General features: G+C 41.5%; 1 protein-coding gene across 1 annotated transcript; it reads left to right on the top strand.

Annotated features, from left to right (window-relative positions):
• Positions 1–13,174: 13,174 nt before the first annotated feature.
• LOC126473639 (E3 ubiquitin-protein ligase rnf146) lies at positions 13,175–65,628 on the top strand. The gene is made up of 3 exons (XM_050100827.1): positions 13,175–13,563; positions 13,640–13,888; positions 64,865–65,628. The coding sequence occupies exons 1-3, from the start codon at positions 13,452–13,454 to the stop codon at positions 65,398–65,400; spliced, it is 897 nt and encodes a 298-aa protein (XP_049956784.1). The 5' UTR covers positions 13,175–13,451; the 3' UTR covers positions 65,401–65,628.
• The last annotated feature ends 67,077 nt before the right edge of the window (positions 65,629–132,705 follow it).

Genomic DNA, 132,705 nt, shown 5'->3' with positions numbered 1-132,705 from the left:
GGATGGTATCGTCAGCTTAATATTAACTATATGGAGCAAATAAAATCAGTAGAAGGTGAAAATAAACACAATAAATCAGGGAGAACATCAAACTACTAATTAAACAATATAATGCTTAAAATTTTACAGTAGAAAGCATGATCAGCAGTATCCAATAAAGAAAATTTGATACAAGAATAACGCAGAAATAAAGTAAATGTCACAGCACTTTCGGAAACATGGTTTAAACCTACTACAAGTACAGTATTTTCAGAATACGATGCTACAAGAAAGATGAAAGAATGGATGGTAGAAGGAGTGTAGCGATTCTTGTCTGGAGGAACTTTGCTGCTCAATGTATCCATGCAACTACCACTGGATGAAGAAATTCAAGTTGTAGCTGTTAGAACTCATTCATGTATGCACAATTTCTCTCTTATCTCTGTTTAGCACCCACCAACAACTAGGATTCAGGACAGGACATGGATAAATATTTTTAGCCAGATGCAACTGCAAGATCTAGTGTGTGAAGACTTTAATGCATTTAACGTTTTGTGGGACTGTTGTATTACAGATGGGCTCAGTACACATCTGGAAGAGGTAATTGAAGACTATGGGTTAGTACTACTTAATAACAGAAAATCCACCACAGTATCTAGTTCAGATAGGCGACAGACAGTGGTAGACCTGACCATAAGCTCACCAGTATTGGCTACATTAGCTCAGTCGACAGTTCAGAATTATACAATGGGCTCAGATCATCTCCCAATAGAAATTAACCTAGCAATAAGACCTACACTAGACAAGGAAGTAGAAAAATGTAATTGAGAGAATATCATAAAAACCAATCACTCAATAAGTACTTAATGTACAACACTGTCTCTAATGTCCTTGATGTCAATTGGATGCTAAACCAAATCTTCCTTCCTCCCTTTACAGTGTAAGAAAATTGATTCACAAGTGAAGTGTATTTTAAAGAAAAAGAAGAAAGAGCAGGTCAGCATTTTGTAATAACTTACATAAAAATACTAATATCACAGATATATGGAGGCATATTAAGGCTATTTGACACGGGAACCAAAGAAATATCAGTTTCAAAAGGACGGATGAATCTCTCACAGACATATTTCTAGACAAAATAGCACATCCTTCAATACAGGCAAAACTTTTCAGTGCTCCAGAAGAAGTATCATATCATTTCCTATGCTCACAGTTTACAAAGGAAGAACTGTCGATTGCCTTAATCCACTCAGCTGCCACAGCTCCAGAATTGGAAATATTTGTTATGAAATACTGTGGAATTTACGTGAATCTGCAAAAGGGTGGCTGCTGGATATCTTCAATCAAACATTTCCTGAATATGGACTACACAGATCATTAAATCAGTCGTGAAACCTGGAAAGGATCCAACATCTACTGACTCCTACAGACCCATAGCACTCTCATTGTGCATTGCGAGAACCTTGGAACAATTTATTAAAAATCATCCTGAATGGTTCCTCAGTAGTAATAGTATACTACTAGATCATCAAAGTGACTTTCTGAAACGTTTCTCTGTGTTAAATAATCTAACACAATGCACTTTTCACATACAAAGTGCATTTGAGAAATGACAGTACATGAGATCCATATTTGTGTACACTGAAAGAGCATATGATAATGTTATCATTACCTTATTATGGCAAAGAATGGTTGAGGTAGTGTTATAACTTCCTTACACACTGTGTGGTTTTTTAGTAGATACAGGAGTGAGGAACAGCTTTTTCAGGAACAGAGAATTCAGATATCAATTTATTCTACATCTAATATCAAATAGCAAAAATAACACATGACTTTGTTCCTGTAGTTGCATACAGATACAGTAGATTCACAAATAAGTAAGTCTTCAATACAATAACTATTCCATAGATCATGAGCCCTGACCAATATGAAGGTCTGTAAATGTTATTCAGTGGGCAAATGTGTAAAATGGACTCAGTGCATAAATGTTCGAACGAAAATGCACCCATAGCTGGGGCTCGGGAGAGGGGGTGCTTGCACCTCTTTGGCGGTGGCGTGATCGTCCATGCCAGCGCCCTCATGCCATGATGGCAACTATAGGAAACACAGCGGCATAACTGGCGGCACGTGTTTTGAAAGTGTGGCCAACCAGATAGTGGTTGTTACTGTAGACAGGGCTACCATACAAGTTTGTTTATGATATAAGCAAAGTTTTCGTTAGAAGACCTATCCTCTTACATGTAAAAAATAGAACTGTAGGCCTAAGATACACCACTGTTGGACTTACATGGGAATCGATATTGAGTCCTCTCCTGTTTAATGTTTACACAGCAGACATGAGAACTAGGCTGCCAAAAGCAATTTAGATACTACAATAAGCTGATGAGATATGCAGATATACTTCTGATAACAGCCTTGAAGAAACGAGTAGAGTATTGTGTTAGTGACATCCCATATAGGAACCTGCTTAGCATCTAAATGCTTACAGGTCTCAGTCCTTAAGACAGCTTTCGTTAATTTTGGCAGGCAAAGAATTCCACAGGGACTAACATATATATGATTAAATAACCAGTTTTTGACAGTGATGAGTGAAACTAAATTCCCAGGAATTATAATGGACTCTCACCTATCATGGGTGGGGCATACTGCATGCCTCTTAGATAAGACTGAGCCATGTCACAACATTATGTGCTCAGTTATATGAGTATGGTATGAAGTTGTTAATACTATTCTGCTATTATACAGAGATCCAATAAGATCTAAAATCGACTATAAAAGCATGTTGTTCTGTAGAAGCAACAGAAAATCAATTTCGAAACTAGGAAAACTCCAGTTTAATTGCGTCAGGTTGCCTAGGAGCTATGCCAACAAATGCATTGTTATTGTAAGCTGCAGAAATGGCCAATTGCTTATGATGAAAATTAATGATGGATATATTCTTACTAAAAAGACTTTCTGCAACTGACCACCCACAGAAACAGAAACTGGGCATATTGCAACAAGAAGAAATGAACAGAGAGAGAATTAACATTGTTCTAAAATCAGAATTACGTACAATCTTTATAGATTTAAAGGATGTTCTTCCTAAACTCCAAAGAACACCAACATATCCAAGTTCAGACTACCTTATAGCGAAATAATATCAGTAGCTGTGTTCTCTCTTCAAAAAAAAAAAGAAGCGTTGTAGCAAAACAACCACCGAAAAACTGAATTGCTGATAATTTCCCAGAATATTTCCATATTTATACTGACAGCCCCAAAACCTCAGATAATGACAGAGTGAACTGTGTGTTTCTATGCCCAACCACAGGTTATAAAGAATTGATTTCGTTTCCCATTGAAACTTTTAGCTTCTCAGCAGAAGCTATAGCTATATTCAAAGCTTTAAAATATTGACAAAACCTTCTCGCACCTTGACTGCTCCTTACAGATAGACAATTTTCACGAACTATTTTTGCCTGTTTTTCAAACAAAGATGCATACCGCATTTGTCACATGAATACTTTCTGAGGCACATTTATTTGGTTCCTTGTTACATGACTCGCACCATTTTCTACTCCTGTTCCCTGCTTCCAAAGGAAATTCAGCGTTTTATTATCACTGTACTTTGGATTTGTACTTTACTAGCATTAATTTTACACCATCTGATAGTTTTGTAATTAGCACTCATCTAAGCTGGTCTTCCAGTAGAGCCAGAGTCAAAGCTTTCCAGTACTCACTCCTATCTCCATATTTATTCTTGTTGCCCTAGAGAATTACACTTGAGGTGATGCCTGCAACGTTTAGCGCTATGGAAAAAATTCACCCTGGGTTATCTGCTTATTGACCTATCTACATGGTAGATTGCACGGAATCTGTCAACCACTTCAATCGCAGATTTTGTGTCATTATAGTGAAGTAGCTTTTTCTCTAATCCTTCCAAATCCTCGTTTGATTATCCATGTATACCTCAAAAGAGGAGCACAGTGTTCCATTTTTTTCAGGACATTCAAAGCAAGTGCTTATATTTGGTGTAGCCAGATATGTTATCATATTACTGGGCATATGAAATTTGAAGGTACTTCATTCTTATTTTTTCTAACTTTTCCTGAAAAAAATAACTTCCTTTTCTGCAGTTCTCTCACTATCTCCAAAGTAGTGAACCCATCATCTGCCATAACATTCATACTTCTCTCATATATTTACCTAGCAGGTCTCAAAACTCCTGTTTTGTCAGAATTATTATTTTGAAAGGGATGTTCAGGATGTAGGGCAGAATATATCTTCAAATTGTAAGTGTAGTATATCTTAGCATCACACAAACAGAAGATTTTTATGCCTTATTTAGATGGTTTTGCTGATGTGAACTGACGAACTCCACACTGGCCTCAAAATGCTGGTAGCAGTTCATTAGTAGTGATCTTTTGATAGAGGGAATAATGTGACTTGCAGTTATTCACAAACAACATGAACATTTTCCTCAGGGAAGGCAATTTGTCTATTTTGTGCCATTCTTGTCTTGAGGTGCCATTATCAAAACGAATGCATATTGACACAAAGGTGATCTTCTGTCCAGATGTCGTGAATATTTTGCGTTCCTGCATGACACACACTAACAAGATGTAATAAGCCAAAACAGCTTTCATTCCCACTATGTCTGTATGTCTGCAATCACTCTTTCTCGTTCAAAATTACCTTTCAAATCAATTATGTACCTATTCGTATTTTCCACTTTTAGACATGACATGTCATCACTGATGGAAGGGCTCCAGCAGTCAAATTCAGTTATCATATTCCTTACATTTTCCACTCCTTGTATTTCATCACTTTCCTGTGCTTCATTATTTTGCTTCTCATCATCTTCATTGTCTGCATCTGAGTCTAAAGGTCTCGTTTCAATTGTGTGTTCATATTCAGAATCAGTTTCTACAAAATGATCATCAATGGGTACCTGACCGTCGGAAAGAAGGTGACATACCCATTCTAAACACTTAGTATTTTCTATACCGTCCACTTCATTCATTTTCAAAGATAGGATTCGTATTAGTAACGAAATGTTCCTTTATTTATCAGACAATAACAGAACTACAGACTTAACCCTCGAGCAGGCGCGCTTTAGAAAAAAGTACAACAGCAGCAGTTTCTATGGCTAATCGACGCCTTAACCTTGAGCTATTGCGCCATTGCTGCTATGTATTCCATTGTTAATGTTTTCTCGACAATGTTAAAGTGGCTTTAGTTCGTTTGGTTAGAATTCTCAATTTGTTTTCAGAATTGTAAGCAACGATGTGTCGAATGTTGTTAAAAGTACAATGCGCGCCTGCTGGTGTGACAGTTACAAGCTTTGTTTGAGCTCTAAATGTCCAGAGGAAAGTGTACTAAAAAGTTAACTTTTTTAGTTTTTATAGATGCACATTAAATGTTACTTTGGTTACACTGACATCTGAATGTACTTATTCATTTCATTTCCTTGATGTTTTGTTCCAAGGGTATATCAGATTGAAGCAAACCAAGCGCTGTATCATGTGTGAGATACAGCGGCAAGCGAGTGCGCTGGGACTTACTCCAGTTCACTGCTAGTAGCGCCACGTCACCTTAACGCGTCTGCATGTAGCGCACAACTATTGCACCACAATTTAGTATGAAATTAAAAATCAAAATTTATGTTTAAAACTCTGTCAAATTTTAGTTTGGTGTAATAATGTTCCAAATACCAAGTCTTGATGTTCTAAACTTAATAGTTTACGGAAAAATTCCGTTTTAAGAGAAAAATCAGAGGCACTAAATAATGACGCTAGGAAGCCAGAATTTGGTCAGAAGGTGAAGTTAGAAGTTATAAATAAGTGATGCTGGTTTGCAAAACCATAAAACAAAAATTAATGCTGGAATCCACGTTTTTCAGAAAAATCAGAGGCGCTAAATTTAATGAGCTTAGAAACTTGAAAATTTGTTTTATGCTTCAGTACACCCCATAAATAATAACAGAGAGTCCACGTTAATCTACCTCTTATAATTTTTGAGTAATTAAATAAAAACTAATTTTGTAACTAAAATGTTCCTAAGTGTTGTAGATTGAGTATTTGAAATTTTAATGATAGAGGATTTTGGTTAAGCCAGATGATCAAATATATCAAATAATAGAGCTACGCGAAGTTTAAGACTTGTAACATAAATAGCAACTGATATACGTCTTAGCAAAGGTATGGTTCAGAGGTAACAATCTACCGTTAGTTCAACTAAATAAATTCTATCAAGCAAAGTTTTCATTCTAGAGATCTGAAACTTTCTACGTGCTTTCAAACTGCTTAAATGCATACCAGCAAAAATTAACAAGTTTCTGAAGTAATTGGTAACTATATTATTAATGATTATGTGCCCGAGATAGCGGTCGTTTGTAGACTGCCGCCGTATGCAAATAGACAGAGACAACAGATGTTTTCTCGGCAGTCCGCTCCGGCACCTTATAAATATAGCCCCTGAAGCAGTAGGAAGGTTCACTTCGCTCTCAGACACTGTGAGGTCCACGCCAGTTAAACGTCTGGTTGCGCTCTGCCTCGGATGACGTCAGAACCGAGCTGTGACAGCGCGTATTTGTGAAAACGGATAGTGAACTAGCGGGGACTGTACACCGTCCTGGATCGTTTAGAATTCGGTAAAATAACTGTTAGTGTGCCGTCCGTTTGAAATTCAATTCCACGTGGCAAGTGGTGAATTTATTTCCACTTTTATGGCGAGCATTAATTTTTGAACATTTATTGCGAACTTTCAATTGAGTGATGCTAGTCAGGGCGAAAAACAATCCGGTAGGAAGTTACCGTAGAGGTCGCCTCTGAACTGATAAAGGTGCTGTTAGATTAGAAAGACTTGGTTTCAGTTGAACATAACGCAATTTGAAGTGTTGTTTGTGAGAAACTTTATTTAAATTAAATCTTGATTGCAACTTTAAACTTTTACTGAGGTCATAGTCGGCTGGACCAGAATGTGGCCGTGCAGACTGGAAACTAAGGCCAGTATGTTTCCCTTCGCTTTCAGGCTGACCACCAAATTAGTTGCCAGGTTCACATGATTAAAGACGGCATAAGAACAATAAAACCAGTGAAAGTAACTCACTCGCCACCCCACAAGATGAAGATATTCGCAGACTGCTCGTAGAAGGTGATGATAAAGTCCATCCAGACTTTTCAGACTTGTAGAAAACTAAAGTAGATTTGAGTGATGAAAATACTGAATGGGACCATGCCAGTGAATCTGAATTTGAAGGTGAGGATGGTGATGATCTCGAAGAGAGTTAGTTAGGGAGATAGTTGGTTACGTGTTCCATTGATCAGTCACACAGTACTGTAGCTGTTATGATGTGGAGTGTGTCAAGTGCACGTGAAATGCACATATGAAACAAGATTTTTAATATATATATAATTTCAAGCTTTCGCAACCCACAGTTATATATATATATTATTATTATTGGTGTTTTGCCCTTAAAGAGCGCATTTGGACTAAACTACATGGCCAGTTCCTTTTGCTGCCTTCCTTGCTGCCCAAACTTCCCTCATTCGCTCGCTGTGTTTCTGTTTCCGGTCCTCTGTCCATGCTTCTTGTCGGCTTCGTGTCTTCGGCTTCATCTTGATTGCCTTTTTGGTTGCCCATATTTCTTTCATCTTCTGGCTGTGATCTTGCTTGCGTTCTTCGGTCCATTTTATGCCTGTTCGTTTGTCACATTGTATCTCATGTAGTTTACTTTTCTTAATGATGTTTCTGAACTTTATTCTGTCGTTTATTGTGTCTGCTGTTATGTTGAGCTGGTTCAGGTCGTTTTCTACCTCTGCCACCCATTTGTTGTTTCTAGTGGTTACCCAGTCAAAGATCTGTTTGGTCAGCCTGTGTGATGGCATTCTGTATAGGTGTCCATAGAATTGTAGTCTGCGTTTTCTAATCTTTTCTGTGATTGTCTCTGTATGTTTGTACAGTTCCTCTGTAGGTTTCTTGATCCATATTCCATTGTTGTTAGTTGCGCCAAATATTTTCCTAAGTATTTTCCGTTCTACTTTTTCTAATTGTCTGATACGTGTGTGCCCTCGGATTAGTGTGGTCTCTGCTGCATATAGTGCCTCGGGGAGCACCACCGTGTCGTAATGGCGTAATTTGGCTTTTTGTGAGATAGACTTCTTGTTGTAATGATTCCACACTACTTTGTATGCCTTGTCCAGTTTAGTCTTTCTTTCTTCATTTGAGTCTCTGTTATGTCCACTCATTTGTAGTGTTTCACCGAGGTATTTGAAGTTTGCTGTTTTGTAAATAGTGCCATACTTTGTGTTCAGAGATGAGAGTTTCTTTGTGCTCATAAACTGTGTCTTTTCGTAAGAGATCTGTAGTCCAGTTTTGGAAGCGATTTCGTGCAGTTTTTCAATAGCGTCTTTTGTTTCCTTTATACCTTTCGTGACAATCGCCAAATCGTCTGCAAAAGCCAGGCATTTAATCTGTAGGTTTCCTAAGGTTATCCCCTGTTGTGATGTTTCCCATTCTTTTATGACTTTATCTAACACCAGATTGAAAAGGAGAGGTGAGAGGCCATCGCCTTGTCGGACACCTGTGCGAATTTCAAAGGGCTCTGATAGTTCCCCACAGAACTTTACTTTGGAGGTCGTGTTGGTTAAAGTTTGCTCTATGATAGCCCGTGTTTTGTTGTCTACTTTGTATTCTGCTAGAATTTTGAAGAGAGTTTTCCGGTCGATAGAGTCGTACGCCTTTTTGAAGTCAACAAAGGTAATGATCAGGTTCTGTTTGTGTTGTAAAATCATTTTCAGGTTCCAAATTTGTTCCGCACAAGACCGCCCTTTACGGAAGCCTGCTTGGTATTCCCCAATCAAGTGGTCGGTTTGGCATTCTAGTCTGTTCAGTAAAGCTTTAGAGAGGATCTTGTATGTGACCGGTAGTAGGGATATTCCTCTGTAGTTGTTCGGGTTAGTCTTGTCACCTTTTTTGTGTAGTGGGTGTATCAGGGCAGTTTTCCAGTCGTCAGGAATTTTCATGGTCTTCCAGATGTCTTCCAAGATCCTGTGGATGTCTTTGGTGAGTTCTGGGTCTTGTAACTTCCAGATTTCCGCGATGATGCCATCTTCTCCTGGTGCTCTACGATTCTTGAGTGACTTTATTATTTCTTTAACTTCTTCTAGAGTTGGAGGTTCACTATCTGGATATATATATATATATATGTCAGTACAGTGTTAAAGATTAATATTTCTATTATTTACACCATTCCCTTAAATGGCACAAAATTCATATACTATATTTATAGATGTATTTATTCCTGTTCAAGAATTCATCTATGGTATAGAAGGAGTTGTCAAGGAGATATGATTTCAATTTATTTTTGAAGTTATTACTGCTGTCTGTGAGACATTTTATTTCATCTGGTAATTTGTCAAAAATTTTTATAGCAGCATATTTTACCTCTTTCTGTGCCAAAGATAGGTTGAGTAAAGGGTGATGTAAGTCTTTCTTTTTTCTGGAATTATAATCATGAATGTCACTGTTGTTTTTAAACTGAGCCATGTTGCTGAGAACAAATTTCATTAGTGAGTAAATGTACTGTGAGGCTGTTGTAAGAATTCCCAATCCTTTAAAAAGATGCCTACAAGATGTGCGACTATGAACCCTAGACATTATTCTAACCACTTTCTTCTGAGCAGTGAATACTTTTCGTCTAAGTGTTGAGTTACCCCAAAATATTATTCCGTATGACATCAGAGAGTGAAAGTATACAAAGTATGTTAGCTTACTAATTTCTATATCCTCAAAATTGGCAATTATTCTAATTGCAAAAGTTGCTGAACCGAGTCGCTTTAGAAGATACAAAATATGAATTTTCCAATTAAGATTCTCATTTATATGTACACTCAAAAACTTAGTATGCTCTACCCTGTCTACTGACTTCTGTTGATGTGTTATATTTATTGAAGGAACTGTACTTTTTGCAGCAGAAAATTGGATGTATTGAGTTTTCTCAAAATTTAAAGCAATCCCATTTGTGAAATCCAATTAATGACTTTTCCAAAGACCTTATTTGTATAATTTTCAATTGGAGTTTCTTTTACTGGATTAATAATGATGCTTGTATCATCAACGAACAGCAGATGTACCAGGGTTCTTCATTGAAACAACAGAGTTTCACATTGGTGTAAAAGCGAGTGTGCCAAAACATCAAAAACCAACACAAAAAACCTTGTTCAAATTCCACCAGATCCAAAGAGAAAGGTGATGGGTATAACTGATGAAGTTAGCGCTTTTTTGACTTTATTAATGAAACCGTAAACTATACAAACACCTATATAAATAAACAGCGAGACACACATCAATTCTCGTGCAAAAGAAGTAATAAAGTGCCGAAATAATGGCTGTGTTTGGGATTTTTTTAAAAAGAAGAAGAAGAAAATTCCATCTTTCTAACGTTCCAGCAGACGGAATGGGAATGTTGCTGCTTAGGACTGCAGTGGGTTACAATAGGTTTATGTTTTTTCTAAGCTGTATGCGGTTTTTTGATATGGAAACGAGGAATGGCAGCAGGAAATCTGATAAGTTGGTTGCAATTCGTACTGTACTGGATCCTATTGCTACTAACTGTCAATGTTCTTACAGCCTGATGAATTCACCTTGATAGATGAAATGCTTAATCCGTATGGAGACCGCTGTATATGCATTCAGTACATACCCAGCAAATCAGACAAAAATGTTTGCTCTGTGTGATGCAAAAGTATCTTATTGTATTTATCTGAAGGTTTATTGTGGCATACAACCAAAGGACAATATCGGGTATCTAATGCTCCTGAGGACTTAGTGAAAAGATAAGTGGTGCCTATAAAAAATTCTAACAGGAACCTTACAACTGACAATGGTACTCATGCTAACTCCTTTCTTAATATTTACTGCAGAAGACTATCACTTGCATTGGTACAGCGATGAACAACTGATGTGAAGTCCTTCCAGAATTTCTCCCAAAGAAAACAAAACAAATTGGAAGTGCAGTGTTTGGGTTTCAGTAGGATAAGACCTTAGTTTCATATGTTCCTTGTAAAAACTGTGCTATAATACGTTTGTCTGCTGTACATGACATAGCGACACTGGATGAAGAAACACACAAACCTGAAATCATAATTGAGTACAACATGATAAAAGGTGGAGTTGACGTTGTAGATAAAATGTGTGCCTGATATTCCATTTCAAGAATTACAAGGTGATGGCCATTGGCTACTTTTTCATTTTTATGGACATTGTCGGAATTAATATGCAAACTAACTGTCTGTGAAAAGTGTTATGAAAGTGAACATATGTCAGAAAACCGGCTAGCTTGTTATTTAATGAACTAAAAGAGCATAAACGTTTGTTATAGATGTTGAAGATAGTAAATATGAACTGCTTTCTTCAATACATATAATAGCATGTTTAAGACAAGTTTGTTTCTACTGACAAATGACCATGTTGTAAATTTTACAAAGTGCGCCTAATCGTGTGACAACAGTAGGCGCGCCAGCCAGAGGGTTAAGCATGCTCTAAACAACACTATCGTTGCAATGGATAGCGACGACAACGCATTACCTGAAATCGCGCGATGTTTCTAGTAGACGCAACCTGATACACGTGTCGACGTCTGCCCAGTTTGCGACCTCAACAGCGTCGAAATAGGGTTGAAACTTCCGTACCATAATAACAAAGGTATGATGCAAGAGTCCTGAGCTGGCAAGCACTTACCTTTATTCATTGCTGTAATACTGAACAAAATTTAGTCCACGTATCTCACAGATACGTACGCGACTAACAAGGGGTTAAAAACATCTTATTGCCGCCATCAGACCTGCAGACTACATTATACAGAAGAATAAGACATGAATGGCGAGACGAATATCAACTATCATACACATGGAAGGTAAATATCATGGTCAAATACAGCCAGACATTCCCTCGAAGCCCAGGTTCCACATACTTCACACGAATAAGAAGTTTATAAGCACCGTATTCGGATGTGATTTAATCATGGATCGTTCCCTAGCCATCTTCTCCGAATACAAGTTCGAGATAACTCTTATTGCGAATGTGACGGAATAACAGTAGGGAATATCAGTGACATATTTTATGAATGTTAACTGTACGCAAATCAGTAAACCGATTTCATTCAACAACTAAAGCCCGGTCCACACGCAACGATCTGTCTGCGCAGACATCGGCGCAGATGTCTGTACATGCAAAAGATCGCTTCAAATGTGGTGTGTTCACACGACACAAACCCCAATCTACTACTCACCCGCCATCTTTCGGTGTAGAAAAGAAATATCAGTGGCAAGCGACTACGCTCCCCGTAAACGTCAAAAATTTAATTCAGTTATTTTGAAATATAGAAATGGACGAAATTCTGCTGTGGTCTGTGTTCGCAACTCGTGTCGCAAAAAAGCATTCAGACCAACCGCAGGAAACAGAGAAAGCGGTCAAAATGGTGTAGACAGTGTCTGCTAAAGCGAAAGTAGTTTTCTCACGTAAATTTACTGCGAGAGTTGCAGGGCGAACATAACGACTGGCGAAATTATTTGCGGACGGATGTCGAAACCTATAATAATCTCTTAAAGCTTGTAACCCCTAATATTATGAGAAAAAATATTTGTATGAGAAGGGCAATTTCTCCTCATGAACGGCTGGCGGTAACATTAAGATTCCTCCTAGCAACAGGAAGGAGCTACAAGGATTTGGAATTTTCAACTGCAGTATCGAAAAAAACCTTGAGTGAAATAATAGCCAACAGATGTGCAGCTATTTACGCTGTCTTGACGGATGAGTTCTTTTTATAATAGTAGTTAATTTTCTATTATGTTTTCACACAAATACATTCTTTTGAATAAACCTTTGATAACCGTATGTGAAATATATTGTTTTACATTATATCGTGTTCCATTTCCTCGCACATTGACACTCCAATTTCATCTTCAATTGAACCCACAGATTTGAGAAGTTTCGCTCAAAATTCCAGTTTTGCACACACCTCAGGATGGTGCAAATCTTCTGTCCACACGCAACGATCTGTCTGCACAGATGTGATGTGCGCAGACATTTGCGCAGACAGATCGTTGCGTGTGTGCGGGCCTTAATACGATGTGATCAACCATTTCCAACTACTCCACTCCATCAAAATAATATCGCAGTTTTAAAACTAATTATGATATTCATTGATAAATGCGACATTACTCCGTAAATCTCCAAAACTCTGAGAGAAGGATATATAGCCTTCGCACCAAAAGTCACAATAATTAATAATAAGATCCGTTAAGTTGTGATGTAATATCTTTGACTTTGGGTGTTATGTTTTCGTTCGAGTGGAAGAGGTGAATCTGAACGGGTTATTATGAAAACAAATGTTATTGTCGTTTCGTGTTAAGGGGTGTAGATGTTAAATTGCAAACGCGTGGGTGTCCTGAAGGTGGTGCTCATGCGGTCTAGCTAGTCATAAACTGAAAATGGCTGAGGGTGGCACGTCTGCTGAGCCAAATAAAATAAAGATGTCAGCGAAAGAAGAGGACAAAGAAGAGCGCGCAGCAGCAACTGGAAATAAAGAACAAGTATTTGAAGGTAACGAGTTTGTGTTCTACTTTCGACGAAATTGGTAAGTAAGTAGATACTAATTTTTATTTGCTGTCGATTTCAGGCCCGCAGATTCCAGAATGCGCAGTTTGTCTCCAAACGTGTATACACCCCGCCCAGCTTCCTTGTGGACATATCTTCTGCTTTCTTTGTGTAAAGGGTGTTGCCAATCAGAGCAGAAAATGTGCAATGTGCCGTCAGGAAATTCCACCGGATTATTTGGAAAAACCTCAGCTTGTCGAAGTCAGTGGACTAGAAAAGGAGGCTGTTAGCTTCGACGATGGGTACCAGTGGTTTTATGAAGGAAGGAATGGTGAGTAATTGTTTAGGTGTTTGACATCAATTTTCACTGTCACAGAATACTGATAGGTAGTAATTAACATTCCATACAAACACGATAGAGAAGGATTGTACAGCGTCTTAAATTGCAGTCTCATCGTTTTAAATGCTTTGGTAACACGGAGATTGCCTTAGATTCATACAACAACAAGGAAATTAAGAAAACCTATAAGAATGAAAGTAAAATATTCACATCAGATACATGAAAAACATTCCAAGTCTACTGAAACGCGCCAACCCCATCGGTCCATTAGTTGAAGTACGTCGTAAGATTTGCGATGATGTCTGAAATGCTTTTGTATGTATTTATCCGTTTACTAAAAATTAATTGTTGTATGTTTCGTTCAATGTATTTCAGTTATTTCTCGTGTGTGCCGGCTTAGAACGCTTTGTTTATTAGATCTATATTGACGACGTGGAGATGCTATCCTTCGAGGAGGAATATGTTTCATGTTGTGCTCTTTACTTTATATCTTTTATAAATTTCCACTTACACACTGTTGTGTGTGAAATAAAGCATAGCCTGAGGTCCATTTTACATTATAAGGTGATGGGTTGGTTGGGAGTTTGTGAAACTGACAAATGTGTCTGAACAGTCTTCTCATATGTTATTCCATAGTTACATATTCTCCAAGTTGTCTGATATTTTCAAGTCGTGACGTGTTTGACCTTCAAAAATACTTAGTCTGACAATACCATCTGTCTGCCTTGTCCATGGTGCCATCAAAACAGTCTTGAATCAGTCATCAGAATCCATTATGCAGAAAATATGTGCCATAGCAAGTATTAGAGTTGAGTGTGGCATCACGTGTTGTCTTCACCAATTCATAATTAAAAATGTCGTGTTCCAGCTTAAGCTAGATATCTTAACTATGCTGCAGATGAGCCTTTCACCACAACTTGCATTCCAAAACAAAATAGATATTTTCAGTGTTTTATGTTACTGTTAGCACACAATTGTCATCACACATCATAGCATCGTTACATCATTGTCCAAAACTGATGTCTGGAAACAGCCGACCCCACATTTAAACATGGTTTGGACTTTAGTAAGGGTTGCAGGTTCTGAGGAATCACTGTCACATTCCATATGGAATTTGCAGCTGAGTTAGCTCTCATTTTCATCATAATGTACAGTGAAACCTCGAATAAAAAACCGTCAACGGGAAGGTAAGCAGCACTGATCCACAAAACTACTGTCCAATCTTGTTGACATCTATCTGTTATAGAATCCTAGAACATAATCTGAGCTCAGACATAATTAGGTATCTCAAACGCTATGAACTCCATGCCAACCAGTATGAATTCCGAAAGGGTTGGTCATAGAAACTCAACTGTAATTTTTCTTGTGTAAAATCCTGAAAACCATGGATCAACACAGTCATGTTGGTGCAGTTGATCTTGACGTCCAAAAAGCATTTGACCCATTACCAAACCAATAATGTGCAATTATGTTGTTGTGGTCTCCATTCCAAAGATTGGTTTGACGTAACTCTCCATGCTGTATTCAAGTTTTGATCGCTCTCTACAATTTTTAACCCCGCACTTCCCTCCATTACCAAGTTTACAATTCCTTCACATTTCAGAGTGTGTCCCATCAACCAGTCCCTTCTTTCATTCAAGTTCTGCGATAAATTTATTTCTTTTATCTTCAGTCCAGTACTTTCTCATTAGTTATGTGAAAAACCACAATTCTTCTATAGAAACCTATTTCAGAAGCTTCTATTCTCTTCTTGTCTGAACTGCATATTGTGGCCCTTTCACTTCCTTTCAAGGCTACACTTCAGACAAATACATTCAGATAAGACTTAGTAACGTTTTACATTCAGTGTTAACAAATTCCTCATTTTAAAAATGCTTTCTGTGCTGTAGCCAGTCAGGGTTTTATGTAGTGTGTGCTTTGGGCATCATCAGTATTTTGCCATCCAAATAGCAAAACTATCTAGGGTCATGCAGGTATTTGTTAACTAGGACTAATTGAGAACAGCGGGTATAAAATTTTTTTGGAGACATTAGGTGTTATTGTAGGCAGAATTGTTTTCAGCTGCCATTTTTTATTGTGACATCACTTCCCTCTCTTTTTTGTTGTTGAATTTTGTTAATTGTTGAGCTTTTTATGTTGCTTTAACTACCAGTTCGTCAGCTCCAGATTTCTGAAGAAAGAAAATTGTACTTTTTTTCTGTTAGGCATATCTATTGGTAAGGTAAACACATTTATGGTCCACTCAATTATTTTATGAGTCCCAAGTGAAATTATAAAAGTGGAATTACTTAATTTCGAGATAAATGAGAACTATTGCACGTTTACGTTTATCACAAAAATTACAAAGTGTGTAATTGGGAACAGATAGTGAGTTGAGACTTAGAATGATATGATTATGATATTCTGTATCAGATTTTGTAAACTGCCAAGGACTTACAGGGTGTCCCACTTGAAAGAGACCCCACAAACGAACATTTGCTTAAATTAGCCTTAAAGGCTTTGCATAAAAATAAGGACATGGAAATGAACATGTCATACCTTGTTCACGGGGAAATAAAGGTGAATCACAAAAGGTGCTGGAAGTGACCACCCTCAACTTCTAAACACAGTTGAACACGACGCTGCAGATTCTCAAACATTGCTGCCAGAACCTCTGGTGTCAATACTTGGATTTCACAGATAATGTTCTCTCATAAATCTTCCAAGTTGCAAGGTTTGTTCCTGTAGATCTTGCCTTTTAGGCCACACCAGAGAAAAACAGTCAGGTGGTGTTAAATCAAGTGACTTGGGGGCCACATTTCTTTCGAAATCATTCTTCTGGGGGGAAAATGGTTCAACCTCAGCCATGGTCACTCAAGACATGTGGCACTGTCATGTTGGTACCAGCCAAAGGTAAGTTCCTCATTGTCCAGCTTGTTCACAAATGCCTGGAACATTTTGATGTCAACTGGACTTGCCACAGTAGTCTTGAGAAAACCGATGATGCAACACTGTGATATTGCACAGAACACGCCAGTCTTTGAATCCAGCAGTTACTAGACCAGTGCATGTGGATTTTCATTAAACCACGAAAGTCTATTCTGTGAGTTAACATAGCCAGAGAGGTGGAACCATGCCTCGTCACTAAACCATGTGTACTGCAATATTCCTGTCCTCTGAGCAATAAATTGCTGAAACGAACGGCAAAATTTAATGCGTTTGTGTTTGTCATTGACATTCAGTTCCTAAACAACTGTAAACCTGTGTAGCTACATGCTGGCTTTCTTCGCAGTACTGTGACATGTACTCTGTGATATTCAATATTCCTGAGATAAAAGTCGGACATACTTTGCAAGAGAAGCAAACAACAGTTGTTTCATGTCAGTCAATTTTTCTGCCAATAATGGCGGCTGTACCCCACCATGAAGATCCTATTCCAATGCTCTCCATCTTGTTCACTGTCTTTTGTATGCTGCATTTAGACAATATATATTAGTCACTAAACCTTTTGAAAAACATTTGCTGACATGTCTTAATGGAACCAGTAATCCAATATTGTTTCACAAGAAACATGCGCTCTTCAACATTGTCTCTAAACATGAACACTGAGGTCCTGCCCCAGCAATGTGCAGAAACACTTTTGTGTCAAATGATGTTGCAAAGTCTAGTGGTGCCACGTTAAACGCACAAATTACACAGTGCAGTTGCTACACGTTTGTGGGACCCCTTTCGATTGGAACACCCTGTGCATTAAGAAGCATCCACATTGCTGTTACACTATAAATATGTCAAAGGCTGTGCATGATGATCTAAATACTGTAAGTCAAAACATTTAGGGAAGCAGAAGCAACAAATGATGACCCAAAATCAACCCTATACCACTAAGTTAAAGGGTGGAAATTATATTTTTCTGAGAATTCAGAAGTAAAGAATAAAAAGAAGAAATTAAATCTGACACTTTCTAGAGGATTTGCATGTTTTTATTCTAATTTTTTCTTAAGGCCAGAGGCTACCACTGAATCGGTTAGGCCTTGAGCATCCTCGAGGTACTCCTCAACATATTGAAGCTACACTGTTTAACAGCTCATTCAGAAATGTGACATCCATGTGAGACAAAGGTATTAAAGTCATTTGTACACAGTATGTTAAACAGTTACAATATTATGAAAAGGATAGATTGCTACCTAACATATAGTGGAGATGTTGAGTTGTAGACAGCTGCAACTAAAAGACTGCTTAATAAGTAGCTTTTGGGCAATTCTTCTGAATTAGACAACATAAACACATACGTTTATGCAAATGCAAGTCACACATATGTGACCACCATCTCTGATTGCCGAGGCCACATTACAAGCTACTGCACATGATGTGAGAAGCATAGGAGTGGGGACGGTAAAGTGCTGCTTGTGGGAGCATAAAGGGACAGGGTGGAGAGAGAGGAGGACAGCTAGGTGCGGTCGGTAGGTTAGGTGTAGGTGGGGGTTGGGGGGAGTGGGAAAGGAGAGAAGTAGAAAGACTGTCAGCGTATTTGTGGAATAGAGGCCTCTTTAGTACTGGAGTGGGAACAAGGAAGGGGACAATGAGTGAAAGACAATGACTAATGAAGATTGAGGTTAGGAGGGTTACGGACATGTAGGGTATATTGCAGGAAGAGCCTTTACAATTCAGAAAGCTAGTGTTGGTGGGAAGAATCCAGATGGCACAGGCTGTGAAGCAGTCATCAAAATGAAGAACATTGTAGTGGGCAGTGGGCTCAGTAACTGGGTAGTCCAGCTGTTTCTTGGCCACAGTTTGTCGGTGGCCATTCGTGCAGAGAGACAGCTTGTTGTTTGTCACACACATGTAAAACACAGCACAATGGTTGCAGCTTAGCTTCTAGATCACATGACTGGTGTCACTGGAAGCATTGCCTTTGATGGGGTTGGTAATGCTTGTGACTGTACTGGACTAGGTGGTGGTGGTGGTGGTGGGAATGGGAGGGTGTATGGTACAGGTCTTGCATTTAGGTCTGTTACTTGAGACATGAGGCAAGAGGTTGGGGGCATAGGTTATATAGAGGTGGATGAGGATATCATGTAGGTTTGGTGGGTGGAGGAGTACTGCTGTGGGAGGGTTGGGAACGATAGTGGGTAGGACATTCCTCATTTCAGGGCATGATAAGAGATAGTCGAAACCCTGATGGAGAATGATTCAGTTGCTGCAGTCCTGGGTGGTACTGAGTCATGAGAGGAGTGCTCTTCATGCCCAGTCAGTAGGATATTGGGAGGTAGCGGGTGACTAGAGCAATAAGGCGCAGAAGATCTGCTTCTGTACGAGGTTGGGAACGTAATTGCAAGAGTGACTGTTGTGATGGCCACGGGTGGCTAGCTGTATCGAAGGGAGTCGGTCCAACATCGAGAAAGGTGGCTTGTTTTGTTCAGGAGGACCAGGTGAAGCGAATGAGGGAGAAGGTGTTGAGGTTCTGGAGGGATGTTGATAGATCATAAAGATGTCATCAGTTGGTCTGAACCAGGTGAGGGGTTTAGGATTCTGGATAATTAGGAAGGATTCCACTAGATTGCCCAAAATAGGTTGGCATAGGATAGTTCCACGTGTGCCCATCACCATACCCCGGATTTGTTGGTAGGTGGTGCCTTCAAAGGAGAAGTAATTGTGGGTGTGCAGAGGCCAGACTAACTCATGGTTTCTGGAGAGGGGCAGCAACTTTTTCAGCAGTTGGAGCTATAACAATCTGGCCTTGTTACATAGCCTTGCTGTGTTGGTACCGCAGACGGCTGGAAGCAAGGGGAAACTACAGCTGCTATTTTAGCAAGGCCAGTGCAGCTCTTCTGTTCAAATTGTTACAGCTGCAACTGCAGGAAAGGTTGCTGCCCCTCTTCAGGAACCGTGAGTTAGTCTGGCCTCTGCACAGACACCCCTTCATTGTGGTCGTATGGCTTTCCACATCATTGAGGCACTCGAGCCATCCCACCCCTCCTTGGCAAGGTTGGTGGTTCATGGGGGAGAAACTTACTATGTACCTAAATTGAATACTAACAGCTCTCTGAAAAGAGGTGTTTATATGTAGCTGCTTACATTTTAATTTTTTCCTATACGAAGGGGGGTCGAAAAGTTTCTAGCCTAACAAATAAAGAATGACAGAAATTTCATAATACCAATTTATTTTTCAATATAATACACGTGTACACTAATACACTTGCGACCACATTCAGATGACTTCTGCAAAACATTCAAATAAAAGGTCTTCGATTTCGAGTCCAGGTGTTCACAGCATCAATCACTGCGTCATCATTGTAAAATCGTCATCTTTTGAGGTCTTTTTTTAGGTTTGGGAAAAGAAAAAGTCTGATGGAGTCAAATTGGAGAATATTGATGACATAACAATTTGAACCCACAGTCATGCGGAGTTTCTAGTGTTGCAAGGTCTTTGTGCACCGGTGTGTTGTGCTGATGCAAAAGAACTCTGTGTATCAGTTTTCTCTTCTCTCAAATGGCACAGGAGGGTGCAGTAGTACGATGCATTGATAGTTATGCTCTTTTGCATGTAAACCACTATAATTACCCCTTTCTGCATCCTAGAACACCAATGCCATCACCTTACCAGCTGCTTTTTGCTCCCAGAATTTTTTTTATGGGGATGAAGGATGTTTCCATTGTTTTGTTTTGTCTCAGGATGAAAGTGGTGAACCCATGTTCCATCCATTGTCACATACCTTGCAAGAAACCCGTCTTCATCTGCATCAACAACACTGCACAAGCTCCTGTCTCTGATCTGCATTTAAGTCTTTTGGGACCCAACTAAGATAAAACTTTCCGCATTCCTGAAATACCCGCAACAATGTCGTAAACACGCCCACGGGAGATTCCAAGTGTGGTTTCAATGTGCTACAACGTTGTTCGATGATCCTGCAAAATTGTGTTAGGAATTGCAGTCACTGTTTCATCAGTGACAATGGTGACAGGCTTTCTGCTCCTTGTCACATCTTCCACACTCGTTCTTCCACGTTTGAAGTCGGACACCCAGTTTTTCACTATTGTATAAGACAGCACTGTCCTTGAGTGTGTTCCGCATGTCCTCCGCAATTTCCTTGGGCATCACTCCCTTCAAATGAAGATATTCAATCACAGCACGGTTCTTGATTCTCTCTATATTCTCCAATTTGCTTACACTACAGTACACAATGCATCCTAGCGGCAAAACTAACAAAGCTGGAGCCGCGAAATTTTACATGCGTCCCCCACACAGGTCACCATAAAAGTAGGTGGTGGTGTTTGTATGAGACATTACAGTAACTATCTCAAGCTTGAAACTTTTTGACCGCCACTCGTATTGTAATACATTTTAGATGCTATGCATACACCATTTACATGAATATAATAGGGAAACATTCCACGCAGGAAAAATATATTTAAAAACAAATATGATGTGACTTACCATACGAAAGCGCTGGCAGGTCGATAGAAACACAAACAAACACATACATAGACACAAAATTCTAGCTTTCGCAACCAATGGTTGCTTTGTCAGGAAAGAGGGAAGGAGAGGGAAAGACGAAAGGATGTGGGTTTTAAGGGAGAGGGTAAGGAGTCATTCCAATCCCGGGAGCGGAAAGACTTACCTTAGGGGGAAAAAAGGACAGGTATACACTCGCGCGCGCACACACACACACACACACACACACACACATACACACACACACACACACACACACACACTCATATATATATATCCATCCGCTCATACACAGACACAAGCAGACATTTGTAAAGGCAAAGAGTTTGGGCAGAGATGTCAGTCGAGGCGGAAGTAAAGAGGCAAAGATGTTGTTGAAAGACAGGTGAGGTATGAGCGGCGGCAACTTGAAATTAGCAGAGGTTGAGGCCTGGCGGATAACGAGAAGAGAGGATATACTGAAGGGCAAGTTCCCATCTCCGGAGTTCAGACAGGTTGGTGTTAGTGGGAAGTATCCAGATAACCCGGACGGTGTAACACTGTGCCAAGATGTGCTGGCCGTGCACCAAGGCATGTTTAGCCATAGGGTGATCCTCATTACCAACAAACACTGTCTGCCTGTGTCCATTCATGCGAATGGACAGTTTGTTGCTGGTCATTCCCACATAGAAAGCTTCACATTGTATGGAGGTCAGTTGGTAAATCACGTGGGTGCTTTCACACGTGGCTCTGCCTTTGATCGTGTACACTTTCCGGGTTACAGGACTGGAGTAGGTGGTGGTGGGAGGGTGCATTGGACAGGTTTTACACTGGGGGCAGTTACAAGGGTAGGAGCCAGAGGGTAAGGAAGGTGGTTTGGGGATTTCATAGGGATGAACTAAGAGGTTACGAAGGTTAGGTGGACAGCGGAAAGACCCTCTTGGTGGAGTGGGGAGGATTTCATGAAGGATGGATCTCATTTCAGGGCAGGATTTGAGGAAGTTGTATCCCTGCTGGAGAGCCACATTCAGAGTCTGATCCAGTCCCGGAAAGTATCCTGTCACAAGTGGGGCACTTTTGTGGTTCTTCTGTGGGAGGTTCTGGGTTTGAGGGGATGAGGAAGTGGCTCTGGTTATTTGCTTCTGTACCAGGTCGGGAGGGTAGTTGCGGGATGTGAAAGCTGTTTTCAGGTTGTTGGTGTAATGGTTCAGGGATTCCGGACTGGAGCAGATTCGTTTGCCACGAAGACCTAGGCTGTAGGGAAGGGACCGTTTGATGTGGAATGGGTGGCAGCTGTCATAATGAAGGTACTGTTGCATGTTGGTGGGTTTGATGTGGACGGACGTGTGAAGCTGGCCATTGGACAGATGAAGGTCAACGTCAAGGAAAGTGGCATGGGATTTGGAGTAGGACCAGGTGAATCTGATGGAACCAAAGGAGTTGAGGTTGGAGAGGAAATTCTGGAGTTCTTCTTCACTGTGAGTCCAGATCATGAAGATGTCATCAATAAATCTGTACCAAACTTTGGGTTGGCAGGCCTGAGTAACCAAGAAGGCTTCCTCTAAGCGACCCGTGAATAGGTTGGCGTACGAGGGGGCCATCCTGGTACCCATGGCTGTTCCCTTTAATTGTTGGTATGTCGGGCCTTCAAAAGTGAAGAAGTTGTGGGTCAGGATGAAGCTGGCTAAGGTAATGAGGAAAGAGGTTTTAGGTAGGGTGGCAGGTGATTGGCATGAAAGGAAGTGCTCCATCACAGCGAGGCCCTGGATGTGCGGAATATTTGTGTATAAGGAAGTGGCATCAATGGTTACAAGGATGGTTTCCGGGGGTAATAGATTGGGTAAGGATTCCAGGCGTTCGAGAAAGTGGTTGGTGTCTTTGATGAAGGATGGGAGACTGCATGTAATGGGTTGAAGGTGTTGATCTACGTAGGCAGAGATACGTTCTGTGGGGACTTGGTAACCAGCTACAATGGGGCGGCCGGGATGATTGGGTTTGTGAATTTTAGGAAGAAAGTGCGTGGTGTCGGTGGGGTCAGGAGGTTGATGGAGTCAGGTGAAAGGTTTTGTAGGGGGCCTAAGGTTCTGAGGATTCCTTGAAGCTCCGCCTGGACATCAGGAATGGGATTACCTTGGCAAACTTTGTATGTGTTGTTGTCTGAAAGCTGACGCAGTCCCTCAGCCACATACTCCCGACGATCAAGTACCACGGTCATGGAACCCTTGTCCTCCGGAAGAATGACAATGGATCGGTCAGCCTTCAGATCACGGATAGCTTGGGCTTCAGCAGTGGTGATGTTGGGAGTAGGATTAAGGTTTTTTAAGAAGGATTGAGAAGCAAGGCTGGAAGTCAGAAATTCCTGGAAGGTTTAGAGAGGGTGATTTTGAAGAAGAGGAGGTGTGTCCCGCTGTGACGGAGGACGGAACTGTTCCAGGCAGGGTTCAATTTGGATAGTGTCTTGGGGAGTTGGATCATTAGGAGTAGGATTAGGATCATTTTTCTTCGTGGCAAAGTGATATTTCCAGCAGAGAGTACGAGTGTAGGACAGTAAATCTTTGACGAGGGCTGTTTGGTTGAATCTGGGAGTGGGGCTGAAGGTGAGGCCTTTGGATGGGACAGAGGTTTCGGATTGGGAGAGAGGTTTGGAGGAAAGGTTAACTACTGAATTGGGGTGTTGTGGTTCCAGATTGCGTTGAACTCCGGAGATGGGAACTTGCCCTTCAGTATATCCTCTCTTCTCGTTATCCGCCAGGCCTCAACCTCCGCTAATTTCAAGTTGCCGCCGCTCATATCTCATCTGTCTTTCAACAACATCTTTGCCTCTTTACTTCTGCCTCGACTGACATCTCTGCGCAAAGTCTTTGCCTTTACAAATGTCTGCTTGTGTCTGTGTATGTGCAGATGGATATGTGTGTGTGCGAGTGTATACCTGTCCTTTTTTCCCTCTAAGGTAAGTCTTTCCGCTCCCGGGATTGGAAGGACTCCTTACCCTCTCCCTTAAAACCCACATCCTTTCGTCTTTCCCTCTCCTTCCCTCTTTCCTGGTGAAGCAACCATTGGTTGCGAAAGCTAGAATTTTGTGTGTATGTATGTGTGTGTTTGTGTTTCTATCGCCCTGCCAGCACTTTCATATGGTAAGTCACATTATCTTTGTTTTTAAATACACCATTTACATGATATACGTGTTGTCGGAGAGACCCATCCTAAAAGAAATTTGCATATTTTTATAACATTTCCATAACTGATGGAAGATAGCTTCATTAGTGTCTCAGTCTGTGAAGTAGTAATGAGCTTATGTCCATGGATCTGTAGAGGCTCTCTCACAAAGTATGTACACACCAATGCTTGTGATTCATTCTGTTGCAGCCCAGATGAAACTTTGAAACCCCAAAGTGATCATATGGCTCATTTGCCTCCAAATGGGAAATTTAAAAAAAAAAATTACTGTTGTAAATTAACACACATAAGTAACAGGACCTCGAAATCTCAGATGTTTACGAAGTAATAAACAATGAAAAAATGGATTTATGTTGAACAGCTGTATATTACCTTACATGCATTGAAACTTCATAGTAAACACTGCATAAACTATATTGCTGAACTAGACATAATTTTAAGTTAACGAGCTTTTTTATTACATGTCTTGATAATTTTAGGCTACTAAAAAATTAAATTTATGGTGCAACTTGTCTTTGTTGTTCTGAGAAAATAAAATTTAAAAAAGCAGAGGAATTTCTGTCATGCTGTAGAATTCAACCCAAGATGTGAATAAATGAGCCATAGCAAACAAGGGGTCAACTGAAAAGTGGGATCCAACTCGTCGACTTGGATCAATGACATCATTTTTAATCATAAATATTAGTTTGTTTATTTTCGAACTGTAGGTAATAAATTGGTTATCTTCTGTGGCAAAGTGTCATAATCGAAATTAAAATAAATGAATGTATTATTAAGAGATACATGTTGTGTATGCTCTTTGTTTCTTGTGGTAACTTTAAATCATTTGAGTACACATTTTGAATTATACCTTTGTCTGATGGTCAGTCATTCCAACTGCTGTTTCCTCTGCAGCTGATTCGTATCCTGCACTATGTAGGTCAATTCAAGAGTTTTATACTAGTAGTAACAAAAGCAAAAAATGTGACACATAATACTGGCATCTTGTAACTCAGTAGAACTATGAAGGTTGTATCCTATTCTTCAGTTGACCTATATAGGTCAGCTGAAGTACAGGATAAAAAATTTATGTTTGTCACTTTTTTCACCTTCCCTAGCACTAGTATGCTATCCTTCAGTAGAGCTATATTAGTCAACTGAAGTACAGGATACAAATTTTACATTTTTTGCCTTTTGTCATCTTCACTAGTGCTAGCACCCTATTCTTCAGTTGACCTATAGTGGTCAACTGGAGTATAAGGATGCAAATTTTACATTTAATGGTGTGTGGCAGAGGGTACTTTTGGCATCACTGTCTGATCCTTCCAACCCTGTTCCACTCGTAAATAGTGCGTGAGAAGAATCATTGTCGGTAAGCCTCTGTATTGGCTCTAATTTCTCGAATTTTCTCCGTGTAGTCAATAAGCAAGATGTATGTGGGGGGAAGTATATGTTGTCCGACTCCTGAAAAGTGCTGTCCCGAAATTTCAGTAGTAAATGTCTCCCTGATGCACGCCGTCTCTCTTCTAACGCGTGCCATTGGAGTTTGTTTACCATCTCCCTAAAGCTCTCTCGCCAGCTAAATGATCTCTTGATGAAATAATGCTGCTCTTCATTGGATCTTCTTCTCTATGTCCTCTATCAGTCCTACCTGATATGGATACGGGGTAGATAAACAATACTCAAGAATTGGGTGAACAAGAGCCTTATAAGCCACTTCTTTCATGGGTGAGTCACATTTCCTTAAGATTTTTCCAATGAATCTGAGTGTGGTATCTGCTTTTCCTCCTATCTGTTTTATGTAGTCATTCGACTTACGGTCGCCCTGGATAGTTACACCTAGATATTTTATGGCAGACACTGTCTCCAGCTTTTTGTCATCAATAGTGTAGCTGTACAGTAGTGGAATTCTTTTCCTTGTATGTGCAGTGTGTTACATTTATTTATGTTCAGGGTCAACTGCCAGAGCCTGCACCATTCATCAATTCTCTGCGGTTCATTCTTCAAATTCTTACTATCTTCTGGCATTCCTACTTTGCTATGGACAACTGCATCATCCGCAAATAGCCTTAAAGAGCAACCAACGCTTTTTACTAGATCATTTATATATATTGTAAATGGCAACAGTCTTATCACACTTCTCTGTGGCACTTCAGATATTAACTTTACGGCTGTCCATTTTGTTCCATTAAGAATGACGTGTTGAGTTCTATTTGCAAGAAATCTTGAATCCAATCACAAGTCTGCTCCGATACTCCATAAGCTCGTATTTTTTTCATTAAATGGCATTGCGGCACGGTGTCAAATGCCTTACTGAAATCAAGGAACATGGCATCAACCTGAGTGCCATTGTCCACTGCGCTGTGTATCTCATGGAGGAGTAGAGTGAGCTGAGTTTCGCAGGATCTCTGTTTGCTAAATCCTTGTTGATTTTTGTAGAGGAGGTGTTCATTTTCGAAAAATATCATAATTGTTGAGCATAAAACATGTTCCATAATTCTACAACAGATTGACATCAATAATATAGGTCTATAATCATGTGGATCTGTCTTATGGCCTTTCTTAAAAAAGGGAACGACTTGCGTTTTCTTCCATTCATTAGGTACCTTTCATTGATCAAGCACTCTATAATAAATTACTGCTAGAAGGGCAGCAAGTTCTTTCGCATAATATTTATACAATTTTATAGGTATCTCGTGGTGGTGATGCCTTTCCACTACTAACCGATAGTAGCTGCTTTCCAATTCCGCTATCGGCTATCTCAGTATCTGCCATTTTGATGTTCGTATGGTGATTGAAAGGCGGGACAGTGTTACGATCTTCCACAGTGAAACAACTTTGGAAGACCGAATTCCGTATTTCAGCCTTCTCTCTCTTATCTTCTGTTTCAGTGTTGGTGTGGTCACGGAGAGAATGAATAGATGATTTTGACCCACTTATTGATTTTGCATATGACCAAAATCTCCTAGGTTTTGTGGGTTGAGAACATCTTGCTTTCAAAATCATTGAAGATTTCTCTCATTTCTCTCCTTACGCTCATTTTCGCTTCATTCAGATTTTGTTCGTTATCTAGGTTTTTACTTGAAACCTTACTCGGAACATACTTGTCTAGGGCATATTGAATTATGCCTTTGAATTTTTTCCATTTGTTCCCCACATCTTCGTCCTCATCACCGAATATTTGATGCTGGCTACTGAGATATTCTGAAATTTGTATGCTGTCACCCTTTCTTAACATTCCTTGTAGGACCCTTCGTCATAGGTGCTGTCACAGCCTTATGATCACTGACACATTCCTCTACATTAACTGATTCGATAAGTTCAGGTCTGTTTGTTGCCAGGAGGTCTAAGACATTACCCTCACGAGATGGTTCTCTATCTGCACAGGGTAATTTTTGGACAAGACATCCAGAACAATGCCACATGAATCCCTGTCTCTGGCCCCCCTGCGGGTCTGGGTGTTAGAATACGCCCAAGGTATTCCTGCCTGTCGTAAGAGGCGACTAAAAGTAGTCTCACACGTTTCGGCCTTTATGTGATGGTCCCCTGTAGGGTTTGACCTCCAGTTTCCAAAATTTTCCTGAAAAGCGAGCCAATCGGGGAATGCCGCCTTACAAGGTGCATCATGTCCATCATGCACTGAGACCTATCACATCCTTCATTGAGGTGCATCTGCACTTCTGCTCATTCTCCAACTGCTGGGCGAGGTCATCCTTCTGGGTGCACATTTTTCCATCAACTGTGCAGTATCATTTTCTATGTTGATGATGATAATGGACTTGTTTGCTTGGTTGCACCTGATATCCAGCATGCTAGCCAGTCCGCTGTGGTGGGGCCGCCATGTACCCAGTTGGTTGTAGCCCCCTGACCACACAAGGATCACTCTGCTGATGCCTGTGCTGTTAACTCCGCACGTATGGCGAGGATTAGATGCCCGTCACCCTTGGGCATTGGGACTCCCAGCAATGGCCATCCTGCCAGGTGGCCTTTGCTGCAGCTGGGTGGTGCACATGGGGACGGTCCCTGGTCGGAGTGGGTGGCATCAGGGCTAATGACACACGATGAAGTGTAGTACATCATCTCTTGCTGGTGGTCAAACACCAGCAGTCTCTTAAGCGTTCACAGGCTCAATTCAACACACAGAAGTACGACCCCAAATTGTTCCCCTCCCTGGCCACACCATGGGGGTATCTTGTATGTTCGAGAGCTGATGGGGAATCTTTCTTGACAGTGAAGCCTCACTATTTTGTTGAGCATTTAGAGGACAAGTTTGCAGAGGTGGAGGGCTTGTCCAAAATGAGATCTAGGACAGTCTTGATCAAAACAGCATCCTCCACCCAGTCATGGGTGTTACTCACTTGTGACAAGCTGGGGGATGTTTCTGTAACCATCACACCCCATAAGAGCTTAAATATGGTCCAGGGTATCGTATTTCACAGGGACCTTATTTTGCAGTTTGACGACGAGCTGCGTGCCAATTTACAGCAGCGAGGTGTACATTTCGTTCGGTGTGTCCACTGGGGTCCAAGGGATAATCAGGTTGCCAACAGTGCCTTCATCTTGGCCTTCGAGGGTGATACAGTACCCGGGAAGGTCAAGGTGATAGTGTACCGCTGTGATGTAAAGTCCTGTATCCCTCCCCCAATGCAGTGCTTTAAATGCTGGAAGTTCAGCCGTATGTCTTCCCGATGTACTTCCAGTGTCACATGTCGTGATTGCGGACGCCCGTCACATCCCAATACTCCATGTGCCCCACCTCCCATCTGTGTCAACTGCAGAGAACACCATTCGCCTTGCACGCCTGACTGCAGGATTCTCCAGAAAGAAAGGAAAATCATGGAGTACAAGGCATTGGACTGACTGACCTATATTGAGGCTAAGAGGAAATTTGAATGCCTACATCCTGTACGTATGACATTGTCTTACACCGCCGCTACAACAGTTTGAGCCCCATCAACTCCACTCACCTCTCAGAGCCGGAAGACTACATGTGCCCCCCTTGATGGAGGGGGGCACTTCCCTTCCTGTCGGTCCTGGCTGCTGGCAGCACCTCAATGCCTTCCGCTGCGTGACCAACACAAACTGGGGTGCAGATCGCTCTATGCTGCTGAAGCTCTACAGAGTCCTTGTTCAATCCCGCCTTGACTATGGGAGTCTGGTTTATGGTTCGGCGGCACCCTCAGCATTGTGTTTACTCGACCCAGTCCACCACTGCGGCATTCGCCTAGCGACAAGAGCTTTTAGGATGAGTCTGGTGACCAGTGTCTTTGTGGAGGCCGGAGTCCCTCCATTGCAGGTTAGGCATGCACAATTGCTGGCCAGTTACGTTGCACACGTTTATAGTTCTCCTGCACATCTGGATTACTGTATCCTTTTCCCACCAACCGCGGTTCATCTCCCACATCGGCGGCCCAGCTCAGGGCTTCCAATTGCAGTTCGTGTCCGATCCCTTCTTTCCGAACTGGAGTCCTTGCCTTTACCACCTATATTTGAGGTCCATTCACATACACCTCCATAATGTACACCTAGGCCGCGGTCTCGCTTGGACCTTTCACATGGTCCTAAGGAGTCAGTTAATCCCGTGGTTCTCCTCTGCCACTTCCTCTCAATTCTTGACATGTACCGAGGCCATCAAGTGGTTTACACCCATGGGTCATTGGCTGATGATCACGTCAGCTTCACGTATGTCCATAGAGAACATATTGAACAGCATTCCTTGCCTGATTGCTGCAGTGTTTTCACTGCCGAGCTGGTGTCTATCTCGTGCTGTTGAGCACATCCATTCATGTCCTGGAGAGTCGTTTCTTCTGTGTACTGAGTCCTTGAGCAGCCTACAGCTATCGACCAGTGCTACCCTCATCATGCTTTGGTAGCAACCATCCAGGAGTCCATCTATGCCCTGGAACGGTCCAGTCGTTCAGTAGTGTTTGTCTAGACCCCAGGCCACATCGGAATTCCAGGCAACGAACTTGCTGATAGGCTGGCCGAACAGGCTACGCGAAACCGCTTATGGAGATAGGCTTCTCTGCAACTGACCTGCGTTCAGTACTACACCGCAAGTATTTGCGGCTTTGCAAGATGGAATGGCATAACCTCAGTATGCAGAACAAACTGCTTGCCATTAAAGAGATCACGAATTTGTGGAAGACCTCCACACAGGCCTCGTGCAGGGTCTCTGTGGTTCTCTGTCGGCTCTGCATTGACCACGCTTGGGTGACACACGGCTACCTCCTGCGCCTTGATGACCCACCTTAGTGTCAGTGCGGTGCCCGGCTGACAGTACGGACTCTTCAGTTACCGCACTCGTTGCCATTAATTTTAGCTGACAACGCCTCATTGGCTAATTTAGTTTTACATTTTATATGTGATGGTGGGTTTTATCATTCTAAATAAGTTTTAGCTCATGTCCTTTATCCCTTTGTGTTCTCCACTCTAATGCTTTTAGGCTGGATGTTTTAATGTGTTGCAGAGTGGCTGGCTTTTCCTTTTTATTCTTGTGGTCGGCCAGGGACGGTCATTTGCTCTACCTGTTTCTTGCTTCTCTTTGAGATTTTCTTTTCCTGTTTTGTCCATAGTAGTGTTTGTTGTCCTCCTGTCGATCTTCTGGTTCTTCCATTGTCCTGTTATTGTGCTGTACATCTCCTTTCTTTTCTTCTCTCCCTTGTATAATTATTTTACCAGGAACAAGGGACCAATGACCTCGCAGTTTGGTCCCTTCCCCCCTTTCTTATAAACAAACCAACCAATCAACCTGTCTCTTGCACCAGTTCTGTTGGCATAACACCCCCAGTCTACACCTGGCAAGTTGAAGTCACCCGCTATTACAACGGCATGATCAGGAAAATTACTAATGAAATTCTGCAAGTTCTGTCTTAAGTGCTTTACAATTACAGATCCTGACCCAGGTGATCTATAAAAGCATATAATCACCATTTTTGACCATTCTTTGATACTTAGTTTCACCCAATTAATTCACATCAGAATCTGTGATTACCTCACTAGATTTTACCGAATTTCCTACTGCAATAAACACGCCGCCACCATTGGCAACTAACCTACCCTTATGATAAAAATTCCAATCTGAATGCAGGATTTCATTGTCATGGACGTCTGGTTTCAACCAGCTTTCTGTTCGCAAAACTATCTGTACATTATAACCTTGAGTAAGCGATACTAATTCTGGAACCTTTCCTTGGATGCTCCTACAGTCTTCTTCTTCTTCTTTCATTTCACCCTCTTTGGGGTATGCTGGATCAATCATTTCTTTGTGTGTTGTTCTTTTCTTAGGGCCCAGTATTTCTTCATTCTTTCTGATCTTCTTTTCCTCTCTTCGTTTGAGATGAAGGGTTTGGACTTTTGTGGAGATTTGTCTTGGAACTTTATGTTTTCATCTTTAGTAATTAATTTAGCTGTTCGATCAACAAGTGAATTTTCTGAAATCTTTAGTTCTGCTGGATCTTTCTCAGTTTCTTTAAACCAGTTGGGTTTCGTTTTTCAGTTTCGGAAAAAGTCAAAGATTTGTTTGGTTAATCTGTTGGAATTCATTCTGAGAAGATGACCATAAAAATTTATCCTCCTTTTTTGCATATTATCTGAAAGTTTTTCAATTTTCAATAGAGAGTTTCAATTTTTATGTATATAATCTTATTGTCTTGAAATTTTGGTCCTATGGTTTTGCTTAAAATTTTTCTTTCCTTTAGCTCAAGTTTCTCCATTTGGCCTTTGAAATTCATGTTTAGTGTTTCTGCTGCATGCAGTGCTTCTGGCTTAATCACTTGTAATTTTGGACCCCCACGATAGGGATTTTTTGTTGTATTATTTTTTGTTAGTTGGAAGGCCAGTTCACATTTATTTTTTCTGGATTCCATTGCTTTGCTTTCTCCAGAATTCCAACTAATCCATTCTCCAAGATATTTGAATTATTTTACTATTTCAATCTTTTGTTCTTGAACTTTGAGGTATTTACATGAGTGCTTGGTGTTTGTCAATATCTTAGTATTTTCAAAGGAGATGTAAAGACCTATTTTAGCTGCTTGCTTCTTTAGTTCAAGGATTTGTTCCCGTGTTCTTCCATTGTTTCTGCAAACAGGGCCATATCATTTGCAAAAGCAATACAATTTACTTTAAGGTTCTTCTTTTTGCAACCATGTCTTATACCACTATTAATATTTGTGTTCGATTCTCTGACTACTTTCTGAAGCGCACAATTGAACAGCAACGGCGAGAGCCCATCCCCCTGTCGCACTCCCGTTTTTATTTCAAAGGGTTCCGATAATTCACCCACAAATTTAACTTTCGAAAATGTATTTGTAAGGGTCGCTTTTATAATATTAGTTGTTTTCTTATCCAAACCCATTTCTTCCAGGTCTGATAATAGAGATTCTCTATCAATCAAATCATATGCTTTTTTGAAATCAATGAAGGATATTACGTATGATTTTGCCCTTGATTTTTGGTAGGCCATGATGTTTTTGAGGTTTAGTATTTGTTCCGAACATGATCTACCCTTTCTAAAACCTCACTGGTATTCCCCGATTTGCGGGTCCAATTGTGGCTCTTCCCTGTTCAAAAGCACTTCAGAAAGAATCTTGGATGTTATATCCAGCAGTGAAATTCCTCTGTAATTGTTGGGGGTCTGTGTTCAAACCTTTCTTGTGGATAGGGTGGATGAGAGCTGTCCTCCATTCTGTGGAGATCTCTTCGTCTTTCCAGATTTTATGGAAACAAACTGAAGGGATGTAATTGCATTTTTTTCCATAGTTCAGCCACTATTTAGTTTTCTCCAAATGCTTTGTTGTTTTTAAGTTCTGAAATGACCTTCTGTAGTTCTTCAGTTGTCGGTGCTTCTGAATCCAGCTTCTCACGGTTATTTGGGATGGATTCAAATTTTTAAAGGATGGGTTCACAATTCAAGAGTTTCTCAAAGTATCCTGCTAGTATTTTGCAATTTTCCGCATTATCGTGAGCGATGGTCCCATTTACATCTCGAAATTGTCGGGTGTGTGCTTTGTATCTTGGTAACCTTTGTTTGAAAGTTCTGTAAAAGCTTCTTGTGTTGTTTTTAGTAAATTCTTCATCAGTTTGGAGGAGGGTTTTGTTTTCATGTGTCTTCTTAACCCTTTTTATATTTTTATCTACCAGTTTTCTAGCCCTAATGAAATTCATCATTAATCTGCTTTCTTCTGCAGTTTTGCCATGCCTGTTGTCTTGTTTCAATGAGGGCATCATATTCCAGCGAGCACCAGGCATGTTTTTTACTTTTTATGTTAGGTGCTATCCATTTGGCTGTAGAAATGAGGTTTTCCTTGATATCCTCCCAGCTTTGTGTCTGTGTGGTTAGTGTTGCTTTTGTGAATTCATCGGATTTTAATATCTTTTCCATGCTGTACTTCTGACCCTTAATTTGTTTCATGCTGTTTTTCCTGTTTGGGATGACTTTGAACTTAATTTTAGAAAGGTAGTGGTCTGAATCCAAGTTTGCACCCTTGAGTAACCTAACATTCATGATTTCTTTGCGAGAAATCTTCTTGATTGCCACATGATGAAGTTGAAATTTCCCAAGGCTAGTATTTGGGGATATCCATGTCTCTTGTCTTCGTGGTAGTTTCTAGAAAGCTGTGGATTTAAGAATTAAATTGTGTGCTTCGCAAAGTTCTATTAGCCTCACACCATTTCTGTTTGTTCTCTTGTGTGCGGAATAGTCTCCAACTATTTTCTCAGATCTTTTTTATTCACCAATCTGTGCATTAAAGTCTCCAAGAAGAATGATGATGTTTTTATCTGGAATTTTCTGAATAATGTGATCTAGATGATTCCAAAAGGCCTCGACTTTTCTATGTTTTTCCTGTTATCCTCATTTATAGGGGCATGTGCATTGATAACTGTGTAGATTTTGTTTGTGCTTGTGAATGTAAGACATGAGATTCTTTCTGATTGAGAATCAAAGTCAGCTATTGAGTTCAAGATTTGTTTGTTGATTATAAAGGCTGTTCCAAGATGTGGTACATTTTTCATTACTCTTGGCCCCACTTTGCTTTTGTATATTCTAAAACATTCGGAATCGAAGGTATCTGTACCCATGTATCGTGTTTCTTGAATGGCTGTTATGAGTATGTTGTGGTTCTTTAGCATATCTGTTAGATGTTTTAGTTTTCCGGTTTTCAACAATGAGTTTGCGTTGAAAGTTGCTAGGTACGTTGATTGCCTATGTTGAAATTTGGATGAAATTCCAAGACACTCCGACTTGTCTTCGTGCAGTGTTGCAGACTCCCCAGGACTCCCCAGAATCTGAATGTCTGCTAACGTACTGACGTACGGTGGATCGTCCATCTGGGATAAAATAGTTTAAATCACACACTTCCATGATTGATGAAAGTTATTTTGGGTGTGGCCCAAAGGCCACAAAAAATACAACCAAGATTGTGAGTCCTGGAGATAGTGCTTCTGCTCTCTTCGCCATTGGGAATCTGAACTTCCTCTTCCGCCTTTGAGACTGTTGACCAGGTTTCACCTAGTAACCCTAGGCAAGTCCCCTTACAGGGTGCTACCATCCGGAGCCAGATGGACCCAGGTTTTTTAACGAGGTGTTACTCCTCCTGCAGTTTACTAAAATCATATTAATCTTTTCTATCTCTGATCTACAAGGACCAAGATTGTCTGAGAATACAATGACTGATTTAACAGCAAATCGTCTTTGATACCAAGGGAGGGATTCTGTGACCAAGAACAGCCCCATGTGCATGCCACACAGACTCCACTACTCTAGTAGCCGGTTCCTTTGTGTACTGCACATCTGACCTATTAAGGGGAACCCTACAGTTCTGCACTGATAGCAGAGGTCGAGAAAATCGCATCCGATACCGTCGCAAAGTTGTCTGAGCTTCAGGTTTAGACCTTCCACTCTGCTCCAAAGCAGAGGACCATGATCAACCCAAGGTATGACGCTACAAATTAGACAGCTTAGCCTGCAGCCCACATGCATTGCTAGTTGCCATCACCAAATCAGCCATCCGCTGAAAGGAGCCAAGGATGGCCTCAGAACCCAAGCAGCAGGCGTCATTCGTTCTGACATGTGCCACTACATGCAGCCGGTTGCACCAAGTGTGCTCGATAGCTGCCAGCAGGGACTCCTGAAATCCCAGATGAGGCCTCCCGGCGAATATACCGAATGCACGCAGGAATTCTTTCCCACCTTGTCTGCTATCTCCCTGAGGGGCTCCATCAGCCACCTAATATTGGAGCTCCCAATGACAAGCATACCCACCCTACGTAGGTCAACTGAAGTATGAGATACAAATTTAATGTTTGTCGCTTTTTTCGCCTTTGCTAGTACTAGGAGCATGTGCTTCACTTGATACAAGTACCAACGTTTCAGCTGATTAATGTTGGTCAACTGAAGTACCCAATAAAACCTATATATGTCAACTGAGGTATTCCATGCCAGTGTTACATATGTCACTTTTTCCTTGTTCCCCTAGCACTAGTATTCTATCCTTCAGTTGACCTGTATAGGTCAACTGAAGAATGATACTAGGACTTTCTACTGCGAAAAGAGCAATTTATGTAAAGTCACATCTGCAATATGTTTTTATGTGGTATATCCCACAGTCTACAGTCCTTTGTTTCTATCATTTGTCTATGCCTGTGCAGTGATCAACTGTGGTAACTTGTGATGTCATTTTTCAAAGCCGACGGGTTGTATCCCATTCTTCATTATTCCCCAAACAAGTGCGAAACAAGACAAAAGAGTGATTATACACTTTGTAACGTCCCACCGGTTAGTTAGTAGTTAAAAATTGGTTAAATACCTGTGAATATCTTGCCTGCGGTGTCCCTTGGTGACTGCATACATGAGCTAAAATATGCTTGTTCAATAAATACAGGATACCATAATGGATTTCACTACAGTGATGTAGGCCACAACTGAAGTAAAGTAACTACGTAGATTTATTCACTTCAAAACCTGTATCTTATGAGCTCATGATCAGTCTTCAGTGTAATAAGCCTTGTTGTTATTACTACAGCTAAGCAATGGTAGCACATACTACACTGGCGATATTAATTAGTCCAGATGCAGTAATTTGATAGAAATGCTTGTGTGAGGTCCATTGCATTGTTCAGCATTAAATACTCAACAAAGTACGAATATAAAGTCACATATCATTCTGCCTTTTGCAACTGTTTATCACTCCGAAATAATCCGTCATTGCACTGTTCTAATGTGCTGTTGTAGACAATGTCCAACACACAAGTTACTCTATTGTAAATCCAAACCTGAATCATGCACCAAGAATTTATCCCAGCTGTATGCACAGATCTGTCCTCTAGTGGGTCCAGCACTCATCTGCCCTAACAATACTCGAGGCCGAGTATTATACTCTTCCTACAATGTACTACTGGTTATAATAATGGAAAACATAATTTATCATATGAAATACACTCCTGGAAATTGAAATAAGAACACCGTGAATTCATTGTCCCAGGAAGGGGAAACTTTATTGACACATTCCTGGGGTCACATACATCACATGATCACACTGACAGAACCACAGGCACATAGACACAGGCAACAGAGCATGCACAATGTCGGCACTAGTACAGTGTATATCTACCTTTCGCAGCAATGCAGGCTGCTATTCTCCCATGGAGACGATCGTAGAGATGCTGGATGTAGTCCTGTGGAACGGCTTGCCATGCCATTTCCACCTGGCGCCTCAGTTGGACCAGCGTTCGTGCTGGACGTGCAGACCGCGTGAGACGACGCTTCATCCAGTCCCAAACATGCTCAATTGGGGACAGATCCGGAGATCTTGCTGGCCAGGGTAGTTGACTTACACCTTCTAGAGCACGTTGGGTGGCACGTCATACATGCGGACGTGCATTGTCCTGTTGGAACAGCAAGTTCCCTTGCCGGTCTAGGAATGGTAGAGCGATGGGTTCGATGACGGTTTGGATGTACCGTGCACTATTCAGCGTCCCCTCGATGATCACCAGTGGTGTACGGCCAGTGTAGGAGATCGCTCCCCACACCATGATGCCGGGTGTTGGCCCTGTGTGCCTCGGTCGTATGCAGTCCTGATTGTGGCGCTCACCTGCACGGCGCCAAACACACATACGACCATCATTGGCACCAAGGCAGAAGCGACTCTCATCGCTGAAGACGACACGTCTCCATTCGTCCCTCCATTCACGCCTGTCGCGACACCACTGGAGGCGGGCTGCACGATGTTGGGGCGTGAGCGGAAGACGGCCTAACGGTATGCGGGACCGTAGCCCAGCTTCATGGAGACGGTTGCGAATGGTCCTCGCCGATACCCCAGGAGCAACAGTGTCCCTAATTTGCTGGGAAGTGGCGGTGCGGTCCCCTACGGCACTGCGTAGGATCCTACGGTCTTGGCGTGCATCCGTGCGTCGCTGCAGTCCGGTCCCAGGTCGACGGGCACGTGCACCTTCCGCCGACCACTGGCGACAACATCGATGTACTGTGGAGACCTCACGCCCCACGTGTTGAGCAATTCGGCGGTACGTCCACCCGGCCTCCCGCATGCCCACTACACGCCCTCGCTCAAAGTCCGTCAACTGCACATACGGTTCACGTCCACGCTGTCACGGCATGCTACCAGTGTTAAAGACTGCGATGGAGCTCCGTATGCCACGGCAAACTGGCTGACACTGACGGCGGTGGTGCACAAATGCTGCGCAGCTAGCGCCATTCGACGGCCAACACCGCGGTTCCTGGTGTGTCCGCTGTGCCGTGCGTGTGATCATTGCTTGTACAGCCCTCTCGCAGTGTCCGGAGCAAGTATGGTGGGTCTGACACACCGGTGTCAATGTGTTCTTTTTTCCATTTCCAGGAGTGTAGTTTAAGACATTTTCTAAACACATAAAAATCACATTAATATTGAAATTGCAGAAATAAGCATTCTAAAAATGCTAAACAATCAATTATCAAATTTTGTTAATTATGCTTGAGATTTGATTCCTACCATTTACAGATGATGAGGACGAAATATATTATTCTTTTGTCCAAACATTTTCCATACATTAATTTCCTTAATCTGATTTTAATTGTTTATGGTACAAAGGGTATTGTAACTACTATTGTTTGGTATTGCTATTATTCATCTAAAAGCTGTTTTCCTATTATCGAAAATTAATTGAATTTAATTATAGCTGGAGATATAAGAGTACGAGGGGCATTTGAAAAGTCCGTACAAAGTCCGAGAGATGGCACCATCGGCGCGTATCGAGGTCATGTTTAGTTAGTAGCACCTTTGGAAAGAATGCACACCAAGTTTCAGCTGTATTGGTCTATTTCTTTGTGTTTGGCATTCGTGTGATTCAAGGAAGTTGAGTGATTGTCAAAAAATGGACAAAAAAGAATATCGTGTGGTGATTAAACATTACTTTATGAAATTCAAAACGCCTCAAGAGACTAAAGAGAAGATTGATAAACATTACGGTGACTCTGTACCTTCGATTAGAACAGTGTATAAGTGGTTTCAAAATCTTCAGAGTGGCCATATGGGCACAAGTGATGCTGAATGTTCTGGATGCCCTGTGGATGTTACGACTCCAGAAATCATTGATAAAATCCATGATACGGTGATGGATGACAGAAGAGTTAAGGTGCATGAGATTGCTAGTGTTGTGGGCATCTCGAATGAATGGGTACATATTATTTTGCATAAACATTTGGACATGAGAAAGCTATCTGTAAGATGGGTTCCACAATTGCTCATGCTTGACCAAAAACGGAATCGTGTCAAGAAGGATGGTTTGCAGCTGTTCAGGAAGAACCTACAGGACTTTAAGTGTAGTTTTGTCACTGTGGATGAAACATGGATACATTACTATACTCGTACTCCTGAGACCATACAACGATCTAAACAATAGGTTACCAAGGGAGAATCTGCACCAAAAAAGGCGAAGACCATTCCTTTGGCCGGAAAGGTTATTGTGACTGTCTTTTGGGATTTGCAAGGGACAATCCTCATCGACTATCTGGAAAAGGGTAAAACTATTATAGGTGCACGTTATTCATTGTTATTGGACCATTTGAAAACCGAGCTGCAAGAAAAACACCGGCAATTGGACCGCAAAAAAGGCTTTTCCATCATGACAATGCACCAGCACACATCTCAACAGTTTTGTGGACGCAAAATTAATGGAAATAAGATTCCAATTTGTTTCATATCCCCCCCTATTCTCCAAAAGCCTTTGCCAACAATAGACACACATACGCACACAAACACTCACGCAAACGCAACTCAGACACATGACCGCAGTCTCAGATTTCAGTTGCCTATTATTAGAGTGCCTGTATTAGAGTGATGTACACATTAAGAAGGTATAATGGTGTGACAATACACAGTAGCAAGTAGTGGGGTACTGCATCGTATGCCAGTTACTAACATCATTTGGTTGGGGGAAAAGCATATATATATATATATATATAATGGAAGGAAACATTCCACGTGGAAAATATTTATATATAAAAATGAGGTGACTTACCGAACAAAAGCGTTGGCAGGTCGGTAGACACACAAACAAACACAAACATACACACAAAATTCAAGCTTTCGCAACAAACTGTTGCCTCATCAGGAAAGAGGGAAGGAGAGGGGAAGACGAAAGGAAGTGGGTTTTAAGGGAGAGGGTAAGGAGTCATTCCAATCCCGGGAGCGGAAAGACTTACCTTAGGGGGAAAAAAGGACAGGTATACACTCGTAAACACGCACATATCCATCCACACATACAGACATATATATATATATATATATGGACACACACACACACAGGGTGGTCCATTGATCGTGACCGGGCCAATTATCTCACGAAATAAGCGTCAAACGAAAAAACTACAAAGAATGAAATTTGTGTAGCTTGAAGAGGGAAACCAGATGGTGCTATGGTTGGCCCACTAGATGGTGCTGCCATAGGTCAAACGGATATCAACTGCATTTTTTGTACCACTTTTTTCGCTTTGTGATAGATGGCGCTGTAATAGTCACAAACATATGGCTCACAATTTTAGACGAACAGTTGGTAACAGGTGGGTTTTTTAAATTAAAATACAGAACGTAGGTATGTTTGAACATTTTATTTCTGTTGTTCCAATGTGATACATGTACCTTTGTGAACTTATCATTTCTGAGAACGCATGCTGTTACAGTGTGATTACCTGTAAATACCACATTAATGCAATAAATGCTCAAAATGATGTCCGTCAACCTCAATGCATTTGGCAATATATGTAACGACATTCCTCTCAACAGCGAGTAGTTCGCCTTCCGTAATGTTCGCACATGCATTGACAATGCGCTGATGCATGTTGTCAGGCGTTGTCGGTGGATCACGATAACAAATATCCTTCAACTTTCCCCACAGAGAGAAATCCGGGGACGTCAGATACGGTGAACATGCGGGCCATGGTGTGGTACTTCGACGACCAATCCACCTGTCATGATATATGTTATTCAATACCGCTTCAACCACACACAAGCCATGTGCCGGACATTCATCATGTTGGAAGTACAACGCCATTCTGTCATGCAGTGAAACATCTTGTAGTAACATCGGTAGAACATTACATAGGAAATCAGCATACATTGCACGATTTAGATTGCCATCGATAAAGTGGGGACCAATTATCTTCCTCCCATAATGCCACACCATATATTAACCCGCCAAGCTCACTGATGTTCCACTTGTCGCAGCCATCGTAGATTTTCCGTTGCCAAATAGTGCATATTATGCCGGTTTACGTTACCGCTGTTGGTGAATGACGTTTCCTCACTAAATAGAACGCGTGCAAAAAATCTGTCATCGTCCCATAATTTCTCTTGTGCCCAGTGGCAGAACTGTACACGACATTCAAAGTCGTCGCCATGCAATTCCTGCTGCATAGAAATATGGTACAGGTGCAATCGATGTTGATGTAGCATTCTCAACACCGACGTTTTTGAGATTCCCGATTCTCAAGCAGTTTGTCTGCTACTGATGTGCGGATTAGACACGACAGCAGTGAAAACACCTACTTGGGCATCATCATTTGTTGTAGGTCGTGGTTGACGTTTTACATGTGGCTGGACACTTCCTGTTTCCTTAAATAACGTAACTATGCAGCGAACGGTCCGGGCACTTGGATGATGTCATCCAGGATACCAAGCAGCATACGTAGCACACGCCCGTTCGGCATTTTGATCACAATATCCATACATCAACATGATATCGACCTTTGCCGCAATTGGTAAACGTTCCGTTTTAACATGGGTAATGTATCACGAAGCAAATACCGTCCGCACTGGCAGAATGTTACGTGATACCACGTACTTATATGTTTGTGACTATTACAGCACTATCTATCACAAAGCGAAAAAAGTGGTCCAACTAAAATATTCATATTTCTTTTCGTACTAAACGAATATGCAATAAAAAATGGGGTTCCTATTTTAAAAAACGCAGTTGATATCCATTTGACCTATGGCTGCGCCATGTAGCGGGCCAACCATACCGCCATCTGGCTTTCCCCTTCAAGCCAGACAAGTTTCGTTCTTTGTAGTTTTTTCGTTTGATGCTTATTTTGTGAGATATTTGGCCTGGTCACTATGAAGAATGGACCACCCTGTATACTTATAAATCTTTGTGCGTGCGTGCATGTATGTGTGTTTGTGTGTGTGTGTGGAGGGGGGGTGGGGGGGGGGGGGGTTGTAACAGAAGTAGAAACAATTCCCTAGCTAGATGATGTGTCGACTTTATCTGTTGTGCCACAGAAGATAACAGCTGGAGATTGTGGTGTGTGTCAGACAAAGAACACACTAGTGATCCTGCAAAATATTCGTCTTCTGTCTTACACTCAGAACATATTGTGTATCTGCCTTCTTACTTGCACACTGCAATGGTATTTTACAATAATATTACCTTGGCCTGTGGCAGTATACACGTAGTGTGAACAACAAAACAAAAATTGCCTCGAATAAATTCTGAGTACCGATTCATTAAACAGATGCTAATTTAGAAGGTATTTGAGGCATTGTGATTAATAGTCATTTTTAACAATGATCATTCTTGACAAAGCAGGACTTATCGTTGTCATATTGTTTTAAAATTCCACTAATATAAAATGTAACATTTCAACTTCTTATGTGTGTAAAGGTTGTTCGTTTAAATCAAGAATATATGCTGCAACAACAGTGTCTGAAGGACATAGCTGGTAGAATGCAGGTATTCATGATAATGTAGAATGTAAGCATTCGTAATATTATGGAGGGATTCAGCTGCACCTATTCTGATTTCAGTATATTTTGTATGCTGATTTAGAAATAAGTTTACTAATATTTATTCATCTGAGGATCATGTCACAGTGATACAGAAATTGTCAAGATAATACACTACAAGTCAGTAGCTAAAAACATTCAACACAGAATACGTAGCGTCCTATATGAGCATAGGACAAGTGATCAGTCGTGACCTTGCTTATGGAAAGTATTTCAGGAATCATTAGATTAAATCAGTCATTTTATTGCATAAAATGATTAATAGTTGTTAATTACAAACATAAAATAAATAGTAAACTTATACATGAAGTAATAGTTTAAACTTGTTTGGTCAGAGATTTACCTGTTCTCTGTAGTAAAAAAAAACTGAGTTAATGGATCAGTGATGAACTTGAAAAAGCATCGTGAGACGTCCGCCCCAGACAAATACAACGAAATTCCGACCTGTAGTCTCTATTGTTTGATAAAATAAAATCTGACCTTAACATGGAAAGGTTTAGTATGGAGCTATGAGCCACATAAAACACAAAAACAGGTAAATGTTTCTGGAGGCTGTAGACAACCCTAAGAATTCTGGTCATATATTAAGGTTGTCAATGACACCAAAGCTAGTGTCCAGACGCTTGTGGATGACATAGGAACTGAAATTGAGGTTTTCAAGCAAAAGCAAAAATGCTGAACTTTATGGGAATGCTGGTTCTCTCAGCGAATTTCGTTAATGAAATCTTCTCAGATTATCAATCCAGTCACGTTACAGCATTTTGATGAGTTTCGTACTTGTCATCTTTGTCTGATGATGACAATTAGGAAACTTGTCAAAATGTTGCAACTATACAATGCCACAACTCAGCTGATAACCCGAAAAGATAATGTCAACACTGGTCTTTAGTTTTGAATATTCCTTTTCAGAAGTACTGCTCTTGTTTAATACTTGTAGTGCTGTGTAGATGGGTGATGTAGATAATAGAGTGAGCGGTGTTGAGAAACAACTGAAATTGCTATATTTAACAAGGCTCCAGGGCCCGATTGAATCCCTATCAGACTATACACAATTTGCAATTTAGCTAGCCCATTCTTAACTGCAGTACATTATAGATCTCTTAAGCAAAAAACAGCACCAAATATTAGGCAAGCTTAAGTCCCACCCTTCTAGATTCATTCTTGCATGAATGGAACAGGAATGTGGTAAACTGAGAAGTACTCTCTACTATGTTCTTTGTAGTAGTTTGCAGTGTGTGGATGTAGACATAGGTGATAATCATTACCAAGATTTCTTTGCTACACCTTAATTGAAATTAAATATAATCCCGTGTCTGTTTTCAATCAGCAGTTATCATTACACTTCCACATATCCTAGTCAGTGCCCATGCCATTGTTTATTTACCATTAGGTCATATTGTCCAATAATTTTCAATTTCTGACAAGCTATCATCACGTTCTGCAAAGTTAAAAAGTAATTGTGGTAACTTTCAGATGTGTGCAGGTTTCATGTGTAACGCATTTTTAGGTAGTCTTTTGATTATGAAATTTTATGTGACTTATCTATTCAAACATATAGTCTTCGAGCATAAATTTTGTTTCCATATGATATTTATTTTTAATTTAATGTATTTGATTGAAAGACCTCTGCAAATGGATTGTCAAAACTGCAGTGTTAAATGAGCACATGAATGAATGTATAGTGCTGATATTTTAGAATAAAAACACTCAAATGCCAACAGGTGAAATAGGGGGCATATGACACAGTAAGGTAAGTGTGTAACCAGAGCAGAGGCAAATTGCAAAACTTTCTGGGACAACAACATGCCACAAATTGGGAAATAGGCTGACATAAGCAACTTTGAAAAAGGCAGATTGTCTTGGCCCTGCATCTGGGCACAAATGTCTCAGAATTGCTGAAGCGGCTTGGCTATTCATGTGCTATTGTTGTAACCATTCATAGAAAATGGTTAAATGATAGTGAAACTGTGAATAGATGCAAGGTTTTGAATATCAATGCCTCATCACAGATCATGGAGCTTGGGGGTGTGCCTTCTCTTTAAAACAGGTTAGACAGTAGTGTGTGGCAGATCTGATGGCATGGTATATTGTTGGTGCAGGCAAAAATATTTTGGAGCACACTGTTGAGGCACAGTGTTGAATATAGTGTTCTGCGGCAGATGACCTCCCACTCTCACCTGTTCCCCTGTGAACCCAGTGACATCATCAATTATGACCGGGCACAAGATCTTTGAGAGTAGACCATGGATCAGTGGAAATACTCAGCCCAGTTGTACAAATCACATTTCTTGTAACACCAGTTCGATTGTCATGTATAGATAGACCGTCGACTAGGCAAATGATTGCTCAAAACCTGCACCACTCCACAGACACAGGTTGGTAGAGCAATGCTGTGGGGAGGACAGTAGGATGGCTCTCAAGTGGACTACCATGAGTAGTAATCGAAGGCACCATGACAGCAGGGTTCCCCATGAACATTATTGCAATCCCTTCATGTTTGAGGGCTTCCCCAAGAGTGGTGGCACTTACAGCATGGTAACTGTCCATGTCACAAAGCAAAAATCAAGCTATATTGGGCTACATTGGTTTGAGAAACATGATAGTGAATTCTTGTTGATGTCTTTGCCAACAAATTCCTATTGATTTGAAACAAATTGAATGGATCTGGGAACTATCGGGCCCAGCTATATGCCCACAAACCAGTGGCCTGTAATTTACAAAAATAGTGAAACAATCACTGCTGTATTGCAATCCTGTCGTTAAACAGGTGGTCGTAATGTTTTGGCACATCAGTATATATTGATAATGTGGCCTCATAGCTCATAAGCTCTTTTTCAATCAAATACACACACAATTGTGATAAAAACCTGTTCGTAACAAATACATTTGGCTTTAGAAATGCATACGAATATGTGGATCTTGGGTTAATGACAGTGATATTGCAGAACTGTGGGCCAAGGGACTGCCTTTCAGAACCATACATATTAAACTGGTTGTTTATTACTTGGAGTAGACTCAGCTCTGAATTGCAGATCCTCCTTTGCCATTATGTTATAGTGCTATGTAACATTTTGTCATGCCGTAATCATTTTCATATTATTTGCTTCCAATTGTGTCATCTTGCACTGTGGTTAGACTTCATGGCTTTCTAAAGGTCTTCACCCCTTTTGTTTTCAAGCAACCTGCACCTTCTCAGTTACATACGTTTTAATTTTTTATGTCTTTGTCCCTGACTGTTGCAACATACTTGAACAAACGTATCCTTAGCCAACTCCAAAATTGCTTAATTTCTTTTCCCTTTATTTTATTTTTTTCGTATTTATTGTAAATTGGTCCTTGTATATCTGAGATAGCACTGTGAATGCATCCTAATTAAAATCCTTTTGTGGCTCTATTCAGAACTGAGATTTGTTTGTGATATTGTGAAAGTACAGGAAGGAAATTGGAAGCTGATACAGAACAATGACATTAAAATCTGTTAACCATTGTTTGTTCAGATATCATCAAATTTCACTATGTTAACTACTATTTGTATCTTATTGTGTATCTAGGGTTTGTTTGGACCACTGTTTGTTTCACCTATGTGTGTTTTCCCGGTTACACTTTATTGTTACTTTCTGGCAGATTAAAACTGTGTCGGCTGGGACTCGAATCTGGGAACTTTGTCTTTCATGGGCAAGTACTCAGCTGATTGAGCATTCAAGCATGACACACAGCCCGCCTTCACAGCTTTACTTCAGCCAGTTCAGGTTTTATTGGTATTAATATCATGTTCATCACAAAAACAGGAAATGCATGTTAAATGATATCTTGCATTTTTCTTACTTGTGCCCATTATTTCAATTGGCTTTAAGGGAGTGTTTATATAGGTACCTTCTGTTTTCCCATTCCTGTTAATTTCAGATTTTTTTTATTTATTCTTCCTTTAAAATGTTTGGTTTATTTTTTGTGTCATCAGATTACAAATATTGCTCCTTTTTTCCCAACAGACCCTTTCCTTTTCTCCTTCCCCAAATGTTATCAAGTGACATGAAATAAAGGAGCAAGCATCCACCAATTATTTTTGCATCTATATCATGATCATATCACACAGTTCATTGCTTACTGTTCACTTCTGACGTAGGTTGGTGGATGTACGATGAGCGGACAAGTGCTGATCTTGAAGAAATATACAACTTAGGGGAAACAAGCTGTGAAATGATGATTTGCGGCACACTGTATGTAATAAATTTTAAAGACAACATCCAACATCAGAAGAAAGACCCCAGAAAGAAAAGGAGAATAAAGAGGGACAAAAAATCATCCAAAACTAAAGGAATAGCTGGTCTCCGATAGGACATTTGTGCTATTCGCAGAACTAAAAATGTTGACAAGGAATTTCCATATGATAATTTGTTGGATATGTTTGCAACATAGTGCAAAAAATTCTATTGTTTTGAATAAATATCTTTTTAATATAAAAATGTACATAGCTCTCAAAAGGAAATATACCACTTAACAGAAATAGATGTATCATATGTCTTTTTTTTTAACCATTACATTTCTTCCAATCCCATGATTAATAATTCAGCTTTGGTAACTTGGATGGCTAAGGCAGCAGGATTATCATTTACACAAACCAGGTTTCTTGGAAACTTCCATATTTTACCAAATCATTATTCAGTCATGATATGGCTTTTGCTTACAACCTTGAATCCCCCTCGTAAAGGTATTTCGGTCTTGGTGATACCGAACCATCTTTATTAATATGCTACAAGGGGTTACTAGACAGATGCACCAGTACCACCAGATAGCTTATTTCAGTATGTGAAATCGATTTGCAATGTTATCTGGCAGGCTATCTGCTGCAGTTTGCATTGGTAATTACCTCACTCTTGATCTTATGGAGATTTATAACCACCTTTCGTTTGGGAGAAGTCTGTTGATATTTCAGTGTATAAATTTCACATTGAGGCTATTCCTTTCTATAATTGAAATTAAAATAAATGACAGTTATTTTTGATGAAAATATGCTGTTAACGTGACACAATTAACATGTCTAGGCAAGAATAATCCCCCCCCCCAAGGAGGAGACAAGGAAAAAATTGAATGGACAAGGCACCCAGATTTCGAACTAGACACACAGCTTTAAAGTTATCAGTCAAACAGAATATGTTGTACTATCTTTGTAGAGAAGTGCCCACTTGCATTGCAAAAAATGTAAGATATGATTTACAGTTATCCCTGGATATAACAAAGAAGTTAGTTTCAAACCCAAATAACAAAGTAAATCACAAATCCTTTGAAAGATGCAGTTAGGCATCCATCGTCCCAAGAAGTGTCCTTTCACTAACTTCTCCTTAGTGGTATTGTAAGACACTCTTGACCAAAATTCATCTTCAACCGTGGAATGTGCAATAAAAAATTTGCAATTTACATGATAAACTTACGGCAATAATGAATATCTTTACATTGGTCTAGGACAAGCAATTCTGATGTGAATCATTTCAGCTATGGAAAAACTATGTACCAAGACTTGAACTCTCATTTTTGCCTTTACTGGGAGTGCCTAAGATGAAGTGATGTCCAGTGGCTACGTCAAGAGTTCTGTTTGGCAGGAGTGAGTTTTAAATCTCTTCCTTGCACTGCTAATAAGGTTTTGTACACTTTCCCTAAATTGCTTTATGTGAACTGGCATTGATTCTTCAGTGGGCTGATGCTGAATCCCTGTTCTGTCCTTGTCCAGACTGAAAGTGTGTTCTGTCACCAGTAATTTTCCTGTTACAGTATGTTAAATCCAAATCTTACCAACCTTATTTTAGTTGCTTCTGCTTGTCATTATTACTGTCCTCCTCTTATCAACTATTAGCAGAATTGGAGATATTCTTATTTGTGCCAAGATTATGTGTGTTTAAAGAATGAGAGGATGAATATTAAGCAATGACTGATGATTAGTTGTGTGTTAAGTGTTTAGAGGAAGTTGGTTTATCTCACATTTATTTCATGCACTACTGACATCATTAATTCAAAGGACTAATTTTCAGAATTTGGGTCGTAAAGATGGAGATTTTCATAGTTTCCCCTATGACCTCAGTTATGCATGAAGCACTGTGGTTCTTTTACTCAGTTCATACAACTATGAGCAGAATAATAACCTTCAAAAGTAAAGACAATATTAGGATCTACTGATCTTAAATTATTTACAGATATCTTTGAATTAGTCATTACAGATATTTCTGTTCCCAAAAACGATTTTCTATGGAATAGCACAATCTTAAAGAGTTTTTAGCATTGAAAAATGGGCAAGTGTTTGAATCAGTGTTTAAGTTGGTTTACAGCTGTCATTCTGGTTTCTGTTACATGATGTACAAGTAATAGATTTCATTTTAAAATTAGTTACATGTACGATATTGTTGGAAGCTGAGGATATGAACTAAAATTTGTGCCACAGCCAGAACTCGAACCCAGGTCTTCTTGTTTACTAGGCAGAAATGCTGACCATTACACCACTGCAGCACTGTGCATGGCCATGGCACAAATTTCAACTCATATCCTCAGCTTCCAACATTATCATAGGTAAAGATGAGACTTAAATGTCTCGGAAAAATTTAATTATAAGATCTATACGATCATAATTAGTTACATGTCTTTGAGTCTATAACATAGGACAATAATCAGTGCATACAGAAATCAATTGTGTTAATAATTAAGTTCATCTTTTGGGATATATAAATTAGCAGGGTATAACTATCCCCTGTTCTTGTTGTGGTCTTCAGTCCTAAGACTGGTTGGATGCGGTTCTCCATGCTACTCTATCCTGTGCAAGCCTCATCATCTCAGAGTAACTACTGCAATCTACGGCCTTCTGAATTTGCTTACTTTATTCATCTCTTGATCTCCCTTTACAATTTTTACACCCCCATGCATCCCTACAGTACTAAATTGGTGATCCCATGATGCCTCAGAATGTTTCCTACCAAACGATCCCTTCTTCTGGTCGGTCAAGTTGTGCCACAAATTTCTGTTCTCCACAATTTTATTCAGTACCCCCCTCATTGGTTACATGATCTACCCATCTAATCTTCAGCATTCTTCTGTAGCACCACATTTCAAAAGCTTCTATTCTGTTATTGTCTAAACTGTTTATGGTTCATGTTTCACTTCCATACATGACTACACTCCATACAAATGCTTTCAGAAAAGACTTCCTCACACTTAAATCTACACTTGATGTTAATTTTTTCTTCTTCAGAATAATTTTTTTTTTTTTTTTTGCCATTGGCAGTCTATGGTTTATATCCTCTCTACTTTGAACATCATCAGTTATTTTGGTACCCAAATATCAAAATTCATATACTACTTTAAGAGTCTCATTCCCTAATCTAATTCCCTCAGCATCACATGGCTCAACTCTACTACATTCCATTATCCTCGTTTTGCTTTGGTGATGTTATCTTACATCCTCCTTTTCAGGCAGTCTTATATCCTCCTTTCCAGACACTGCCCATTCTGTTCAGCTGCTCTTCCAAGTCCTTTGCTGCCTCTGACAGAATTGCAATGTCATCGACAAAGCTCAAAGTTTTTATTTCTTCTCCCTGGACTTTAATTCATACTCCAAATTTTTCTTTTGTTTCTTTTACTGCTTGCTCAATATACAGATTGAATAACATCGGGGATAGGCTACAACTCTGGCCGCGGTAGCTAAGCGGTTCTAGGCGCTTCAGTCCGGAACCACACGACTGCTATGGTCGCAGGTTCGAATCCTGCCTCGGGCATGGATGTGTGTGGTGTACTTATGTTAGTTAGGTTTAAGTAGTTCTAAGTTCTAGGGGACTGATGACCTCAGATGTTAAGTCCCATAGTGCTCAGAGCCATTTGAACCATAGGCTACAACCCTGTTTCACTCCTTTCTCAACTACTGCTTTCCTTTTGTGCCCCTCGACTTATAACTGCCATTTGTTTTCTGTACAAATTGTAAATAGGCTTTCACTCCCTGCATTTTAACCCTGCCACTTTTAGAATTTGCAAGAGAATATTCCAGTCAATATTGTCAAAACCATTTCTCTGAGTCTGCAAATGCTGTAAAAATAGGTTTGCCTGTCCTCAACCTACCTTTTATGAGAAGTCGTAGGATCAGTACTGCCTTGTGTGTTCCTACATTTCTCCAGAATCCAACCTGATTTTCCCCAAGGTCAGCTTCTACCAGTTTTTCCCATTCTTCTGTAAAGCCCCCGTATTAGTATTCTGCAACAGTGACTTACTAAACCGAAAGTTTGGTAATTTTCACACCTGTCAGCACCTGCTTCTTTGGAATTGGAATTATTATATTCTTCTTGAAGTCTGAGGGTGTTTTGCTTATCTTGTTTGTACATCTTGTTCCTCAGGTGGAAGATTTTTGTCATGGCTAGCTGTCCTTAGGCTGTCAGTAGTTCTAAAAGAATGTTGTCTACTCCCGGGGCCTTGCTTTGACTTAGGTCTTTCAGTGTTCTGTCAAATTCTTCACGTCTTTCAGTGCTCTGTCAAGTTCTTCACATCTGCATCTACATCCTCTTCCAGTAAGTGGACCTCAAGTATATCTCCCTTGTACGGACCCTGTATATACTCCTCCCGCCTTTCTGGTTTCCCTTCTTTGTTTAAGACTGGTTTTCCACCTGAGCTCTTGATATTTATACATGTGGTTCACTTTCCGCCAATGTTCTCTAATTTTTCCTGTAGGCGGCATCTATCGTACCCTTAGTGGATACATGCTTCTACATCCTTACATGTGTCCTCTACTCATTCGTGCTGAGTTCTTTTGCACTTTCTGTCGATCTCATTTTTTAGATGTTTGTATTCCCTTTTGCCAGCTTCATTTACTGCATATTTATATTTTCTGCTTTCCTGAATTAATTCAATATCTCGTGTGTTACTCAAGGATTCCTATTGGCTCTCATCTTTTTACCTACTTGATCCTCTGGTACCTTCTCTATTTCATGTTTCAAAGATACCCATTCTTGTTCTTTTGTATTCTTTTCCCCTGTTCTTGTCAGTCGTTCCCTAGTGTTCCCTTTTAAAATCATTATAACATCTGGTTCTTTGTGTTTATCCAGAATCTAATATTCCACACTCCGATTCGTAGAGTGCTTGTTTTGTTTCTCCTGATAACAGTGTCCTCGTGAGTAGTCCCTGCTGCAAGATCCAAATGGGGGACTATTTTACCTCTGGAATATTTTAGACATGAGGATGCCATCATCATTTAGCCATACAGTAGAGCTGCATGCCCTCGAGAAAAATTACAGGTGTAGTTTACCCTTGCTTTCATCTGTTCATCAGTTTATTTCAAATGGTAGTAAATAAAACTTCCATTTGTACATATCATTTGAAAATTGTTTGTATATTAAGATTAAAGCGCCCCCCTCATACACACACACACACACACACACACACACACACACACACCTGTTGTCTTGGGGTTTGTTAATTACATTTTACGTTTGCTCCCTTTTCCCACTGGAGTTGGTGACTGCAAGCGAACTCAGGACAATCGTGTAAACTTATATTAAATTGTCTGAGAATATATGTAAAAACTTAGTCGTGGAGGAGGGCAGTGGCTAAAAGGCTCAGGACAACAGCTGTGAGAAGAGGTAAGAAAGTCGAATAGCATGTAGAAGTATTTTTAGAAAGGAAAGATTGAATTCAACAAACAAATTATTCAAAATCAGGAAACGTTATTTTCATTCTTGTTGTTGCTAAATGAAAGCAGAGACACAAGGAGAGTAAAAATGAAATCATCATTCCTGCAGTCTGATGATTGCAGTCAGGAAATCTTGACATATACTTCAGAAAAAATGTGGCAATAGAAAAAATGAAATTCAATTTGAACACATTATATATCCTACTTATTGCACAGTTGGCGTTTTTGCAAAATTTTAGTGGTGGTCTAAATGAGTCATCATAAAATTACATATCCAAATGATCAATATATCACTTCTTTGACATTTGACAGTAGTTTACATATCTGATGAATGCCAGCTGCACTAGAGTTCAACACCATGTTAAAATGAAGCCCACCCCAGAGTTAGGGTATCCCACCTCCAGTAGGGCCATGCTTAGTAAAGAACTGTAGTGTTAGAACCAACCCTGAAGTTAAGGACAGTTTTACCTTAGACCCCTGATTATCATCAATTGTGTGCCACTTCTTCAGTTTTAATTTTTATTGATATATAATCTATTTAATATTGTTCTGGGATTGTTATTCTTACAGTGCTCATTGCATTCTGCTCCTGTTATTTCACAATTTCATATTGTATCTGTGTGAAGATAGTATAGAAGCAATATCAGACAGCTGATGGAGTTGAAAGTTATGGAGGCTATCCTGAGTTCTCATATACCCTGGATCCAGAAAAAGATATTCCTTCTTTGGTATACATTAGAACTGGTTTCCGTGGGTGATTTTCTTGAACATTGTCCATCTCTGTGTCTGAGGAGAAGGATGGGGGATGTTCCACATTTCCTGCTTCTGTCACTTCAGTGGTGATTTGTCTTTTCACTTTTAATTGTTGTAATTATTGGCAATTCTTGTAAGAACATAATTTCACCATAATTCTCAACTATTTACATTAATTTAGTCTCACTGTAATTCATTTTCAGGCGTACTTTAACACTAGACCTGTTTACTACTGAGATCTATTTTTGACGGTTATCTGTGCTTGAGACACCATCATCAGCAAATTAAAGATGATTCAGATACAATGTTTTCCAATCCGTGGCGGTGTGATATAGCAACCAATGGCAACAATATGAAAGGACAGTCTTGGCTGTAAAACTGGATTTTTATTTTATTTATCCTCCAATGATGTGTTTCCTGCTCCTCAGATTGGCCTATAGGAAAATACGAAACATATTTTTTCTTATAGGCCAATCTGAAGATGTCTTGCTTAAGGCAAAATGTGTCCTTGGATGCTAAACAAAATAAAAATCCAGTTTTGCAAGTAAGACTGTCTGTTCTTTCATATGATTCAGACATGTTCCATTCACACAGATTCCTCCTCAATTTTCTCAGTTTAAGGATTTGAAAATTCCTCTTGGAGTACTGAGGATACTTTCAGTGATATGAAATCTTCCTGCTTGACTACTCCTTATATTCTAAACTTTTCTCAATTGTTTGAATAAGCTAGTACTGATTTTGTTGAAACTAAGTCAAAATCTATGAATCCTAGACAAAGTTGAAATGTCATTTATGACATGCAACTGATTCCTTTTGCAATATCCACTTCTAAAGCCAGATTGTTTCTTTATTATAATCTTACTTTTTTCTTTAGTTTTCTCAAATACATGAACTCAAGAAGACATACTTCTCAGAGTTTTATGAAAATATACAGGACATTCAAGATCTGACATTGTCACACTATGCTTAGCTAATCATTTCAACTGATCAGAGATTGAATCAGTGAGGAATGTATGTAGTTTTAGGACACAATATGATGTTGCCATAAATATTATCCTGTGGAAATATCTGTTTTTCTTAACATTTTTTCTTTCCCTTGTTTGTATAGTTACTCAGCGCCTGAAGTATTGACATTAGGTGAAATAGTAGGCCAGCATAGGTTCTGGCCAACATTTTTCACATCTTTCATGACATGTAACATTGGCGAAAAAATACTCTCATACTCTAGCACATCAAATAGTTCATTTAATACAGATTTAGGTGTGCTGCCCAATATTGAGATACATATATTGTCATTGCGTGAACTGATAACAAATACACTGATGCAAAAAATAAAGATCACAATATCAAGGAGGAGTTGTGTGGCTTAAACAAAAGTTGATAGGTGCGTTTTTTAATCTGAAAGATTACACACTAGTCTCATAAGAGTGGCATTAGTAACACCACTCTTTAGGATGCAAATCAGTTTTGCTTCAAGTATGCTCTGTAATGGTTGTGAGCATTAGTTACCTTTGACATTGGATGTGTGAGTTAATGTTAGCCAAGAATGCCTTTAAGGTGACAAAGATGCAATTATCAACACCTCACTGAGTTTGAATGATGTCGTGTAATAGGGCTATGAGAAGTTGGATGTTTCTTCTATGATATTTCAGAAATATTTGGCAGGAATTAAGGCAACGTACATGATTGCTGGCAGTGGTGGTCACAAGAATGTATGGTCACAAGAAGACCATGCTCCAGACAACCACATGGCACTACTGAGACAGAAGACCATCATGTTCGATGTATCACTCTGGCGCATTGTACTACATCTACAGCAGCAATCTGGTATCACAGTCACACAACGAACTGTAACAAATAGATTACATCAAGGACACTCCTAACCAACTGCCTGGTAGCACGCATTCCACTGACCCACAAACCACCGTCATTTGTGTCTCCAGTGGTGTCAAGAGAGTTCATTGGAGGCCAGGGTGGAGTCTGTTGTGTTTTATAATGAAAGCAGTTTCTGCCACTGTGCCAGTGATGGCCGTGTTATGGTTAGGTGGAGCCCAGTTGGGGCCCTTCAGTCAACCAAGATTTATGGTCTGGGGTGCGATATTGTATAACAGCAGGAGCACTCTCTTGATCATCCCATGCACCATGACTGCAAATTTTTACATTAATCAGGTGGTTCGACCTGTTGTGATGGCATTCATGAACAACATTCCAGGGGGTGTTTTCCAATTGCAATCCAACCTGCTCTACAGTGTGTCGACATGCCTTGGCCTTCTCGATCACCAGATGTGTCCTCAATTGAGTTCATATGGGACAATCAGCATTAACTGTCCCTGTATAGACCAACCAAGTGCAATAGACGTGGAACCCCATCCCACAAAGTGACAAGCGGCACATGCAGAACAAGACAATGCATGCATGCTAGCATTCACTTCTCTGGCAGTTACACTGTATATTTGTGTACCAGCATTTCACATTTGCAATGGCTTATCTTGCACTTAACTTGTGATCTTCCATTGTTAATCACTCAAATATTTTACCTACACAAATGTATTCCTGAAATTTCATTACTCTATATTAATTATTTATTGGTGTTGTGATGTTTTTTTGTCAGTGTATTATGGAGATATCAAAACATGACAATTCCATCCATGACTTAATACGGTGACTCATAAGCCTGACGTAATGGGACAAGTTACACTCACTGATCATTTCAGGAGACACATTTACTCCTTGTTACTCAAATTACTTGACACATACTGAGACTGGTTCCAGTATGTCAGCCATGTCAGTTGTTTCTCTTCCCACATAAAAACTGACACTCTGATTAGGCAGGGCACATTTTGCCAAGGTTGTTTTGAATATGCTGCAGAAGTTTCACTGGGAGGAACTTACACATCCACTGTACAGTCTGGATCTCTCCCAGTGCAAATTCCATATTTTTGGAGCTCTGAAGAAATACATTCCTGGATGTCAGTACGATTTGGTCAAAGAGGTGCATGCCTGGGTACAATGATGGTTCTGTGAGAGCCACAAACATTATTCTGTGAAGGGATTGATCATTTTATCTCATAGAGGTATAAATGTATTAAGTTACAGTAATTACTTTTGAAATAGTAAACAGTTTACCCCCCATGGACCTTGCCGTTGGTGGGGAGGCTTGCGTGCCTCAGCGATACAGATGGCCGTACCATAGGTGCAACCACAACGGAGGGGTATCTGTTGAGAGGCCAGACAAACATGTGGTTCCTGAAGAGGTGCAGCAGCCTTTTCAGTAGTTGCAGGGGCAACAGTCTGGATGATTGACTGATCTGGCCTTGTAACAATAACCAAAACGGCCTTGCTGTTCTGGTACTGCGAACGGCTGAAAGCAAGGGGAAACTACAGCCGTAATTTGTCTCGAGGGCATGCAGCTTTACAGTATGGTTAAATGATGATGGCGTCCTCTTGGGTAAAATATTCCGGAGGTAAAATAGTCCCCCATTCGGATCTCCGGGCGGGGACTACTCAAGAGGACGTCGTTATCAGGAGAAGGAAAACTGGCGTTCTACGGATCGGAGCGTGGAATGTCAGATCCCTTAATCGGGCAGGTAGGTTAGAAAATTTAAAAAGGGAATGGATAGGTTAAAGTTAGATATAGTGGGAATTAGTGAAGTTCGGTGGCAGGAGGAACAAGACTTTTGGTCAGGTGATTACAGGGTTATAAATACAAAATCAAATAGGGGTAATTCAGGAGTAGGTTTAATAATGAATAAAAAAATAGGAGTGCGGGTAAGCTACTACAAACAGCATAGTGAATGCATTATTGTGGCCAAGATAGACACAAAGCCCATGCCTACTACAGTAGTACAAGTTTATATGCCAACTAGCTCTGCAGATGATGAAGAAATAGATGAAATGTATGATGAGATAAAAGAAATTATTCAGGTAGTGAAGGGAGACGAAAATTTAATAGTCATGGGTGACTGGAATTCGTCAGTAGGAAAAGGGAGAGAAGGAAACATAGTAGGTGAATATGGATTGGGGGGAAGAAATGAAAGAGGAAGCCACCTTGTAGAATTTTGCACAGAGCATAACTTAATCATAGCTAACACTTGGTTCAAGAATCATAAAAGAAGGTTGTATACCTGGAAGAATCCTGGAGATCCTAAAAGGTATCAGATAGATTATATAATGGTAAGACAGAGATTTAGGAACCAGGTTTTAAACTGTAAGACATTTCCAGGGGCAGATGTGGATTCTGACCACAATCTATTGGTTATGAACTGCAGATTGAAACTCAAGAAACTGCAAAAAGGTGGGAATTCAAGGAGATGGGACCTGGATAAACTGAAAGAACCAGAGGTTGTAGAGAGTTTCAGGGAGAGCATAAGGGAACAATTGACAGGAATGGGGGAAAGAAATATAGTAGAAGAAGAATGGGCAGCTCTGAGGGATGAAGTAGTGAAGGCAGCAGACGATCAAGTAGGTAAAAAGATGAGGGCTAATAGAAATCCTTGGGTAACAGAATAAATATTGAATTCAATTGATGAAAGGAGAAAATATAAAAATGCAGTAAATGAGGCAGGCAAAAAGGAATACAAACGTCTCAAAAATGATATCGACAGGAAGTGCAAAATGGCTAAGCAGGGATGGCTAAGAGGACAAATGTAAGGATGTAGAGGCTTGTCTCACTAGGGGTTAGATAGATACTGCCTACAGGAAAATTAAAGAGACCTTTGGAGAGAAGAGAACCACTTGTATGAATATCAAGAGCTCAGATGGCAACCCAGTTCTAAGCAAAGAAGGGAAGGCAGAAAGGTGGAAGGAGTATATAGAGGGTTTATACAAGGGCGATGTACTTGAGGACAATATTATGGAAATGGAAGAGGATGTAGATGAAGACGAAATGGGAGATAAGATACTGCGTGAAGAGTTTGACAGAGCACTGAAAGACCTGAGTTGAAACAAGGCCCCGGGAGTAGACAACATTCCATTAGAACTACTGATGGCCTTGGGAGAGCCATTCATGACAAAACTCTACCATCTGGTGAGGAAGATGTATGAGACAGGCGAAATACCCTCAGACTTCAAGAAGAATATAATAATTCCAATCCCAAAGAAAGCAGGTGTTGACAGATGTGAAAATTACCGAACTATCAGTTTAATAAGTCACAGCTGCAAAATACTAACGCGAATTCTTTACAGACGAATGGAAAAACTGGTAGAAGCCGACCTCGGGGAAGATCAGTTTGGATTCCGTAGAAATGTTGGAACACGTGAGGCAATACTAACCTTAAGACTTATCTTAGAAGAAAGATTAAGAAAAGCAAACCTACGTTTCTAGCATTTGTAGACTTAGAGAAAGCTTTTGACAATGTTAACTGGAATACTCTCTTTCAAATTCTGAAGGTGGCAGGGGTAAAATACAGGGAGCGAAAGGCTATTTACAATTTGTACAGAAACCAGATGGCAGTTATAAGAGTCGAGGGACACGAAAGGGAAGCAGTGGTTGGGAAAGGAATGAGACAGGGTTGTAGCCTCTCCCTGATGTTATTCAATCTGTATATTGAGCAAGCAGTAAAGGAAACAAAAGAAAAATTCGGAGTAGGTATTAAAGTTCATGGAGAAGAAGTAAAAACTTTGAGGTTCGCCGATGACATTGTAATTCTGTCAGAGACAGCAAAGGACTTGGAAGAGCAGTTGAACGGAATGGACAGTGTCTTGAAAGGAGGATATAAGATGAACATCAACAAAAGCAAAACGAGGATAATGGAATGTAGTCAAATTAAATCAGGTGATGCGGAGGGAAGTAGATTAGGAAATGAGACACTTAAAGTAGTAAAGGAGTTTTACTATTTAGGGAGCAAAATAACTGATGATGGTCGAAGCAGAGAGGATATAAAATGGAGACTGGCAATGGGAAGGAAAGCGTTTCTGAAGAAGAGAAATTTGTTAACATCGAGTATAGATTTAAGTGTCAGGAAGTCGTTTCTGAAAGTATTTGTATGGAGTGTAGCCATGTATGGAAGTGAAACATGGACGATAACTAGTTTGGACAAGAAGAGAATAGAAGCTTTCGAAATGTGGTGCTACAGAAGAATGCTGAAGATAAGGTGGGTAGATCACGTAGCTAATGAGGAGGTATTGAATAGAATTGAGGAGAAGAGAGGTTTGTGGCACAACTAGACTAGAAGAAGGGATCGGTTGGTAGGACATGTTTTGAGGCATCAAGGGATCACAAATTTAGAATTGGAGGGCACCGTGGAGGGTAAAAATTGTAGAGGGAGACCAAGAGATGAATACACTAAGCAGATTCAGAAGGATGTAGGTTGCAGTAGGTACTGGGAGATGAAGGAGCTTGCACAGGATAGAGTAGCATGGAGAGCTGCATCAAACCAGTCTCAGGACTGAAGACGACAACAACAACAACAACAACAACAACAAACAGTTTACTTACTTTTTTTTCCATTGTCTTGTTTTCATTTGACTGCCCCTTACAATAAATTGTTGTATGGGCATGGTCCTTGACAAAAGTTGATTAACTCTCTGTTGGGTGCTAGCACTATGTTGATTTCATAGTGCAACAATATGTACAGTGCTCGAGATTATGTGGTGGTGCAAATAACTCCAATATGTTGCAAATAACTCAAATATGTTGCAAATAACTCCAATATGTTGGCTTTCCATCATAGCCACACAGTATAGCTCTTGATTCGCAGTATGGAATATGGTAGGCTTTGGAGTGAGTGTTAACCCATTCATTTGGTCTTATTATGTATGAACCAATAGTTCAGAGGAGCAGCATAATCATATACAAAGCTCTCAAAATAGCAGCCATTGCAGAGCACTCAAGGTGTGACGTTCACCTGCATTATTTCTTCGTTGATTGTCCTTGGTGTCAACGTACTGTGTTTGCTACACTGGCTGAAAATCGGGGAATGGAGGTTCAACACTGACTACTTTAAATGATGTAGCCGACAGGTGCACATTTCTGTTTCAAGATCTTTACTTTCACTGTTCACGGTCTCTACAATATACCCGATTAATATGGCCAGTGCACTATTGTTTGACTTTCAATAAGCCTCATTAATAGTTCACAGGCAAACATCAACATACTGCTACAACTGGTTTACTGTTGAACATCTAAAAGCAGTAAAAACCAAACCACACATTTAACAGTCTTTCAAATAAATTTAACAGGCACTGTCATTGCGTTATCACATCCTATTTGTGTTACATTTGTTTCACAGTTAAGTTGACGCATTGTTGTTGATCTAACCAATACGTGTTCCTCGTCGGAAATTCGGCCGTGGACTGACTGTCTCGGGACTAAAAATTAGATCCTTATGTATCAACACAATAATAGACACTGAAACTACACATTGTTTGATGTTTAATTTACAGAAATTACAATTAAAACTTAACTCGTTAAATCAACTGAATACATCGAAAAATTCCATCTTTTTAACAGTTTCGTCTACTACAAGAGTTAAGCCATATTGGTTGTTTAAATGATGAAATTAACAGATATCGTTACGCAAACAATACTTTTGAGAAAACTGTTAACTACTTGCTTTGCTAACTTGTTTTCAAATAGAGCCAAATAGATCCTTTAAGAATACTATTAGTTGTTCCCACAAATGTTTATAATCAGTACAGAATTTATATTTGTTTTTACATCACTAAAAGAATTTAAGTTACAAAACAATTCCTGATTTTACCCTATAACAAAAGATACTAACTAGGAATAGTCAAAATAAATTAGAAAATCAATTACAGACACAAAACTAAGCACAAAATTAGATCTGGTGGTATATTCTTTAAGACTAAGGGCCAACCTATTTCTTTTATGAAAATGCAGATTATACTCACGCATGTTGATGATGATTAGTTAAAAGAGAAAAAACGAATTTAAGGAGGCAGATGGCAGCAGAACAAGAGGGCAAGTAAAAATATCCCAGCTTTTTTCGTCACAAAGGCAGGAAAGCACCCAGTGAAGTGATAAATGTTAATATAAGACACTGTGTACTCATGGAAATGTTCATAATGTAGACTGCAAGTAGCGACATGGAGTTTGAGCCACTGTCTACTAGTTTACCCATTAAACAATGGAAAATCCAGTATGGAATGGAACAATGTTATGAAAAGGATAGTTGCTAGTCACCATATAATGTAGATGCTGAGTCACAGATAGGCTTTAGCTGCAGCTGCCAGAGACTGTGGTCATGTGTATGTGAGTTGTGTCTGCTTCAGCATCTGTGTGTGCCTGTTGTTTATTTTCAACAAAGGCCTCGTTGGCCGAAAGCTCATTTTGCGACTGTCTTTTTGCTGTGCCTATCTGCATCTCCGTCATATGGTGAATAGCAACTATCCAAAATTTTCATAATATAGTTTCCCCATTAATTAATCCATCCCTAAGTTAACAGTCCTCATTGGAGGATCTACAAATTTACAGTTCCACGTTTGTAGGCCAATATTTCCATATCATATGCTATCATTTGAACTATAATTTTGTCCATGTATTTCGTTGTGTTATTGTAGCAGAAAATGTGATGGCTGATGCTATGAATTGTGTTGTTTTCCCTTTGTGTATAGGCTGACACAGACGTTTTTCTGATCAAGAAAATTGTCACTGCACTGTCACGGGAGTAACTTCCATCTGATGCACCAAATTTACTCTACTCTTAATAGGTTCACTACTGCATAACTTAATGATTGATGTGAGTGACATAATTTGTGTTGCTGTGGATATAGAAAAACTAGTGAGGTCCCTGTTCACGTGGTGATCTGCCCTTCCCATAAGAAATTTCTGTTTCTTCCCAGAAGAAGGAACCTGCAGTTAAAAAGCCGGAACTGTACCTTCTAAAAGGTTAGTACTGACCAGGGGAACTGCCTGTTTGCAAATTTAACAAGGGCAGTGGTAGGTTATCTCTCATGTGATTGATAAAAAGTGAAAAATGAAACAATGACATTTCATTTCTGTATTAATACACAAGACAGAATCAGTGCTAAACTTTCATGCTTTGAGGTGTACTATGTGTCAAGAACATTTAGACAGCCAAACTTCTGTTTGAAGCAGTGCCTTTATTTGCTATAGAGAAGTTTTGCTCCTTTGTTTCACATGTTGCTATTCCAAATGTGTTATGCACAGCCCAGGACTAAGGAATTTGTGATAGTTGTTCTATTTCTTTGGTTTGGATGTGTGTGTTTTGCGTCCATTATTTCAGAATAGGAAGTAGAGTTGTCAAAAAGTGCAGATTTGTAATCGACTAGCTGAGAAGCAGCATTGACCAGGTTTGTATTTATTCCATTCTATTAGTCCACCTCCTCCATCAACCCTTCTCTGTCCATCTTATCCATCCCTTGTCTCTGTCCACCTCCTCCACTCCCAACTCTGTCCATCTGCTCCTTCCCCCTCTGCCCATCTCCTCCTCCCCCTCTCTTTGGCTATCTCCTCCTCCCCCTCTCTTTGTCCATCTCCCCCTCTCCATCTCCCCTCTCCCTGCTCATCTCCTCCCCCTCTCCATCTCCCCTCTCCCTGCCCATCTCCTCCCCCTCTCCATCTCCCCTCTCCCTGCCCATCTCCTCCCCCTCTCCATCTCCCCTCTCCTTGCCCATCTCCTCCCCCTCTCCATCTCCCCTCTCCCTGCCCATCTCCTCCCCCTCTCCATCTCCCCTCTCCCTGCCCATCTCCTCCCCCTCGCCATCTCCCCTCTCCCTGCCCATCTCCTCCCCCTCGCCATCTCCCCTCTCCCTGTCCATCTCTGGCCCCCTCTCCCTGCCCATCTCCTCCCCCTCTCCATCTCCACTCTCCCTGTCCATCTCCTCTCCCCTCTCTCTGTCCATCTCCTCCCCCCTCTCTCTTCCCATCTCCTCCCCCCTCTCTCTGTCCATCTCCTCTTCCCTTCATCTATCCATTTCCTCCTACCTCTTTCTCTGTTCATCTCCTCCTTCCCCTACTTCTGCATATCTTGCCCTACCCCTCTCTCCGTCCATCTCCTCTTTCCTTTCCCTGTCCATCTCCCCCCCCCCCCCCTCTCTCTCTCTCTCTCTCTCTCTCTCTCTCTCTCTCTCTCTCTCTCTATCTCTATCTCTCTGTTCATCTCCTCCCCCTCTCCCCCTAACCCTACCTGTCTTATCTCTGCCCAGCTCCTAACTCCTCATCATGCACACCCTAATAGGAGGCTGGCAGCAGTTAGCCCCTCCGTATTTGTTTCCAGATTGTAACTAATATTTGTTCCAAATTTGATTGGAATCATTTCAGGGCTTTAGGATGAGCTCTTTACCCATTTCACATATATTTAACATATAAGGGGCGTTCAAAAAGAAACAAGCCGGAGGCATAATTACAGAAATCAGTACCAGCATGTTAGAAGTATTGACCCTTGCTGTTGAGACACTTGTCCCACTGTGACACAGGGCGGTGAATGGCTGTCTCATAAAATTCCCAGGGCTGCGATGTTAACCAGTTCCACACGTACAGGTGGACGTCATCGTCCGAGGTGAATCATTGGCCCCTCAGATCATTTGACCAAGATGGCCCCATTCTGATTCACTTCCTGCAGCATGGGACAACAGTGAATGCGTTACTCTGACCATCCTATGCCAAACGATCAAATCAAAATGACCGGGCAATCTCACCTGTGGGGTCATTCTGCTCCACGACAATGCAAAGCCTCATACGGCCAACACAGTCGCGGCACTCCTGCAGAAATTCACACAGGAGGTTGTTGGCCACCCTCCATACAGTCCGGACCTCTTTCCCTGTGATTACGCATTTTTGGTCCCCCTAAAAAGGCTCTGAGGGGCAAACGAGTCATCTCGGACGACGATGTCCAGCTGTACATGCGGAACTGGTGAACATCACAGTCCCGGGAATTTTATGAGGCAGCCATTCACCACCTTGTGTCACAGTGGGACAAGTGTCTCAACAGCCTGGATAAATACTTTTAACACACAGGTACTGGTTTCTGTAATTATGCCTCCGGCTTGTTTATTTTTGAACACCCCTTATATCTCTATCTCACATGTATTTGTACACACATTTCATGTATATCTCTAGCAAATTTTGCCCTGCATTTTCATTTTCATGCAGCTCAATGTTTATGATGTCATATCTCCTGGACTATGTGCTATGCGGTGACATAATTTTGCAGGTACAGCCAGTAGTATAAGTGGCTACTGTCTATGAAATGTGTTGGGAAAACAGTTAGTAGTAAAGAAGTAACAGATTGAAACATCAGGCTTCATGCAGCAGTTTTACTGCATGAACAACAAATACGTAGCGAGCAATCAATCTTTTTCCTTTCATCATTTTGTCGTGGTTGTCAGCGAGAAAATGTTTCATAAAGGTTTGAAATTACATGTAAAGTTTGTTGCAAGTTTTTAAGTGCTGTCATTCTCAAATAATGGATGACTAAAGTGTGGTTCTTTGCACATTGTGGGCTACACTGCTTTTTCAACCCCACCCCTGTGGTTGTTTGTACATCAGTGATGATTTACAGGCAGTAAGTGATATTTGTACAAAGTTTGTTTCAAATTTGTCAAATAATTTAGGAGGAGATGTGGAACATATCTACATTCTAAATATGCATCCCCATTTTTATAATATGTATGGATTTACAATTTATATCCGTGTTGCTAGTTGTCTAACTGTTTGCATTAATACTGATATATTTCTCGTGCTTCATCTCCCAAGTTTCATTGCTTGTCTCACAATGTTGCTGCTACTGTTTTAGGTTGGTGGCAGTATGATGAACGGACCAGTCATGAATTGGAGACAGCTTATAAGAAAGGGGAAAGGATTTGTGAATTGCTCATAGCAGGCTTCCTTTATGTAGCTGATTTTGATGACATGCTGCAAGTTCGACAAAATGACCCGTCCAGGCGGAGACGTATAAAACGTGATCTCGCTACCATTCCAAAGAAGGGTGTGGCTGGGCTTAGGCTTGGATCTGGCACAGGAGAAGATCGCCCAAAGAGTCCCACGCCCCAATCCCTAACTGCCACAGGACAGAGTGATGGTGCAACCACACCTGTGCCACCCACAAATACACCACAGACTCCTGCTGGTGGTGCAACCAGTGGAAGCACCACACCAGACAGACACCTTTCATTACGACGTGCTATAGAGCAAATACGGATCCTCAGTGTGCGCCACCATTCTTCGTCAGAGAGCAGTGGTAGTGGGGATGAAGACTCTGCACTCCCAGATTTGTCTGCTGCTACTGCTGCCATAATTAACTTTTCTTCAAATTCAGATAGCAGGCTATAGGTGATTTTTTCGAACTCCATAGAATAATTATTAAGTTCTTTTTTCTTTCCTATCTTTGTCACATCTGGAACTTGACTGTGATTGTAAATGAGCAACGATTTGCTATCTGTTAAGAATACCATCCCCCTCGTCCCTCCCCTGTCCTGTAGATAGATAAAATACTGTCAAAGGCAATGCCAGAAAAGAATGTCTTATGATTAGAAACAGTATTAAACAAGGTAGTGAATTTGTGTGTTAGCTATTTATTTTTGTCTCATGTCATAAAGTTTTGAAATGTCCTTTAGGAGCTACTGGCAGCATCCAAATAACAGAGACATTTTTATAGAAAGCATGAGGATGTTTTAGATTGATGGTGCCACATTGTTATATACGTAATTGCCGGTGTATGTCAAGTGGACACAAGCTGTAATGAATTATATAACTTTGATAGAAAAAGCTGTGAAATTGTATTAATACATTATTTTTGTCACAAATTTTTTGCAAGTGTTGAAATATTAATTGTGCCAGTGCCATGAGCATAGAGTTGATAAGACGTAATTTCTAGAAAATAAGGATAGATATGTATATGATGGTTAACATTTTTTGTTTAACTTACGTATAAAGAATACAACAAAATTAGACACTACATGAGAAAAGTATGAATAATACTCTCATTATTTAGTTAATCACTCTTCTCTTTATTTGGTTATCCCTTGTTGTCCAGTATTCAATATGAATGTCAGTTCCAGGTAGTTTTACAGTTCCAGTGATTATGATTACAATTACTTTTGTCTTTGAAAATGACAGATTTCTAACATTTTAAAATGTATTTGGAGTGTTACTGTTTAATTTAGATAATGTTGTAACTTTTTCTTTTTGTTCTTGATTTATTTTGTTATAAACTCTGTAGGATGGAAAGTAATGTCACATGTGAAAGTGTAATATTCTGGAAGTTTGTTTAGTGGTATTAGCATGAATTTGTCATAAGAATCTCATTGTAGTATGTGATCATTTCTTCCTACTCCTAAAATAATTTGGTTAAATGGTTGTCACATCAATTTTTGAGGCATTATTTCTGTTCTTTCTTTCCATGGGCATCAGAGACCAAATCAAAATATTGTCCTTTTATCTAATTAAGTAAGGCTTCTCCAGACTCTGTCTAGATGCAGAGCCTGCAGGGAGACTGCATTTACTGATTTAAACACTTAGATGAAAAATAATTTTACGATATGTTTATAAATTTCATTTTTTGCTACACTGTTAGATGCACCCGTTATGTGAAACAGAATACATATTTATAAGTCCAGGAAATAGATCTAAATTGAGCATGAGATGAGATCAGACAAATCTTCACTATTTAAAATTATTTGGTGTTGTCTATAACAAGTTTAAAGTCCTAACTTTCAGATGCAAGTAATCTGTAGTAAGGAGATTTAGCCTTTCAGAACAAAATATAAATGTGAAGTGTTAGTAGTCCACACCAGAAAACATTAGGAATTGAGTACACCACTCTAAGGCTTTAATTTATTAGCACATAACTTTTGGAGCATGAACAAGGAAAGGCCACAATTACCAGGCAAGGGAATAAATTAGAATATAGGTGCAAGCTTACCCTTTTTGAAATAAAAGTTCTTAACTTTTTGTTAACACATTTGTTCACAAAGTATTGTGTCCATAACATAATATTTATTATAACAAGAGCTTAATAAAAGGAATCCGTTATTACAGAAAATTTGAAAATTACCTCTTCTGTACATGGAGATGGCGTATTAGGCAATTACATGTAGATCATTTTCATCACTTTGTGCATGTTTCCACTACCAATTAACCCTCAGATTTTGCCTTTGAAATTCATTCCCTTGGCATTAATTTATTTGTTTCTCAAAAACGTGCTTATTAACACACAGTATATCTATTAAGTTTTAGGTCTAATCTTGTAAAAAATATTTGTTGTATGGATATGAAAATTTTTTTTGTGCAGTGATTTGGAGATCATAAAGCTGTATGCAAGAATCATGCTTTGTGGCAATATCATTGCAGTGAAATGACTTCCTCCTCAGACAGGAGCGACAACTTACGAATATGGTACAAAAAGTAAGATAACAAGTTCTCAGTAAAAAAGAGTTATTAAAAAAAATCAGAGGAGAGACACAAAGTTATTGACATAGTCCACACAGTTGTCTAAACATTTATTCTGTTGGTAAACCACTCTGTTAAAACTGTCAGGGTCCTGGTGTAGGGAGCATCCTGAATGTCAGCTGCAGCCCTGAACTGTCAACTGACCAGGTACTTCTTCAACAACCTGAAGAGATGGAAATCACTTACTGTGAAATACAGGCACTAGGGATCGTGTTCCAATACAGTCCATTGGAAATGCCAGGCCAAATCACTTGTAACCAAGGTCGTATACATTCAGACAATCTCGTACAACAACAAGACTCCTTCCAAAAGCAGTCATGTTCATTACCTCCAAATCACCTCCTGCAACCATTCCATTGTGGCACAATAATTAACTGTAATCGAGTTCTCTTTGAGGGTGGGGAAATTGGCCAACAACACTTGCTAATGGATAATGTTGTTTTGAACATTTTATGTGAGAGGGTGGAATAGAGGGTAATCTCCATGACACAGATGCTTTCTTCATCTCGGGCATCACCTATGCTTTGTCCTGTGTGACAGTCAGTGCAATAGTGCAACACTGCCTGCCTGATACCACATTAAGTGCTAGCGAGAGAACCACATTGCTTGGCTTTATTCTCAACTGAGAGCAGTACCCAAAAAAGACCACATCTTCCAATAGTCTATTCTGTTGTGCATACTATCCATTACATTCCCAATAGAGATGTTGAGTTTTTGTGCAATCTGCCTCACATGAATGCAGTGGATCAGCTCGAATCAGTCCTTCAATACTGTACATATTGTCATCTGAGGTGGATGTGCTTGGTCACCTGGGCCTTTGCTCATCTCGCACATCTGTTCTGTCTTTACCAAATTCCTGGCACCAAAACTATACATGTTTTGGTACATTGCACTTGCTCCATAAACTTCCACTAGTTGATGAAGAATAGCAACAAGAATATTTTCTTTAACCAAAAACCTTATTACTCTTTGCATTCCATTCACCAACCATATAACAATATGCCTCCATTTCGAAACTCTAATTCAGAGTGCAACAACGCAGTTACTTCCAATAACTGGTGACTTTTGAAAGCTTTGATGCCCTCTTGTATGTAGACTGGAATTTAATTTGCGTGAGATACTTATATATCCATGAGAGCTCTTTTTGCCTATGTATTGGACCATTCTCATACTTTCTGAAATTTGTCACTTAAAATGAGTTATATTCTGATTATGAGTCTCCCATGAAATATGATGTCTCCTGTATGAGTTGGAGAAAACTTCCCAGGACAGAAGAAGGGTATGTTAAGATATGTTTGTGTAGTTACTGTTAGCTCAGAATCCAAAAATAATTTATTGTGGTTCAGTAGACTACAGATGCCTCATGCATGGAAGTTCTTCATTGAGTTTCTTCAAAGAATTCTACAACTCTCAATAGACTTGGACTAAGTTGTTGATGAGGCTTATTTGTATGGTAGTACTTTCACCAACAATGGACAGTCACGAGTGTTTTTACTGTATTATGAATCTCCAGCAGTATGCATCAGACGTAGCAACTGCTGACAATTTTTTGTTGCAGAAGGGTAAAACTACACTTGAAAAAGTATTTATTTACTTAATTTCGAACATCAAGAATGCTGGTTGATTAATTATATACTTGTAGATCGTATAATAAATAGTATTATGTGGCCTGAGAAATTGAGGAGATTCTCCATCAAGATGGTAAAGAAAGGAACATGGAAAACACTGGCAAGAAGAGATAGGACACATGTTATGGCATCAGGGAATAACTTCGTGGTACCAAAGAGGGAACTGTAGAGGAAGACAAAGAGTGGAATAAATCCAATAAATAATTGAGGATGTAGGGAGCAAGTGCTACTTTATGATGAAGAGGTTGGCACAAGAGAGGAATTCGTGGTAGACCACATCAAACAAACCAGCAGGCTGGTGTCTCGGAAAAAAATTAAACTGTTATTTTCCAAACAGATACAAACATTCTAAAATTATATATGTAAGAATATGATGGCCATGTACAAGATTCATTTGAACGGCTGACTGAAATATCAATGCAAGGGTGTAAAGCTAATGAGTGCATACAAATGCAAAGGAGTTACTAGTGTGGTGAGGGGAGGGGAAAAAGGGGGGGGGGGGGGTAGTCCACAATCTCAGAGAATTTTGTATGATTTAGTAATGTTATAGGTGTGGAATCAAAGTGAGAAAGAATCATAAAGCTGACACACAGCCCACTCGTCTCAGTGTATGTTGCTGTGCCTAACACCCCACAGACGACAATCACCAGTGTTTTATGTCTTCTCTCAAAAATACACTGCCAGATGGTTTGAATGAATTCAGATTTGAGGAAGAGTCAGATGAGCAAGAACTGTAAGCTGCCATCAACTCCCTTCCCTTACCAGCTACATTGTAATTACAAAAATTTGTTGCATAATGAGACTTGGAAACATAGAGAATGTATTCTTTCAACAGATGTATCCCTCTCATTCAAGGATTTGAATGAATTGCCATTCCTCTGTAACCTTCTCCAATCTGCCTCTTTTGAACCCGAGGAAGGAACTAATATTTCCAGTAGTGGAGATAGTCATTTGTACTTTCATGCTTGTCTTTCAGCAGTACCAAGATTTTTGCACACTGAGGTAATTACTTGCCAGCAACTCTGTCATGTACTTTTATACTTTTCTCAAGTGAACTCCCTTTTTATACAATTTATTGCGAATGTCATTGTACCTTGCTTGTATTTCCTTGTGTAATGGGGTAAATTTTAATGGACACAACGACGACTTATCAACGAACCTATTAAACTCGTAATAAGTACTTCATTAATCAGGAGATCAGTTGCTATGTGGCAGTGGTTATTAATCTATGCCAAGTAACATTTTCTTGTAGTGCTCTGTTCTGAACTTGGCATTTAAATTCTTGCATCAGCAGAGTATGTGCTTTTGAGACAAAGCATGGTGGTAATTGTTGAGGCAGTGGATTATTTTTTTCTCCTAAATCAGTTAAGTGAATGTTATGATGATTCATTTGAAAAGAATACAGTCAGTTCCCTTCTCCCACCCTTGCCCTGCCTGAGTTTGTGCCCATCTATAACAAACCCATCAATGACTGGGCATTAAATCATTTCTTCCATTTATCACCAGTTTAGAAAATTATTCTATTACCATTGGTTAGTTTCTGAGTATATTTGCTTTAACCTTTTGAATCACGTTTCTTTAAACTTCAGCACGGTTACCTAATTATCCATGCTGAATTGTCACTGTCCAATCAGGCATTTGATTTCTTACATTATGTATGTGCATCATTTTTAATTTTTTGTATACTCCATTTACTGATTCATTCTGTCATCTGTATGATGACCGAGATATGCAATGTCAGAAGGTCTTACATAATTTAAAGTTGCAACACTCTTGTGAAATGTTGTGCCCTGTGGATAGTGTTTATTAAGCACTATGAATAAATGACTGAATGTGAGGCTACAATTCAGGAAGTTGTTGGTATTTATTTTTCAATGAGGAGATCTAAACTGCAAAACAACCTAATTTGTTAATACACTGTTCTTGTGTCTGTGTTGTAGTAAAGAAACTGTTTTTCTTGCTAGTTCAAATACTTGCACAAAAATCAGTGTATAACCTGTTTATTATGTCTTCCATCACTGTTATTTATCTATTGATACTACTTTTCATATAAGTAAAAAATATGAAATTTGTCTTTCAGTGTGTCTTCTTTTTTAAGGAAATAAGTAGTTACTTGTGAAATGGTAGACTAGTTCAATTTTCTCTCTGTTGTTAATTTTAAATGCATCATAATCGTGACTTGTACATTATGCATGTACATAAATCTTTGATAATGACTGAACCATGTGGTATGAAATGAGCTTCCTAAAACTGCAACTAGTGTTTTATAAACATAAGTGTCCTTTAAAAATGTGTGCAGCTTCTTCAGTAATCACAAATAAATATGTATTTATATTGAAGAATTTTTACTATTAAATGTAATTAATGCTCATTTTCCAATTGTTTTGTTTACAAAGTATTATCACTTTATTTGTGAAAATGTGTTGGAAAACTTGGAAGATCTCAGGAAATTAGTGATAAAGTAAACAGGCTCTACAGTAATTACTGTTGACACAGCAGTATTAAATTCCTCTCTGTTGGTTTACGTGTCACGAAGTGCCTATATTTATATAATAACCAAGAGAAGATATGCCTAGTGTCAAAATGGACACAAGAATCAATAAGATGCAGACTTTGAAGGCCAGTATTTATATCTTTCATGATTATTGTTGTATGGACTTTAGGCTGTGATCCAAGGCTCCAATGCTGCAGACATCACCAGGAGCTATTCAGACTCGGAAGGCTGTTACAAACTCAAATAAGCTCATCAAACTAAGTGGATAAATAGGCAGTAGCAGGGAACCACCAGATTTGTTTCTCCAATACTGTGGTTTTACAAAGCCCCAGTTATTGCTGTGTTAGGATGTATAGAGGGGCCATCTTCAAATTCTGAATTGCAGCACCTGTAGTTATGATTTCTTGATAGACCATGCAATTCCACACGGTGGATCTCATTTCCTCTGCAGTTGTGTCTTGGGCTGGAAATCTGTAAACCCTTGAACTGTTTCCAACTACCTACAAATGAATGGAAAGTACTACTTCGTATCAGAACAGTCTTGTTGTGTCTTCTAATACAAATAGTTAATGTAGAGTAACACTGTGTGTATAGTATGCATGCATACGTTCACTTTGGCTTTACATGCATGTGATCTGGCATTTTATATTGGAAGGAATGATTTGACAGATAACTCATGGTCTTCTGTTTGCTGAGACATCATTCACTTTGTTGTGGTGCACTCTTACTTCATAGCACACCTTACTTCTCCAAGCCAGGATCTCGAAGCACTGAGCAAATGTAATGCCCTGCAGGTATGCAACTCATGGCAAACTGTAATATCTGTCCTGCCTTGAAGACTCACAATATCCATCCGTATCATCTTTCATGCAGAAACAATGACAAAAACTTCCACAGAGTTTTCAGTACCAAACTGTTTAACTAATAAATGGCTTCAGCTGCTGCAGTCATTATTCATTGGCTAGGCAGATGTTGGGTAAAACACTGCTGTACCAAAGTGATAAATTGTACCACGTATCCTCTCCTTTAGAAGAATGATGTTACCACATCATTTGTAATTAAACTTCAAGCTTGTAATTAAAACATTCTCGAAAGTCTTGGAATCCCTGGAGCTGATATCTCGCCAATATCAATGTTGATAACGGGAAAATTCGTCGAGTTCCTTGATTCCCAGAATGGGTGAACTATCTACGTACATAATTAAGTTTGTATGGCACCCTCAGTGTGCAAGTCATACTCACACGTGGCCAATTTTTATTGTGACTTGTTGCATCATTTATTTATTCTGAATGAAAATCAAGTAAATATTAGTTCCTTTTATGACTTTAACATTAGCTGACATTGTCCGGAAGCTACTTGGGTGTTTCTCCAAGTGGCCACTCATGTAATTCGTCCTTAAATTGTTTAGGTATGGTAAAATTATAAATGTCTTAACCATAAACGATCTGTATATTACTTGTACTCAGCTGTACACGTAGTCCATTCTTAAATTCTTAAGGTATGTCAAAATAAGTATATGATTGACTAATCATATTACATCTATGTTAGCTCTCATTGTTTAACTTTTAAACTATTAATCATCTTTAGAATATTATTCAAATCCAGTCATATCATTCAGTACATGTCTTGGTTGGTCAGGGCCCAGTTTGAAATGGAACTCATCACCTATGCCGGTCAGTGAGCTTCCAGGCCAAAGAGGTGTCTGAAGACATCCCACACAAAAAACCAACCAGACTTGCCCAGCTAGCATAGCCTGATAACCAGGAGTGATCTACGTAAATACTCTGCAAGGTTAGTACAGTGCGTGGCTGAGGTTAACCTTTACCACTACTAGTCATTGCCTTTTCTGTTCCACTTGCAAATAGAGTGAGGGAAAAATGGCTGTATGCCTCCATTATGAGCCCTATTGCAAATAGAGTGAGGGAAAAATGGCTGTATGCCTCCATTATGAGCCCTAATTTCTCGTATCTTATCTACGTGGTCATCATGTGCAATATATGGTGGCAGTAATAGAATCATTTACAGTAAGCTTCAAATGCTAGTTCTCTAAATTTTCTCAATAGTGTTCCTCAAATAGAACGTCGCCTCCTCTGCAGGGATTCCCATTTGAATTCCTGAAGCATCTCTGTAACACATGTTGTTTGAACCTACCAGTAACATATCTAGCAGCCAATATCTGATTTGCTTCATGTCCTCCTTCAATCCAACCTGGTGCGGATCCAAAACGCTCAAGCAGTAGTCAAGAATAGGTCGCATCAGCATCTTATATGCTGTCTCCTTTACAGATGAACCACACTTTCCTAAAATTCTCCCAATGAAACTGAGCTGACAATTTGCATTCCATGCTCATTCCATTTGATATCGCTTTGCAATGTTATACCCAAATATTTAAACAATGTGATTGTCAGGCAGTACACTACTAATGCTGTATCCTAATGTTACAGGTTTGTTTTTCCTACTCATCTGCATTAATTTACATTTGCCCTCATTTAGAGCTGACTGCCATCACACACCAACTAGGAATTTTGTCTATGTCATCTTGCATCCTCCAACAGTCATTCAACTTCTGCACTTTACAGTCAACCACAGTATCATCAGCGAACAGCCACAGACTGCTGCCCACCCTGTCCTCCAAATCATTTATGTATATAGAAAACAGCAGCAATCATATCATCTTCCCTGGGGCCCTCCTGACGATACCCTTGTCTCTGAACATTTGCTGTTGAGGACAGCACACTGGGTTCTGTTACTTAAGAAGTGATGAAATTGAAGAACTGGACAGGAAGGGAAGATAAGACTTACTATACAACAGAGTAAAGACTATGACATGGGAACAAAACAGAGCAGGAAGTGCTACTATGGAAATTTTGAGTAAAGAGTAAGAGGTAGTGTACAAAGATCATGACGATGTTCTCCAGAGATGGGAAGAATATCTAAAAGAGCTATATGACAAAAATAGCAAACCAGAAACTCTGGAACTTGAATCACACAACAGTGTAAGTGATGACGAGAAAGGACCAACCATCATAATGGAAGAAGTAAAGTCTGCCATAGCTGCAATGAAAAATGGCAAAGCGGTAGGTACAGATACGATACTGGGAGAAATATTAAAATGCTTGAACCAAGATGGAATAAGGGAAATATTGAGGTTATGTAATAAAATATATGACAGTGGTGAATGGCCTGAGGACTTTCTGACAACAGTAATGATTCCATTACCAAAAAAACAAGCAACCAAGAAATGCAGTGAGCACAGGACAATCAACCTCATTTCACATGCGGCCAAAATGATGTTAAGAATAATTAATAAAAGACTTGAAAAAGTAATGGAGGAGAATCTTGGCGAGGAGCAGTTTGGCTTTAGACGGAATACGGCCACCAGAGATGCAATAGGGCTCCTACGAATCTTGGGAGAAAGGTTTATTGAAAAAGGAAGAGACCTATATATGTGCTTCATCGATCTAGAAAAGGCATTTGACAATGTGGTTAGGGACAAGTTGGCGACTATAATGAAGGAAAAGAGAGTGGACTGGAAAACCAGAAGACTTGTAAACTCATTATATCTTAATCAAAAAGTTTCAGTTAAAGTGAGAGGAGAAAGTACAAACTGGATCGGACTAGGAAAAGGAGTAAGACAAGGATGCTGTCTATCACCTACTCTTTTCAACCTGTACTTGGAAAATATGATTGACAATGCTCATTAGATGACAAAGGAGTAGAAATTGGAGGAAGAAGAGTAGGGTGTTTGGGGTTTGCTGATGACATGGTCCTTCTAGCCACAGGGGAAAAAGAATTACAGGCTTTGGTGAACATCTTTGAAACTAACGGGAAAAAATATGGAATGAAAATTAACACAAATAAAACAAAAGTATTGGCACTTGGAGGAAATAAAAATTATGCTGAATGGAGAAATACTAGAACAGGTGCAAAATTTTAAGTATCTTGGAAGCAGGATAGACACAGACTAGAAGTGCACCACAGAAATTAAAACAAGGATAGCAATGGCAAAAGAGGCATTTTATAAGAAAAGGAGAATTTTCTGCAGCGGTCTGGACAGAGAACTTAGGAAGAGACTCATAAAATGTCTTGTATGAAGTGTTCTTCTATATGGCGCTGAAACATGGACTATGAGGAAGAAAGGCTGGAGGCTTTTGAGATCTGGACATGGCGGAGGATGGAAAGAATAAGTTGGATGGACAGAGTAAAAAATGAAGAGGTACTGAGAAGAGCGGGAGAGAAAAGACAGTTACTAGACGTATTAAAGAGAAGAAAAAGAAATTGGATTGGGCATATATTAAGAAAGAATGACGGATTGATAAAAACAGTTTTAGAAGGTTATGTAGAAGGGAAAAGGAAGCGAGGAAGGAAGAAATTCCACTGGATGACATGATGGACAGTACAACATACAGCAGCCTTAAGAAGGAAGCAGTGGATCGCAGAAAATGGATAGGCAAAGGACCTGCTAATATAGCAGATAACTGATGATGATGACTTATGAAGTCTTGAAGCCATTCTCATATCTGGGAACTTATTCCACATTCTAGCACCTTCGTTAACAGCCTGCTTTCCGGAAATCTAGAAATATGGAATTTGCCTGTTGCTCTTCATCCATAGTTCGCAGTATATCAAGCAAGGAATGGGCAAGCTGAATTTGGCATGAGCGGTGCTTGATTGATTGGTTGATTTCTTTATTAATCCATGTAACAATTTACATTGTGTGGATTTCGTCAGCAAAATCATATACAATACAATATACCTACAATTTATACACATAAAATTAATATTTACACACATTTTTAAGGTATCTCACATTAGTTTTTTATCCTTATGTAATTTTCTTATAGTACTGAACAATTCTGGATTTCATATTATAATTTTTTCCTTGTGTATTACAATGCAGGTTACTTTAATTACACTACGTGTTTTAATTCAGATAGTCCATTACTGTGTAATAACTTTTATTTATTAAAAATTTTTAAAGTTTTGTTTTGAACTTTCCAATTGCGTCAATATCTTTTTTATTTTGGGGTAAGTTGTTATATAATTTAACGGTATTGTACAACAAGCTCTGCTGAGTTTTAACTTTATTTTTCCTCTCTAGGTGCAGATTGTATTGGTTTCTAGTTTCATAGCTGTGTACTAAAGAATTTTTAACATAGCAGTCAATTTTTTTTTTTTTTTTCCCACATACATAATACTTTGAAAAATGTATTCGCAGGGGACAGTTAGAATTTCCAGCTTTTGGAAATGTTCAAGGCAGTGAGCCCTACTGCTACTCTTGGTTATTATACGAATTGCTTTCTAAAACCATGCTGATTCATGGACGTAAGCTTCTTAATCTCAAGAAAATTTGTTATATTGGAACTGTGAATATGTTAAGTGATGGCCTGGGCTGCTGTTTCTTTTCATAGCAGGACTCCTTTGGTTGGCATTTGTGGCACACTTGCAGCACATTGGTATATCAATATTTTATGCCCAGTTTTGTTGCCCTGCATGGCAAGCCACCTTACCTTTCAGCAAGATAATGCCCACTCTCACATAACGAGAGTTTCTACTGTTTGTCTCGTGCTTTCCAGACCAGTAAGGTCATGGATCTCCCTCCAGTTGAGAACGTTTGGAGCATTATGGGCAGGGCCCTTGGGCCATTGCAGGATTTTGACGATCTAACATACCAGTTGGACAGAATTTGGCACGATATCTCTGGGACGGGCATCCAACAACTCTATCAATCAATGCCAAGCCAAATAACTGCTTGCATAAGGAGGCCAGAGGTGGACCAATGTGTTATTGACATGCTCAGTTTATGAAGCACTTTCTCTCGAATAAATCATCTAATTTCCCTGAAATTGTAATCATTTGTTTTTCTGTACATGTACATCACATTTACCAATTTCCATCCCATTCAGACAATTCCTTAATAGTATGTTGTTTTCTCTCTTCTATTGTTTCTACCCCCCCCCCCCCCCACACACACACACACACACACACACACACACACACACACACACACACGCACACACGCACAAACACACAAACACACACACAGACACATTTTATGGAAGCTTTCTTTATTTTGGTTACTACCGCCAAACAAGAGAAGGTATGTTTTGAAATAATTAGTAACCTTTTAGCTGTACATGCTGTGTTTCTTTATTAATTATAACCTTCCTTAGTGACAGCATACAAAGCTCAGACATTTGTCTCATTGCTAATTATTTTCTGAATCAGTACCCCTATTTGACCACTATAACTCAGGTAGGTTGCTCTAGTTTGCAACGTTGGAATAAGCCTCAAAAATCTGCAGTGTTCTTGCTCCGTAGAAACTACTACTGTATTTTGAGATAAACTTAGTCGTGATTGATAATGAATCCACACGCGATTGCCTGATTTCTCTCCTTTCTGTCTCCTGAGTACTCCCCTACATTCCTTTTAGAGTGACCAAAACATGTTATTTATTTAACCCCAAGTGTGCTGCTATGTATCTTAATGATCTCATTTGGATGTTAGCACTTCATATAACTTAGTCTAGATTTGATACTTTTTCACCCTTCCTTTCTACACCCCCTCACACGACATTGCTGACATTCTCCATTTACATGTCGGATTTGTGTTGAAGAAAAGGATCTTTTTTCTTAGTTAGTAAGTTCATTCTTCAATATGTTTACCACATAATTACCTTGATCAAATACAAATGTAATTTTTCCACAAAAACAATTATAGGCTAAAGCTGTTCTGTACCATGAGAATACTTGCAAGGGAATAGCAATTTCTGTTGTAACTGATTTCTGTACTTGAGCCAAAACATTATGACCAAGGCCTACTGTGAGGTTGAATGCTTCCTGGCGGTGTTGCAGGCACATGCCCCTAAGGCAATGACATCTTTCAACAGGATAACTGTCCATGTTACAAGGTCAGAAGCATGCTACAGTGGTTTGAGAGCCATTATATTGAACTCATATTAATGTCTTGGCCAGCAAATTTGCACCGTCTGTACCTATTGGAACACATATTGGGTGCCAGCTGCATCCCCATAAACCACCATCCCATAATTTGTTGGAATTACTTGACCTGTGAATAGACATATTGTGTCATATACTTACAGCACCCTTTCAAGGACTTGTAGAATCCATGCCAAACAGAATGTCTGTTGTACTGTGTTTGAAAAGTGGAACGATACGCTATTAAACAGAAGGTCACAATGTTTTGGCTCATCAGTGTGTATTGTGCGGCAAATGATGATCCATAACTATGATGTAAACAAGTTTGTAGTAAAGTTAAATAATGAATGATAATTGACTTTGTGGTGTTCGTAATTATGACCTCCCGATATGACATAAGCATCTGTTAATATAATCCAAGCTCCAATACATACAACTCTGCCAACAGAATGTAAGCATATTCAAAAATTATTATTATTATTTACCTTTCATTCCATCTCAGAGGCAGATGGTGGGCTGCAGAACAGCATAGCCCTTTTCAGCTGATACAATGAGCTTAACTTAGAGATATTCTCATTTGACATTATTGTATTTGGGAGAAGATGATGTTCAGTGGAGGAACTGGAGCACCGCTCTGGCATTCGTCTAACAGCCAAGGGAAAAACCTCCAAAAACCATGTCTAGAGCTGCTGGTTTTGCCACTTTATTTTGGTGCATTGAGTGTGGCTGTCAGTTTGAGGAAGGCTGCATGTAGTACAGTCACCATTGCATATCTTATGGTGGTGACTAGCTTGCTAGTAACCATTTTCATTGCATCTCAGAGCAGTGAGGCTTCGCATGAGACTGCCATCAGTCTTCTTCACTGGAGCACTAACTGTGACTGCCTCTCACACCGGTGGTCGCACGCTGCATGTTGCCCGGGCAGTGGCATGCAGCTGACTGGGTAGCAGCAACCGTCTCCCCATCCCATTGCTGCCACTGGCAGGAGTGGGGAGGTGACCACCACCGGGAATCGGTAGCGCCTGACATCTGTTGGTTGTCAGCGATGCTTGTGCATCGCTTGAATCTTCTGTTCCTGATTCCCAGGTTGGTAAGCTGAGATTTCTTCACTGCAGCAAAACCAAGCAAATTACTGATTGTGTTCTTCACCATAATTTGTGCACTTTGGCAGTTCTTCCGTACTTTTAGTGCAATTGTGGCTGACATGGTCATCTGTGCATTTTACGCAGATGGGCTTATTGTTGCAATACGTCGCCACATATCGGTACGCATGGTATTTGAAATATTGTGATTTGCTTTTGAGTTCTTCTGGCATCATCTTTACTTACACTGAGGTACCGAGTACTTTGGTGACTGAAAGTAGGTTGTTGAAGTCAGGGGCTGAGTTCTTGTTCCTGTTGGGCTCCGATGGCAGTTGGACCCTCCTCTTGAAGATGAAGGGGGGTTGTCACTTCTGGTTGGTCTTATGATGATCTTTCCCCACCAGAATCTCAGGTCGCAAAAGTAGCTGTTTACCTCTTCACATGTGACGATCCATGGAAGTCCTCGGATGATGACTTTAACATATCATTGTTTGCGATTCTTAAAAATCAAGGTTGTGGAATTTTGCGATGCTGGTACACGTGACACACTGCTTTGTGATTACCAGTAGTTGTCACTTGCATTTGCAAAATATGGCCATCATAGATAGTCTTGACTTTAAAGCCCAACTTCGCTAGTAAATTCAAATCTTCTCTGTTCTCACTCCATGATATATCACATTCATAGTGACTGTACATTTTGGCTGGTGGTGTCTTCTTGCCCCACTTCGGTGAGCAGGATTATTGCTTTTCCCGTTGTTGGTGGGAACTGTTTCACTGTGCTGCAACTGCTCTGCAATTTCTGTGTTCGATCTTCACTTCATTTTTCCCATGCTGAAGATTGTTTCTTGTTCAGAAGAACAACTGCTCTGTTGGGCTCTGCAGTACTGGCAGTGCATGCTCATGACAAATGAAATCATTGCTGTTTTGTATGGGTTATTTAAACTTATAATCTGTTTGGAATGCCTGCTAGAGAAAGGCAATTGCTCCACTGTAAGAGAAGCATATGCTAACGCCCTGTTATTCTAGCAAGATAGATTGGGACAGTGGAGGAAAATTATAATTTAAAGTAGGTAGGATAGTAAAAGATGAAGGATCATTACATAGAAACCAAAAGAAGAAGCAATATAAGGCGTTACTCTACAAAGTTAACATAGATTGTAAACCGTCTGAGGTCAATGGCATGTAACTATAACCCATTCCTGACAGTGGCATTGAAAAGTATGTTTCAAGATGCTATCTTGTATATTCCAGTTGACCCATGTACGTCAGTTTGCATAATACAGGTATGAGGTTGTTGATATCCACTTCAGATCTCCCTCTTCATCTCTTCTTAATCTTCCATAAATATCTAAAGCCAGTATTCAACATAGTATAAAGTTCAAATGTAAATGTCTAGCTAAAACTTATTCTGTTCTTTTCGTAAGTAATCATTTACCAACTGTTAATATTAAGTCATTTATACTTGATCATATGAAAATACCATACATGTCATATAATTAACACCAAATGACAATAGACACTTAAAGTGTGCATGGTTATTTAGAAAATGATGACTACATCAAACAAGTGGTCCACCAGATCAATTGCAACCATCCAGTAAAATCAAATAATCTCTCTCAAATAGGTTGCTTAGCTACAACATCTGCCGAGAGAGGTCTGTTAATAGTTGACTCAACATTTTGATGAACTTTTACTTTAAAGAAATCATTGCTACACTCCTCCAGAGTTGACAGAGTGGGACACAAAAGTCTGCCCTACATAAAACTGTATTTAGCTCTAAAATATTCAAGCTGACACTCGTCCTTGAAGTTAATTCGACAGCATATACATGCTATGAATTAATGACGAAATCAGACAGTGCAAACGTGCCAAAATGTAACTCTTAATTTCTAAATTATCCTTTAGAGACTTACTTATGTGCTCTAGCTTCTGGACCTTCTTATCTGTTTTCTTCTTTATATCAGCATTAGTGATCTCTTGTGTACCATTAAGATCAGTGATTGTTCCTTTCTCTCTGCCAGAGCCTTTTTGAATCTAACACCTTGGAAAACTATGTTTGCTTTCAACTCGTCACCTTGAGCCTTTATGCTGGTGTTAGTAGTATTCAGCCTAGCACCTAGCTCATCACCTTAAGATTTTAAACTTGGATTAGTAGTATCTAACCTAGCAGCGTGCGTATTTAACTGTTCTTTTACTCCCACAGGGATCCTCAATAGTAATAATGTGCTTTCTGCACATCCTCGATACATCGTCGAGCTTTTGAGTCAACACAGGCATGCAACTGAACCAATAGTCAGTTTGAGACTAATCTCCCACTAATGACTTGTCACCCCACTAGCAGTAACTCAGTTAAAAACAATCTTCTGAATGAATGTACACTTTAACTATCCACAGAACACACTACCGTCATCAAGCAACAAAAAATCAGATGGGATTCAACACAGTTCACTGAAGTTGTCTTAAAGTAAGTTGTGATGCCAATGAAGCCCCAGATCCCTAATCATAGTGAACTGGACTACTGTTGATAAGTGCACCGCTGATGTAACTACTGTGTGCTGCTGTAGTGCAGTTTTTGCACTGGATGGAACAGTCATAGTGTTGGCCATCAGTTCTTCTAATTTAATTATTAATTATCATTAAATTATATCTTCTGAACTCTCTTTTTTTCCCTTGGATGTACTGCGTATTTATTTAATCATAAAATTTCTTCTGTTGACTTTGCCACTAAGGCCAACAGCAGTGATCAATTCTTTACTTTAAAGTATGAATTTCTTCTTAATTAGTGCTTAATATGAATTTTCTTTCTGAGTTTCATCGAATCTCACCACAAATTTATTCTGATCCTGCACTAGGGCACCAGAATGTGGTGTTCTGTATTTAGAAGTGTGTGTATTTATCTTCAAATTCTGAACTGTGGCACCCTTAATTATAATTTCTTCATAGACCGTGCAAGTGACACAGGGTAGATTTCGATTCCTCTGCAGTTGTGGCATGAGGCAGAAACCTGTAAACCTTGAACTGTTTCCAATTTTCTACAAATGAATAGGAAGTACTTCTCAGAACAGTTATGTTACTTCTTCCGATACAGTTATGTTACTTCTTCCGATACAGTTAGTTACTGTGGAGTAAAGGTGCGTTAACATCTGTGCACCTTGCGGCTAATCGCCGTGTCGCTGTAGCTTCCCTTCCTGCAAGTAGGAGCACACATGTAGGTGCATACCTCTTCCTCAACATATGCATGCAAGTGATTCCATTCATACCTGTGTTCACACTGTATGTTGCTACTTGCGTGTAGGGCAAGCTACAGCCACACAGCGACTAACCGCAAGGCTCACAGGTGTAAACACACCTGAACAATGCATGTACAATTTGATCGCATACGTTGACTTTGATGTTACATGCACAACATCTGACATTTTATAATGAGCTAATCGACAAATAACTCATCGTCTTCTGTTCTCTGTGACATCATTCGCTTTGTCACGACACACTCTTATTAGATGGGTGCACACTGTTCCTCCTAGCTGGAACATTGAAGGTGTAACAAATGCAGAGCCCAACTGCAACTCGTGGTAAGCTGTAGTAGCTGTCCTACCTCGAAGATGCGCAATGTCCATCCATAACAGTTTACAAGTAAAAATGAAGACAAAGACCTCCAAACAGTTTCAGTTCCAAACTGTTTAACTGTTTAGTGGTTTCAACTATTGCAGTCATCATTCATCGGCTTGATAGATCACTTTACCAAAGTGATATGTTACAGTTTATAACTGCTTTTTGAGTTTGAATAGCATATGACGATGTCTCCAGCATTGGAAGACGAAATGTTACAGTGAGTGCCCATAAAACAAGATCAAGTGGAAAATATTTAGACCAGTTGTTGTTGATTGATGTTTCACTAGCAGCAGCACACTCTTAACAACCCCATTCCCACTCTTAGGTATCACAATGATGATAAAATGAACGTAATTAAGTTTCACCATTATGGTAAATATATAATTATCTTCCACTTACCAAGGAATAACAGATGCAATTTCATAGGATAATTAATACTTTCAAAAGTGACACGGAAGTGAAAGAAACAGTTTTTTGGAGTGTAAAAGCATAAATGAAATTTCAAATAATAGTTCCAAATAATATGATGATCCCAAAATGCCCACAACCAAAATAAGATGTGCAGTTTGCAAAGAAACTTTGTCAAAATATGAATGGTATCAAATGGCTCATTAAGCAGAGATGTATCATCAGCTACTTTGGTTTGGGTGTCAGAATGGTACAGATCCATTTCAACACCATACACATGCACTGAAAACTTTTAATGAATGCGCTATACTGGTGTGACAGAAGTATAGTTATTGTAACTAGTGATGATAAATAATGTTATTTAGTTTAAGGTTTGCCACAAGTTCCACAGCAAAGTTTCATAGGCTGTCCAATAGAAGTATCTGTAGTAAGCAGATGTCAACATAACTGAAGCCAGCCATGGGATTGTAATACACTTTTTTATGTAAAAAGGGGAAGACTTAACACCATTTATTAGTCTTGTGAAGAGGAAAGTGTTACATGTTCTTTCTCACTGTAAATTCATCCACAAAGATTAAGACTTTGATAGGTGTAACCGAGTTTCCATTGCATGAAATATACTTTGCAATTTTGTAAATAATTTAAGTGCTACATTTAGAGAGGACAAAATATGACAAAGAGGGTATATGAGGCATATTGACTGTAGTCTGTGACAAGAAAGTGTTTTATAGTCACAGATGTGGGCATGTATGTTTTCATGGGACAGTTACATTCCCACAGTTTTCAGTGAAAAACTTCCATCAAATATGAAAACAACTTTTCATATTTTTTTATGCTTATGCCTTTTCCATCTACAGTTCAATGTATTCTCCATCATTACTAACTGCAGAAACAAAGTGAAAGATGTTACGGTTATGTTTTATGTGAACCATGCACCATCTGTTTTCCTTGTTTTGGTAGTGACACCAGTTCATTCAAAAGCTGCCACAAAAGTAAATTATTATTTTTAATTATTTCATAGCCCCCTTGACCACTGCAGTCAATTATACATAGGCTTGCACTTGGAGTTGTTATTCAATAATACAATTCACTTCAATAATAATTCAACCAGGGTGAAAAATGCTTCTATTACAGCACTTTAAGATGAATATGTCCTGGGCAGAGTTAGGGATGTAAAAGAAGGGGACTAGCTTTTTGACTGATCTGGCTGCTTCAAAGACATTTAAATCAAAAGATCTTGACATATTCACACTTTTTTACTTTTTGGTATTAGTACCCATGCCATGTAATATAATGCATTGTGTAAAGTCAGGTAACATGATACATGTCATCCACATCCAGAAATGTTATCCCCCCAGAATTAATTTTTTTTTTAATTTTTTTTAAAGCTTTTACATGTATGCTCTTCAGCTATATGATACTATATATTGTTTACTATGGCTGGTGAATCTTCTGGATTTTGGGCATAGGATCAAGGAGGACTTAGTCTATAAATTTCAAGAGAGCTCACAGCACTAGGGAAGTAGGATTAACACTTGAAAAAGTGCGAAGATGTTTTGATTTAAATGTCTTTGGAGCTGCCAGATGAGTCAAAAAACTAGTTCCTTTTTTTGCATCCCTAACTCTATCCAGTATGTTCACCTTTTTTCATGCCATGATAGGAGGATTTTCATTCTGATTCTCAACTTTTACTCTGCCATTTTCAGATTAGATATTTCTTGAGTGGTCTAGTGTAGGTTTTTCATCGTCTTTTGAACTGTGTTGTTTATATCATGGCAATGGAGAAATCTTTTACAAAACAACAAGACAAATATTAATTGCATGTAGTTGTCTACTTTCTCGCAAAATTTGAACCAGTTCGCACACGTTTGAAATGTATACATGGAATATGTAAAGAAACTTAAAAAAACCTGTTATTTTGTACATAGTATCCAAATGAACCTAGATTTTTGAAAGTGAGTTTTCAGTTTTATTGTATGAGCACATTTTTTTATTTATATGAATAACTTTAAACTGTTTCTCCACATTCAGTTCACATAAGAATGAATTTTATATGCTACATTTAGCTCAACTTTAAACCAATGTATCTTCACAATGGATTAAGATTATTGGATAAAAAAAAATTCTCTTTGAGTTTACCCTTTTATCTCGTACAAGTTTACAGTATAGAAGTGGCATGCTTCAAAAACCTCCCAGAAAAACTTCTTTTTTTTTTCACATAGTTGCACATAAAATTTTAATGGCGCATATACAAATGATGCCATTAGCTGAGCATAAATTTCAGACCAATTAACATCTTCTGCAAAAGGAACTAATCAATTTGCCTGGTCAGCAGCTCTGGTTTGTCATTCAAACCTTGTTTAACATATTGTAACATAGTTACAGTAAGCCAGATATTCGAATGACTATACAAATAACATCTGGCCTGGGCTAAACCAAAAACTTTTTACCCCATGTTCCTATCTTGAATATGAACTGGGCACCAAGACTTCCCAATTGCGATTCTCCACGCAGCCATTTGAGACATATTTGTTACAGTGCTTCCTTGCTTAACAATAACACAAAAAACTGAAATGATCATATGGCATTGTTAGCCAGGAGGCCCCATCTGGGGAAGTTTGGCTGCCGAGTGCAAGTCTTATTTCAGTCGACGCCACATTGGGTGACTTGGGTGCCGGTGACTAGGATGAAATAATGATGAGGACAACACAACACAACACCCAGTCCACGAGCGGAGAAAATCTCCAACCTGGCCAGGAATCGAACCTGTGCCCACTTGCATGGGAGGTGAGCACATTACCACTCAGCTAAGCAGGATAAGACAATTCACTAATGCAGTATTATACAAGGATTATTATAACTTACTGTGATATAAAGGTTGTTTTGTTCTTCTGTCTGGTGAATATTTACCCTTCTGTCAGATATTTTCTTTCTTACTACTACACATTTTTTCTGTTATTCTTTTATAAATTCTGTTTCTTGGTGTTCTCATCACATGTCCAAAGAATGAGATGCATTTCTTCCTTATCATGCTCATTACTGGGTCTATTGTCTTGAATACTGTTTCATTTGAATCTATTCTCCAATTCCCATTTACTTGATATTGTTTACTTATGCATATCCTAATTTCTATTGTGAGTATTTTCTGTTGTATTACTTGTTTTGAAAATGGTTTCAGCTCCATTTGTAACTGATTTATGATTTTATCATCTTATTTAAATAATGAACTGACTTATGTAAGGCTGTTCATGATGGATCCACTTTCATATCTTTCCTTTTTAGCTTCAAATGAAGTCTTTCACAATGGAATTAGAATCTGATAGATGCGAGAAAAAATTACTATTGCCAGTGTATTTCGCATATATATATATATCTGCTAATTCAGCTAACACATAGCAACCTGTAAGGTCAAATAGTACATACAACCTAAGGAAACAATTTTATGGTATGAAAAAAATAATTATCCCTCTTGTATTGTTAATTATTGTGATGTTCCAATTAACCCTGAGATTCCCCTATCTTAAAGCTAGAAAATTTACTGAGAAAGTAATACTCTGTCATCTGGTTCTTGCCTTTTCACTCATTCCTAATGGCAGCCTCGACAACCCATCAGGTAATTTATTTTGTAAAGCTTTTATGTAGTTGATCTCTAGTTGAAATTCCTGGGGAATCAATACCCATCAAATTTATGTTACGCAGAAACCTTCTTTCCATATGGGACACTAATGCTTAATGATCCAGATATGTGATTATTTTAGAGCCCCAAGTTAATGTTTGAAATTTCTGTATGCTCCATACAACAGCTGACAGCTCCTTCTCAGTCAGTGTGTAGTTGAGTTCATGCTTATTGATACTTCTGCTAGAAAAGTTAATGGTGTTACATTCTCCAAAATTTGGATTCCACTCACGCTGGAATAGTTCACATACCACACCATATTCTGAAGCATCCATTGCCAGTTTAAATGGTTCATTCATTATGGGGTCTATGATATTGGCATAAGCACTAAAGCTTGCTTAATATTTTCAAAAGCTTCCGATGCTCCTTCATTCCATATCCTCTGAGACCTTTGGTTTGGCAGCAAAAGCAGCCTAGGATCAGTCATAGTTTGACCTTGTACATAGCGACAGCAAAATGCAGCGAATCCAAGGAAAGTCTTATCCTGTGTATTCCAACAATATGTCCTAAAAATTTGATTTGTTCTCTTTCAAAATGTGTTTTTGATAACTTAATAGTAATGTCCTTTACATAAAATCTTTGATTAACAATGTTCAGTACCATGTCTTTGACACTAGTGAAATATCATCTACATAAATTATTAATTCCTGCAATAAGACCTTGCCTGAATCTTCATCCAGTGTTTGTTTGAACACGAGACTGAGATATTTAACCCAAAAGACAGCTCTCTAAATTGATATGCTTTTCCATCAAATAAAAATGCAGAACACTTCTGCGAATACTCATGCAGGCTTACCTGCTGACACCAAGCACTTAAATCCATAGAGCTAAGATATTCCCTCCACCTCATGTTCAAATTTAATTAACACCTTGTCAATACAGATGAGTCTGTCTGTCTCTGTTTTTGTGTGCTTATTAAGTGTTCACGTGTCTAACACCTAGCATACCTCTCTGGTGTTTTTCTTACTACTAATAAGAGATTGTTGTGTATGCTTAAACTTCTTTCTATTACTCTATTTTCCACTATCGTATTCATTTCCTATGTTCTTTCATTTCCTATGTTCTGCAGGTCTAAAACTTAAGGGAACAGGATACAGTTTACACCAGAATGGTTCGTTATCTTTTATTTTAAATTGGCAGACTTATACAACTGTTACTTCAGGTTTATTGGAGAATACACTGCAATACTTTAACAGGTTATTATATAAATTGTACCTTTGTCTTTCAGTTAAAAGGCTGGATTCATAAGCTTTAATCTGTATCTGTTCACCCAATTCATCGATGTCCATTACTGATTCCTGTCTGCTCACTACTTGAGCAGTACAACTAAACGCATGTTATCCAATAATACTTTTTGCTTACTTGCTAGGTGATGTATCTTTGTTACTACATAATTGGAATTTTCATTTTTTCAGTACAATACAGGGTGTTTCACAAACTAATTGTGAAACAACAAAGTTGAACATTTTACATGAGGTACAACATTTAGTCAAGTTAACTTATGAAATACTACATTGGACAAATGACAACCATTCATGACCATACAATACTCAACGCACTTCACGCAGTTTTTGAACACATCTTTCGTACCTGGTGGAAGAATTCTGGAAGCTTCATCCTGAATTCAATCTTTTAACTGTTGTAAACTTTTCAGCTTGTTGGAGTACATTCTCACCTTCAAATATCCCCATAAATAAAAGTCTGACATGGTTAAAGTAGGCGACAGGCCTGTTCTTGGGAGTTTGGGTGTTTTTTTGACAATTGATTGACTTTCAGTTCGATGCATTGGCAGTTGCACAGAAGTTTCTAACCCAATTCAATATTGGAAATCAGCAGGAAATGGATATCGTGGCTCCATCTTGAAATGATTACAAAAGGCATTTTGCATACGCATGACAGTTCTCTGCTTTCTGATGAATTCCAATACCTTCTTCATCATGCCGATGGGAGGGTGGGAATCAATCATCTTCCAGGGAAACAGCTCCTTGACACCTGTACTGTGGGATGGAGACAAGCTGGCAGCAGCTCCATTATGCTCTGGGGAACGTTCGTGCAGGCATCCATAGGTCCAGTGGAGCTCATGCAAGGCACCATGACAGCTAGGGAACACTGGTTGCTGATCACATCACCCCTTTATGACAGTCTTGTTTCCTGGTGGATTTTTCAGCAAGATAATGCACCATTTCACAAGGCCAGGAGTGTGATGGAATAGTTCAAGGAACACAGTGGTGAGTTTCAGTTGATGTATTGGCCCCCAACTTGGCAGATCTGAACCTGATCAAACACATCTAGGATGAGACTGAACATGGTGTCAGAGGTCATTGACTCCCTCTGCTGAATTTACAAGAATAAGGTGACTTTGTGTGTGCCCATTCCCTCCAGTGACCTACCAAGGCAACAATGCGTTTCCACTGTTATCTGTGCCAATGGTGGACATACCAGCTATTAGATAGGTGGTAATAATGTTCTGGCTGATCAGTGTATATGGGATGAAACGTAACACTCCACATTACTGATAAAGGCACCACTGTCATTGTATCTTGTTTTTAGTGCACGTTATTCAACTCTGAAATTGTCAAAACTATGCGAGACATCCTGTACCTTACCATTAGAGTCTAATTTTCCCTTGTATGTTAGTAACCAATCAATACCTAACAGTATTTGCAAATTTACATTTGGCACCACCAATTAAGTTTGTAAAAACTTATTTATAGCTAAGGCTAACCCTGTTTCCTCTTTAATTAACTTTCCTTTGTTTCCCATTATTCCAATAATACAGACTCCAGTCAATGGTAATATGGGACAAAGAATCTTATTTCTAAATCTCTCTAAGAAATCCCATGACACCAGAGATATCTTGCCCACTGACTCAGTATAAATGTTTACCTTCTTTCCCCATGTTTCCTACTACTATAGGTCCTGTTTGTTCATCCTCTTAACACTAATACTTTATCTTCTTCCAATAACCATTCCTTTGTAAGAATAGCGTGAAAGCAAACAATTTTTCTTTATATGGGCCCATGGTTGTAGCATTACATACTGGATTCTGGCCCATTTTCCAGGATGTTCCTCATTTCCTTTTGCTATAACAGGATAACTACCCTTTTCTGTGCCTTGATTAGGAAAAGACATGTTATGATTTATATTAGCACAGATATCATTTGTGGTACTCAGGACAAATAATTGGGGCTGCATGTTCTTCTGTCTCCTTTATTTCCTCTATTCCTGTTTTTGCTGTTAACACTCCAGCAGGTACTTTCCTTTTTCTTTATGAGCTTGTTTGGATAATGCTTACTGTCATTAGTGTCACTTATGTCATTTTCTCTTCATGTATAATCACATCTTTTGTTATTTAGAGTGTCTAGGCCCACAGCAAAAGTTAACAAGTTGTAACATCCATCCACCCTCAATACCAGACCTCTTTTATAACATAATGTGGTATCTGTGGACTTGCACAAAATATTTTGATCTAGTGAGATGCCACTCAATATGCTTCTTACAGCTTCCCCATGAACTATTATAATATATCAGATTTAACAATTATAATGTCAGTTCTTCCAGTTTGCTTATCAACCAGTACTTACTTTTAAACTTTTCCTGAAAATCATCCCATGATTCAATTTCCTTCAAATGGGCAGCTCCCCGTTCTTGGGTGTCACCCACACCCGGTAACCAAGTGTGAAAACTATTTTTTTTTATCAAGTTCTCCCATTTTTTTGGTAATGATCTCCTAAATACTCTTAATAATAGATGCAATGTGCTTCCCCATCCGGTTTGAATTTAGGAAACTGCTTTGATAAGTTTATTCCTGTCCTGAGTTGAAGCTCTTCTAACCAATCACCTGTCATCCCACTGTTACTGGCAGTTGATCTTTTGCTAAGTTCTAGTTTGGTCTTCTCTAAATCTTCCTACAACATTTGAAACTCTTTCTGGTTTTCTTACTGCCCACAGAATTAGGTTTAGTGCTGGCAGATGCAACTTTTTTTCATTTCTTTCTCCTCCACTAATTTCTGTAGCCATTCCTCCAAACTAGTCAGTGTGTTCTGGGAACCCAGTGTTCATTAAATTGCCTACTCTGCTCTAACACCACTACCCATCCATCTGAGATTTTATCATTTAATGCCTTAAATATATTTTGTACTTCTTTAAACTGCCCATTCACTTGGTTTCTTAATAAGCACATTGTTTATTTCCTTCAGTCTGTAATTGTCTTCTTAGGCAAATTAGAAACCTAATCACCTAGTGTGTCAATGCTAGAAGTTAATTCTGTCTTAGCGGTTTTAATGTCAATCATCAATTCCTCCAGTTCTGCAAATACGGTCACTACATTTCCTTCCACACTTCATGTGACCACAGGCATGCAATAGACCAAAAATACATTTGCAGATTTAAAAATACTTAAATAATGTCACTTCATATTTACTCCTCTACACTAATTCAGTTCTTTGGGAATTTAAACAGAAACAAGACAGTTATAATCACTGTTCTAGGGTGAGTGCAGTTCACTGGCTTATGAAAACAGCTCAGTGAGCAGTAGATGTGTAGCTGACGCAGTGAGTTGATGTTCTGTGCCATGGGCAGTGAGTGTAGATGAACCTCCATTGTGTCAATTGTCAGCTGCTGTAGTAGTGTCATGGACTGCTGAGTCAGTTGTAGCCCTCTGCCCCAAGACAGGACATCTTCTTAGTAAAACGGTGAAATCTTCTTTATTGACATGTCCTATTTGACTCGAACGAGGCTGTATTTACTGTTGCCTGGGTTGCTACAGACAAGAAAGTGTAGTCTCAAACTTCCCTTTCAGTTCAGTTTTTTAAAATTCTTCTTTTTGATAGTACTTGAAGTTATTTTTCTTCTTGTAGTTCAGTTTATTTCGCTACACTGCATGTGCTTATTCTTCTTTATTCTTTGTTGTCCATATTGGTTGTATATGGCAACAACATATTTTCCCAAGTTATTTTGATGAAATTTGTATAAAATATTCTCATTATCTCATTCTCTAGCACTGCTAATATGAGTCCTTCACTAATGTTACCATAATTAAACACAACATCAAGGACTTTCAGTGTGGTATCAGTCTTTCTCTTCCTATGTGTAATCTACAAGGTGATTATAATTAAAGTTAAACATTCAAACCACTGTAGAAATAACACCACTGGTCAGAATGACGTCAAATTCAACAGACTATTTTCGGAGAAGGGGGAAAAGTATAGCAGAAGAAAAAAAATATAGTGTGAAAAATGATCAATAGACGGCGCTGTATGTGTCAGAATATGTACATGAAAATACCTGTCATGTGCATGACCCCCTGAAGTTGGTATAAACACGCCAGGTACGTGGCTTTTCCTCCTTTTGCGTCAGCGATGTTCGCCATGACTGTCTCAACGCAGAATCGTGTTCTGCTTGTAAAGCTGTATTACCATAACTATGACTGTGCACACGTTGATCTGCAGAAGTACTGGACACTGAAGGGTTTGAAAAAAGGTGTTGGTCTGATGACTGCCGTGGTTCTGGAGAATATGATTCGAAAAGATGGGTTCTATTGGGTGCACATCCTGGTAGAGGGAGGAAACAAATTGATTTGATGTCAGCGGAAGCAGTGGCCACAGCAATGCAGGAAGAGACGAGTGATGGTGTGCAAATGTGTAGTGTACGGAGAATTGCCCAAACACTGGACATTTCCGTGAGCACAGTGCGTAAAATCCTACGAAACATCCTTCTTTGCTATAAATACAAAATTACCCTTGTGCACTAGTTGCCTCCTGTTGATCTGCCAGAAAGAGAGATCTTCACTTTAGAATTTCTCACTTTCATGAAAGTGGACACTGACTGGCCTTGGAAGATTTTGTGGACAGACGAAGCCCACTTCCATCTGACAGGATATGTCACCTCATAGTGCCAGACTAGAGTCAAGCTCAACAGGGTCTTCTTTCCCTGCTAATTTTTCCAAGCCCATTCCCTTGGCAGTGGTTTCGCTAGATAGTAGAAGGGACAGCGGGAATCTCGTTAATCCATTCATGCGCGTCACTAATTAGATGACGAGGCATTTGGCTATGAAGCCGTCTTTATTCACAAAATACATGTGAATAATACAAGGTATACACTCTTACAGACTAATGCACCATACTCCCTGAGAGTAGCTTACAGGGGCGCCGGTTACTGCTGGTGGTGTAACCGCCAGTACCTTCGATTAATACACAATGCAAATGCAATTAATAATTAACAAAATACAGAATAAAGAACGGTATTGCTCCTGATACTGAAGCCCCAGGAGTCAGGGCAAACTAACCTAGAAAATACTGACTCGCTAACCCATGCCCCCTCTGTACTTCGGCCTGACAGACGTCATATTTTCGAACAAGCCGAAGACCCATGTGGTTCCCCCGAGCACCCGTGTGCTGATGATGCTTAGCTTCCGCCTGCGGAAGCCCAGTTGGAGGATCTCGCGGGCAGATGTTGGTGCCCGGGTCCCCCTCCAATTCAGCGTCACCGTGTTGAATTCCATGCTGCTGGCCGTCGGTCAAAGAGTGCCGATAGCACACCGCACCGACGGGACATCATACTTCGTCGCCTTCTACTGGTGACACCAGTCGGTGTTGAGGTGGTCGCCGACGATTTGCGCATCAATGACATGCACCACGCCGTCCTTCGATGCTATGATGTCGGGCTTGCGGACTCCCTTTGGCATTCGGAGGTGTGGCTCGACAGACACGTTGAACCCGCGTTGAGCCAGCCTGCGCGCAACGTATTTCACCACCGCATCGTGACACCGCACACTGGCTTGGCTGGTGAGCCCACAAACCTGGACGACTTGATTTGCGGTCTCGACGGCGTTACACCTCGCACAACACATCTTCTCCCTGTCCCGGCTGCGACTCCAGTGCGCTTTAGATGGTAGCGCGTTGATCTGCATGCGGATGCACACCACATAGTCGCGGCCTGACAGGAAATGACTGGTGTCCTCAACCCAGCCATGTTGGCCTGATGTCCTGGCTGACGACAAAAGGGCTGCCCCGTCGAAGGTAACGTGCAGGCGCACCGCCAACATCTCTCCAACCTTCGCAGCCGACTGCAGCAAGTGATCCTCCCACGTGAGGTGTCGTTCCAGCGCTGCCACTTCGTGCCGTGCCTCCCCCAGATCTGCGTCGGTGGTGGAGGGCTCGAGCTGCAACAGGGTAAGAAGCCTGCCCCGCCTCAGGGTTGGCCCCATCCAGCGGGCTGATGGAATCCCGAGGCCTCCATGGGAGTGTCTGCTGGGAGACGGAACCATCACCTTACCGCAGCCCGAACGCAGTTGTCCATGGCCTTGAGCGCACCGATGCGGGTGCGACTCAGGGCTACGCCATGGTACAGGCCCGGGAGAAGGACCTCACGAAGCGCGTACAGCCGCTGCTGCAGCTTCAGTGGCGCCCGCGTGATGACCGGCAGCTGCTCTTCTATGTAGAGCCTCAGATGGAAGAGGCACCGCCCGGAGGAGGAAAACTACAGTCCGAGGTAGCGGGAGGTCTCGGCCACACCCAGCGCCGGCATGGTGGTGTCGCCGGCAGTGAAGGTGACGCTAGCATCAACCTTCACTTTCTTCTCGCGGCCGGACGCCACGAGTGCAAGGGTTAGAGACTTCCCCGGGTTCACCTGCAGCCCAAGTTGCTCGAGGGCTGCTGCTGCTGCTGCTGCGTTGGTGAGGGACTGCAGGCTCCCCCCCTCGTAGAGGCGAAGAGCAGAATGTCGTCTGCGAAGGCCGCCGCGTTGACCTGGCAGCCCAACACCTTGACACCTATGTGCGAGGGCAGCTGGCCTAGAACATAATCTACAGCAAAGTTGAACAGGAGAGGGGACAAAGGATCTCCTTGCCGAACACCTCTTGCTGGCCACACGGCCGGGGACTCGTCGCCCCCGTCTGGGCCAGCAATGGAGCCTCTGGGCAGCAAGGCAGCCGCTGCCTCTTCTGCAGTGATTAGCCCCCACAGGCGCACGAAGTCAACAGGCTCCACACGCGGGAGAAGCCAATCAGGGATTGAGCCTGCGGTGGAGAGTGGCAATGACGTAAAGAGGCTGTGCCAGAAATCCACCAGCCCAGGGATGTTTGGCGGCGGCTGGAGCAGGGTGCCGTCCAGGAGTCCTCGCACGCAACGCGCACAGTTCCTCCTACAGGCATCCTGGCATCTGGCGTACTCCCACCAGCGGCGCTTCCGCTTGGAGAGCAGAGGGCCACCACCAGGCAGCCGCTTGGGTAGCGGGTGCGGCGCCTTCTTCTTCTTTCTTCCTACTCCCTCGGAGCCGACGGCGAGGAGGGCCTCTGGCAACCCAGCCGCGACCACCGTCGATGGCGTACCCGGCCCCAAACTCACGAGGTCGTCCAAGGCCGAGAAGCGCGAGGCAGTTCCCCGAGGTGCCTCCATATTGCCTCGTCGACTGCAAATGTCGGTGGCGGGCACTCCAGCTCCGGCGGAGAGGGTGGTGCAGTCCGCACTGCGCCTGTTGTTCCCGCGTCAGTTCCTCCACGTACTCCCGCACCATGGCCCTCCTCCTACACTTGATGGTGTCCAGGGTACGATGCGGGAACCGGGGTAAAAGAAGCCTGGCCTCCGGCAGAGCGAGCTCCCGTGTCTCCTCCTCCGCCCACAGAGCTCGCTTCCTCTCGGTGGTTATTTCCGCATTCGCTGCCTCAGGATGAGTGCGGCGGCAGTGCTGTCTGAGCCCGATCTTACTTCGGAAAGCACGGCTGCAGATGCTGCAGTGGAACCAAAGCTCTCCTGCTTCCTCTACTCCAGGAAGGGTTGGCGAGCTAGGAGTCGGGACAGTTGGGCCGGGACCTTCAGCGGAAGGCCCTGTATCCGTATTCTCATTCAAAAGCCCCAGGTGCGTACTTCCACTCTGCTTACCAGCCGTAAAGAGGACTGGCATATCGGCAGGCCCACGGGAAGGGAGGAAGCCGCAGGCAAGGAGAGGCTAAGAGGGCTAGGCCCATGTATTGCGTGTCACCTGCCCAGTAGCTATGACCTTGAGAGTCATAGTTACTCCCGCCGTTTACCCGCACTTGCTTGAATTTCTTCACTTTGACATTCAGAGCACTGGGCAGAAATCACATAGTGTCAACACCCGTTAGGGCCATCGCAATGCTTTGTTTTAATTAGACAGTCGGATTCCCCCAGTCCGTGCCAGTTCTGAGTTGATCGTTGAATGGTAGCTGAAGGGAATCCACGCCCCCGCGTGCCCCCGGAGGAGCACGCTAAGGCAGACGCAGCCTCGCAGCAAGGAAGATCAGTGGGAGGCCAAGGCACGGGACCGAGCTCGGATCCTGCACGCAGGTTGAAGCACCAGGGCGCGAACAACGCGCAGGTGCGTGCATCCTGCACCGCCGGCCAGCACGAGGCCGACCAACGGTGAGAGCAGACCATGCCCGCACTTACCAGCACCCCTACGGCACTCACCTTGCCCAGGCCCGGCACGTTAGCGCTGACCCATTTCCCGACCAAGCCCGATATGCCCCGATCCTCAGAGCTAATCCTTATCCCAAAGTTACGGATCCAATTTGCCGACTACCCTTACCTACATTATTCTATCAACTAGAGGCTCTTCACCTTGGAGACCTGCTGTGGATATGGGTACAAACCAGCGCAACACCTCCACGTGGCCCTCTCCTGGATTTTCAAGGTCTGAGGGGAAGATTGGGACACCGTCGCAACTGCGGTGCTCTTCACATTCCAAACCCTATCTCCCTGCTAGAGGATTCCAGGGAACTCGAACGCTCATGCAGAAAAGAAAAAACTTCCCCAATCTCCCGACGGCATCTCTGGGTCCTTTTGGGTTACCCTTGTACACTAGTTGCCTCCTGTTGATCTGCCAGAAAGAGAGATCTTCACCTTAGAATTTCTCGCTTTCAAGGAAGTGGACACTAACTGGCCTTGGAAGATTTTGTGGACAAAGCCCACTTCCATCTGACAGGATATGTCAATACACAGAATTGTCAAATATGGGCAGCAGAAAATCCACACACAAATCAACCAGCACCACTTCATCCTGAAGATGTCATTGTGTGTTGCGGGTTTCTGGCATCATTTATCATAGCGCCATATTTTTTCAAACAGATATGTGCTTCCGATCCTGTTACCTGTACTGTCACTGGTAAGTGCTATGAGTGCCTTTTGCTCAACCACATCATTCCAGCTCTTCAACAGTGTGGATCAGATTATTTTTGTGGAAGATGGCACACCTCCACACATTGCAAATCCAGTTAAAGCAGCTGCTGAAGTGCCATTTCAGAAATGCTAGAATTATCAGCCACAATTTCCCCTACAGCCTGGCTGTCCTGATCACCGGATCTTAATCTGTGCAACTTTTGACTGTGGGGCTATCTGAAAGATGTTCTGATTGCAAACTTAGCTGCGTTGAAGGCATGCATTGCGCAACACATTCTGAATGTAACTGCAGAAATACATCGATCAGTTGTGGAACATCCTGTTTCTCGATTTCAACTTGTTGCAGAAAATGGTGGACAGCATACTGGACATGTTTTGCACCAGTCACATGAAAATTAATAATCCAATTTGATTTTGATTGATGCTTTTTATGCAGTCTTTGACCTCAGGGCAATTAAAAACCGATTTTTTCCATCCGATGTGATACGATCTTGCTGTAATGGATGGGCTTACGTAACTAACAGTGTCACACCTATACACCCATGCACAGAGTAGTACAGTTTGTTTAATGTCAAACGTACACCTTAGGCATTGTTGTATGATTCATTTGTCATTTGTAGTTGACCACTATTAAATTATGATGCTTACAGAGCCATTTATTGCTACATTTTGAAACTATTTATTTTTCTTCTGCCATACATTTTCCCCTTCTCCGATAATATTCCATTGTAATTTGATGTCATTCTGACCAGTGGTGTTATTTCTACAGCGGTTTGAAAGTTTTAATTTTAATTATAATCACCCTCTATATGTGTCCCACTGTGAATTCCTCTCCTGTGCCAATCTCTTAATCTCAGAGTAGCACTTGCAACTTATATCATCAATTATTTACTGAATGTATTCCAATCTCTGTCTTCCTCAACAGTTTTCGCCCTCTACAGCTCCCTCTAGTACCATGGAAGTCATTCCCTAACATCTTAACAGATGTCCTACCATCCTGTCCCTTCTCCTTGACAGCGTTTCTCACATATCCCTTTCCTCTCCGATTCTGTGCAGAACCTCCTCATTCCTTACCTTATCAGTCCACATAATCTTCAACATTCGTCTGTAGCACCACATCTCAAATATTTCAGTTCTCTTCTGTTCAGGTTTTCCCATAGTCTCCGTTTCACTACTGTACAACGCTGTGCTCCAGACATACATTCTCAGAAATTTCTTCCTCCAGTTTATGCCTATGTTTGATACTAGCAGACTCCTCTTGACCAGGAAAGCTCTTTTTGCCAGTGCTAGTCTGCTTTTGATGCCCTCCTTGTTCCATCTATCATCATTTATTTTGCTGCCTGGGTATCAAAATTCCTTAACTTCATCTACTTCATGTCATGACGGATTGTCGTCCTATGGGCCCAGCTTCGATTCCCGGCTGGGTCAGAGATTTTCTCCACTCAGGGACTGGGTGTTGTGTTGTCTTCATCATCATCTCATCCCCATCCGGCGTGCAGGTCGCCCAATGTGGCGTCGAATGTAATAAGACCTGCACCAAGGCGGCCTCCCAGCCAATAACACCAAACACTCATTTCCATTTCCATCTACTTCGTGACCATCAATCTCTATGATAAATTTCTCACTGTTCTCATTTCTGCTACTTCTCTTTACTTTTGTCTTTTTTCGATTCACTCTCAATCCATATTCTGTACTTATTAGATTGTTCATTCCATTCAGCAGATCATGTAATTCTTCTACACTTCCACTCAGGATAGCAATGCCATCAGCAAATTATATCATTGATATCCTTCACCTTGAATTTTAATCCCTCCTCTGAGCCTTTCATTTATTTCAATCATTGCTTCTTCGATGTACAGATTGAAAAGTAGAGGCGAAAGAATGCATCCCTGTTTTCACCCTTTTTAATCTGAGCACTTCATTTTTGGTCATGCACTCTTATTATTCCCTGTTGGCTCTTGTACATATTGTACATTACTTGTCCCTTCCTGTAGCTTACCCCTATTTTTGTCAGAACTTCTAACATCTTGCACCATTTTACATTATCAAATGCTTTTTCCAGGTCTACAAATCCTATGAATGTATCTCGATGTTTCTTTAGTCTTGTTTCCATTATCAACAACAGTGTCAGAAATGCTTCCCTGGTGCCTTCATCTTTCCTAAAGCCAATCTGATTTTTGTCTAACACATCTTCAATTTTCTTTTCCATTCTTCTGTATATTATTCTTGTCACAACTTGGATGCATGAGCTGTTAAGTCCTTCTTCTGCCGTTGCAGGTGGAGTAGGGCATCATGGATGTTCTGGACGACCGTATCCGCTGGGTACAAGTGTTGCATGGTGTGAAGGGCACTCAGGGAGTCAGAACAGATGACAAACTTAAGACTGGGAACACATCTCATCTGCTCCAATGCCCGCAAGATCACAAACAATTCGGCATCAAAGATGGTAAACGCCACAGGAAGCCGTAACTTGACGACTCGATCAGGGAAAACAACAGCACAACCAACAGAGTCCCCCTGTTTAGAGCCATCCGTAAATACTGGTACATGGTCGGGATGCTGGTTTAAAATATCGTAAAATAAGGAGGTAAAAACAAACACAGGAGTGCAGCTCCTCTGGTACTCTGACAAGTCTAAAATGACGCTGGGCCTCTGGAGCAACCAGGGAGGAAGGCGGGTAAAACCCTGGAGTTGGGGTGCCACACGCTCCACACCAAGGGACTCAAGCAAATGCTTGGCATGAATCCCAAATGGTCTCGTTGCCCTGGGACGACTGGAAAAGAGACATTCCATAGGCGCTCGAGCAACAGTAGGGTACGCAGGGGAGGTAGGACAGGCAAGGAATTGACACACCCGTCGCACCATGAGGAGTTTCCGCCAGATGGCGAGCGGCGGTTCCCCTGCCTCAGCACACAGGCTGGGGATGGGACTGGTACAGAAGGCACCAGTGGCCAGCCTGATACCCTCATGGTGTACTGCATCAAGAATCTTCAGATACGAAGGCCTCGCTGACCCGGTGCATCCATAGTCAAGACGCGACCGGACGAAAGCCCTATAAAACTGCAGCAGACGCGCCCGATCTGCTCCCCAAGACCGATGGCTCAGACACTTCAAAATATTCAGTGCCTTCAGGGCCTGCACCTTGAGGTCTTTAAGGTGTGGCAACCACGACAACTTGGAATCAAAATTGAGGCCCAGGAACCTCACAGTGTCTCTAAAAGGAAGAATGGTGTCCCTCAGACGCAATTCATGGGAGGTAAAAGCACGTCAAGAACGATTAAAATGAACACACACACATTTGTCTGCAGAAAAGGTAAAACTCGTCTTCACAGTCCTGCCTCTAATCACTTTATATAAGCTGCAGCTGCCGACTAGCAGTGACAAGACTGGAGGAACAGAAAACAGCAAAATCGTCCACAAACAAGGAGCACTGGGCCGGACTCCGGATAGTGGACGTGATACCGTTAATGGCGACGGCAAAGAGGGTGACACTTAAAACGCTTCCCTGAGGAACACCATTCTCCTGCACGTACAAATCAGATAGCACATTACCAACCCGATATCGAAAGAGGCGGCGAGAAAGAAAGGACCGAATGAAGATGGGGAGATGGCCACGAAAGCCCCACTGATATTAATGTCAAAGAATACACCTAGACAATGCTGGTTACATAGAAAGGCCTGGTGGATGGCCGCCTCAAGCAGGGTCAAGTTGTCTATAGTTGAACGACATCTCCGAAAGCCGCACTGAGAGTGGCTAAGGAGCTGCCTGGTCTCGAGCAGCCAAACCAGGCGACGGTTGACCATGCGTTCCAATGTCTTCCCGACACAGCTCATCAAAGCAATACTCCGATAACTACTGGGATGCATTCGGTCCTTTCCCGGTTTGAGGAGGGGAATCAAAATCGCCTCCCTCCACGAGTCAGGGAACGTGCCGGATGACCATATCATATTAAAACAATTCAGGAGAACTTCCTTGGATGGCAGCAACAAGTGCTGCAGCATACTGTACAGGATTTGACCATCACCTGGCACAGTATCATGAGCCACAGACAGTACCGAATCCAGTTCCCACATTATGAAGGGGCAGTTGTAGGGTTCAGAATTTGGAGACCGGAAGTCCAAGTGATCCCTCTCGATGGCAGTGCGGTACCAGCAGAAATCTGGATCACAGTTAATAGTGGCAGTAGATTCCACAAAATGCATGGCCAGTGTCTTGGCAATGTCTCTCGGCGCCGTGAGGAGACATCCCTAATGCAGCAATGCCGTGACAGGTAGTTGGCTGCGTTTCCCGGAAATCCTCCTGATGGCTTCCCATACTTTAGTTTTACTAGTGGAGCGGGAGATGGAGTTCAAGAACGATTGCCATGACCGTCGTTTGCTCTCTTTAATCACTCGCCGCACCTTGGCCCTTGCCACCCGAAAGGCCGCAAGATTGTCAGCTGAGGGACGGCACTTGAAGCAGCGCAGAGCTGCATGGCGGGCTCGGATGACTGAGCGGCACTCAGTGGTCCACCAAGGGACAGGACGCCTCTTGGGATGACTTGAGGACCGTGGGATCGACAATTCAGCAGCATGGGAGATCACGACTGTAACATGGTTGACCCATTCGTGGACCCTGGCACGGTGTTCCAAAACAGCTAAATGGCTGAAAAGTGTCCAATCAGGTCTGCAGAGGTGCCACCTGGGCGGCACTGATAATGCCACAGCCTCATCCAGGAGGCGAATCCAAATGGGGAAGTGGTCACTAGAATGGAGGTCAGCGGCAACCTCCCACAGAGCAGAATCCGCGAGTGCTGGAGAGCAAAAGGAAAGGTCAATAGCTGATGACGACCCAGAAGCAGTACAGAAATCAGTGGGAACACCAGAGTTGAGGATGCACAGTTCTTCGGATGCCATGAGGCTTTCCAGAATGCGACCCCTAGGGCAAGTAGTCGTAGAGCCCCATAAGACATTATGAGCATTGAAGTACCCCAGAAGGAGAAATGGGCGGGGGAGTTGGCTAATAAGGTCTGTGAGAGCCTCAGAGTCTATTGCGTCCTGAGGCGATAAGTAAACGGAACAGATTGTGAGCCTCCACCCCACAAGAAGGTCAACTGCAACTGCTTGCAAGTCCGTAACGAGAGGGAGCTCAGATGAGTGGTGCATGTCACGGACAAAAACCGGAACACCACCCTTTGCCCTTTCCCCCATCAGATCATCATTTCGATACACGGTATAGCCCCGTAAAGAAGGAGCATCAGTGGCCCAAAAATGTGTCTCTTGGAGACATAAGCACAAGGGGCGCTCTCGTAGAAGGAGTTGTAATTCGGCCACATGCGTCCTGAACCAATTCAGGTTCCACTGTAATATGGAAGCCAGTGATCATGGTGGCTGAATTTTCACCCTGCCTCTGTGCTTTGGAGGAGAGCCCGTACTGGCCGGAGATTTATTCCTGGGGCGAGAATATCGCCCCCGGTCGACATCAATGTCCATCAGCTCCGATGGCGACCCAAGAGTGATGTCAGACAGTACGATGGCATCGTCATCAGACTGACCCTGACTAGTCTCCTCAGGTGGCAAAACTGTCACCTACGGCGTCTTCGTCTTGGGGGGCTTAGAATGCAGAACCTTGTCAACAGTTGGAGCTTTACTCGCCTGGGCAAAAGGCGCCATATGGAGAGGGAAAGAAGTACCCCAATGGCAGCAACCACGGCCTTGTCCGACGTTGTGGGGAGAGCTGCAGGTTGCAAAACAACCGCAGCAGCACAAGTGCACTGGCAAACACAGGTATTAGTGCTGCCACTAGCAACCTCCATTTGTGTAGCAACAGTGGCCAACTGTACCGGTTTCTGCAGAGTGAAAGCGAAAGATGTTGTAAACACAGGAGGCTGCATGGCCTTAAAGAGCTTCTTGGCCTCACCATAGGGGATGCACTTAGATGTTTTGATCTCCTGTATCTTCCGTTCCTCGAGATAGATGGGGCAGACACGGCTCCAGACAGGGTGACTCCCAGAGCAATTCACGCACTTCACAGGCGGTGAACAATCGGCTCCTTCATGGGCAGGCTGACCACATTTACCACAAGTGGCTATCCCATTGCACCCCAACATAGTATGCCCAAAGCGCTGACATTTAAAACAGCGCATTGGGTTGGGGAAATATGGCCGTACTGGCAAACATAAGAAACCCGCTTTAATATGCTCTGGGAGTCTCGGGCAATTGAACGTGAGAATAAATGAGTCGGATTTGACTAGGTCCCCATCGACTCATGTCATAATATGCTGCACGTCGACAATACCTTCGTCAGCCCACTCAGATTTCAATCGTCCTTGGGGATATCCACCAAGTCCCTACATGTCACAACACCCTTACTATAGTTCAAAGTGGAGTGGAGCTCGGTCTCGATAGCATACTCTCCAAGACAGGTTGCTTTCCGAAGAGAAGTGACTTGACGGGAACTAGAAGTTTCAACTAACAGAGTCCCATTGCGTAGTCGCTTCACAGATTTCAGTGTTCCTGCAATTCCCTCAAGACTCTTGTGGATGTAAAAGGGAGAAACCCTCTCCAAGCTACCTTCCTTCCGTTTGACAATCAAAAACACATTCTGGTTATCAGCATGTGCTCTGTTACGACAGTCTGATAAATCTCTAGTAAACCAGGTGCTGGAGGACTCGCAGCACGAAGTCGCTTTTTCGATGGGGTGTGTTTTCCTACCAGTGGCCCACCCAAACCACTGGTAGGGGGAAACGTAGAGGTCGAAGGGTCCATTGTGGTCCCACGAGCAGCTAGGGAACTAAAGGTCCGCTCAGACAGAGCCCCGCGTGCCTGAGTAAGCCTTATACAACTGGGGTGTGGCAGGTGCCCCAGAGGCTACCCGCTTGCGACTGTTCCACCCCAACAGCCATGCATGTTATAGGCGCGCAGCACATCGTAAGATTGAGGGTTTTTTATAGAGGTTTACCTTCCTCGCAATCCAGGCGGTCAAGCCAAAATTACCATTCCCTGCAGCACACAACATTCCACCGCCGCGCCATGCGGTGGGCGCTGAAGCATGTCCGGGGGTTACGGTGACAGGAGACTGGCGGCGCTGACCAGTCCCCAGCTCAGGACCCCGGGATCGCCAAGCCCGTACTCAGCAAATGAATGCTGAGCCCCTGGGGGGGACGTTAAAGTAACCTCCGGCGCACCACAGGGGAGTGTTATGGGACCATTGCTTTTCACAATATATATAAATGACCTAGTAGACAGTGTCGGAAGTTCCATGCGGCTTTTCACAGATGATGCTGTAGTATACAGAGAAGTTGCAGCATTAGAAAATTGCAGTTAAATGCAGGAAGATCTACAGCAGATAGGCACTTGGTGCAGGGAGTGGCAACTGACCCTTAACATAGACAAATGTAACGTATTGCGAATACATAGAAAGAAGGATCCTTTATTGTATGATTATATGATAGTGGAACAAACACTGGTAGCAGTTACGTTTGTAAAATATCTGGGAGTATGCGTGTGGAACGATTTGAAATGGAATGATCATATAAAATTAATTGTTGGTAAGGTGGGTGCCAGGTTGAGATTCATTGGGAGAGTCCTTAGAAAATGTAGTCCATCAACAAAGGAGGTGGCTTACAAAACACTCCTTCGACCTATACTTGAGTATTGCTCATCAGTGTGGGATTCGTACCAGGTCGGGTTGACAGAGGAGGTAGAGAAGATCCAAAGAAGAGCGGCACATTTCGTCACAGGGTTATTTGGTAAGCATGATAGCGTTACAGAGATGTTTAGCAAACTCAAGTGGCAGACTCTGCAAGAGAGGCACTCCGCATTGCGGTGTAGCTTGCTGTCCAGGTTTCGATAGGGTGCGTTTCTGGATGATGTATCGAATATATTGCTTCCCCCTACTTACACCTCCCGAGGAGATCACGAATGTAAAATTAGAGAGATTCGAGCACGCATGGAGGCTTTCCGGCAGTCGTTCTTCCCGTGAACCATACGCGACTGGAACAGGAAAGGGAGGTAATGACAGTGGCACGTAAAGTGCCCCCCGCCACACACCGGTGGGTGGCTTGCGGAGTATAAATTTAGATGTAGATGTCAAGCAAGAACTCCAGGAGTCATAACAGTTCATGTGCTGTTGACAATATCATTGCATTTTCTAAGGAGACACTTTTTCATAATCTACTCATAGACTTTCCAGCACTCACTGAACCCTTCTGTGCCACCAGAAAATGCTCACACAATGTTCAGAATCACATCTGCATGACACATTGTCAACATATCACATTCTGCATCAAGTGAAGCTACTCACAGTGCAGCAGAGTTCAACCAACTGCTGAAAGCAGGTATTGTGACCAAGTCAAATAGTCAGTGGGCCTCCCCAATCCATATGGTTAATAAAAAAGAAAATTCCTGGAGCATATGTGGAGATTATAGAGTGCTTCATAGAAGTGCATTTTTCAGACTACTACCCTATACCCAGTGGATTTTAACAATATCATGAGTAATACAAAAATATCCAGTGTGATAGACTGCACCAAGCCATATTTGCAATATGGCATATATGTACAGGTTGAGTACACTGCACAGTTCTTAAATGCTGTGCAGCACACAGCAGGGAAAGACAACCTGGTTGCAGATTGCCTGTCTTGAAAATGTTCCAGTTTAACCTCTATTCATTGGGCAGAGATAGTGTTAAAACAACAAGATGATTTCCTTTTGCATCCTCTCATACAGGAGTTGCGAACTGGACTGCAGCTCAGATATGTACCAGCACAGGATATGCTGGATGTTATTTGATGAGACACAGCAAGAACAAAGCAGCAACCCTACATACAGGGGCAGTACTGTCGGGTAAGTTTTCAACAATTGCGCAACTTAGCATTCCCCATAAGTCTGAACAACAGCCAAGTTAGTCTCCACTAAAGTCGTGTGACCAGGAGTGCAGAAGGATTGTCATGCATGGTCATGTACATGCCTGACATGCCAGTATAATAAGATTGGCAGGCATGTCTTTGTGCCTGTTGCGCATTTCCCCGACACCGCCACCCACATTTTTGGACTTACATTTGGACATCATAGGACCACTACCACATTCTGCTGGACAAAATTATTTACTAACAATCATCAATCTTTTTACCAGATGACCAAAGGTCATATACCGGATGAATCAGTTGCGAGGGCACTACTGCATGCTTGGTTCTCCAGGTTTGATGCACCGCGAGACATAACTACAGAGTGTGGGAAACAATTTGAAAGTCAACTTTTCAGTGAACTTCTCCTACTGTGCAGCTGCAGCTACCTTCACACTACACGTTACCACACAGCAAGCAATAGGATGGTAGAACTATTCCAACACACACTCAAAATGGCCCAAATGTGCAGTTCAACATTATGATCAAAAGCATTGACACTGGCTCTACTCGGGAGAATGGCAACGAAGGAGGACATCCAGTGCTCACCAGCACAACTGGTCTACAGCAAGCAACTGAGGGTTCCAAGAGAAATGATCTTACCAGCATCCATATAACCTGTCATTGCACGGTTATGCACCCAGTTTGCACAACAACTCAGTCTATTCACTCATGTCGGAGATGGAGACCACCAGGTGTTTGTACATAAAGATCTAGAAAACACGTCCCAGGTATGGCTCATGGGTGATACTACACCATATTGAGAATGTTGTGACAGTGCCACGACATTCAAAAGTGCCGTTACGTTAGTACGCACATAGCGGCACTTTTGAATGTCGTGGCACTGTCACAACATTCTCAATATGTCACGGCACGGCAGTCGAATGACAGATACGGAGTTAGTAACATGTAACCCGCTAGTGTTTCTACTTTTGTATATCCACGCAATTTATTAGTGATTAAAGGTTATAACACTTTTTGGCGACGAGGATGGGATATTTTTTTTCCTGCGTTGTGGAATTGTGTGTTCGTGTCGGGGCAGAAATGGAACAGCTTATGCAAGCGCTTATTGAACAACAAACACAGCTGACGGCTGCTATTCAGGCGTTGTCGACGTCGCTTACTCATCGTCTGTCTTCCTCTTCTCCGCCTCCGTTCCCTCCTTATGACGAGGCCGCTGAAGACTGGGAGGATTATGAGAAGCGTTTGCGGCAACACTTCTTGGCTTTCGGCGTTGTCGACACTCCTATGTGTAAGTCGTTATTTCTCTCTTGGATTTCCCCACGGATCTATCAGCTGCTATCTCAGTTAGCCCCTCTGCGGGAACCTGCCTCTCTGTCCTTCCAAGAAATGTGTGACTTATTGTCTAACTATTACCGAAAAAACACCCATGTCATTGCCGCCCGCGTGGCGTTCTACCGGTGTCGTAAACAGCCCCATCAATCTTACCGGGCTTCGGCGGCGGAACTACACGGTCTGAGTCGGAAATGTCAGTTTGTCACGGACACTCATCATGAGTCTTACGCTGATTCAATGGTTAGGGACGCTATTTTACGGCTTGCTCCTGATAAAGAAGTTCGGCAACGTGCCTTACAATTGCCAAACCCGTCGTTGTCGAAAGTTCTCAGCATCGCTCAATCGTTTGAAGTGTCTCACGCTGCTGGTGCGCAAATAGACGCGTGGTGTGATGTAGGCGCTGTACAAACCACTTTCGACGCGGACAATTTGCCTGTTCCACAGGGAAACGACGATGTGGCGGCGGTGCACTCGCGTCAACAACGTCGCATTGGGCCGCCACGCTCGCAGCGGAAACAGCAACCACAGAAGCAGGTTCGTTCTGCCCTTCCTTCTTGTCCACGTTGTTTCGTACAGCATGACAGAGCCGCGTTTACAAAACGTTGGGCCACGTGTAATTCATGTAGGAAAAAAGGCCACATTGCTTCTGTGTGTCAGTCCCCTAAAGTTCCTGTCGACGAGGACGAGGCATCGGACATGGATGTTAACTGTGTGCTTGCTCAAACGAATAAGTTGTTTGTTACTGTTCGTGTTCTGGATAAAGACATTCGCATGCAAGTGGACACTGGCTCTGCAGTAACTCTCATTAATTCTCGCACGTATTTGGAGTTGAGCTCCCCTCCCTTGTCTCCAGTTACGCGAAATCTACGAACTTATAATAAGCAGAAAATTCCTATCGTTGGCCAGTTTGATGCTTCCACTGCCTACAAGTCTGTTGTTAGGCCCCTCACGTTTTATGTGGTGGATCATGCGGGCACTGAAAACCTGTTCGGTTATGATGCTTTCCAGTTGTTCGGGTTCTCCATTGATGATGATGTGCACCTCATATCTGAGGACATTCCATATCAACAGCTGGATGGCTTGTGTTCTGAATTCTCGTCCGTGTTCTCTGCTGGTCTGGGTCGTGCCAAGGATTTTGAAGCCCACATTACTCTTAAACCTAGGGCTCGCCCTAAGTTTTTCCGGGCACGCCCTATTCCGATGGCGTTGCGTGCACCTGTCAAAGCTGAGATAGACAGGTTAACAGCTTCGGGGATTCTCCTTCCTGTTACCTCCAGCGAATGGGCATCGCCCATCGTGGTGGTTTCTAAACCAAACGGGAGTCTGCGATTGTGTGGTGATTTTAACACCACTGTCAACGCTCAAAGCCTCATTGACACTTATCCTCTTCCCCGTCCTGAGGAGTTATTTACCAAGCTCACTGGGGGCCAGTTCTTTTCCAAACTTGACTTATCGGAGGCGTACCATCAGTTGCCGTTGGATGCATCTTCCAAGGAATTTCTCGTCATCAACACTCCTTGTGGGTTGTATCAGTACCAGCGGTTACCATTTGGCGTCGCTAGCGCGCCGGCCATTTTTCAGCGGTTTTTGGAACAGCTCACGGCTTCCGTTCCCGGCTGTATCAACTACCTGGATGACATTGTTGTCACGGGGGCCTCCACTGAGGAGCACCTTCGCAATTTGCGTTCACTGTTTCGGGTTCTGCATTCAGCTGGATTGAAGTGCAATCTGGACAAGTCACAGTTCTTCCAACTCTCCGTTGTGTATCTTGGTTTCCACTTGTCCCATGAGGGTATACGTCCTCTACGACAGCACGTTGCGGCCATTACCGCTCTACCCCGGCCGTCTACAGTCAAAGAACTTCAGGCGTTTCTAGGCAAGGTTGCTTATTATCACAAATTCATTCCCTCCGCGGCGGCGGTGGCTCATCCTCTGCATCAGCTGTTGCGCAAAAATGTTCCTTTCTGTTGGTCCGCTGAGTGTGAGCAGGCTTTTGTCCACCTGAAGGCTCATTTGCAGTCGGCGCCTTGTCTTGCCACATTCCGTCCGGGTCAGCACTTGGTTCTGGCGACTGACGCGTCACAGTATGGCCTAGGGGCTGTTCTCGCCCATCGGTATGAGGATGGGTCGGAACGACCCATTGCCTACGCTTCCAAGACCCTCAACGATGCCTAACGGCGTTACTCTCAAATAGAAAAGGAGGCGCTCGCTATCATTTATGCTCTAAAAAAGTTCAGCGTTTTTTTTTGTATGGTTCTAAGTTTCACCTCATCACCGACCACAAGCCGCTGGTCTCTCTGTTCAGCCCCTCGGCGTCGCTTCCGGATAAGGCAGCTCACCGCCTGCAACGTTGGGCCGTATACTTGTCTCGTTTTCACTATGAGATTCGCCCCACGGCCCAGCACGCCAACGCTGACGCGTTGTCGCGTTTGCCGATGGGCCCCGACCCGGTTTTCGATCCAGATGAACTACTCTGTTTCCACATTGATGAGGAAGAACGTCGTGCGGTCGAGGGTTTTCCACTTACTGGTTCGCAGGTCGCGTCGGCTACTGCGCGGGACCCGGTCCTGCGTCAGGTGATCGGTTTTGTTCAGCGGGGTTGGCCGGACAGGACCAAGGGCCGGGCATCGGATCCCCTTCGCAACTACCATGCCTTGCGCCTTCGTCTGTCTGTTCGTGAGGGTGTTGTTCTTCTGGCCACGGATGGCGCATCTCCACGGGTTGTGGTGCCCGCCTCTCTTCGCAAAGCTGTTCTCAAACTATTGCATGAGGGCCATTGGGGGATTTCTCGGACTAAGTCCCTGGCCCGCAGGCACGTTTATTGGCCCGGTATTGATTCGGACATCGCCCACATGGTCACTGCGTGTGATCAGTGTGTTCAACAACTGGCTGCGCCTCGTACTCTGCCCTCTCCGTGGCCTGATCCGGCGCAGCCGTGGGAACGGGTGCACGCTGACTTTGCCGGCCCCTTCCTCGGCACTTATTGGCTACTGTTGATTGACGCCTTCTCGAAGTTTCCGTTTGTTGTTCGATGTCCGTTGCCCACCACTGCGGCGATGACGCTGGCTTTGTCCAAAATCTTTGCGCTAGAAGGTCTTCCATCCACGATTGTCACGGACAATGGCCCTCAGTTCTCTTCGCAGGCCTTCCGTGATTTTTGTACTGGACAAGGGATTCATCATGTTACAGCACCGCCCTTCCATCCGCAATCGAATGGGGAGGTCGAGCGCCTTGTCCGCACTTTCAAAAGCCAAATGAAAAAATTCCTTAGTGATTTTTCCACAGATGACGCTATGTTGCAATTTCTGAGTTCTTATCGCTTCACGCCTCTGGGTGATCGCAGCCCTGCTGAACTCTTGCATGGCCGCCAACCGCGCACTCTACTGCACCTGCTTCACCCTGTCAGGCCTTGTACTGTGTCCCCTAGTGCGGGAAAATACCCGGTGGGCGCCGACGTGTGGGCACGGGGGTATGGATCTCGCCCTAAATGGATTCCAGGGGTGGTCCAGGCTCTTCGCGGCCGCCGACTTTGTGAAATACGTACGGACGACGGCATGGTTGTTCGCCATTACAACCAGATGCGCCCACGAGTGGTGGCCACGCCGGTACCACCGCCCCTTCTTTCGTCTCCACCAGCCCGAGAAGCCAGTCCTGTCGCTGCTGCCGATCTTCCGGGCGTGTTGCTGCCGCCGCCGTCGCTACCGCTTCCGAGTACGCCGGAACCGGCCCCAGTCGCGATGCCGCCTTCTCCGGGACCCATCTCGCTGGATCACACCCCCAGGTCCACGCCACCTATGGATGCTGCTCCGGAGTTTTCACCCATCATCTCGTCCAGGAGGCACGTTCCACGCGCAAGCTTCCGTCCTGGACATTTTCGACCATACTCTCGTGTTTCTCCGCGGGATCTTCTCGGGGCCTCCCAAGAGGCCATGGATGTCTCCGCACTGTCCGTGTCTCCAAGGACGTGAGTGTTTTTTTTTCAAGGGGGGAAAAGTGTTGTGACAGTGCCACGACATTCAAAAGTGCCGCTACGTTAGTACGCGAACACGGCGATAGAGGCGCTCCGCAGCTCGGCCGAGCGCGGGAGCGCCACCTGGCTATGAACGGCGCCGGCCGCATGTCACGGCACGGCAGTCGAATGACAGATACGGAGTTAGTAACATGTAACCCGCTAGTGTTTCTACTTTTGTATATCCACGCAATTTATTAGTGATTAAAGGTTATAACAGAGAACCACACGAAGTAATCACATGTGAGAGTCACACTGTCGAGATTGAAAAGGGTGGTAAAAAGGTTACAGTGGCAATAGAGTGACTCAAGCCTGTGTATATCATTGAGGGTATGTCCCCTTCTCATACTACAACATTGCACTTCAACAAGGAGACAGACTCTTTGACACCAGTCTCCCACCAAAGCATCTGTCTCAAACTAGGGACAATCCTTGCCTGTACCAGATTTTTTTTCGAGGACCAGTAAGCAGCTCAAATGCAATTCCTCTCAGGTACCGAGCACCCAGTTTCAAAAAAGGGGCAGGTGGGAGGGCTGATTTGGCAATAACACAATAATCTTTGCCATGAGAAATGAGCAAAACCATAGCAGGCTATAGCAAGCTTTGCTGCTGTCCACACAGTTACTGTTGTAATTATATTTGTTTATCTTCTGTTAGTTATTTCATCCCATGCTTGCATAATAAACTTGTTACTGAATACTGAGCATTTTTTGTTGTAAACAAAGGAATACGTTTGAGTTCCCATAATGTAAACAACTGAACTTTAAACCTTCTGTATAAAACTTTTTCTTACAATAAAATCATGTCTTATTATACTCTCTTGAGTACAATATGGGTTGACAGGTCTTTTTAAAGCTGATATAGTTTGGATAAGATCAAGATAAGAAGTATTCTCTATACAGGCCAGTTCAAGACTCATTTCTGTTTCCACAGTGTTCATTGTCTCCAAGGCCTTCTCTTTTTCTCCTTGTCTTCTAAATACCTTCAAATCACAGTGTCAAGGAACAAGCAGTCTCACACAGCAGGTGGAGTCACTCACTTGCTGTCCCATTTTGAGATGTGATTGGTTCAAGACATTCTCCCACCTGCACATATGGAACATCAGATATGGAACATCACAAACATCTATCATCACAGAAATCTGGGAGTGAGGCATGCCATTTCATACAAATGTAATGCCACACTTGAAATGCAAAGAGAATGAGCAGGTCGGTATCACAGCAAATAAAACCAGATTGCTCTTTGGAAGGTCTGAACTGAAACAATAACTGACCTACTTTGGGCACATCATAAGGAGACATGATTCACTGGAAAGGACTGTAATGCTGGCTAAGATTGAAGGCACACAGAAGACAGGATCAAAGATTGAGATGGATCAATGGCATCACACAAGTAATGGATGTAAGGGGACTGGAAAGATTCTCGATTATATCAAACACATGAAAATAGCTACAAGGTGTGTTGCACTTACAAGGTATATCTATCCTTAGTGCGTTATCTAGTTATTGTCAAAATTTTTATTGAACAAACTTGAGAAGCATTTATATACCTCTTGTTGTATTGTTAAGCGATACAGATGTACTTGAGGCCCAGAGAAACTTGTATGTCACATAAGACTTGTCCATATTAGGTTTGTTATTTGGAGTACATTTTCCTACACTTCTGACAAACTTTGATCATTTCTTTTGTACTTAAAGGATTTTTGTTTAGTTAGACTGTTACAGTACTTACTACAGGCTTCCTTGTACTGATTACCTGCTGTGTCTTTTTAACCATTCACTCACTCCTTATTGTGCCCTGTAAATCCCTTCGTGAAGGAGATCCTTTAGGAATATGGAACAAGTAACATGCAAATATTATATTTGGATATATGGGAGAAAAGTAGCTTTTTTTTGGGGGGGGGGGAGGGGGGGGGAAGAAAACACACTGTTCATCCTCTTACATTACTAGCTGTTAACAAGAAAGGCCACAAATATTTTTATGGAAAATGGTTTGAACTGAGCATAGAGAACAAGCTTGTGGTATCCATATCACATCCAAGCAGACGGCTGCCGGTAATGACAGTACAGAGGCTACAAACATGGGCAATCACGTTGATGGGATACAAAAGTGATATCTGATACAGACCCATGGAAAAATGTTGCATGCTGATGCCTTATCAAGGCTATCTGCTGATTTGGATGAAAATTCAATATGCCTAAGAATCTTGCTTGCAACTTGGTGAAGAAATTAATAAACAGAATCAGTTCATTCCAGATGATCACAGAAACATTCATTCAAGAAGCCATGGTCAAAGATGCAGCACTAAAAGTAATTCTATATTACGTGAAAAACAGATGGCCACACTATTTGCCAAAGGACAAAAAATTTTGCAGCCACATTTTAACAAGGGAATTTCCATCAGCAACAGTTATGGCTTGTTATTTCTTCACACAGATTCCACAACAGTTATCACACACAAAATGTGCCAAAAGAAAATTCTGAAGACACTTGTGGTTGACACTGGGGCATCATCACAAGGAAATAACTGGTGGCCAAAAATGGACAAAAAGAATGGTTTCATAATGTGAACCTTTTCAAATGGCAAAACCAAATCCTAAAAAGGATTTTCAAAATGATCCCAAGCAACAGCACCATGGGAAGGAATTCATACTCATTACACTAAACCATTTTGGAAAGCATCCTGGTTCGTACGTGTGGACAAATACTCACAGATCCTACATATATTTGACATGACATCCACAATTACAGAAGCCACAATAAAAGTACTCCAAAAAATCTTTGCCATAGGATGATGTCCCCAAGACCAAAGGTCCCGACAATGGAACAAATTTTTATCAAAGGAATTCAAATATTTCTGTGCCAGGAATGTAGTAGAACACCAGACTACAGCACCATTTCACCCTACTCTAAATGGTAAGCTGAAATATTTGTCAAGACTTTCTAGGAAGCCACAAAAAAGGCTAACTGGGGAGGAGAGAGCAAGCAAGATGCTCTGCAGAAAATGTTGTTGTTGTTGTTGCTGTTGCTGTTGTGGTCTTCAATCCTGAGACTGGTTTGAGGCAGCTCTCCATGCTACTCTATCTTGTGCAAGCCGCTTCATCTCCCAGTACCTACTGCAACCTACATCCTTCTGAATCAGTTTAGTGTATTCATCTCTTGGTCTCACTCTACGATTTTTACCCTCCATGCTGCCCTCCAATACTAAATTGGTGATCCCTTGATGCCTCAGAACATGGCCTACCAACCGATCCCTTCTTCTAGTCAAGCTGTGCCACAAACTCCTCTTCTTCCGAATTCTGTTCAATACCTCCTCATTAGTTATGTGATCTACCCATCTAATCTTCAGCATTCTTCTGTAGCACGACATTTTGAAAGCTTCTATTCTCTTCTCATCCAAACTATTTATCGTCCATGTTTCACTTCCATACATGGCTACACTCCATACAAATACTTTCAGAAACAACTCCCTGACACTTACATCTATATTCGATGTTAACAAATTTCTGCTCTTCCAAGTCCTTAGCTGTCTCTGACAGAATTACAATGTCATCAGCGAACCTTAATGTTTTTATTTCTTCTCCATGGATTTTAATACCTACTCCGAATTTTTCTTTTGTTTCATTTACTGCTTGCTCAATATACAGATTGAATAACATCGGGGAGAGGCTACAACCCTGTCTCACTCCCTTCCCAACCGCTGCTTCCCTTTCATGCCCCTCGACCCTTATAACTGCCATCTGGTTTCTGTACAAATTGTAAGTAGCCTTTCGCTCCCTGTATTTTACCCCTGCCACCTTCAGAATTTGAAAGAGAGTATTCCAGTCAACATTGTCAAAAGCTTTCTCTAAGTCTACAAATGCTAGAAACGTAGGTATGCCTTTTTTTAATCTAGCTGCTAAGATAAGTCGTAGGGTCAGTATTGCCTCACGTGTTCCAATATTTCTATGGAATCCAAACTGATCTTCCCCGAGGTCGACTTCTACCAGTTTTTCCATTTTTCTGTAAAGAATTTGCATTAGCATTTTGCAGCTGTGACTTATTAAACTGATAGTTTGGTAATTTTCACATCTGTCAGCACCTGCTTTCTTTGGGATTGGAATTATTATATTCTTCTTGAAGTCTGAGGGTATTTCTCCAGTCTCATACATTTTGCTCACCAGATGGTAGAGTTTTGTCAGGACTGGCTCTCCCAAGGCTGTCAGTAGTTCTAATGGAATGTTGTCTACTCCGAGGGCCTTGTTTTGACTTAGGTCTTTCAGTGCATTTCATCTTCATCTACATCCTCTTCCATTTCCATAATATTGTCCTCAAGTACATCGCCCTTGTATAGACTCTCTAAATACTCCTTCCACCTTTCTGCTTTCCCTTCTTTGCTTAGAACTGGGTTTCCATCTGAGTTGTTGATATTCATACAAGTGGTTCTCTTTTCTCCAAAGATCTCTTTAATTTTCCTGTAGGCAGTATCTATCTTACCCTGTAGGCAGTATCTATCTTACCCCTAGTGAGATAAGACTCTACATCCTTACATTTGTCCTCTAGCCTCGCCTGCTTAGCCATTTTGCACTTCCTGTCGATCTCATTTTTGAGGCATTTGTATTCCTTTTTGCCTGCTTCATTTACTGCATTTTCATATTTTCTCCTTTCATCAATTAAATTCAATATTTCTTCTGTCACCCAAGGATTTCTACTAGCCCTCATCTATTTACCTACTTGATCCTCTGCTGCCTTCACTACTTCATCCCTCAAAGCTACCCATTCTTCTTCTACTGCATTTCTTTCCCCCATTCTTGTCAGTTGTTCCCTTATGCTCTCCCTGAAGCTCTGTACCACATCTGGTTTAGTCAGTTTATCCAGGTCCCATCTCCTTAAATTCCCACCTTTTTGCAGTTTCCTCAGTTTTACTGCAGAAAATACTGATTACTTATCACAGAATTCCAAAGCCAATATCTGGAAAATTGCCTGCTGATCTACTTCATGGCTTTCAGTCACACTGTTGCTAATCCTTCCATTAAAACAGAGGCAAAGCCAAAGAGGTGTTTACAATTTCAAACAGGTGATCAAGTGTATACCAAAAATTTTCCAACGATTTGTCAAGTGGATTACTGTGGATCATTGGCAGTGCAGTAAAACAGCTGGGAAATATGCTTTACCTCATGAACTGCCTTATGGAACTGTCAAAAGGCATCAAAACCAGCTCACAAAATGCAATATTTTGAAGAATAGTGATCAACACTGAAATGAAGATGAATGACATTTAATTCGAATATCTTGTGAATGCTGTAGAACAGAATGAAAATGGAGCCCAGGATACTTCAGGGGCTGAACCTGAAAATACACAGATTAACGGGACATCAACCGAACTTTGGTGATCAACAGTGACTCCTAAAATGTGGTACACTGGAGCCCATAATCAAATTACTTGAGAAATGGGTATTATATCTGACAATGGAAAAATCCAGGATGACTGCAATAATATTATTGAAGATGCTGAGTCACAGATAGGCACAACAAGGCTGCTGAATCCACACTGTGAGCAGCATGCATGATGGGAGATGCAACTGGGTGGTGGGGGTAAGGAGGAGGCTGAGGCGGAGAGGAGGAGCAATAGCACGGTGGGGTTGAGGATGGTGAAGAGTTGCCGCTGGGAGCATACAGGAATGACATGGAGAGGGGCTAGGGCAGCTAGATGCAGCTGGAAGGTTAGACAGAGGGTGGGGAGGAGGAGGGGTTAGTGGAAAAGGAGGCAGGTAGAAAGACTGTGGGTGCATTGGTGGAATAGAGGTATGTGTAGTGCTGGAATGAGAACAGGGAAGAGGCTAGAGGGTAGGACAAAGACAGACAAAGGTTGAGGCCAGGAGGTTTACGGGAACGTAGGATATAGTGCTTGGAGAGTTCCCACCTGCACAGTTCAGAGAAGTTGATGTTGGTGAGAAGGATTCAGATGGTACAGGCTGTGAAGCAGTCAATGAAATGAAGAACATTGTGGTGGATGGCATGCACAGCAGTGGGGTGGTCTAGCTGTTTCTTGGCCACAGTTTTTCAGTCACCATTCCTGCAGACCCCTGGGTTAAGTGATCCTTGTGACCCGACTGAAGCAGCTGGGGTGGGAGGATGTACGGGACAGACCTTGCATCTAGGTCTGTTACAGGGATATGAGCCATGAGGCAACAGGTTGGGAGCAGGAGTTGTGTAGGGATGGACAAGGATATTGTTTAGGTTCAGTGGGCAGCAGAAAAACACTGTGGGACAGGTGGGAAGGATGGTGGGTAGAACAATCCTCATTTCATGGGATGATGACAGGTAGTCAAAACTCTAATGGAGAATGTGATTCAGTTTCTCCAGTCCTGGGTGGTACTGAGTCACGAGGGGAATACTCCTCTGTGGCCAGACAGTGGGACTTTGGGAGATGGGGGGTGACTGGAGAGATAAGGCACGGTCTGTGGAGGCATCAGTGAGACCCTCAGTGTATTTCAAGAGGAACCACTCGTCATACAGAAGCAACATTCACAGGTGGCTAGGCTGCATGGAAGAGACTTCTTGGTATCGAATGGGTGCCAGCTGTCGAAGTGAGGTATTGCTAGTGGTTGGTAGGTTTGATATGGATGGAAGTACTGATGTAGCCATCTTTGAGGTGGAGGTCAATTTTGAGGAAAGTGGCTTGTTGGGTTGAATAGGACCAGGTGAAGTGAATGGGGGAGCAAGTGTTGAGGTTCTGGAGAAATGCGGGTATGGTGTCCTCACCCTCGATCCAGATCATGAAGATTTCATCTATGAATCTGAACCAGGAAAGAGGTTCGGGGTTCTGGGTATTTAGGAAGGATTCCTCTAGATGGCCCATGTGTAGGTTGGCCTAGGGTGGTGCCATGTGAGTGCCCATAGCTGTACTCCAGATTTGTTTGGAAGTAATGCCTTCAAAGCAGAAGTAATTGCGGGTGAATATCTAGCTGGTCATAGTAGTTAGGAAAGAGGTTGTAGGTTTGGAATCCATCAGGCATTGGGAAAGGTAATGTTCAATAGCTGTAAGGCCATGGACACTAGAGATGTTAGTGTACAGGCAGGTGGCATCAATAGTGATGAGCAGGGCACCATATGGTAAGGAACAGGAACTGTGGAGAGACAGTGGAGGAAATTGTTGGTATCTTTTTCATAGAAGGGTAGGTTGTAGGTAAGGTGTTGGTCTACAACAGCAGAGAGTCTCAGGAGGGACACATTAATCAGCCACAATGGGGCATCCAGGGTGATTGGGTTTATGTACTTTAGGAAGCACCTAGAAGGTAGGAGTGCGGGGAGTGATAGGGGTGAGGAGAGAGATAGGCATTTTTATGCATCTTTTCCTCCACCACAGATCCTTGCTCCTTCCATCTGCATCAATACAATGAAGTTTCCTTATCCCTAGACAGAACCCAGTCCCCACATATTTCTTCTGCATTGTTGCTTGGCTCGTGATATCCCCCCTTCCCCCCGCCCAAATGGCCTTGCCATCAAATTACCTATCTCTGGCTGCCACCGTTCCGCCCACAATGATCTCCAACTTTTCAGATTCCACCAGCCCTTGACCTTTACCAACATATTCCTGCAGAACCATATCAGTCTGGACCAAACTTCCTTGCAATACCTCTTCTCCATCTGTAAAATTCTCCTGCTATGAAATCCCATATTCCTGGATCCCATATCACACATTGAAACACTTGTCCTCCCGGAACTAGAGCAACATGCACAATGCCACCTCAAGAAAGTTTTGCCCTGCTCACTTCCTAGTCCTGTCTTGCACTACCACTTCCCATCACCTCTACAACAACCTCCAAACCTCCCCCGCATCCCATCATGGGTGACAAACCCTGCCCTGCAGACCTACTGCATTTACATCACCTTCAAAAATTCCTTCCCACTACCATATAGAATTCAGAACTTAAACAGACTTGAAACACAGTCATGAACCTTTTCTCCAAAAGCCTTACACCTGCAGAAGTATCAGTCCTTTCCAAAGGCCACATCTTTTGCCCCACTCCCAAATTCATTCATGCATGACTTGTTAAAGACCTGCTCTCCTTCTACCGGTCCCTACCAATCAGACTCAACTAAAGACCAATATTGATCCCTGCCTGACTCAGTTCACTCCTCCATCCAACCACGATCCACCACCAATGCCATCAAATCACCCCCTGCTAGTTTTCCAGAATTTCTTAACCTCGAACCTTGTCTCATCATCATTTCCCAAATCCCTCAACATACAAACTAACCTTACAGCAATTGAAAGAACTGCAATCCATCACCTAAAAACCGATCCCAACCTTACAATCCTACCTGCTGACAAAGGTTCCACCACTGTTGTTTTCAACCGCAAGGATTATCTGGCAGAAGGACTCCACCAGCTGTCAGATTCATCCACCTACAAATCTTGCCACAGTTATCCCATTCAAGAAATCCAGCAGGATCTCCAGTCTCTCCTCAAATCCTTAGGCCCATCCCAGAACCTCTCCTCAGAGTCCATCTCTCTCCTCACCCCTACCACTCTCCGCGCTGCTACCTTCTACATGTTTCCTAAAGTCCATAAAACCCAACCACCCAGGATGCCACATTTTGGCTGGTTCTGTGCCCCCACTGAGAGAATCTATGTTATCATTGACCAACATCTTCAGCCTATTAGCCACAACCTACCTTCCTCTATAACAGATACCAACCATTTCACTCACTGACTCTCCACAGTTCCTGCCCCTTTACCACATGGTGCCTTACACATCACTATTGATGCCACCTCCCTTTACACTAACATCCCTATTGCCCATGGCATTACCGCTATTGAACACACACTTTCTCAACGCCCAATTGATTCCAAACCTACAACCTCCTTCCTAACTGCCACAAAAAACTATATCCTCACCCAAAATTATTTCTCCTTTGAAGGCATTACCTACAAACATATACGGGGTACAGCTATGGGCACTCACATGGTACCATCTTATGCCAACCTATTCATCTACATCTACATCCACATCATACTCTGCAAGCCACCTAATGGTGTGTGGTGGAGGGTACTTTCAGTACCACAATCTGATCCCTCCAACCCTGTTCCACTCGTGAATAGTGCATGGGAAGAATGATTGTCAGTAAGCCTCTCTATTGGCTCTAATTTCTCGAAATTTCTTCTCGTGGCCAATAGGCGAGATGTATGTGGGGGGAAGTATTATGTTGTCTGACTCCTCCTGCAAAATGCTGTCCCAAAATTTCAATAGTAAATGTCTCCATGATGCACAACATCTCTCTTGTAGTGTCTGCCAGTCGAGTTTGTTTAGCATCTCGGTAACACTCTCTTGCCAGCTAAACGATCCCGTGACAAAACACGCCACTCTTTGTTACAAGCCACTTCTTTGATGGATGAGTTACATTTCCTTACGATTCTTCCGATGAATCTGAGTTTTGTGTCTGCTTTTCCCACTATCTTATTTATATGGTCATTCCACTTAAGGTCACTCTGGATAGTTACGCCTAGATATTTTATGGCAGATGCTGTCTCGAGCTGTTTGTCATCAATAGTGTAGCTGTACAGTAGTGGATTTCTTTTCCTATGTATGCGCATTATGTTACATTTATTTACGTTCAGGGTCAACTGCCAGAGTCTGCACCATTCATCAGTTCTCTGCAGGTTGTTCTGCAAATTCTTACTATCTTCTGGTGTTGCTACTTTGTTATAAACAACTGCATCATCTGCGAACAGCATTAAAGAGCATCTGACGCTTTCTACTAGATCATATATATATAGTGAACAGCAACGATCCTATAACAGTTCCCTGGTACTCCGGATATTACCTTTACCTCTGTCAATTTAGTTCTGTTAAGTGCGACGCGTTGAGTTCTAACTGCAAGAAAGTCTTGAATCCAATCACAGGTCTGTTCCGATATTCCGTAAGCTTGTACTTTTTTTCGTTAAACAGCAATGCGGGATGCTGTCAAATGCCTTACTGAAGTCAAGGAACACAGCATCAGCCCAAGCACCATTGTCCACTGCGCTGTGGATCTCATGGAAGAAGAGAGCGAGCTGAGTTTCTCAGGATCTCTGTTTATGGAATCCATGTTGATTTTTATAGAGGAGCTGTTCATTTTCCAAAAGGTCATAATTCTTGAGCATAAAACATGTTCCATAATTCTACAACAGATTGACATCAACGATATACGTCTATAATTGTGTGGATCTGTCTTATGGCCTTTCTTAAAAACGGGAATGACCTGCACTTTTTTCCAGTCGTTAGGTACCTTTCATTGCTCAAGCGATCTATAATAAATTACTGCTAGAAAGGGAGCAAGTTCTTTCACATAATATTTATAGAATCTTATAGGTACCTCATCTGGCCTTGAAGCCTTTCCACTACTAACCAATTGTAGCTGCTTTCCAATTCCACGATCGGTTGTCTCAATATCTGCCATTTCAACATTCACACGATGATGGAAAGGAGGGACAGTGTTAGGATCTTCCATGGTGAAACAACTTCAGAAGACCGACTTCAGTATTTCGGCCTCCTCTCTGTTATCTTCCGTTTCGGTGCCGTTGTGGTCGTTGAGAGAATGAATAGATGATTTTGACCCACTTACTGACTTTACATACGACCAAAATCTGTTAGGGTTTTTACTCAGGTCTTACTTTCTAAATCATTGAACGCTTCTCTCCTTGCTCTCCTCTTATGCTCATTTTTGCTTCGTTCAGCTTTTGTTTGTCAGCTAGGTTTTTACTTCTCTGAATCTGAGATGAAGTGCTCTTTGTTTACATAGCACTTTTATAACATGGCTATTAAACCATGGTGGATCTTTCCCATCCCTTAAAACCTTACTCAGAACATAATTGTCTAGGGCATATTGAATGATGCCTTTAAATTTTTTTTTCCATTTGTTCTCCATATCTTCATCCTCATCACCGAATATTTGATGCTGACTGCTGAGACATTCTAAAATTTGTATCCTGTCAGCCTTGCTGAGCAAATATATCTTCCTACTTTTCTTAACATTCCTTGTAGGACCCATCGTCATAGATGCTGTCACAGCCTTATGATCACTGATACCTTCCTGTTAGTTAACTCATTTGATAAGTTCAGGTCTGTTTGTTGCCAGGAGGTGTAAGACCTTACCCTCATGAGTTGGTTCTCTATCTATCTGCTCAACGTAATTTTCGGACAAGACATCCAGAACAACGCCACACGATTCCCTGTCTCTGGCACCAGTTTTGAGGGCATAATACTCTCAATCTATACCTGACAAGTTGAAGTCACCCCCTATTACAATGGCATGATCAGGAAAATTACTAATGATAGTCTGCAAGCTCTGTCTGAAGCGCTCTACAACTACAGATTCTGACCCAGGTGGTCTATAAAAGCATTCGATCACCATTTTTGACCGTTCTTTGATACTCAATTTCACCCAGGTTAATTCACATTCGGAATCCGTGATAACCTCACTACATTTTAACGAATTTTTTACTGCAATAAACACGCTGCCACCATTGGCGACTAACCTATCCTGACAATAAACATTCCAGTCTGAACTTAGGATTTTGTTGTCACTGACATCTGGCTTCAACCAGCTTTCTGTTCTCAATACTATCACCTTCAATAAGCGATACTAATTCTGGGACCGTTTCTTGGATGCTCCTGCAGCTTACTAAAATCCTATTAATTTTTTTTATCTCTGATCTGCGAGGACCAAGATTCTCTGAGGTCGCTGTGGCTGATTTAACAGGCAAATCGTGTTTGCTCCCAAGGGAGGGGTCCTCTAACCTAAAAAAGCCCCACGTGCACACCACACACACTCCGCTACCCTAATAGCCGCTTCCTGCAAGTGGTGCATGCCTGACCTATTGAGGGGAACCCTACAATTCTGCACCCAGTAGTGGAGGTCGAGAAATTCGCATCTGATACCATCACAGAGCCATCTGAGCCTCTGGTTTAGACCTTCCACTTTGCTGCAAACCAGAGGACCACGATCAACCCTGGGTACGATGCTACAAATAGACAGCTTAGCCTGCACCCCGCATGCGTTGCCAGTTGCCTTCACCAAATCAGCCAGCCGCCAAAAGGAGCCGAGGATGGCCTCAGAACCCAAGCAGCATGCATCATTCATGCCGACATGTGCCACTACATGCAGCCGGTTGCACCCAGTACACTCGATAGCTGCCACCAGAGCCTCTTCCACATCATGGATGAGACCTCCTGGAAAATATACCAAATGCACACTGGAATTCTTTCCCGCCTTGCCTGAGTGGCTCCATTGCCTGACTAACATTGGAGCTCCAAATGACTAGCATACCCACCCTCTGTACTTGTCTGGACTGGGCGGGAAAATTGACCACTGGCCCAACAGGAGAGGCATCCCGTGCTGGCTCAGAATTATCAACAACACTGGGAAGCACCTCATACCTTTTGCTAAGATGTAGGGAGCCAGCCGCACCGCCTGCTCTCTCTTTCGCCTTCTGCCCAGTGACATGTGAACTCACCACTGTCTGCCACCCATTCTGGAGTGAAGACGGACTGGTCAGATGTTGCGTATCGGAAATCGCAATGACATCTGGGCCATCAGGGGATTCCAGTGACACCAAAGGTGTCGCAGGTCTCATCACTGGCGCCCTAACGTCACCACAACTTCGAGCATTAGCTAGAAGCTTGTCGATGGTAGGCAACACAGCTTCCAGTCATTTACGGACAGCAGCCAACTCTCCTTGTGTCCACTCACAACAAGCACAGTCCCTAGCCATAGCGTACTGTGAATAAAATAGATATAAGGTCTCAAATTGCTCTACTGAGTTTGAAAATATGCCAAAGGAACACTAAAAGTTGGTGTGCAGATTTCTCACTGAACTCTGAGACTGCAATTTATTAAACAGAAATAAATTTCTCTACACGGAAAATTTACACTAGGAAGCCACCCTACACCAAGATATTCTCAAGACTTACACAAAAACAAAAAATACTATTAATTTTCTAACCATTAGTCTACACAGTAAAATACACATGTACAGTTCACTTCTTTGCAGAAGCACATAAACAAAAAAACAAAGACTAAATTAATTTACAGTTTATCACACAAGTGCTGCTGCTGTGCATCCTCTTGGCTTGGCAGCTGCCGCTACACTCATGAGCCATCTCAATGAATCCTTCCTAAATACCCAGAATCCTAAACCCCTCTCACCTGGTTCAGATTCATTGATGACATATTTATGATCTGGATCAAGTGTGAGGACACCCTATCCACATCCCTCCAGAACCTTGACACCTTCTCCCCAATTCACTTCACCTGGTCCTACTCAACCCAACAAGCCACTTTCCTCAAAATTGACCTCCACCTCAAAGACGCTACATCGATGCCTCCGTTTATATCAAACCTACCAAGCACCAGCAATATCTCCATTTTGACAGCTGCCATTCATTCCATACCAAGAAGTCCCATCCATACAGCCTAGTCACCCATGGCCATCACATCTGTAGTGCCAAGTGGTCCCTCTCAAAATACACCAAGGGTCTCACTGAGGGCTTCACAGACCTCAATTACCCTCCCAGCCTTGCACAAAAACAGATCTGTGTCCTATCTCTCCAGTCACCCACGACCTCCCAAAGTCCCACCGTCCGACCACAAAAGAGCATTCCCCTCATGACTCAGTACCAGCCAGGACTGGAGCAACCGAATCCCATTCTCCACCAGGGTTTTGACTACCTGTCGTCATGCCCTGAAATGAGGATTGTTCTACCCAGTATCCTTCGCACTTGTCCCACAGTGGTATTCTGCCATCCACTGAACCTACACTACATACTCATCCATCCCTACAAGACCCCTGCTCCCAACCCCTTACCTTATGGCTCATACCCCTGGTGGTAATAGACCTAGATGCAAGACCTGTCCCATAAAATCTCCCACCACCAGCTACTCCAGCCCAGTCACAAGCATCACCTATCCCATCAAAGGCAGGACTACCTGTGAAACCAGTCATGTGAGCTACAAGCTAAGCTGCAACCACTGTGCTACACTCTACATGGGCATGACAATTAACAAGCTGTCTGTCCGCATGAATGCTGTGGCCAAGAAACAGCTGGACCACCCCACTACTGAGCACATCACCCAACACAACAATCTTCATTTCAATGACTGCTTCACAGCCTGTGCCATCTGGATCCCTCCCACCAGCACCAGCTTTTCTGAATTGTGCAGGTGGGAAATCTCCCTGCAATATAACCTATGTTCCCATAACCCTCCTAGCCTCAACCTTTGTCAGTTCTTGTCTTACCCTCTAGCCCCTTTCCTGTTCCCATTCCAGCACTACACAGTCCTCTCTTCCACCAATGCATCCACAGCCTTTTTAACTCCCTCCTTTTCTGCTAGCTCCCCTCCCCTCTCCTCCAATAATATAATGTGTAACAACTATCCTTTTCATAATGACGTTATATCTGAGCTTTCCTAAATTTTAATAGAATTTCTATGCACGCATAGAAATGTCAGACTTTCAATTTTGTATTCAGCTGTTGCTCACATATTTTACTAAATGATTGTACAGAATTAATGCTGTATGTTTTGTGTTAGTAAATGTGTGTATTATTACACTAGCTATTTGAAGAGTTATAGTTAATGTGGCTGCTAACCAAAAACCATATTATACTTGCAAAATCGAAATCTAATTAATACAAACATTAGAATGAAGCATAATTTACATGTCTTAAGTCCAAATATTCCAGTACATTATAAATGAAACGCCTAATAAGATACTTTTTTACTTTGTTTCTAGGTATCTGCGGAGTTTCAGTTTCCTCCCTGATATCCATCAGCAAACATGTTAAAAATTTCTGCAACATATCTCTCAGAATGCATAATCTATACGAAAATTATTTTTACTTCTAGAATTGTGGTTGTGAATTTCACAGTCCACACCAAATTCACCTATATCATTAAGTATAAATACCATTTGGGAGTAAATGTATTGACACATTTACTTTCGATTGGTATCTGTCATTATTGTCCACAGCTACACTTTTGAATGCTTAGCAACAAGAAAGCTGTCTATCACTTTCGGCTAGCATGTATTTAGATGACGTTATCCCTGCTTCCTTAACCTTCCCTTTCTTCCTGGACATGCTGCCTTGTATTGAGATACGAGCTATGGTGGGCACTCTGAAACAATCACATAGGCCGATCTGTAACAACAGCACTACCCAGCAGCAGCTGTCGCCCACATTTTGTGAACAAACTAAAACAGACACAAAGGAATTAAAGGCATTAGCCATCCATGGGCATTGATTTACATTAATAGGGAACGTTGCAAACTGGTCCCAGACTGGGATTTGAACCCACATGTCCTGTTTTCTAGGCAGATGTGCTGACTTGTATGTCATCCAGACACAGTGGTCACCACAACTGCACTGACTACCTTAACGAACCTTCGGTCAGACCCCAATTTCTCACCTTATACCACACACTACTGATGCAGTGCCTCTGCTCATTAGCCTCGTCACTTGCGGCATCTCACTAATTCCTGTACGAGTTCATGCTTGGTGTGCATCTGCACTGAAGGGATCAATGGCTGCCATGGCCTTAGTTATATAAGTGGTGTCTGTTTTTTTGGAAATGTCCAAAAGAACAGACAGAACACATATAAAACTAAAACATAGCTGTTTCAAAGAATGATATGAATATAATAGAGGGAAACATTCCATGTGGGAAAAATATGTCTAAAAACACAGATGATGTGACTTACCGAACGAAAGTGCTGGCAGGTCGATAGACACACAAACAAACACAAACACACACACAAAATTCAAGCTTTCGCAACAAACTGTTGCCTCATCAGGAAAGAGGGAAGGAGAGCGAAAGACGAAAGGATGTGGGTTTTAAGGGAGAGGGTAAGGAGTCATTCCAATCCCGGGAGCGGAAAGACTTACCTTAGGGGGAAAAAAGGACAGGTATACACTCGCGCACACACACACATATCCATCCGCACATACACAGACACAAGCTCCCGGGATTGGAATGACTCCTTACCCTCTCCCTTAAAACCCACATCCTTTCGTCTTTCCCTCTTTCCTGATGAGGCAACAGTTTGTTGCGAAAGCTTGAATTTTGTGTGTATGTTTGTGTTTGTTTGTGTGTCTATCGACCTGCCAGCACTTTCGTTCGGTAAGTCACATCATCTGTGTTTTTAGATATGTTTCAAAGAATGGATAGACATGAATTAGCAGTATTTTTTTTTTTTTTTAAGTGATTGTGAATGATAGATACATAAAATCTCAAAGACGCACCACTGGATTTAACAGCGAAAAACAGATTAAGGGACAGTGCATCTGCTGCACAATGAACAGATGTACATGAGAATTAATCTGAAACAGTTTTATTTTGTGCTGCATACAGTTTAAATATAGTGTAGCCATACTTCAGCTTCTGTGTATTTAATATCAGTGTTCTTGACATTGTATTGCCCTAATAAAAATTATTCTGTCACAAAGCTTTCTAGCCCCAAATTAACAAATATTTTTGTAAGTAGCAGGAGCTTCCACTGTGTAACTTTGTTTATATTTTGTTGTGGGCCAGCATTGACTTTTAAGATGTGTGACCACCTTACGATGTCTGGCTTGTGCAACTCAAACTGCTGCAAACACATGTTCAATAATTATACCTGACAAGCTTCAAGCAATACTCAGTCATTTGCAACATAAAAATGTAAAGATAATGTATGCTTAGAGCCTACTTTTTTTTTAATTTGCCTACTGTAACCTTATAATGCAATGTTTGGGTTAGTGGCATATATCAGTACACATTGTAGTAACCAGGTGGTCTAGTAGCACTGAAGGGGAGCAGTATGTTGTATTTCAGTCATACTTGGAGCCCCCATTCTCAGAGGATTAATATGATCAGTTTTGTTAGATGGGTTAAGTTATTTAAAAATATATATTTTGTATTATTTATATTTCTGGAATTCCTTTGCGTCTCTAAGCAGAGAAACCACAAATACATCCCCACCAGTAATATTAATATAAAGTATTTATATCCAGTTTAAGTTTTGGCCACATCTAATTAATAAAAACAAATTTCCCATTTATTCAAGTTGTCTTGGCAATTCCCACATTGCACTTGTACCATTATCAACCACAAATTACCTTCAGGCTCAGAACTTCAAAAGAAGCCTACTTCAGGTAGCCTACTATAAAGAAAATGATAGAACTGTGATTCTAGGAATTGTTAATGCACATTATAAGTTCTTTCATACAAACATTGGTGCAAATCTTGGGGTAAACAACAACAGCAATTAACTGTTTGAGGTATTAAAAAGGAACAATATGAATTAGCTAGCACTGGATAAAGTGGAATATTTCAGGGGCCCTGAATAGTCATATGTGTTTGTGGCAGCTAATGCATTTGCCCTGAAATGGTACATAATGACACTATATCCTGAGACAGGTATCTCAGTGGAACAAAAGATGCTGTAGTGTCAACAGAGCAGAGATCAAGAGCGGTCGAAATTCTTTTGACATTATAACCAAGAAGTTTCTGGTTCTCCCAAGCCCATATGTTCCTAAGGTGGAAACTATTAAGAACCTGCCATGTTCTGTATAGTTTCACTTTGGACTGGAGTCCAAGCTGATGTATACAAGCAGACATTTCCACAGCAAATCACTATCATCTGAAATTGAATGACTTCTGTAACATGGAAAGTAACATTTGGAACTGAGTGAATTCCAATCTGACATGGAAACCATCCGGGTGAGTTAACCATGAAAATGAAAGAGGATTTCAGAAATTATTTCAATGTAATTGGTGCTGTACAATGGAAATGGGAAGCTGTGTGATATTTGAAGGTGAAAAATTTTCCTTTGCATCTGCTACAGGACAAATACAATAATTATTTTTAACAACCACATACTTCTGTTGTTCTGCAATATTTACTGAACATATTATCGTTAGTTAATCAGCATTATAATACCTCAGTTATAACCCACAACTGATGTATGTTACATGTCATACAGTCCTGTGCCACAAGAGTGAATATATGGGTTCTGCGTAAAAGATTTACTGTAAGTGTTTATTTAAAATGGGAGGTATTGACTAATGTAGAAGTGGCATCTTGTGAATTCTGTGACAAAGTTGTCATCTTCTATGTCTTTTTTTTGCTGTCAGCACTGACGATAAGAAGGCAAAAATAAAAAGGTAGGTGTGTGTGTGTGTGTGTGTGTGTGTGTGTGTGTGTGTGTGTGTGTGTGTGTGTGTGTGTGTGTGTGTGTGTCAACTTCCACATGGACATAAATACTAGTATGTAATGTGGTTACATCAATAACAAAATTAGGAAATTCAAAATCTGAGGACATTTATGGCTTATCAAATTTTTTGATTAAAAAATATTGGATCTCTTATCAAACTCTCTTTGTACACTAATAAACTGGATGTATGCTAGTGGCCATTTTCCAGAGTGGCTAAAAAGAACAGCTGTCATCCCTATTCATACAAAGAGTAACAAGATATGCACAAATAATTATTGTCCAATTTCACTGGTACTTATTCCCTCCAAAATAATAGAGAACTGCCTACAAAAGGATATTTGCAGGTATTTGTCTGAAAACAACGTTCTGAGAAAATCTCAGGATGGTTTTAGGTTCTGATTATCCACAGTGAAAGACATAATTTCTTTTATACAAACGTCAAACCTTATTTGAATGAAAGTTATCTACTGAAGCTATTCTAGTACACCTAAGCAAGGTATATGATTCAGTGAACTGAAGAAACTTAGGTGTTATGGAGTCAGAGACTTAGAACTCTCCCTCATAAGCCCGTCTCTGTGACAAGAAACAAATTGTAGTTTGCAACAACCAAAAGTTCCAATACTTTGTGTTAACTCGAAACATTCATCAGGGTTCCGTGCTTAGCCCTTTATTGTTTATAACATACTGGTGTCCAAAATTAAAGTAACAAGTGGAAATCTTGTAATTTTGCATTTATTTGCCACAAAACAATATAAACAGGTGATAGCAAAGAAGAAACAATGTAAAAAATACAGATCATAAACAACTGCAACATGCAAAGGGTAGACAAAAAGTACTTCATTTTTTCCAACTTAACGTATTTGCACACACATTCCGACCACTGTTTAATGTGCTCAGTATGAGGTGTGACCACCTCTGGCAGCAATACAGGCCTGACAATGGGGCTTGCTGTGAATGATTTCATCAATCCCATGTTGAGGCAATAACGCACATTCTTCCTTCAGAGCTGCTCAGAAGTCTTGGAGAGTGGTTGCTGGATGCCGACACGATGCAAGCCGTCTCCCTGCTCCATCCAAGACATATTCTATGGTATTCAAATCGGGAGAGTGAGCAATATCTTCAGTTTACAAGAAAACATCAACTACCTCTGTTCTATGAGGTAGAGCATTATCGTCCACCAATATGAAGTCTGGACCGACTGCACCTCGCAACAACCGCACAAGGTCCTAAGACTTTGTCACAATACCTGACAACAGTTAGACCTTTTCGATTCACATGTACAATGTTATGAAGAGCTGTCTCAGTGGTCAACATAATTCCTGCCCACTCCATTAGGGATCCTCCTCGATACTGGTCTCTTTCCACAATGTCTGGGTGCCGAAATTGTGTTCCATGTTCCCTCCAGATGTGAATCCATCAAGAATCATTCTCCAGACCAAATCAGGATTCATCTGTGAAAAGAATATTAGCCCACTTTTCGACCGTTTAGATAGCAGGTTGATGACTCCACTCTAGACATTCCCTTCTGTGAAGACGCGTTAGAGGTATAGCAGGTCTCCAACAATAAGGGCCACTCTACCGAAGCCTTCTGCATACTGTTTGCCTCGATATAACACCCTCTGGAGGATGCTGTGAAATTGGATGCCAGTTGTACATGCAGTACTGTTGTGCCCTTACAGCCAAATAACGGTCCTCTCTATCTGACGTTACTTGTGGTCACCCCGGCCCTGGTCTTCGGGATACAGTTTTGGTCTCTATAAACTGTCGCCACATCCGAAAAACAACAAAATGATTCACATTAAGCATCTGGCCACATCATGTTGTGACTGTCCTGCTTCCATTCCTCCTCTGAGCCATATTGCGCCATACTACCCCGTTTGACAGGTGTCCCGACGTAGTCATGGACGTGGTTGACAGTTGACCGGAATGCAATTTTCTGTGCAGAACATGATCATATGGACATGTGTTGTCAGTTTGTATAATTATATCATGATTTAGACACAGGGTGGGAAAACAGCAGTTTGTTCTTTAATTTTGGATACCAGTGTATTTGAGAATGATCTCCCACGTAAAATGGTCTGAAAATCTGTACTTAATGCAGATGACACATCATCATTAGCTCTGGGAAAGAAATAAACAGATTGAAACTGGAAGATTGAATACCTTACCTGTCTAGTACATGATCCGAAGCCAATGAGCTATCCATCAACTATGAAACGACAGTGAACATCATTTTCAGTTTATCAAGCAGTGAAACTGAATGCTCAATTGTTAAGCTACTTGGTATAACCCTTGATTTCAAATTAACCTGAGACAAACACACATACTATGCATGCAGAAAGCTCTCATGTGTTGCCTTTTTACTGACTATACTACTGACATTTGTACCACCACCTCTGTTGTTGAATTCCCACTATTCCTTATTTCACTGCCACCTGCTACATAGTATCCTTTTATGGGGTAATTCTGCAGGGACCAAGAAATTTTCATTTCACAAAGAAAGGCTATCAGGACTATTTCTGGAGTTATAAACTCTAAAACCTTCTGCGGACCACTTCTTAAAGACTTAAAATTATTCATAGTCTCATCACTTTTTATACACAGCTGTCTACTAAAAAGTAGTACAGCAACATAAAACTAAGCAAATGAAACAGATAGCTATGCCCACAGCTAGATTAAAGACAATACAGTCTAGTTATAAATACCTGGGCATACAGTCTTGTACACAGGCATTCTTGATCTCCTTGCATATCTTCTCCTCCTGTACGGCATGGCTGTGTGCTCAGTGCGGCTGCCTCGAGTCGA

This window comes from Schistocerca serialis, chromosome 4, assembly GCF_023864345.2.
Source record: "Schistocerca serialis cubense isolate TAMUIC-IGC-003099 chromosome 4, iqSchSeri2.2, whole genome shotgun sequence".
NCBI lineage: Eukaryota > Metazoa > Arthropoda > Insecta > Orthoptera > Acrididae > Schistocerca > Schistocerca serialis.
Note: the sequence above shows the minus strand (reverse complement) of the source record. Positions and strands in the feature narration are given on the sequence as shown.

What these genes read in the sequence shown, in the direction of transcription:
- LOC126473639 (XM_050100827.1), top strand. Translation starts at nt 13,452, where the DNA reads ATGGCTGAGGGTGGCACGTCTGCTGAGCCAAATAAAATAAAGATGTCA. An exon ending in TAAAGAACAAGTATTTGAAG is followed by an intron (nt 13,564 to 13,639) that starts GTAACGAGTTTG and finishes TGTCGATTTCAG; the next exon opens with GCCCGCAGATTCCAGAATGC. An exon ending in GTTTTATGAAGGAAGGAATG is followed by an intron (nt 13,889 to 64,864) that starts GTGAGTAATTGT and finishes CTACTGTTTTAG; the next exon opens with GTTGGTGGCAGTATGATGAA.